This window comes from Pholis gunnellus (assembly GCF_910591455.1).
Source record: "Pholis gunnellus genome assembly, chromosome: 2".
In the NCBI taxonomy this organism is placed as follows: domain Eukaryota; kingdom Metazoa; phylum Chordata; class Actinopteri; order Perciformes; family Pholidae; genus Pholis; species Pholis gunnellus.
The window spans coordinates 10,541,621-10,685,799 of record NC_136536.1 but is presented as its reverse complement, the minus strand read 5'-3'; the positions used below and the strand labels follow the sequence as shown (position 1 = coordinate 10,685,799).

The following is a 144,179-nucleotide window of genomic DNA, read 5'->3' as shown; positions in this document are numbered from 1 at the left end:
TATTCCAGCCTCTGTGTTGGATTAAAACTGTCGACCCAAATTTTCCCAATTGGGAGGAAACTGAATTGTCTTTTTATCGACTGTAACCTGGCAACAGCTGGTCTATTTCCACAACTCTAAGGAAAGAGAGCATGACCCCTGACCCTGCCTTTACTTTAAATAGATCACAGGGCCACTATCTGAACTTCCCTCCTCCCATCGCCCTGTATCTTCCTCTCCACCTCGCCCTCATCTCCTCTCCTTCTCTGATTATCTTGTCTTCTCTCTCTGTGTCACTTATTCTTTCAGTCTGTCCTTTCTGTCCTTGTCCTTTCTCCGGTCACTTCCTCAATTGCGCGCATCACCAAATAGAGTTACAGTTCTATCTTGACCCGCGGGACCAATTTCTGATAAATTAATGAGAATGAATAATAATCTTTATCGATGGGTCAAACAAGCAGGACCATTGGAGGTCCTCCTCTTACCCTCCTCTTCTTTCTTCCTCCTTCCTCCCCCATCTCTCCCTTTCTCCCTCCCTCCCCCTCTCGTCAATTGGAGCCAAGGTGTGGGTGTTAAACCTCTGAGGTCTGCTGGTTTGGTGGCCTTGGCTTTGAAGGGCTTGTGGGTTGTGGGTTCAGATCCCGGGCAGGCCTGACTGCTAACCTTGACGAGTGGAACCCATCTATCATCATGGAAAAAAGTCAAAGCAGCCAATCAGTGAACCAGAATCTGAGTCAGCAGAAATCCAGAGAAACAGTTTTATTTTATTGCAGTTAGTCTTTCATCTGTGTCGTGAAAAATGTCAAAAGTGAAATTCTTTTTTAAAAGACAGGGAAGTGATAATAAAGATTGAAAAGGGAAATCCTAAAAATAGTTTATAACAATATTAAACGTAGAAATTAGAAAAAGGTGAGAAAATGAAAAACGGACAAAACAGTGGGAGATTCAAAGAGATTCTTTGATTGACTACAAGGTTTAAAGTTTACGGTTAGATTGACATTTTAGTAAATGTGATTTTTTTTTGCAGTGTTTGGAAGTAGCGGAGCTACAAGTAGCACTGTTACAAACGCAACCACATTTCTCAGCAGAGTTGTGGTAGCGTCGCTGTTTCTGAATCAAATAGCTTCTCAGTAGTTTAGCTCTTTTATTGATCAAATAGTGCGGTAGCATCCACAGCTACATTTTCCTAACCATTTCTGAAGCTCAAGCTCAGCAGAGCTTTCTGCTGTGGTCTGAAATAAAACTGCTAAGGATCAGTAAGTGGCACCACTGCCACACATGGCCGTGTATTGATGTAGTTAAACTGCTTTTGCTATGTTCCTGTAGCTTAACGTGCCCCATTTTCTTGGGGGATAGCTTCCGTGTAGTGAATCTTCATTTAATGCGGAGTAACTGCTTAGTTCTCTATACTTTACAAATAGATTTTACAACACTTTATGTTACTAAAATGTCACTAAAACTGGTTCACACTGTCCAAAGCTTTTCCTGCACAGTGACCAAATAAAGCCACTTGATCATCATTCATCACCTATTGCCATTTTTTTACATTATGTAATTTCACACTCATATCCCTCTTGCTCTATTTTCTTTCTCGTATTTCCGTACGTTTTTTTTTCTCACTTTTTGGAATGTTTTGCCTTTTTCAGGTTCTATCTCCCTCCCTCTGTCCCTGTAATCCTCTTGTGTCCTATCCCTACATTTCCAAGCATATCACAGTTAAACATATTTAAAAAAGCATGGGAAAAGCAGCACAAACAGAGACAAACATGACCCAAATGAAAGACAACAGCCCATGTGAGTACAGATGAGGACAGCTTTAGTGATATCAGGCTCTCTGTGGTCCCAAACATCCATTTTTAAACCAGAAAAGTACCCATGCTATTTGGGAATGAGTGGCTCCAAAACTTTCTGTTATAATTCAGTCTATTTATCTTTCTGGCTCCCCTGGTTTCCCTAAACCTACATGCATGTCTAAACACCGGGTTTATGAGAGCAGTGCTGATGTGGACATTTTCTAAAATTAAACGGAATTTCAGCCCTCTTTTATATATTTGTCTGTTGTTGGTTTTGTCCGCTGCGTTGTCACTATAACAGGCACTGACGCCGCGTGGGAGTGTGTGTGTTTGTGTGTGTGTGTGTGTGTGTGTGTGTGTGTGTGTGTGTGTGTGTGTGGCGTGGTGACCCAGCGTGACGCCATAGTAAGCATCACACATGGCTGCCAGCAGACAGAGAGAAAAGCAGTGTGGGAAATTGAAAGAAAAAAGACAAAAAGAGGGAGGGTGAGAGTGAAAGAGGAGATGAAGAGAGGAGGAGAATGGAATTAATGGAGACAAAAAAAACTAAGAAGAGGAAACAGAAAAAGACAGAAACAGAAGAACAAGAATTAGTGACAAAACTAAAAAGATAAAAAGTGAAAGTACACATAATAATAATGTATAATTTAACAGCAACATGATGAGCTCTGATTGGATGTTTCTGAGTTTTTTAAGGGGAGACAGATTAATCATCCATTATGTGTAACTGCTTATCCCATTCAGGGAGTGCTGGAGCAGATTTCAGGTGATAGGGCATGGTTTCTTAAATTTGAAATTGTAAATTTGAAAATAAAATTGATTTTAGGAGAAATCTACAGCCCAAACTCTCAAAAGTCACCAATGCATGAAAGAAAATAACGTTTTTGACTGTAGTGTCTCTTTTATAGTTTTCCGTTTGATTGTGTTCCTTGTGTTTCCTGTTAGAGCAAATCTAAACATAACAATCAACACTAGTACATATACGTGATAATGTTACAGAATACAGTGTGTACTGTAAATAAGACAGGGTCACACAGAAAGAAGTATAAAAAATCCATCCGTCAATCTTTTTATTGTTTTTCTTCTTCTGTCATTTTTCCCCTTCTCAGGTTTCCCCCTCACTATGTTTCCCAACATATCATTGGCCTCAGTGTGTTTAAATGTTTGTGTTTGTGTTTGTGTGTGTGTGTGTGTGTGTGTGTGTGTGTGTGTCTGGAGCCATGGGATGAAGTGTGTGGTTTCCCACTGGTGTGACCAGGGACACAAGGGCACCTCGCTCTGTCTGTCTTGAGCTCGCGCTCTCTCTCTCTTACTCTGTCATTTTCTGCTGCCTCGACCTTCTCCGTATGTGATCTGTAATATCTACGGAGGTCATTTGTATTCTGAAATCGTGCAAAAACTGCTGCGTCCGAAATCTGGAAAGGAAAGATTCCACCAAAAATAACCTTACTCACCTTTTGGGTATGAAAATACAACTTTTAAAATTTCTACATTTGACACAGATTCCCACTACATCATATCATTTCAACATCTCCGAGTCATCAGCAGCTCCTGCACACACTATCTCACATGCTCCCAGTTGGTGTCCGGATTCAAACCAGCAACCTTCCAAGTACAAGCATCCCTTCCTGAGCTTCCAAACCCTCAGACCCCATCTGAATGTCTTAATCGCCGTGTCTTACTGCCAGGAGAACCACCAGCCCAAACTGCTGGAATCCAATCTACTCCCAAGAGATCTCGAGCTCCATAAGTGGCTCCGAGGAGCTTCCAGGTTTCTGGAAAGTGACCATTTTATCACAGGACTGAAGCCGAGACCAGTACAGTAAGAACCAGACCTCCAGGTCAAGCTGGAAAAGACAATAAATGGGAGAGAGGAGATTGTGTCACCCAGATCCTCCCTTGGTTGCATTTTTGTGTTTGCAACTATAATAGTCATTCTGTTTCCCTTTTATTATTTCAGTCTGCTCTGCAAGTATGACATGTGCTTTATGTTTTGTGCTACATAAATGACATTAACTTGACTCATCGCTAAGTTCAAAAAAATATTCAGGCATCAGTGTTAGATAGAACATGCTCTACAAATTGGCAAATGAAGTGAGGAAAAATAAACCCAATATTGTTATTTTAGGAGCCTTGTATTAATATTTAAAACAAAACACAAGACCAACAACATGAACATCAATTACACTTATCCTCTAAAAGCCGACAGAGCCAAGTATCAAAATTGATTTTTTTTAAATCACTTCCATGTCTCTCTGGCTCTCTCCTCAGTAGTCCTAAACTCATATTTTATATTAATTTGTGTGTTCTGTAGATGATGTAATTTCCTGTTTTCCTCTGAACTGTCATGTCCCCATTAGTTTACAAGCACGCACACATACAGGAGGAGGATGCAGTAGTAAACAGCAGTGACGTCAGGCTGATGTGTGATCAACAGCCGGATGAGAAGATAGGTCATGGATACGGTCAAGGTGTCCCTCACACACACTCACACACACACACATCATGGATGCTGCTATAGTGCTGAGAACGGCGCTGCAGATCCAGCTTTCCCTCCAGAGGAGAGAAAGGGAAGAGGAAGAATGAGGGAACGAAGAAATATATTTTTCACCTTTGTTGAACAATCATATTCTAAATGTCTTGCTGAAGTTCTGGCAAAAAAAAATTTGCTCTGGTTTTTTTGCCAGCTGAATGGCTGTTCATTAAATTTAGACGAGTAGAGATTGTTTGGCGCCATTTGCTTTGATTTTCTGTATGTGCCAACCTCAGTTTATAAATGTGCCACTGTGTACTTATGTTCCATGTTGTTGCTTTGTTTCTGTGGTCCTTTGACAATGAATGGCAGTCTACACAATCTAGACCAGTTTATGTTCTGCACTTATCCCTAGACTTTATAGGGACGTAGCAATATGTAAACCTGCTACCCGTTGTTGTAGAATGGCAATAAAATGAACCTTGAACCTTGAAATCATGTTTTTTATACGTTGCTTTTTCATTCTTAAATTGTGGGGAGGACCTGTGTATAAAACACATGTGACCTCTTCTGTAACATCTGTTTTACTTCTGTTATCTGCTTTTTAGGCTAAACTACAAATAAATATCACCGAGCTGTTTGTCTTTTTACCATGTTTGTTTGTTTGCCTTTTCTTTGCATATGAAACAATGTGTGTACAGTTTTGGGTCTGACTTGAGTTTAAAAATAAAAATAAAAATGTAGTTGTCTTTGTGCCTAAACAAAACCATTCATAGTGATGACAATCATAAATTTAATTTATTTTCCAACAGTGATTTGTAACAATGTGTCATTCTGGAGGGCAGTTACAAACAGTTTTTTGCAGTAAGTAATTATTCACCGTTCACAACTTTGAATGCCATTCTAACTTTTTAAACAAACAGTAAATTAGATTTACAGATACAAATTAATTTAGAATTTTCTTTCAAATAAACTTAACATTTTAAATCAAATGGTGTTTCTTTGTGTGTTATTCCTGTGACACAACAACAATGTATTTGTATCTTCTCAGCCCAATGTTTTGCATTTAGCTTTTTTGTCCACCGACATGTGAAACTAATAATCCGAGGTATCATCTGTTGCCGGTCTGCTGGCCTGCTCAGCAACATACAGTGCAGACCAGCAAGCTGTTGAATTGATTCCATGCAACCCTTTAGCAGGAAAATAAATTCTGGATTCACAGCACGCTGCTTTTCATCTCATCAGATTCACAAGTCTTTATTCCACACAGATCTTGTTGCACAACTCGTCTGCATGGCCCCACCAGCCCACAGTCATTGTAACAGAGAAGGGGGGGGGGGGGGGGGGGGGGGGGGGGGGGGGGGGGGGGGTACTGTACTTGTCCTTGAGTCAGACCTTGAGTTCTTGAGAGAATCAAACACTATGGTTTTGAGTGTTTAACAGGTCAGTGTACAACATCATCATCAGCTGCTTCCTCCATGAGGAAGCAAAAGTAAAATAGAAAAAAACACATCCTTATCTGTAAAGTCTGTTCAGTTACAAAGAGTAAAAGTAAAGGAAACAGCGATTGTGCATACTGTTTGAAGCCACAAGAGAGAAAAAAGGAAGAGGCTTTCTTTAGTTTGTAGATCATCCCTCTAAACCAGATGACTTAAACACTATTTGGTTTGGACAGCAGACAGTAAGAAATAAAGTATAAGTATTTAAAGTTATTTCAACTAGTATTTGGCTCAGGTTTGGTCCCATTTGAAAGCCTGGGTTTGAAACCATAAGAGCTTCTAGAAAGATCCAGTTTTTATGGCTACTTTGCTGAAGCCAAGACGTCCACCAGACCACAGAGTGTGACCTGGAGACTTGGCAGCAGTTTGCTTTAAAACTGTACAATATGTGAGACTGTAGATGGACTCATTAAGGTCTCTTATGTAATCATACAATCATAAAATACAACATATCAGACTTTGTCAGAGATTCAATGATAATATTATATCAACTGTTATCCCTGGTGTTTTTTTTTCTTACAGAGATTCAGCTCCAATTGGCATAAAATATCCATTAAAGGGATAGTTCAGATGTTTTGAGGTGCAGTTGTATGAGATACTTGGTCAATGTTTTACTCTCAGTAGATGGCGGTTGACAAGCCCCCAGTTTGGAGAAAGGGCAAGGAGAACCAGCACGGGAGCAAAGCAATGTACAACTGTGAAAGAAGGCAGCAGCAAAACACATTTGAGCCACCGAAATAAAAGGCCAACCTGAATAATTCAATATGTTTGCTATATTAAACAATATTTTCACAGATTTACCTTGTAATCAGACGGCCCTTTCTGACGGGAAACTGACTTGGTAAGGTGACGCAGTGAAAATATTCTGAATATAGCATCCACTTCCACTCATATTGATTCTTTTTAGATGGATTAAATACATTTTGCTGCTGCCCCGTCCACAGCAATACATTGCTGCTTGTTTAAGCATATAGTGCTGAGTACGGCAGATGAGTAATATTGTAAGGATGTACTATAGGCATAGGGGTGCTTTTAGCTAAATACTAGCCTGCTACCATACTATGCTAACACACTGACATTCAGCAGGTTTAATGTTTACAACATGTACCTTACATAAGCATGTCGGAATGCTAAGATGAATTAGCATTAATGACAAAGTCCAGCTGAGACTGTTGGGAATGTCTCTATATTAAAATCTTTAGGTGATGATGCAAGGTAGTTGGAAAATAAAGCGATCATCCAGAGTTATTATTTTTCATCCTGTGCGGTACCTAAATGCATACCAAATTCAAACTCTAAAGAAGTCTCGCCGATAGGTTTTAAGATTTCTTAAGGAATTTTGTCCTCTCATTTTCACAAACAGACCGGATCGTCCAGTGTGACAATCAAATAATGACAGTAAGCTGTTCTTAAGTTCTCATCCAAACCAAACAGAGCATAACATGTGTTTGACTCATCTGCAGCTGGATTGACAGAATGAGCTCTGACAACACTGAAGGTGAGGTTTATTTATATATCAAAGGGACAGTTAAAAAAGGAAAAAGGCTACACAAAGGAAAAACCCCATCAAGGGACAAAAAAAACAGAAGTTCAGGTAAATACACACTAACATTCTGCTTGTCTATGCTGAAATGTGAAAACAATGCTGGGATTGTTCTGTCACAGTGTCAGAGGTCAGATATTGTTGACATGGTATGTCATGGGGTGAGCACAATAGAGAGAGGAGAAGGAAATGGAGAAAATGGTTGAGAGAGATTTCAACCTCCTGTTCTCAGCTCTAAACATCCTGTTGGAGGGAAAACCCCCCCCGTGCTTTATGACAGGTGTTTCACTTTGCTTCACTCATAAAGAGAAATAATAAGTGAGCACATGTTAATGTCTACCACAATTTCCCTTTTTGCTGCATGATAAACCTTTATTTAGTGGAGGGTCACTCCAAACCCATGAAATGAATCATTATTTGTTAATGCCTTTGCAAATAGGGCTAATAAATGGCAGTATACATTTTATGTTCAAATGAGCAGATGGGAGGCTTAAAAGAGAAAGACGTGATACACTCGCCCCGTCAGCAGAGAAACTCTTAACTAAAAACAGTCCTTCAGTTCCCCTGATCAAACCATGTAAAACACACCAACACAATGTGTTAGTGTGTGTCATGTATTATATTATTCATAATACACAACATACTTTTTACAAGGCTATGGGCCTCCATTACTCATAAATCAATTTCATCTGGAGTATCTAAACAAAGCTGATGAAACCAGATTACATAAACCGCAGTGAATACTGGACTTGATATTTGTGTAAACAGTGGTGCCCCCTAATTTGATTTTATCTTTGTGCAACAGCTCAGGATCCATGTTAAGCACAGATACAGTGAACTCACCAAGAGCCACAAAACGTACAGCAAATGTCTGATAATGACAGTTGAAGCATGTGATTTTGTTACTGCAAAGTATGAATGACAAAACAATGTATGTGTGTGTATATGTATATCATTTCAATTAAATAATCATTATATAAATATATATATATTTACTTTCAGCGCATCTCATCAGGGTGTAAGTACAAGGTATAGCCAGCAGATAGCAGCAGAGCATTTGTCTCATCCAGCCAGCACTGACGGTCTGAACACAGAAGTAAAATGGATAGACAAGACACATGACACTGTGTCTTTTCTGTCTTTATATTTCAAAATTCACTTGTATGAGACACCAACGTTTTCCTGTTAGAGGACTGAGACGCACTTTTTACATGTGTTAATGTCAATGCCTGTGTTCAAATGACATCATTCTCCCTCAGACGAATGCAATGCAGACATGAAGTGTGAAAAAAGCATCCGTATCACTGGGTTTCAGAGCTCTTTCAAGAGACTTTTTAACCTCGACAGGGTGTAAAATTCAGTGGTAAATCATGTTTTTTTTCTTCTCTGGATTGAAAAAATAAAAGGCAGTTTGCATGCGTGGGTAATGGGCCTCTTAAGCATCTTATGTGGTCGTTTAGCATCTCTGTAGTCATTTTGTGTCTCTTTGTAGACGTTTTGTTCAACGACATTTGCTGGGTCACCTGACCCCTTGAGCCCCTGGGCCCGTGCCCGGTAGGCCCGGTTCAGAAATCCATCCATGACTGTAGTGAATGAATTGTGACAATCATCAATGCCTTTCTTCATAAATCTAATAGCAACAGAGGACAATTATCAGCAGTTTAAATGTCATTCAAATTGTAAAAAAATAATTTAGTGCTCACCGTTTATATTATGAACAGATTCTTTTTACAGATCCAGATCTTTTAAATATAATTGTATTTTGAGCGGGTGTGAGCTGCAGTAACAGCAGCTCTGATCTGAAACATGGCTGTTTGCTCCACCTGTTCAGGTTCTGTGTCAGACGTTACCCCCCCCCCCCCCCCGATCTGCTGTGATGTCATCCCTTCTCTCTCCCTCCCTGACGAGGCTCGCTCAATCTGTCGTCATCTGCTTCTCCTGCCTCTGTCTTGCTCTCTTTCTGTCTTCATTCTGTCTGAATCTCTCACCCGATGGTTGCAGTGCGCTGCTCGACAAGTGCATTTTAAGATACGTGCCAGCAAGCCAGCATTTTCACATAAATACAGTGTGCATGCAAATTGAAACACACATGTACAAACATGCAAGTGGGAAATATGTACATGCACTCAAAGAATGTTACTTAAATTCATCTCTGCATTCAGAGGGATATGGCAAAGTCAGGAAGACATAAAGGGACGCAAACAGCAAGGCCATCGTTGTCTTTGATCTTTGAGAGACGGCTCCTGGGAACTGCTGAAGATGCAACATCTAACAGTCTTCTTCAGTGACTGTGAAGTGTTTTTAATGGGATACAATTCCTTTGGGGAGAACCCTGCATATGCTTTATGTAAACCCTTTGGCATTTAACATGACATGCTCAGATGAACAGTGTGCTGAGAAACAAGCCGGATACAGTAGCTGTGATTCTGATTGGCAGAAGTGTTGGTCCTCTTTAAGAAGAACAGAGAAGGACAGCTTCCTGTTTGTATGAGTTGTACTCTAATGCAGACTAATATCTTTATTGTACGAGTAAATCCACAGACAGATTGCACAGATTCCCAGCCAGGATATTCATCAGCCTTTTGTTTTAAAAAGAAACAATGTATTTGCGAGACAAATGTATGACAAAAAGAAAATATATATAATAACAAAATATCAGTGTTGTTGTTTACATGTCTTTATCAAATGCGTTTTAGCATATTACTTCTTGCACTTTTATGTCTCGTGTTTCAGATTATAATGTATTATTTTGCTCCAGATCCTATGAAGATGTAAGATCTTGGTCTAAGTCCTTTGAAACACTGTAGCAAAGTGCTGTAACAAAAATAAACGTGAAACGACTCAACGGGAAACTGCATCAACGGAAAATGAGAAGTAGCCGCAATGTTTGGCTGACAACATCTCCGGGAAGTTCATTGCAGAAACAGCAGTGACCCCCTATCCCAGCAAAGATGGAGCCAAAAAAAAAAAAAAACTAACAAAACTGACATTACCACTTTAAATGCAAATAAAAGAAGGTGCAGAGTTGTAAAAGAAGGTGCACTTCTTGCCAATCATTTTTCCCTGGGCAGGCTCTTCCAAAGTTAAGAGTCTCCAACTACAGATACTTAAGTCAGGGGGAAAAAAAGCATCTCTCTTCTTTATTGATTGTGGACTCGGGCTTATGCTCTCCCTGAATCGCCCATTTCATTATGCTTTGCTCCCGGTTTATTGGTTTTTAAGGCATGAGACTCCAAGGGGAGACGTGTTTAGCTTATTGCCTTGGCGGCATGAAGCAGCGCTGGCTTATTGCTGGAGTCTGAAGGTCCGAGCTGTTTCAGCAGCAGAGGTATACACAGATATCTGTGTTGTTGTAGACACCACGGGAAACCAGTATGAGTTACAACAGGCAGTACTGGCCGCAAAGGAAACTCAAAACACTATCTGTCTGTGTTTCTCTGAAAGGTTGCAGTCAGTAGTATGCACGGACTCCGTTAGGATCCGAGGGGAAATAAAAAGAAGGGCTACCTCCACTGGATGTGGGCGAGCGAGAGCAAAATGCACATCACAATTTCCCAAAGCTGAAGGTGAGATTTTAAAATGTGTTGTGCGACCAACAGCCCAAAATCAAAATATATTAAATGCGTAGTGATATAAAACAGAGTAAAAAAAAAAAGACTTATTGGTAATGTCACAAAGTTTGCCATTGTGTCTTTCCTTTAGGCCACATCTCAATTCCCTCTGTGACCTGTCAGACGCTCGCTTTCTTCTCATGCCAGTAAGCTTCTGTTTGCTCTTCTTCAGTTAATACATTCCTTAACTCTTCCTGTCTGCCTGGACTACCTTCATTTGAGTTCCACCCGTACTTGCCTGCAACCAAGCCCCCAGGTCCCCCCAAAAATTGGCTTTAAAGCCATGCAGTGCCGGGCTTTAAAGTCAATTTGGCCAAACTGTGGAATTACAACTTCTGGGTCTGTCAAGTGATGCAGGGTTAAGAGAAACGCTGATGAGCTTGCTCTATGGGCCCATAGATGCAGAAGATTGCCAGAAGGTCTAATTGTATCACTCAGTAGTTGAGCCATTGCATGAGCAACTTTCATTGGAATGAAGGAGAGCCAGCCTCCAACGCTCTATCCAGCTTTCTTTATCCTGTCCTGCAACACTTATGGAAAGCCATTGGGCTAGAATGTATGCCTGTATCTTAAAGATAATCTCTGATTCGATATTGTTTTAATGCTTGAGAAAAGCATTATCGATGCAGGGTTGTGCAGTGGTTAGCACTGTCGTCTCACACCTGCAAAGATTTTGTGTGGAGTTTGTATGTTCTCCCTGTGTTTATGTGGGTTTTGTCCCACCACCAAAGCATGAACATGATTAGGTGGGTGGTGGCAGAGCCTGAGAGGGCTTTTCCTTTTATCTTACTGACAGAAGTTTTACAGTCTCTGTTGGAGACTTTGTGTATGATACCTCTCCGCTGTCTTGTGGTGTCCTGCGGGGCTCGATCCTGGGCTCTCTGTTAATCTCTTTATATGTTACCCTTGGGACGGATCAGAAGTAGATCGAATATTGCATATCAAGTAAATGCAGATGGTATCATTCATTTAAACCTAGTGAGGCTTTTAGTGAATCATTTAGGTTATCTAGGCTCTTAACGCTATTACGGACTTGATGGCACAACCTTTTTTACTGCTCAATGTATAGGTTAAGGTTGTGGTTGTTGCTCCTGAAAAGGCTGTGCTCAAATATCTAAGGCCTTGATCTATGAATCAAGTGTTATAATCATAATTACTTCAAGTAAGTGTGAGAAAACATTCAATATTCAAATTGCCAATTGAGATTTTTTTTTACAATGTATTCTGTTCGGTCATATAGTTAAGGGTGCTAAGTATCAAATGTTGTGATTTGGTTGACAAACTTGGTCAAAAGGGGGTTTCATTTCTTTATCTGAGGAGCAGCTTCAAGCCACAGTGGGACACCTCTGACCTTTGACATTGTACCAGGCCACATAAGCAGGAGGGGATTACACACACAGAGTCACATCGAGCTTAAAGTAGGTATGGAGCAAAATTGATATGATACGGGCGCTTGCAGATATTGCTCTCAACCGATTCAATGTCAAATGTGCCGTGCAGATCCGACCTGCGATGCACCAACATGCTGAAGATTTATTCCAGCAACTATTGAGAGCAAGAGACTCCAAAATAAAAGACTCTTGAGATGAAAGCAAACCTGAGATTAAGATTTGTTTTCCCTATTTTTCCAAAATTGTGTGGCGTCCAAAATGTAATCTTGTGTGAAATTCTGTTAGTTAAACTAATGGTGGCTTATGGCGTTAGCTGAGTACCATCATTCTTTAATACTATTTTATGGGTTTATGAATCAAAATTGAATTATTAATAACTGTTACATATCTTGATATTAATTCATTATGATTTATTAATTCATGCTACACAGTCTCACATTACCCCCATACTCAGATCTCTTCACTAGCATTTAAAGTTCTCACTCTTACTGACAGAGTTTTGCACGGTCAGACTGCATATGTGGCTGAACTAACCTACCCTTATTTATCAGCTCACTCTCTTAGGTCAAATATGTTACATGTTCTGTCTGTTCCACGCACCCGCCATAAGAATTATGCTTATTGATGTTTGGATTCTTTGGAATCCTTTAAAAAGGATAGCTGAAGACATACCTGTTTAGACAGGTATGCACCAGGTATGCACTTCATATATTTATTGTGTATTTGATGTGTTTTTAGTTTTGTTGTCTGTGAGGGGGGTGAGTTGAAGGCATGGATGTAGAACCACCTCTGTGCACTCAAGCATTTTAGCATCATTTCAGAAATAATATCCATACGAATGCGCCTGAAAACGCATATCACGTGACTATTCACATACACTGGGTTTCTTAAAGAAGCCTCATTTTCCAGAGTTAGTCACAGCACTAAATCTCATTTTAGGTTCAGCACATTGTTTGAGTTGTATAACACATTTACTGTGTCGTTTACTCTCAGTGCTCTCATTAACCTCGTTTTCAGCAGAGGAAGGCTGCGGTTTTCAGCAAAAAAACAAAAAAAACACAGTTTCCTTCCTGCCAAAGACCAGACTGCAGACGGACAAATTCAGCGCCTAGCTTGTGAAGAAACTGGAACATCTAGAGCCAGGTGTTTTTCTCAGGAGTTCCCAAATGAGCAAAAACAAGCAGTGCTATTTTAATTGTCAGGTGTTTTGTCATTTTGTGCTCCACGTGTAACGATTTAATTTCATAGATTAAATACATTTTAAAGCCATTTTATGAATGGTGTAAAGTCAGCATTAGTGGGCATGCTGCAGACACACCACTTAGAATGGTGAGCTCAAATCTCCCATTTTAAATGAATGAAGTGTATTATGATGCATCATTTAATGCAAATAAGTCCATCTGAAGGAGATACAACATTTTACACAATATCATTATCAAAATAAATATAATCAAACATGAGGGCATTACATCTCATTTAGTATCATGTATCTGGCTGTCGTCTCAGACCAACCAGCATCTTTGAATTGATTGAGATTCTGTGATTATAATGATCATCATCCACTCACCATGTGATTACGCTACACTTTAGAAGCCTCACAATGCCTCTTCATTTTTCTTTCTTTTCTTCTTCTTGTGGTCAAAATACATGTGTCTTTTCACACCCAGATTTCCCCTCTTACTTTCATCCCCTCATCATTTTTTTGGCCTTCATTCTCCCTCACTTTATTTCTCTCCTCTATCTCCAGCCCCTCCATCAGTGATTATACATAACCCTGGAGTAATTAAGCTAAGAACACAAACGGGGATGCAGGTCATAAATAAACAACTGTAAGTGATATTAAACCATTGGGGGAGAGCGTTGGCAAGGGGAAACACATCGTCAGGAGTTTTTCAATGAAATCGGCTGAGTAGCACTTCTGACTTTCCACAAATTGTCTCTGTGGCACACGTCAGCGTTAGAAAGCCTTTTTCGTATCGAGCTGAGGATTATCAATCCTTAGATGATATAAACTACTTTGCATCATAATGATCTTGCTGGTTTTATGCTTTATATTTTCAAGAAGAAAATAAACACAACCACATGCATGACTTGCATATGCCAACTTCTAAAAGAGAACATAAAGAGCTTGTAATATTATTACCTTTTGTAAGATCTAGAATAACAGCATTGTCATTTATTCAGACACTTATAAAGAAGCAAGAATATCTATCACCAAAAATAGCAAAGTAAATGTGACGGTAAATATAGCCTTCCACCAATCCAGTTCTCCATCATCTTCCTCTTCTCTCTCATCCTTCTGTTAGCGAGTCCATTAAAACCATAATGAGACTGTTGCCGCTTTTGGAGTCTGAGATTGGGGAGAGTAATTCATCCTATTCGCTGAAAGCTAAATAATTGAAAGGATGAGGGAGTTCTTGAGAAGGAGGCTGTGGTTGGTGTTGGGCCTTCAGATGTTATGTACAGTTTCATAGGTTGAGAGAGGACAGTTAATGTCATTCAAAACTGACACTTCACGTCAAAATCACAATCTTTTAATAGCTCAGGTTTTCGGAAAGTGTGCCAATACTTTCTCAGAAAGTTTTGCAGATGGTTTCGGAAAAGGAATTATAGAAAGATGATGTTCCCAAGGGTGTGAATCTAATTTATGAGGTATCCTGGAAATAGCTCAGATCATGACAGATAGACTTCCCTGAGGTTATTGTAATTTTACTGTGGTTGAAATAGTACAATGTGTTCAAATTGTACTGTCCTGTACTATACAAGCCAATTATCTTGGACTAAAAAAAACCAGAAACAGTCAGAGCTTTTCAGAGGAGCCAAAGAAAACAGAAAGAAACCTACTTTGAGTAAAAACTGAAGAAGGTGCAACTAGCAGAGGAGGTGGTCCATCTGCTTCCGATATGGTAGTCCATACCTTTGTTTTTTGTTTACCATGTAGCAGTCTTTGACACACGTCAGGTGTGACGTGGATGGGAGTTGCTTGAATTCACTAGAGAACTCTACAGTGGGATTCACCAGTGGCAGGTTTCCAGACAGATTGACACTGACTGATGATGCATATTATAGCATCGTTGCTTCAATGGCTATCTAAACAAGCTCGATCAGTCTGAAACAATCTTCCCCAAGGAAGACAAAATAATGAAGTGTTATAGACCAGATAATGGGAGATCAGTCTGAAACAAAGTATCTTCTCTTCTTTAATGAGCAGTTCATCAACCTGTCTAAGTATTCAGGCATCAATCCGGCGGAGCAGCACAAGTTTAAAGGCTAATGGCTCTCAGACTTCCCCTGCTCTGTTTAAGTTACTGAAACTAAACAGGTGTTACTCTTGATAACCAGGCAAATATACAGTAAACAGTGACAAGCTTTATAGGAGGATTGTATTGGTTCTCTTGTTTTGCATCATTGCTTAATGATCATTTTCTGAGAAAAAAGCATGAGAGCAAGTGGAATTCTGATACAAGCTTCAGTCAGAATTGTGTTTTTGTCCATACTTCGGCTTCTCTTGCACAGGGTCATACAATTCCCTCTTTTTCATTAGATAGCCACACCTAACCACCCGACGTATTCTCACTCTCAACTCGTCATATGCATACGCTTGGTCAGTAGACCCACACTTCAAACCTGAATTGTCAGGGATGGCTCGTCAGTTTCTGTTGCTTACAAGCATTGCCCCTTTTCTGAATTAAATTCTGCTTTCACAGGAAATGTACAGTTTCCTGTGAAAGCAAAATGCATGCAGTGTATTTTCATAATAAACTTCCAACTAGGTTATTTTAATACTTAGATATAGTTGGTTAGGTTTAGGCAACAAAACCATTTGGTTAGTCTTAGGATAAGATCGTAGTTTGTTTTAAGATAAGTTTTGTTTTGCTTTGCACTTGTTACATTACTTGCATACACAGCATTACTTAAGTACGAAACTTACATAACAAAAGTAGGTTAAATTTGTCCACGTCAACTTTTTGGTTCACATGTGACACTAACATCCATCTCCTGGGCGAAAGGTCCGTTTCTTTGAACCAACCACACTCCCCAACATCCTGTAGTTGACTTTCTCGCTCTTTATACTACGTCAGTTTCTCTGACCTTCTAATAATGATGCGGATGGGTTTACATTGGAGTTAGTTGACACCCATACAGAAGCTTAAAGGGTGCAACGGTATAAGTGCAGAGGGGCACTGACCAAGCGTCTGTATACGATGAGTTGGTAGTGAGAACGGGTTTCACCTGAACCCAAACCGTAACCATCTACAACTAAACCCCATATCATCTTTGGCATGGTGGGATCTCTGGAGTAGCACACCCTGGTGGCTTAGGGGTCGAGGGGCCGACCTGAGACTGTGGTGTCTGCGTTCAACCTCTGGCCGGGGACTTTTGTTGGGTGTTGTTCCCCATCTTTCTGTAATCTTGTTTCAAAGTTTGATCTTATGTCACAGCATTTAGAGGCAGCAGCCAATTAGAAGATTGTAAAAACTTAAATTAGCCCACAAGCTAGTTAACTGCCAAACGTTGTTTTGGAAAACAGAACAAGACGTCCATGCTGGCCTCAGTCTTGCACGATTGATTTGATGCAACTGTGGAGCCTCTGTTGTGTTCAGATCTGACACTGTTGCATTCTGTCTTGTCTCATCACTCCCTCTCTTTTCTTACATCTCATTTCATTTTAAGGAGTACATGAAGTGCTGTTGATAAAGGAGCGGGACTTAAATTATTTATAGTGCAGCACAACAGAGTAATATGGGATCGGTGCTGTGAGCCAGCGGTGGCTCTCAATCACTGAGTACCCGGTGGAAATATCAATCAGCCCTCAGACAGTGAGTGATGGATTTACTGAGAGTTTAGACTGTTTAGACAGACAAGCCATGGCCCAGATGTATTGAGCAATATGACAAAAAGTTGCAGAGAAGGAATATAGTACAATTTGGCCCTCTTCCACTTCAGTTGAATTTGTGAAGCATCAACAGCAGAAGACTGGTGTTAGTGGACAGCTAAATTAGATTTGTAACAAAATGGGTTAGAGCACACCATTTGTCCCCATTTCCATCTCTTACAAATCATTAGCGATGGGCAAATGATACTGAAGCGCATTGTTTTAATACAATGTGTTGGAGCTTGTGTCAAATGAGGATAACCACGTGACTGATGACGTCAGTAGCTTCAAACATCACTGGTGCTTCACAAAGCGCTTCATTTAGTTTTACAGTTTTACGGCTAAACTTTGTGATCGGCACATTTGTTGGGTAAGAAGAGAGGAGAAATATTGAGAGGTATGGCGATGTATGCTAGACAGACATAATCATAAGTAGGCTAGAAGAACATTTCCATCAGCTATCAAGTATAGGCAAATACAATGAATACGTTTTATGAATATCATTCTCACATCACTGTGAAATATTACACAAATATCAACCGTGAAGTCAAAACGCATGAGCCCTCAATGGACACTGAGCCTAAACTGCAGCAATAAGGTACATTAACCTATTGTGTCAGTGAAAATATTCTACGTAGGATTTTTGGGCAATGCGTTATTTTATATCTAACATATTGCACAATACCATTTACATTCAATGCAGCGCTTCTGATCATACCTGTATGTTCTAAACCATTATCTCGTTCCAGATACCGATATCTGAACTTGCGTATCAGCTGATGCAGAGTCTCAATCCCGTACCAGTGCGCTACAAACATGTTGCTGTATTACTGGTGGGATTTTACAGTATAAAACATTGCCAGATTTATTTTGCTTACACTGATGACGTTAAGTGGCACAAGTAACTCACTGTCACCTGCCTGTTTAAAGTGACAAAGTTGTACAACCCTGAGTGAAGCATGGTCCTGCCTCAACAAACGTTTCTGTAGTTGGAAAATCCTTAAGCAGTTAGTCTTAATACCATCGGCAGTGTAACTTTGCAAATAGTGTGTTGATTTGATGCTGATGAGTTCAGGTTTTCTTTTACAAATATAACTTAAACCGACATTGAGCTTTATCATCCCCTTGAGGAGCTTCTGATGAATGTAAGTCTAATATTCACTTCCTTTTACCACTGGTTGGTCTCCAACAATTACTGAGTAACACCTCTGGCTGCTTGATGTTTCACTCTCTTCATCAGTTGCCAACTTTGCATCTCTGTTGCTCGGTGCTGTGCATGGAGAGTACATTGGGTTTATCAGAGCTTGGTTGCTGAAAACAGCTGTGTTGTTGCTTGAAACAGTTTGGGTTTTTAGTGCTCATTTAAGTTTCAGAGTCAGTGCTTTAATCAACCCTAAGAGCTAATGGAGACTAAAAAGGTCTATAAAACTGAGGGATACTACAGCAGGGGTAAAAGTAGGCCGGTAGGTAGATTCAGTGCCAGGAAGAGGGGACAGCGGCTACCCCAAGAAGACACATCAACATACAGTCAATTACCTCTGTTTAAAGGAGGTCATGCTTTCAGCTGTCTGATTGTTTCTAGGCGTATTATGACTTTCATTGACAATGCAAGATTCATTTGGTGTTGAGAAATGAGTTCCCTACTGGCAAAATCCATGTGATCACGCCCTTAAGGAGGGACAAAAACTCAAAAACATTGCTAACTAGCAATGAAATACAACACATCTTCTTTGTAGTGTCCATGTTGTTTTCATAGTACCACTCAAAGCTCATAAACTGGGGAAATGGGACCATCCAGCATGTGAATGCAACATTGTCTGCACTCTCCGAGTGCCGTTCTAGTTTTCTCATTTTCCATTTTCAGTGTGTTTGTGCCCAGCACAGACCTGCGGGTTATAATCTGTGCTTTCTGCATTTCCAAAACTGTTTAACATCAACTTCTGCTGCATCTGACAAGTGGGTTTTTAGCAAAAGTAAAATGACAAAATAAGCTGTGATGTTTAATGTTTCAGTTCTTTTCCAACAACTCAGACAGCAGGTCAGACTAGCAATGCGACTTCTGTAACTCTGTTGTATATCTTTACTTCCTAAACATATGCAGTGCTTGTAAGATGTTCAACTGCTGTTGATGCTTTTAGTTGTAATTAGTGTGATTTTGAAAGATTTGTCAAAATTCACAAATTATTCTTTGGCACTACATGATGTCAAGTCTGTCTAGTTTCTTTTTACACCATACAGGCTTTAGAAAACTCAATGCGTGTGTTCAAGGATGCGTGAAGCTGGGGGTGGGAAGAGAACAATATGAAGCAATGAAAGTTGGAGTAGTAGTACCACCAAGAACTTCAATACTTTCACCCCTACTGCAGACTTGGGTGATAATTCTTCACAAAAAATGTAAAAATCAAAACAGCTCAGTCATTATTGCTTTAAATGTTCCAAATACTTAGGAGTAACTACGAGAGATATTCCCTCCATCATTGACGTAAATAATACTTTTGCCATATAATTCCCTTTTTCTAAGGCTTTTTATGAACTCAAAAATCAATGCATTCCTCCCTCTTTTATCTGATATTGTTGTATTCTACAGCTACACACACACACAAAGGTACCAACAGATATTTTGGCAAAGGAGGGTGTGCGATATCAAACACTCGAGCACTCTTCTGGGAGGCTTCCAGGTATGAATGTGTTAGTGGAAGAATATAAAGCAATGTGCTGCTGGAACTAAACCTAATCAGCTTTTAGCTTTTAGCTTAAAACATTATGAGCAGTGTATGTGGCTCAAGTCTTTCAGAGGTACCTCATGTTACCCTCTCCCTGCTGAATTAAACCTTTCTCTTCTACATCTCTACATCTCTACATCTTCGCTGCTTCTAATTCAGGGAAGAAACTCTACTTTTTTTAAGCTCCATACCTTTGTACTTTGACATGAATATTTACCCAAATCGCTTGTGTGACATCCAGCCATCCAGCAGAACTATTGACCTTAAAGCCCATCATTTTTGCTACTGTCGTTGTCTGGCAAGGTTCAACAGGCATATATGATCAGCTCAGTCGTTATTTGAAGCAGCCATCAACCAGTCAGTGAATTATCAAATTATTCAAAATTGTCCTTCAGTCGGACCTGAATGGACAAATAAATAAATAATAAATAAATAAAAACATGGCGAACGTTTTAGAAACCTTAAGACAACTTAACAACTTAAAAACAAAAACATTTTCTGGATAAATCTAGGACATACAATTTCATATTTGTATATACTGTATATACTCCTATGAATGTTTTGTAACAAACTAAGTTTTTTTACGTACCAGAAATACTTATTTTAATCCAAGCCGTGAATTTTTAACCTAGTGGTTTTGTTGTTACGTCATCAGAAGCCACGTGGGCCAATCAGATATGTGCCATCACACATTCCCAGCAGATTCCTTTGTAACAGGAACAGCACATTTCTGTTTACCTGCAGATGGTCACGATAGACGACAACATAATTGTTGTTGCGGTAACTTGAGTTGTATCATCATTGCTAGAAGTAAACCTCTCTGCTTTGGTGTCTGATAAGCCCTCAAATATATAGAGCTATGTGTCAATCTGGCCTCTGTGGATCGTAATTCATCATCTCACCGGCACCTTTAGAAACATGTCAGCTGTAGTAATGCAGCCTCTTGCATCTTTTAAACAGTCTAACTTTTGGTGTGATTGCCCCTAAAGTCCACATATTTAGAACCTAGTCAAATACGGGCCACGTCTGGCTTACGTTTGGTCGTAAGCAAACTGTCACTGTCTGCAACAATGTGCCCAAGTCAACTGAGATCATTATTCGCTCCTTTTGGTTTTTATACTGTTCTTCTTTGGGAGAATAAAAATGTCAGCACAAAAGACCTGCAATCTGGCATGCAGTCTGTCACTGTGCAGGAATGAGTAGATGGTGTGTCTGTGTATTTTTAACGTTGCATGTACATGTTTAGTTACAGATCAATTTAGATAGATCGATTCCTTGCTCTTATTTTCCACTGTTTCACTGTAAAAAAGACTTTTCTTTGACAAGTCTACCCATTATCCTTTCCCTTATGTCATTTTTCATGCACAATGTAAAAATAAATCCATAATTCCCTGAGTGTGTTGTAAACACAGCAGCTGTTTTGTTTCTGTGGATGGCTGCAGCTCTGCTCTTCAGTCCTCTCAGCCCTGCAGCGAGTCTCAGCAAGAACAAAGTCCTAACGAAGGGTTGAGTAATTACTACTTTTAATATACGTTATAATGGGATTAAAACGATCCCACATCCTCCCCCTGCCCTCCCCCACCAACCCGTCCTCTCTCTCTCTCTCTCTCTCTCTCTCTCTCTCTCTCTCTCCTCTGTGTTCATTATTTATTTCAGGTTGTCTTTATGAATCAATTGTTGAGACAGTGAGCTCTCGAGGGCCAGTCAGCTGGATAATATACTTTGTGTGTGTTTGTTTTAATGTGTGTGTGTGTACACTTGTAGCAGACAGTATGTGTAGAGTTTGTACAGTAGGTGATTCTACTTGAATGTTTCTTCTTCTTTTTTCTGTGTGTGTGCGCGCACTCTGAACAGCATGCGACTAAACAACAGAAAGTGAACATGACAGCTGCCATGCTGCACAATCTCTCCTCGGATGAACCCCACGCACACACACACACACACACACACACACACACACACTTGGACCATTATTATGAGGACCTTTCTAGGGATAATACAGTGCTAGCCCCCTTACACTCAACATTAACCTAAACCTAATTCCAGTAAGCGCAATTATTAATCAATAAATCCATTAAAAAAAAAAGATTATTGAACTGAATTTTTTATAATTGATTTACTGGTTTCAGATATTTTCTCATTCAAATCCCAAAGAGAAACAATAATTAACTGGACCTGTACATTCAGTAATATCAGTTACCTTTGGCTTCGGGACATTGATATTTTATTGATTTTTCACAATCACGCTGCAGAGATCACATATCTCGTCTGGCTTGTAAAACATTGCTGTGGAGAGGGACGTCTGCAGTACCCCTCGATACTAAGCCTGCTGCCTCCTCAACCTGTCCCTGGATCAATAGAAGACAATTTGCATCGCTGCCGATATGAATAGTTTACATGCTAAATATGTTCGTATTGTTTATTCGTCACCTGTGTAAAGGCCTTTAAGCTTCAAAGAGCTTTAAATAAGTGAGGACTGGACAAAATGCCCGGACTTTCTGATATTGAACACTTCTTAAGGACTAAAACTAAAACCTGTCCTCACATCCACGCACACATACCCAAGCATTCAGAGGCTTGTATGTAACACTATCTTGCGAGGACATCGCTGTTCTGTACAGTCAGCTTGCCAAACCCAGCATGTCTAACCTTAACATTAACACTGTGTTACTGGCCTTTCTGTTCTCCTCTCATCTCCAACCGAGCACAACGAGCAGTGAAAGACTGCAGTTGTCACTTTACACGAAAAAACTACAACAAACAAACATATAAACTAGAGAGAGCCGTCTCTTCTGCAGACATCTCCCCTGTTATGGTGGCGAATCTAGTTTGGAGAGAGATAATGTAAAATTACGCATAAGACATCTAAAAGTATGTCCGTTAGACAATGTAGGTCTTTCTGTCTCTGTCCATCCAGACAAACATATCTGCGCTAACTACTCTCTAGAAGAGCATTCAAGCAGGGAGTGTGAGTGGACGGCTTTTGGATGGAGTGCAGAGCGTCGCCTTAACTCCTGCTTCAATTTCCCTCCGGTACCACTCACGTCATGAGTTGGGAGCATATCCGAGCAAACTCAACCCATAAGGTATCTGTGCATTGCGCACGGCGGCTGTGCAGGATAGTTACAGATTTGTGCATTCCAAACATTTTCAATAACTAGAGTCATTTATTGAAAAAAATATAGATGGTTTCCAAAAAATTCACAAATATGTCTTCTTCCAAAGAAATATTCTGCTACAATTCATATTTGTTGGCGTTTTGTCTTTCGAAACCAATTTTCTCACTGCAGTCAAAAAACAGTTCTAAGGACATAAAGGGGCGGTCTAACAGCAATCAAACTAAATTCAGGTTGTATCAGAAAGTTGATTTAATACAAAAAAAGACTAGATCATTTAATTCGATGAATCACTTTATTCAAATTGAGAATGATGTCATCTAAAAATACGATGACAGGCAATCCAAGCTTCTTCTCACCTCAATAGAAGCTTCAAATGTTGTGGTAGCCTACGGCCCTCATTTAAATACAACTCAGCTTGTGATCTGAGTCGAGCGGGGTGAAATCTGAAATGGGCGAGGAGCGAGTGTAGAAAACATCTCTGGGAGCAAGTTGTGAAAATTCTCATACCTCCACTCTGCTTAAAGACCTGCTCTCCAGATTTCCATGACTTCTTTTGTGAGAATTCATGATCCCCAGAAGATGAATTCTACTGTTTTGGTGACCTCAAATAAATAGAACTTATTATTGAACCTCTTGGTTCTTCATAAGGAATCTCAAAAAAAGCAATGATTTGAATTCCAACATGAATTGAATTAAAACCAAACCATCAAAGTACCACCAGGGAACTCGTAAAGGCTTCTTTTGCATTATGATTGTGGAAGTCTTAAACAAAAGGCTTAAGGAATACTTCAGGTTTTATTTTGCTCAAATGAATTATTCACTGTTTGCTTCATTAACACCAATGAATTAACACCAATTCCTGGGGATTGAGCAGATTCCTGAAATCCATCTGTGTTCCCAGTACTGTTCTAGAGACAACAATCACAGAATTGTCCGTCTCTCTGTCATACGTGCGTGTGCTCTATCTATCTACGCTCTCTATCTTATCTATCCTAGTTAACTATCTATCTTATGTGTCTTTTCTAATCTATCCTATCGTATTTACCTTATCTTATCTTATCTATCCTATCTATCTTATCTATCTCATCCATCTTATCTTATCTCATCTTCCCTATCTCATACATCTCATATATCTTATTTATCTTATCTATCTTATCTAATCTATCCTATCTACCTTATTTATCCTCTATCTATTTTATTCATCTATCTTCTCTATCAAATTATCACAGATAATCTTCACACTGCTGTTTGCTGTTTTGGTTTATCCACCTACAGCCCTCTGCTGTGAGAAATCATATTTATAACTGTGTTAAAAATGCAACGTTATTGCCTCTAGGATACTGTGCGTATGTGTGCATGAGTGTGCATATCTAATTGCAATCCTGCAGCATCCATGTTCATATTTAAAATGTTACTCCTCTTTTAATTGCAATATATACACTACATGCGTACATATTGCTGTATTTACACCAAGCGGCAACCACTGTAGCAGAGAAATGAAGCAAACTCAGAAGTGCCAAAAACTGCAGTTCTTTGAATGGTCACTAGAGGCTCTAAAAGGGATTCAATGCCCAAAGTCAGCAGATGTTTTCAAGCCTCATACAAAAAATACTTTTGGTCTCTACATCTAATTTATCCGTTCAAGACAACAGTATACATTTTATAACTTACTCGTTTGAAGTATGTTAAGGCTTTCACATATGCATATTTAAGGGCGTGGACAGTTTGAGTGACATGGTGCCATCTCAGGTTGTTCACCGCTAGATGTCTCCTCTGCTGTGTTAACTTGGCCGCCAAAGATCCGCCTCTTTGGCCATTTCTAGATTAGCCAGGATTTAGGTTGGTTCGCCATTGCCAGGATAGTGACGTCCAGAGACACACACTTTGAGCTTCAAAACGGCTGCTCAGAAACTTATGGGTGACATAACGGAGAGTATACATCCACATTATGTACCTTTGATTTACACATATAGTTGTCTAAAGGAATGTGTGCACTCTTTCAATACACGTTCAAAAAGTCTTTTATGTTTCTATTTACCAAATTGAAATGTTCCAGAACTTTTTATCTTCCACTTCGCACGACATTATAACACATTAATTAAATTTTTTTGAGAGTTTTAGTTTGATTAAAAAATATATTATTTGACTGTCCCTACAAACAAACTTGGTAAAATGAAACAGAACATTTGTAGACATGAGAAAAGTTAACATTCAAATACTATTGCCCAAAATCAACATGTGACAATTCTTCAGAAAATCTTAAGACATTTGTCACATTATCTCCTGTACACCCACTTCGTTTGCTACGGGTATTAATCTGAGTGAGGTGTAGCCAGTGTTGGTATATTGAGAAGGTAACTTCTGTCCAGTCAACACTGAGGAGACTAAAACCTGGGTAACCGAACATGACTTGAAAAGACAGGAGACCAAAAAACACAAAACAAAACAAAAAAGAGCTTACTGCTTGTGTTTGTTAGAAGCAATTTAATAAGATAAAAGCTGAGAAGGAGCCTCCAGCCTGCTCAGCCTGGATGTTCTCTGATGAGGAGGCAGAAAAGTCTGCTGGATGGATTTACGAGGGTGGAGGGGCAGTAATGAGCTAAGCTAGCTGATGGGGCCGAGCTAATGGACAGCTCTCCACTCAGCAGTTTATATTCCATTCACATACAGCTGTCAGCTGGAGCCCACAGAACTGCACAATTGTTTGGCTGCTGCTGAAACAAAGACTGTTTCGTTATCACTTCACATATAAGACTTGTATGATACTTAACGAGTTGAAATGAAGCTTTTTTCCCCTTGTTCTCGTTCAACTGAAGTTGACAGTCAAAAAAAGGAAAATGTGGACATAAATTCAATGTTCATTCACATTCAGTTAAAATGTGATTGCCGATCTAAATCAATTCAAGAAATATCCTTGAAAGTGGCATCATTGTGTGTAACATATTTTTTCAGTTTAATCGCCACATGGTGAAAAAGAAAACAAAAAACTAGTCACTTTCTGTACTTTAAAAGGCCAGTTAATGCTGATCATGATTTATTTAGTAGAACCATGGAGGCAAAATGGACCCAAGAGTAACCTTAGTGTCTTTATTAAACAGGAACATCTCAGGAAATCTGCATTTGCCCTGACTATTAGAGTTATTTATCTTTGTCTAGATGTTATTTGCTCTGATTTGATCAAACTGAAATGGTTCCCACAGACCCTTCATACATTTAAACACATCAAGCTGATGATGGGATTCAGCCATTCCTGCTTAGAAATACAAAGCGAAGCCGTTTTTTGAGAAAGCTGACATTTTGGGATACTGAGGGCTCTCTCAGATCAGTGTAGGCTCAGTGTAATTCTCCACGCTATGAATTACTTTAAAGAACTGAGTTTCATGGACTCGTTTAATGACTACATGTGAGTTTCTGTTTCCTTATAATCCTCTTACTGATGCTGAAAGTGAAAGCTCCGGGATCTTCAGTTTGTTTATCTGACCACAGAAAGTCACGTTGGCTAATCAGCATTTGAGCTAAATTAGTATGAGCAGAGTCCAGCTGTTCATTTTTGTCCTCCATCTGCTTTTGGTTCAAACATTAGTTTAGTGTTTTTGTCAATCCAACTTTCAGGTTTCTGTCTAAATTTTCCAATTTCCTTTAAGCTTTCTTTTAAGCTGTTTTTGTTGCAAGATTTACATTTCTCATGCTTTCTTTTCTTTCAAAATATGAAGATTTCTTTGAAGATTTCTTCTGAGCTTCTTCTCAACTTTCTGGGATTTTAGGTATCATATGTATTTACAAATCTTTCAGTTTTGAGGTAAATGTATTTTCTACCAGATTTACCAACATTTCTGATCATAATCCGTGGAAGTCTAATTAGGGAGTAGGTTGTGTTGGTGGATGGTTAAAAAAAAAACACAGGACTTTCACCAAGAAAACCAAAAGTCAACGTTGACTTTTCTTAATTCACGGCCTTAAACTTCAATATCATAACAAGCATACTTATTTTAAGCCAAACTGTGATTCACTAAACGTTACCAAGTATTTTTGTTGCCTAAACTTAACGAAGTATTCATTTTGTTTTTTTTGTTACAACGTTAACCATGTGCAAAAGTAATCCGGGAGAAAATATTTCAGTTTAGTTGTATGGGAAAGTAATTTTAGTGTTGACCAAATAAATGTAAATTAGGGAAAAAAAGGTTTTAAAAATAAATGTAATTGAGACTTTACATTCCTGCTTTATTTGCATAAATAAGCCAGAAATAATATTGTTGGCAACTCCACGTGAGGGACATTTGTCTGCAGCAACCTGGGAGCTTAAACTCCAACCGTATGGATGCACAAAGTTGCGCATTCATTATGCAACTCCCAGCTTTTCTGTCACTCTCCACTGAAAGTTACCAAGCATTTAAAAACAAAATGAAAATCATTATTTTAGAAATGGTGGTGGACTGGTGCAGATGTTTTAAGAGTCGCTCTGAAGCTCGGAGTCTGTGTGCATTCACCAAAGTGTATCACAGCAGCAGCAGCACTGATCTGAGACCTCTAATTAGCTCCCTGTGCTCTCAAACTCGTAATGACCCTCATTTGTCAGGGAATGTGCAGCTTGTGAGCGATACAGAGTGTGTGTGTGTTGAGGTGAAGCAGAAGGAAGAGAACTGCGACTCCCAAGGGACCACAGTGGATGTGCACTCCCTGGTCTGATGGGGGCGCTCTAATTAAAGGCCAAAATGTTATCAAAAAAGGATATCTCAAACACGACAGGTGTAAGTGGAAAGTTATGATGCAATTCATGAGGTTTGATGGTTGAACACATTACACCAATTAAACAGATCACTGTCAAAAAAAACATTATTTTCCTGTGAACACGGAAGTTTATTTTGAAGGGACACTGTGTAATGCGCCTTAGCTGACATTCTGTTCCTGACCAGTCCAAAACACTAGAGCGTTTGAAGAGCTGGGCCACGGAACGAGCATCTGTGTTTGACGAGTTTAGCACTGTCACCAATGCAGACAATATTTATATGTGAATTTCCAAAAGTAGATTTCTGTTATAACAATGTTGTTTGTGTTGGTGTAATAACTGATTAAAGGTGAATTTGGTGTGATCATGGCAAGGTCGCATTACCCAAACACACTATAGCCAGAGGCCCCAAAAGCCTCTGATTCACTGTGTGTCTGTTGTTTTTTGGTAAATTCATTAACTGCACATTTGTAAAAAGAATTTGAACATCATACAGTATCAACAAACGATGGCCTTGCAGTATTGGCTACTTTTGAAGCCCTGTCTTCCAGAGAAGTCCGCTGCTCTCATGTTCCTAAACAAAGTGGTGATAACGCAAACTACTGTTGGGGCTCAATCCAACAATGACATGCGTGGGGTGGACCCCAGGGCCCACTGCACTGAGGTGGGATTTCTTATAGGAGCTTGAAGTGTTTCCCTGGTAACAGCAATATCCGTATGTCTTGGACATATTTTGGTCATGATATGCTATTCCTTCGGGTTATATAGAGCAATTTGTTGTTTTTGTATTTTCCTACCTTCATGTTGAGAAGGTAGACTATTGATGGCTCCAGTGGTAATCATCCCCTAACCCTGGCAGGAGTCATTAAGAACTTTTATAAACAACTACAAACTACACTGAATTCAGGGTTGTTGTGGAAAACTTTGCATATAACTTTTTATTCTACAATTGCGGTAAGAATGCGACAGCGTTTTCTACTCAATGCAGAAACTCTCTGTTTTTCTAAAGTGTGTCAGAGTCAGAGCTGTGATGATCGGGTCTCTAATTAGCTCCCCTTAGTCTCAAGCTCATAATGGGTAAGGTTTATCAAAAAGATTATTCAGACAAATCTGTGTATTTTTGATATATGATGTGAAACAAAAAACTAACACTTCCAGCTTTGAATTAAACAGCACTGAGCCGTTATAAATCATCTAGGGGAGTAATTTTAGTCTCTGTTGTACAGACCGTTTAAATGTCTGGAATATGTGGGTGTACAGATGTTATAAATTGAATGCTATTGAAGGAGATTGTATGAAATTGAGGCTGAACTCTTTTTGAGACTCAAAGGACACAAACCTCATCTCAGATGATTTCAAATTTCAAATTCGGTCCATTAATTAAAATTGTCAGGATAAGTTAACAGGATTTGCAGAGTTAGAAGGTTCCTGTAACATGGCCTTTTGTTGTTATTTCAGAGCATATCAGGGCTCTTCATGCAGCCTCACCCATTTGCCAAATCTTGTTAATCTCCACACCAGAGCCAAACAGGGCCAGGACCCAAAACACACTGCGATGTGATTGCTGCTGAGGTGGTTCATGAGTGCAGCGATAGCTTCAGATTAAAAACTGGGCTTCGTATCTTTTGTTCCACAGATATTTTGGATTGAGCACTGTTCAGATAAGGCCTGTTTTGCACCGATGTGGAAACACAGTGACTGATTGGTTTATTGAGGGCAGTGAAGCGCAGAGCCGTAATTCACCAAAGACTTTTGTTGCCTATTCAGCTCAGAGTGTATGGAATCTTTTCAATTAGTACGGTCACTGCTGTAAACAGACTTGGTTCTTCAGTCTCTTGTCAGCTTCATGCATCACTGCATCGTTAGAATCGGAGAAATGTACTTTAAAAGGCCCCGATGTTAAACAGCTGCTGGTCTGGGACCAGCTGAGGAAGAGGAGACAATACTGAGGAATAAACTTCCCTCTTTAAGAGTTCAAGGATACGTGTGGTATTCTATTGTCGTCTTAATTCTTAACAAATCCCATGAAAAGACCAAACAACAATGAAGAAATCCAACCAATAAGTATTGTGTTTAGAAGCCTTATATCTTTTTCCTCTGTGCCGAAGCGCTATTGCTGTCTAGAAACAATTAAAAACACATTAATGAGCCACAGTGTTGCACTGGGTGACACAAACTGTAGTTTATTTATACACAATCCAATAAACACAGTCCTGCTACTAGAAATATTCACCATTAAAGACACTATTTCCTGAATTTCACAAATTTTTGGGAAAACTACATTATCCAGTTTTAGAAAATTACTACTCTTAACAATAAACAATATGTATTAACTATATGTTTGTGACCCATTTTAAATTAATAAAAATGTTTCCATCATCTCTCCGCTGTCTGTAATGAATACACAAAAATACTTTTTCTTCAGTAGGAACCATTACGTGGGGAAGTTAAAAAGTTGAAAGATACAGACTACAATGCTGTTGGTTTTGGTCCCATAATGATTTATCATATTTGAAACTATTCTCAATTCTGAAAGATACATTTTGTAAATAGTAGTCATTTTGCGTCTTTGTAGTAACTTTGGGACACTTTGTGGTCGTATGTAGTCATTAAATGTGTGTAGTTTTGCATCTCTGTATTCATTTTGTCATTTTGTCAGATCAGAATCAAAAACGGTTTATTGCCAAGGACATTTACACATACAAGAAATTTGGCTTGGTGATTGATGCACGGTGCATAAACAGTGCAATATGAGACATTGTTTAAAAATGTAAATGTGAAAATTTACAATAGAATATAATAAACAAGCAAACAATATAAGTGTTAATTAAAATGAGTCTGAAATTAAAGTCTTATGTGTATTTTTAAAGTGAAGAGTTGTGCAGGGATGTGTGACTGTGTGTTATTGTCCTGGGGTTGTGCATCTCAGGCTTTGTGATCATTTTGGCGGGGACTTTTTAACCACATTTTGTTAGTAAGATCACCTGACCCCCTTGGGGCTGTGCCTGTTAGGCCCGTTCACCAAACCTTTTTGTGTTTGCCGGGTGACGTGTAGTTTCAAGGTTATATTTAAGATTTTTCATCAGGAGGTAATGCAGCATTAATGAAAGTTTCCAATATGTATTGGAATAGATTATCTCTGAAAAAGCATCAACATGCAGACAACAGCTTCTTCTTCTGAAAGAAGAAAATGAGCAGAGGGGAAAAACTGTGGCTTCCCCCTTTAACCTTTCTGTTCCACTGAGGCAGCGTATTGTGGTTTTACTGGAGAGCTCAAAAGAATACTGTCAGAATGTGAAGCAGGACAAAACCCTAGCAAACCCTGTCTCTCGATAAATTAAACCAAAAAATGTTGCTGTGAGTTACTTTCATGAAGACTGCTGAGTGCTTAATTGTCTCGTAGTCTCTCATCGAATACAGGAGGGTCATGATTTTGAGTCAATGCACAGCACATGTATTGTCTGGAGGGAGACGCATCACGCAGGAGCAGCACAGGAAACATTGGACAGGATGCCGGTTTATAACATGACGAGTGCCCTCGGTGACAGTGCCAAGTCAGAAACTGATACTCCCGCCTTATTAACCGCTTTAATGTGAGTTTAGTCTTTTCACGTGCGGCAGCGTGCTGCAGAGGCAGCGCAATGTAACTGGGGGAGATTTTTTTTTATGGACAGCAACGCAAACTAAAAACCCTGCAGGTCATACATGTTTGCAGAACGCTGAATGTCCTGAAAACATCGCGCGGTGTCATGGTGTTAAACGCGCTGTTAGTAATGATGCCTCGCAATTAATTGGCTGATGATGAGGCTAGTTATGATGTAATCTCTCTCACTCTCTCTCTCTCCTGCACACAGCCAGCCCCCTCCCTTCTCTCTCTCCCGCTCTCACTCTCTTTCTCTCTCTCTCTCTCTCTCTCTCTCTCTCTCTCTCTCTCTCTCTCTCTCTCGCTCTGTCTCTGTCTCTCTCTCTCTCTCTCACGTATCCCCACCTCTTTCTCTGTCTTTCTCTCCTATCCTAACCAACATGGCCGCTAAGTCGGATGGAGCAGCGGTGTCTGTGGAAGATGACAACACGCCCAGGAGCCTCTCGGAGCCGGGGATCCCCGTCACCCGGCCCCGCTGCAGCGCCGCCGGCGGGAAACCCTACACCCTGCTGGACTGCTGCTGGGTGCTCTGCGCCCTGCTCGTCTTTTTCTCCGACGGCGCGACCGACCTGTGGCTGGCCGCCGACTACTACCTGAGAGGTGACTACTGGTGGTTCGGCTTGACGCTCGTCTTCGTCGTGGTGCCCTCCGCTGTCGTCCAGGTATTGAGTTTCAGGTGGTTCGTGTATGACTACTCGGATCTGAGCTGCGCGGACGGAGCAGCGAGCGGCAGCGGCACCGGCGCGGCGGCGGCGGCGGCGGCAGGCGCGGCATGCGAAGCAGCCACGGCGGGCGACCACACTTTAAGCACCAAGGACAGCAACCAGCGCGGTGGGAACGCGGTGGTGGGCAACGCCGCGAATGCCACCCCGGTTTGCACATCCTCTGCCCTGTCTGCGACGGCAGGGACAGTCGGAGCCCCCCGGAGGTGCTGCATCGTCTGCATGTGGGTCTTTCAAACCGTGCTTCACGTCCTGCAGCTGGGGCAAGTCTGGAGGTAGGACCGCTGGGGGTGGTGTGGGGAACAGGAGGGGTGTGCATGCATACATGCTGGTGTGTGTTTAATATGTGCGCGGTGCACATGTGAGCATTGTATTACCAACAGGATAGTGTTGGAGATATGTGTGTGTGTGTGTGTGTGTGTGTGTGTGTGTGTGTGTGTGTGTGTGTGTGTGTGTGTGTGTGTGTGTGTGTGTGTGTGTGTGTGTGTGTGTGTGTGTGTGTGTGTGTGCTTGCTACGTGTGCGCTCGTGCATGCCCATTCACGTGCGTGTATGCGTATCAGAAATGTGCAGAAATTGATCAGGAAAGAGTGACATTCAGTTGCCACAATGTTGGATTTGTAGCATTCACTTTCACACAACAGTGATAGTAAATATGTGAATTACTGGCTTTTTGCCCATCTTCCTTTCTTGTCCTGGTTGTGACCGAATCTGGAGGGTTGCTTCCAGGCGCCTGAGCTCTATAATATACAGTTTCATTCTCTGGTACCTCTGTTTCTCATGGTCCAGACAAGCTGACAGGAATACCATCAAAGCTCTGCGCTCCGCTCTTTTTCTTCTCCTCTGGCTGCTTGTCGTGTTAGTGATCTTGAAACTGAATCTTTTCTTCCTCCACACTCAGTGAGATTGATAAAATGTAAAATGAGAGGAGGCATGGGCAAAATCTTTAAGGCAGCATTCCACCCACAACACATCCACACTAATGGTCCTATCCTGTACTTAGAACTGTGTGTGTATTCCCCAACGGATATGTGGTTGGCTTTGAGTAAAGTCCTCCTGAGCCACGTTCATTTGATTTGACATAACGTGTTGACTATTTCAAAGACTGTAAAACATAATTAACATCACAATACCTCAGGTTCACACACATTGTGAATTTGTCAGTACATCACACATGTGGTACTGTACAGTATGAAACCACAGTACATTAAGTCTATAACAATCAAAATCACAAGAAAATGTCCTAAAATAAATGTAGTAGTTAACAAATGTTAATTACAATTTTTCATAATGACAAAAATGTTATTATGTGCATCAAGTCTGAGCAGTTTTAAGACTCATTCAAGAGAGAGTCCAAGACCGAGACCAAATGTTCATAGTGAGAGTCAACAATATGGGTTGGGTCCTTTGGTGTTTGACATAGTGATTGTGAGAGGAACAGGAACAAAAAAAGTGCTTCAATATCTTCATAACAACTTAGAAAAATCTATAATACATATAATATACGATTTTATTGGAAATACAACATACGTATACAATATTACAAGCTACTAGTGTTGGTCAAGTACTGTATTTAAGTTGCTTGTATTTGATTTGAGTATTTCCATTTTCTGCTACTGTTTAGTTCAACTCCACTCATTGTCAGAGAGAGATATTGTACCTTTTACTCCACTACATTTATTTGACAGCTGTAGTTACTTTTCATGCTAACAGTTAACATAAAAACCACACGATCAGCTTCTAAAATACAATGTATTGTGAAAGGTGAAACCACAAGTTCCCAACATGTTTGGCTTGTGACGCCATACATAGGGACAAAGAGAGCATATAATAATATTTGTCAGTCACGGGTTCATTTTCTTCTCTACTTTAGTAAAAGTACAGGAGTATATTTACATCATGGTATTAGTACTTAATCAAATGTTCTGAATATTCTTTCCACCATTGCAATGAAAGTATATATTTATGTACATTTGTGCATAAAACTACACTTCTACACCTGCACTGTAATATTGAAGAATTGTTGGTGAACCGATACCTGACTGACAGCAGAGCAGCCTGTCTAGGCTTCTACAACAGCAGCTACTGATGTTAGGCAGGAAAACTGATGAACAAAGACAAAGGAAAGAAAAAAATCCAACTGGACTGAGTTAGAAAAAGTCTGAGTTAGAAAGAAAAAACAGACCAAACTTCAGCAATACAGGACTAATATACACGCGTTGCAAACAACAATGTGACCTACTCCAGAAGCTTTTGAAAAACATACAGTCACCACTTTAAAATCCATGTTCTATCCAGCAGCGTCATTATTTTTTTATTGAATTTGATATTTTCGAGCACCAGTTTAACGGGAGTCTTTTATTTTCTGCTTGTTCGTGTTCTGTCAATGTGGAAAGCTGGTGGAGTAAGTTGTGTGTTACAAGTTGTGTCAACTTTTTGGAAAACAGAACATGGTGTAACATCTGTACCTTTTGAACTTGACGTTTTGCTGGTCAAACTCAGACAGCAGAGCAAAAATGGTCTAGTGCCTTGCTCAAAAGAGTAGGATAAAGGATAAAACCACTGTGGTTGCGACTTTAATGATTTCTACCCCTCGGAGAATTTAAATCACAGACCATCCTGCTGAAATGTCCTTCAGCCTACTGCTCCAGGGCTGCAGCTGACCCCTGACATCTCTGTGATGGTGGAAGAAGATAGGAAACCACAACATTTTAAGAGATGTTACCTAAACTAATTCAGAAATGGAGCATGTGGGAATTCACACAAGCCTAATTACATGCAGATTCGGTAATGAGCTGCATTAATGAACAACAATAAGATGCTGAGAGGTGGAGAATGACCATGAGTTGGTTTTAATGTGATAGTTGCAGCCAGGAGAGTTGCTCAGTATGACTGGGATGTGAGTGTGACTCCAGTTACAAATTTAATGAGCTGAGATTTATTCAGCACCTGTGGAAATGGCTCACGAATTTCACCTTCAGCCAAACGTGCCAATTTCAGATTTGTTTTCCCTCCTTCAAATCTGATCTTCTAATCAATGTGAACTGCAAAATATTCCCAATTCACATCTGGACCACATTATTGGCTCAAAAAAATCAAATCTTGCAGTGAGACACCTACATATAAAATGCATTGTAATACTCAAAATGGGAATTTGTTGACTCATGTCAATCATCTGAGAAAATGTGCCATCATTTTGCAATGTAGCAGCTGGGCAGAGCAGAGAGAAAGAAGAATGGCTGAACGAAAGATAACTTGAATGGCATTTGGCCTAAATTTCACTAAAATGCCCACTGACTGCTTAAACCAGTCAGCAGACAAAATGTTGGCATTGTACAATCCTGCAAACCATAGGATACATTGAACATGTCTGGACAAAAACATGCAGGGAAATGCATAATGAATCGTCAAAATTGTGAAACAATTCATTAGGTTCACGCAACAAAACTACTAAATAACGTAATGTAAAACAGCGTAAGGTGAAACAGTGTAATGTAAAACAGCGTAATGTAAAACAATGTTGGGTAAAAGCACGTTAGGTAAAAGCACGTTAGGTAAAACAACGTAACGTAAAACAACGTAACGTAAAACAACGTAACGTAAAACAACATAATGTAAAACAGTGTAATGTAAAACAGCGTAATGTAAAACAACGTAATGTAAAACAACGTAATGTAAAACAACGTAACGTAAAACAACGTAACGTAAAACAACATAATGTAAAACAGTGTAATGTAAAACAGTGTAATGTAAAACAGCATAATGTAAAACAGCATAATGTAAAACAACGTAATGTATAACAGCGTAATGTAAAACAACGTAATGTAAAACAATGTTGGGTAAAAGCACGTTAGGTAAAACAACCTAATGTAAAACAGCGTAATGTAAAACAACCTAATGTAAAACAACGTAACGTAAAACAACATAATGTAAAACAGTGTAATGTAAAACAACGTAATGTAAAACAACGTAACGTAAAACAACGTAACGTAAAACAACGTAACGTAAAACAACGTAATGTAAAACAGCGTAATGTAAAACAACGTAATGTAAAACAGCGTAATGTAAAACAACGTAATGTAAAACAGCGTAATGTAAAACAACGTAATGTAAAACAATGTTGGGTAAAAGCACGTTAGGTAAAACAACCTAATGTAAAACAACCTAATGTAAAACAACGTCCCTGCCTGCCTACAATCTCATTATATTTTGCGGATACCTTCCTCGCCACAAACAACACAGTTTCAGTCGACTCGTGTTTATGTTTTCCCGACGAGCACTGTCAATGCTGAAGTTTTTTTTATTCTTGTCTCTGCAGTGTAAATTTAGTGAGAAGCATCAGATGCATCTTTAATCAATATATAACCTTTATTCATTCATAGTAGATTAGCAACATCTTGTGTTTCTGTCTCCCTGTTGCATATCCTGCTCGCTAAACATGTTTTAATATTCAGCCTGTTTATAGTGAACACTGATCTCATGGGTTTAAAAACCTTTTCCATTTTTGTTTTGCATCTCTCTGTCATTCATTAAAGGATAATTAAAGTAAATACTGATAAAGAAACAGAGCAGCTAGAGAGCACACTCAGTTTCTATCTTTTCCACACAAATACTATACTAATTAAAATTCCTTTCCAGATATTTCCTGCAGCAGTGCAAGGGCAGAGGGGTTTTTTTCAGTAGTATATAACATTGCCAACAAAACTAAATGTTTTAAATCATCCAATCTTGGGGAAAAGTCCTTCTCAAAGGAGAAAAACAGACCAGTGTCAGTAGCCACGGCAGCAGGCCAGAGCCAATAATGCATTGTAGTATGAAGACAGGTTGAGGTTTGAATCAAGGTCGACTCACCTTTTCTCGGCAGGAGACTCGCTGTGCTGTTGATATCGCTTCCTCCATCTACATTTGAAATCCACAGCTGAAAAGCAGCAAGGTCACATCTCTTTATCCGGTAGGTTGTTGAAAGGCGTTCTGGGAAATGTAGCAAATTTTTAACTGAAGCTGATGACTTTGGGAGAATGTGGATCACTCAAGAAGAGATGTTTGCACCTAATCACTAGTTATCTTGATATGTCTTGTACTGTAAAAAGAGATGAATTGATGTTGTATTTTAAAGACTTTAAACTGATAACAAATACAATGTCGGTGTATTGATTCAACGCATTCTCATTCCAAACTAGTCGAATACCAAAGCATTGGTCAGTGGCCCGAAGCTTCAAACTGTGACGCTTTAGGTACCTCTTTAGCGTCACTTTTTGGACGTGGCAGGGACGGCGTGTGAACATTCTTGACATGCATTGTGTCTTGTTAAAATAGACTTCAGTCTTCACAGAAAGTAAGGTTTAGGCAGCAACACCACTTAGTTAGGTTTTGGTTGCTCTGGCCATCTGTTTGGAGTTAGTTGAAAGCCCAGTGCGTTGCATACAGAAGCTAAAGGGCGTGTCGACACCTGACTACGAGGGGTACTGACCAAGCTGCAGTATTTTACAAGCTAGAAGTGAATACTACTACTATGGTACGCCTTGTTAAAACAAATGCAGTCTGATACATAATATCTGCAATAAATCCCTCCTGCATGAAGATTATGATTCGTTTTTGTAGAAACTGTTCCAAAGAGAACTGTATGATCATTTTTGGAGGAAGCAGTTTGTTGCATCATACAGAGAGGTGACATTCCCATCATCCTCATCTGTCAAAAAAAAAATTCAATTCAGACATTCAGCCCCTTTTCCTGTTTTAAAATGTGTGTGAAGAAAAATCTTCAAACAGACAGACACACACACAGAAAGACTGGTTGTGAGACAGAGCATAGGCAGACGATCTGACAGGTGGACAGACCAGCAAAAAGAATCATCCACTCCTGGAGTTCAATTGTCGGACAACGTTGCAGTTTTTGGGCCAATCCAATTGGTTCCTGCTTGTGCCAGACCAGATCAATCAATCCCAGAAAATAATTGAATCAGTTCCAAATGGTCACTCAGCTCAGGTGGTCTGCCCGTTAGCTGTGTCTGTCCTAATAATCAGTCCGAGTGGATAACTGGCAGCATCAATGTAGCTGAATCATTTAAATCTTGGTGTGTGTGTGTGTGTGTGTGTGTGTGTGTGTGTGTGTGTGTGTGTGTGTAGGTGTGTGTGTGTGTGTGTGTGTGTGTGTGTGTGTGTATGGGTGTGAGAGAGTTCAAAGAAGGGTCGCTTCACTGTTCATTCACAAATGAAGTGACTCTAAGTGGTTATTGCGCTTAATTCATTTTATTTCATGGCCTGTCACTCAGAGCCTCTTTAGACGATGGTTGCGTTGGGTAATCACCTATTGGCAGCCATGATGGATACATGACGGTAAAAGGAAGAACGTTAGCAGGTCTTCCTGTAAGACATTTATATGTATATGTATAGAATAACAAATCATCCTTTCTATCACATAAACGAGAGCAGATCAAGTGTCCGGTCAAACACAGGCAGAGGTTCCTTCTTGTCTTTGTCTTAACATCAGTCGTCTTCACAGAGCCTTGCACTGCTGAATCATTGACATACTGCCAAAGAGTCCCATGATGAACTGAATCTCTAATTTCATCCGCGACAGAAGATTCGGTTTTATTATGTTCTATTGATGCTCAAGTTCATGTCACTTCTCATTTATTTGTCTTGAGATATCTTTGATTGACATTTATGTTTACAGTTATGGTCATTCTTGAACTGTGTCCCAATTGACCCTTCCTAAGTCCATCCCACCAATAGTTAATGTTGCTAGGAAACGTGGGGATGCCGGCTGTGTAGTTCTATTTAGCCGGGTGCTGCATTGTGTACTAGATAGATTCTGGGCCTCATGCAATAAAGCATCAAAAGCCAACCGCAAGAGCTTGAAGTTTTCCTGCTGGGATGTTAGACGTGTATATCCAAATAAATAGAACCAAAGGTTATATCAGGGCAACATGTAGCCTTGTAACCAAGTACTTTTGTTGCATTTTTGTTCGGATTTGTTTACATTTTCTTTGTAATTTTAAGCCAAACCGTTGTGTTTCGTTAACTAAACCTGACCAATAAGTGTTATTGCCTTAACCTAACCAAGTCTATTTTGTTAGACCAGGGTGTGTTCAAGCTCAGAGATGACATCATAATCAGGTGACTAGAGACAGATGTGACACACCTGGGGAGAGCAGATGCGATGTTGAAACAACAATCTCAAGGTAATGATTTTCATTTAGGTATTTGTTTTGGACGATCACCAACAGAGAAAATCACTTGCAGCTGCTCCACAATAAATGCCTTAAACTACACTTGATAAATTTAATAAAAATACTTTTTATATTTGCTCAAGCTGTCACTATATCCTGACAGTAGTACATGAAACAGATAATCTGCGGGAAAAGTAAACTAAGCTTGTGAACTCTAATGAAACTGTCAAACTAGGCAGCACTGATCAAATATGAATACAGATTATTTTACCGCATCACCCCTTTTCCCCTCAAATGTTTTCAGCAACATATTGAAGTGTTCTTTTCAGGAAGAAAGTTTGTGACCTTGCTGCCATGTCGAAAACAGTCGAGCCAAAACCAAGCACCGCCCACCGGTCGAGCGAACTTTATTATTTTGCAGCTAAACGGCAACCTGTCTTTTGATTATCTTTCTCATGTACAACTTTCAGGATATAGTCACTGTTTCAGCAAACATGACACTTCTTTTTTTATTAATGTTACCAACTCTTCAAGCCATAATCAATTCACCTCAAACACCTACTGTGAAGTAGCAGAATGTGATGTATACTTTATCAGTATATTATATCTTTCTCAGGCTAAACTGGCACTGTTAGCTGAAAGCTAATTTTCTGACATTTGTTATTGGCTGTGATGCTTTTTCAACTACAAGCTGTTTTTCTGATGTTTGAGTTGTAACTTTCCTCCCTTGTGGTGGACAGCAGCAGGTGAAGGAACACGCTGAATTTCAAAAGGCATCTCTTTAAGAATTTATAGTCCTGGGACTGTAAATGCACATCGGTTTATGTAAAATTCAATAGAGTTATCGATTATGAATAAAAATATGCCTGGAGGGAAGTTTTGATGATCCACAGCTTCCTGGCTGCCTGTCTTGTCTGTTTGTATGTCTCTCTCTCTCTCGGTCTGTCTGTCTCTGTCTCTCTCTCTGTCTGCCTGTCTCACCATCTGTCTGTCTTTCTCTCAGCCTGTGTCTCCGGCTGATGTCTCTCTGTATGCTCTCCTGTCTGTCTGTCTGTCTGTCAGATTGTGCTGAATAATTCACTACAGCCCTTGAGGGAGCTGTCAATCATTTCCAATGTGCCTGTATGAGTGTGAAGGGATGTAGCGTTTCCTGCTAGCTTCCCCTGTCATCCAATCTGTCTCTGTCACTTGCTCTCTCTCTCTCTCTCTGTCTCTGTTTACAGTCTATGTCTCTCTGCTTTTACTGTTATTTGTTAACCTAAACTCAACACAGGTGGGGGTGGGTGGCATCGCAGTGTACAGCGATGTCGCATTTAATAGTTTGAAAAGTCTGACATATGCTTCTCATCCCCCCCCTTCAACATCCTCATGTTTGTGCGTCTGTGTGCTGTGCTGTATGTAGGACAGCTCACGTAGTTTTGCACGTGCTCAGTAATGTGTGTTATTAGCGTGTGCCCTGCAGGTGGACACACACACACTGAAGTATGCGACTAATGAATTCACAGACACAAAATGAGACATATACCAACACTCTACTGTGATTAAAAGCTTACATGTACTGTTGGTCTTGCAGCCAGCGAACATCCAAACCACACCTGCACCCGTTAAACTGACCGGTTCTGATGTTCCAGCACCAGCTCTAAATTATATATGAATTTCCAACAACATCCTACACACTAAGTAATTCATCAAGAAATATTTGTTAATTCTTTTGTGATTGTTGCATGCAACTCCCTGTAACCGCAGTCATCAATGGTGAGACCAAACTGCCTATTACTGTGGAATTAAACACAAACTCATTAAGGCTGAGGAGGAGCAGGGTGAGAAGGTAGAACTAATCTCGGGAAACAATGTCTTTTCGAACATGTTCCAATGTTTCGACTGTTTTTACCAGTTAAGTCTATATAGCAATCAAAAGGAAGAATTGTGTGCAAAGCCAAGCCAGACCATTGGCTGATTGTGCACTTCTGTGTCAAAAAAGGTATTTAATTTCTCAACTAGCGATATTTGTTTTGGAAGAATCAGAGTGTACATGTCACAAACTTTATACTGGTTATTATACTAATTAATTTTCAATAACAGTCGCTCCTCATACTACGTTACTTGCTCTGACTGACTGCAATATTGTAGCATTCAATGTATCCGCGGTTTGCAGAAACATACAATATCTACATTTCTTCCTGGCAAGTGGGTTGCACAAAGCCTTTTATAGATAGACAGACGTGACACAAACGGTACATAGGTAGAACACATGATGACTGGAACACCACAGTGTTCTGTGTATAAACATCCTCAGCAGAGTTTGAGCCTCCTGAACAGTGAACCACCCGCTGCTTGCTCCGAGCCTCAGCGCTGCAGTAATGACCCAGTTTCTCCTCTGGGATCAAGTAAGTTCATCTTGTTTCACAGCCTTTTGCTCCAAATTAACTACAGTCAGAATATCTCTTTTTCGCCATATGAATTTGATCATTATTAGCAGATGGATGGGGAAAAGCAGACTGTATTTCAATTAGTTTTTTATGGTTGGAGTCAGATAAAGCCTGACAGAGGGTAAGTGCATCCCTCCTGAAGGCTCCTAAATTCAAAAAATCATTCAAATTGCCGGCCTTTTGCAGCCACTAAGCCTGCAAAAATAAGACAATTGAGAGGAACTGTAATTTTAAAAGCACCTGCAAAGGGTGAAATGCACCCTTTGCAGCTGCTGCCGAGCAAACAGCGTCTCGGTGCTCCTGTGCTATTAGTACATATTCAAATGAAGTAATATGCAGACATTTGGTGCAAAATTGGCCTTGTTCTATGCAAATGATAATCATTGGAAAAACAGTCAAATTCTCAAAGATCCGTACTAATAGCCACACGAAGGTTCAGTTTCAGCATTGTGGTTAGGTACTTACGATGGGCCGCAGTGCACGCTTTTATGACGGGCCCGTTACTTACTGACACTTTTATGTTTGAAAGGCATAACTGCGTGCTTGGTTGGCAAATGTGCTTAGCTTGGCAATCTTCAAAGACTTTGCAACTTAACTACTGTATTTCATCATATTGTCTCGTCACATGATGAAATAAAGACTTGACATTGGACATCATCAACATACATATTATCATCATTCCATATCCGTATGACAAAAATACCAAAGATTTCTTATTTATTTTTAGTGATTTATGTAGAATAAGCATGCAATTTGTCTATAGATTGCTACTGACTATTTTACACTCACATTCAATCACAAGAATGACACATTGTTGGAGGACCCGCTCCCTAAATGGGGTGTCACACCCAGACTTTATGGGGCGAAATATCTTTTGTGAATCTGACGGGGCAGATAACGGTTGCAAGTAATTTTCAAATCATATCGACCGTCGCAATCCATTATTTGCCAGCCTCAGTGCAATAACTCTATGGATGAGAGTCCAGCCGTATGTGGCACACGACGACCATCCTGTGAATAAATCAATAAAGTCAGTTAATCAGTAATATCTTATTGGTCAATTCGAACCACTAATTGTACCGGCTAAATAGCAGAAAATTACACATAATCAGTAAATCAGTAGATCAGTAGGCCTCGGAATATTTTCCTTTTTTTCCGTGTCTGACTTCGGTTTTGGGATTAACCAATTTTATGTTGACCTCGATATATTCTCCTCATGGTTTCAGTATAAAACAACAGAAAACTGATGATGGGACAGATATAGACATATAGATATCTATAGATGGTGTAATCTGGGACAGAACATGGACTCGGGCCTGCACAGGGTTTGTTAGTTTAACTCTGTGTGCGCTTCAGTGACGCATGCTATTAGCATGTACCCTGCAGGTGCACACACACACACACACACACACACACAGATTTCTCTTCCTCTTTTGGTCTCTCTCTTGCTTTGGTTCATACAAACACATTCAGACACGTTCTCCTCGAGTGTGTGAACTTTATGTTCCAAGCCCAGAGGAGCAGTTGTATCGCTGTGGATTCTAGTTTTCTCTCTCTGAGCTCTCTGAACTCGCACTCTCTGATCTGTCTCTCTGGATTTTCCTCTGTGCGTCTCTCCCTCTCTCTCTCTCTCTCTCTCTCTCTCTGTATGTGTGTGTGTGTGTGTGTCAGAGGAAAATTCTCCAAAGGAGAGGACCTTTTTGTCTTTCCAAACTAAAACACATGGGCCATTTTAGGCCTTAAATTCAGGGTTCCAGTCAGATGATTGATCAGTAGTCGCAGATCCAGTTCATGAAAGATTTTCCATTTGGTGCTCCAACACTCATGGTTACCTTTTCTGTCAAGGAAGCTTTGCTTTTTATATGTTCACTCTTTTTGGAGCATATGCCGCCTTCAAATGGTTTTGAGGTTGTTTTTGACATTGGAAGTCGAGAACAAGAAACACTTGACAGTTGATTAAACATGTGAATCACTGTTGCTGTGCACGGACGTCATACGACTTCTCTGTATTCTATTAAAGACAATGTGAATGTTTTCGCAACAAAAAAAAACAAACTGAAGGAATTAATGAATTCTTTTTTAAATGTGTGTTTTTAAAAGACATTCAAATGAGGACAAAGATGATCTTCTATGGCAAATCATTCCAGAGCAACGGGGCCCTTACAGGAAAAAACCTATTCTGATGGAAGCCCTGTTTTTTATCTAGATTTTTGAATTTCTAAAAGGAAACCACCCAGACTACACTTAGGCTCATATGGGATTTAACATTCATTTATATACTCGGGGGGCCAGTCCCATGCGGCCCTAAAATATTATAATTAATATCTTAAAATTATTTCTAAACTGCACAGGTAGCCAGTGTGTGAAGCTCAAATTGGGGCTAAATGTATTCTTTTGTTAGAATTAGTGAGGAGTCAAGGATAATCAGGGATCCTGTATTAACAATAGGTAGGATTTAAATTTTTTTCCCACATTGATTCATATTATCTAATGCCACGTGGTATTGTTTGATATATGACATTTAAACCTGTCTGAAGTCGCCAAGATTATTTTACACACGTGTGTGCAGTTGCTGATCACTACCCAACATGTGGGTGTGTATTTAAACCTCTGACTGCTGCACATTACATGATCCTGAAATGCACTGCTCCTGTCAGTGTTTATAAGAGATCCTTGATTATATTTTAAGTGTGCGATCTCACAAACACCTGAGATTGACACTTGAGTTTTCTTCAGATTATGTGTTTTTCTTAGTGTATAGCCAGCGCCTCCAACTGTGAAATGCATGTTGTTTTTCTCTTTATCAGACCTATTTGAATCGATGGACAAACCAGAAATGTTGGCAGCGACTTTTTAACATAAAACGTACTACTGTATATCAATAAATGGATAAACTGCTTCAGGCAGCATACAGTACAACCTAAGTACAGCTATTTCAGCCTGCAGTCATTTTGAACTGTACGTCGCTGTGTTTTACACTTGCATCTGATCAGTCCTCTCCTGTTTGTAGTGAGAAACAAGTCTCTGAAGGAACAGGCCTTATAGATCCATCAACCTGCCCACAGTTCAAAGCGTTGGTCCACTCCTCTCTGGACCCGACTCGTCGGGCCCCGTCATGCTCTCCATTCACCTCGAGCACGGCTATAAAGAAAAGTATAGTTCTTGGAGGCTTTTTCTTCAGGAGATAAAATGCGTAAATAAGCTCATGGAAAACAGCCACATTTGATACATTACACCTTCATTGTGTTTGAGTTAGTCTTGATTTTATTTTCACAGAACTCCAGTATTTGGATTGATGCTGTCCTTTTCTACTTCTCACTTGCTTTCATATCAAATACTACTGAAGTCTATTTACATACGTTTGAAACATTTCTTTCCATTCTGAAAGACAACATTCATCCACAAGTAGTTCATCATCCAGAGTCTCTGAAGCAAACGCCATCAGGTGTGTAAATTCTGTCAGCTCGGTCTAACAAGGACACAAGTTTTCTTCCTTTAACTTAAAAGTATTGTCAATTGGTGTCGCCTATTAGAATTGTTGGAGCTTTTATTTTGGAACAAAGCTTTTGAAACCGTCTTCAGAGGAAATTCAAGCATCAGGTTTCCCTTCTGAGCTCTTAGAATTTTTTTTGGATATTTACTTTTAAAGACTTTTGGCTTCATGGTTTGTTTCTTATTTATTGAATAATACCATTGAGCAGTTTAACTGTGCATTCATAATTTTGTCACCAAGAAGAGATTGAGTACATACTGCGACCATCGCAATCGTCATCGCATGAACATCTTGAGTTCATGATGCTGCAAATCCTTTATCGTCACTTTTGGATGGGACACTAACAGCTGCCTCCTGGGTGAAACTCTGCGTTCACTCTTTAAACTGCCTCAGTTGCAATGGCTGTCCAATACTAATACAGTATTCTACGGACACTAAAGGCAGCCCTGGTGTGTCTTCTGGTGAAACCAGAAGAGTGGTTGTCAATAATTACTTATAAATACTTTTAAATACTGCTTTTCTTTGTACATTTAATTGGCTATAAGTCCTAAATAGATTTTTGTTTTGCTGTGATATTCCAAGACGGGATTTAAGTGTTGCAGATCAACAACATTTCTATCATTAACAAGTGTAGAGGATTGTGCAGCCTCAGTGGAGGTTTCGCTCTCTGCAATCTAGTTTCTATTGTTTTGTCTCTTAAAAAACAAGTTCCACCGCCCCTTCTGTCAGTCAAATCAGCTAAAGATTGCAAATCCTGACATGCAGACAATCACATCAAATCTGACATTTTCAGTCTTGTTCTCTCGCTTGCTCTACATGTCCATCTGTCTCTCTCTCTCTCTTTCACCTCGTCCTCCCTCCCTCCTCCCTCCCAACTTCTCTTTCTTTGTTGCTTTGTGTTTTGTACTTTGCTGGGTGAAAGAAAGAGAGGAGACTTGTCTGCCATTGACAGACAAAATACTTCTGTCGTGGCGTCCTCTTGAGAGAACGCCCGTGTTTGTGATTTCCGACATCCTTTCATTTCAAAAAGAGAGAGAGAGAGAGAGAGAGAGAGAGAGAGAGAGAGAGAGAGAGAGAGAGAGAGAGAGAGAGAGAGAGAGAGAGAGAGAGAGAGAAGTAAAAGAATGAGTGTGTGAATGTGTTGCTTGTAGATGATGTGGAATAAAAAGACAAAATGCTCATAATCAATAGTGGAAATTACTGTGGATGAATGAAAAGAGCACAATATATAGTATGAAAATAAAAAAGGCAGAGCGAAGAGAGAGAGAGCTGAGACTTAGACGTTTGATTTTTTTTTTCTTTTTACAAAAATCCAACGAAAACAATGTTTCATTACTAGAGCAGAAAGAGAGAGAGACTCAAAGGAGTTAAAGATAGAAAAAGAGGGATTGAGAGAAAAGGCAAAGGAGTAATGAGACAAGAGGAGAATATTCCTTAACTGAGCGCTTAACCTCTTTTTGACTTGTCCCGATGCATATTCATCTCTCTCTTTCTCTCTCTGGGATTTAGGAGAGGATGGATATGACGATAAAGAGAAGACATTAAGTAGGAGAGAATATCAGGTAGGGAATAAAAAGAAGACGTACAGACGGATGGGTTGATGGCTGGGTTGAACCGAAGTCACTTCACTGAGAGTCCATGGTGTTCAGTCTCAAAACCCCATTAGTCAGTCCGGTTCCCTTCCAGCTGCATGCGAGTGAGTGTACAGTATATGCACAACCTATCTTCTAACGGTTCACATGATCTTCTGAAAAGTTATTTTGTTATTTTTCTATGAATTTCCAGTAACACATTTTCACACCAATGCGTAAAATTACGCAGCTTGGTCAGTGGCACTAAGCCTCAAACGCTCTTTGTATCCCTCCAGCGTCATTCAACTTTGATTTTAGTTTCAAACAATACAGGAAGACGCTTTGACCGTAGTGCGCATAGACGTGCTAAATGAGCTTGGGAATCAGACGCCGAGGAGCACTGGCCAAGCTGCGTTATTTGACACGTTGGGTGTGAGAACGGGTTTCACAAAGAGCACAAACTGCGGTCTTCTGGGTGAAAGTCAGTGAAACCCACCCATCCACCTCTCCTGCCTTTACAATTACGTGAGTTATATGCAAACTGTAGTGCATAACTCTTCCTATAGCTACAGACAGTTTATGAGAACAGCCCGATATACACCAGTGTTTTGTTGTGCTTTAACCTTCCACGTTCACATTCACTCACAAGTTCTGCTCGCATTTTTAAATGTTATCTCAGTATTTACATGGACATTAGTTCCCCAGTTATGTCATATTCATTCAAAACTGCGTAGAACTAGTGACAGGAAGTTAAACAGGTCAGAATTCCTTCTCTAACATCCATTCTGTTTCTGTAAAAAACGTACAGATCGCAGATCAATTACGCTCCTTTACGCCGCTAACGTCATGTCTCAAGCTTCAAGTGCAAGGGGTGCCGAAACATAATCATCAAAAAGTGGAGCGGCTATAATATTACAAGAGAGGATATTAAAATCAAATGAAATGTCAACAAAAATCAACATTAAATGAGTTGCCAGATAAGTTCATTAACAGCATTTTCACATTATATGAATTGAAAATGGAATCGAGGCGGAATTATGTTTCTCCCAAAACATATTTGCTGTTGCAAATTAGTAGCAGTAGTGCAGTGCCCAATGGGTCGATTGCTTGGCCTCCAGCGTTGCTCCTTGCGACTTTATGGGGAGCCGTTGGCCCAAAAAAACGTATCAACACATGACACTGAGCACCCTTGGGTCCTGAGCCACACGGCTTCCATGAGATAATTGCGTCCGCGAGCAATATTGTACATGTCATTTGGGTGTAAAAGCTCACACAAACATCTATGTACTCAGCTTGCCTTGGAGTGGAATAAGGCATAGAATAAAAATAATTTTAAAAAGTCAAAATAACGATATAGATTATCATATTACTATATAGAATTAAAACACACATTTCTGGAGCTTTTTGTCAACAAGGATATTCTGCCAAAAAAGGGCGTTTCTATGTATCCAGGCACACAGGCTGCTCTCATTTGTTGTTTTGTTATGTTTATGAGTAATTGTTGTGTGTCTGTTTGGCGATTCTAAACGACGTACAGTATGCTAAACTGATGGATTTGATGCATGCTTCTGATTGGCTGCTATATATGCACAGGTGCGTGCTCCACTCGAGTAAAGTAGTTAGTCAATAAAACAAAAACATATGATGATTTATAACTTAATAATGATCAACACACACTAAATTAAAAGGGCAAGTCTCACACATATGATGTAAGAGTTTGTTTTGTCACTCTTGTATTCGTTACTCTCTCCTTGTATCCTTCTTATCAGATGTTTTTTGTCCTTTTCCCTTCATTTCTCTTTTCTTTTGTGATGTTTCTCCTTCCCCTTCTCTCTCTCTTCAGGGACAAAAAACAATGAAATATAAGTTTGAGCGTCCTTGCTCTTTTCACCTCTCCTTCTCCCTCCTGTTACATCAATATTTCATATCTGCTCTTTTGTTGTTGTTGGTTTGATTTGTTTTGGTCTTGTTGTCATGTCTCCTCTTGTTTTTTTTTAACTTCTGTCTGCAGAGAGGTTTGCACAGAAACAAGGTTTGCGTGTGTTTATACATTTATATGCAGTGGTCAGTCCATTATTTACATAAAAAGCCAATTATTTAAAGTACACCTGAATGCATACATGCCCACTGATCCATGCAGTAATATGGAATTCAGTATGAAACAAGCACACACATTCTCAGGATAATGTAAACCTGCTGACCTGTAACATTGAGAGTCTCATAAATACAGACCACAAACACACAATCCCATAATCCCTCAAATCCAATTAGAACACAAACAGAGACAGGTGCTTGATGAATTAAAGGCTCACTTCTTCATTGAAACTGCAAACAAACAAACAAACAAACAAACAGAACAGTGTCCATCCTGAAAACTGGGAAAGACGTCAATGTGCAAAAGCAAGAAATAAATAAAGTGGATACAGTGAAAATCAATAAAATATATAAAATTCTAAGAAAATATGAAAGAATAAGAAAGAATACAACAGAGAACAGAGTATTATATCAACATCACATCATCCAAAACCTCTCCAACTGGGGTTTTATCTCAATCTTGAGAATAATCAATAAAACCTACAATAAAATGTGAAGCAAGAGTTGATTAACAGCAGAGCTTCAATCCCTCAGTACTGAGCTAAGAGTGAAAATAAGCAGATAATCGAGTTGAAGACACAAAACACTTTCACTGAGTCTGTTAATGATTTTAAATCAGGGCTGCCAACTGTCACGCACTGACTGTGAAACATGATTTCATCCCTACTTTGATTTTGCCGCTGGGGGAGGAGCTGCCCCCGCCTTTGGCCGAGTATCTTGACACAGAAGTTTAGCACATGCTAACATTGTGAAACGGTGGCGGTTAGGTTTAGGCAACCGAACTATTTGGTATGGTTAGAAGAATCATGGTTTGGCTTAACATTTGTATTACTTGTAACATAACCTAAGCTATGGACATAATGATGGTTACAATATTATAACCTAGTTCTCTTAGCACAAGCGGATCCCTCTACTGGGCTCTATGGGTGATATGCTCCTCCAATAATGAGTATGCATTCTTCCACTGGAAAATTGCATCAGGGTAGCTGGTCAATTAGAAAGTGCATCCCAGAATCGTGCGGACCACATAGTATATATGGCAGCTCACATCGCTGCTCACCATCCTCTTCAGGGATCGGCAAAGAATCAACAGGGCCCTCTTGGTAGAGGGCTCCGCTGGTGCTTATAGAACTAGGGTTACAATATCGTAACCTTGGTTCTAACTCATAGAGGCTCATTAGTTGCATTTAGCCCGACTAATGCACGGGTGTCTATTCGTGCTTTTACGGTACCGGTACTTGGATCGGCCAAAAAGGATAAAGAAAGAATGTCATGGTAGCATTATATTATATAATTTCTCACATTTTATAAACGTATAACGCCGTCAACCAACAAGACCTAATTGTTAAAACAATCTCCGTAATATATTTTCTTAAACAAGTCAACAGATTTCTTCCAAGTCAATAGATTTCAGAAACTGTCAAAATGACCTTGACCGTTTCCAATTTGAAGTAGTTTCACTGCACATTACTGTACAGGGAAGGTCAAATGTTATTGTAGCACATTGGAAAATCTCGAAACTGAAATGAATGAAGGTTAGCTGAAAATATCAATCAAATTATTTTCAGAATTACTAAGACTATGCCCATGTGTTTAAAAGGTAGAATAACACATTCATCTCCGAATAGCTTTCCCTTCAGAGCTTTGCAGAAATGTTCAATGCAATCCTATTCAGGATGTCCTCGTCAAATCTGTGAGTAATTTGAGTATCTCACTCCAAAGTCTGCAGCCTTGTGTACAGTACTAACACTTTGTTCTGCCACTGCTTATTACTTAAGCTGCAAATAATGATTTGATTTAATCATTATTATATATTTTTATAAACTTTTTTTTTCATTATTAGTTAAAAGGCCCAACTGTGAGTCAAACACCGGTGAAATACCAATGCTACTTTTTTACTTTGCTGGCATTGTCTTTTCAAACGTAATGTCCATTGTTGAGGGAAAATGGACTTTAACATGACATGGAACGTATAACTTGTAGCAGTAGCTCAGAGTGGGTGTGATTAGTTAAAGACTCTTAAATATGGTGTGTTACACTGATAAGAGTACTTTAACGTTAACCATTAGGTGTAAGTTCAGTCTAGTTCCGTCAGTAGACAAAATATTAGGCTACTATTTGTGTTATGTGTTGTGTTCAGTTATTGGTGTTCAGGCATCAATGGTTATTATAATTCATAATAAAAAAAGGCTCTAAATAGTGTATGGCACAATCCCTGTCTGTCATACCAGCTTGATCATTACCTGGTAAATGATCTGTAGAAAAGAGTTGTACTACATAACTCCAGTTTATCACACACAAGCTACAACACTGCACACATAATGCATTATTTGACACACAGAGTACTGGTCAAGGTAAAGGAGTCTGGCTTACCAACACACTATAGCTGCTTATATTGCTGCTTTTCTGGAGTGTCAACATGCATCAGGTCACTGAAATAGTACAGTAAAAATGTTTGACTCGGCTTCATGAATCAATCTGTGATGTGTCTTGACAAAGAGTACTTACATACATCGTACATCTATGTCCTTGTTTTTTGGAAGAAATCTAATTGTGCTGAATGCTGTAATTATGTACTGCTCACCAATTTAGGAAAGAAATGTGTCTTACTTTGGCTGCACTTTGACTTTAACTTGACAGAGCGGATTTGCATTTTCTTTAAGAAAAAATCTTGAAAACATTTTCTGACATCCTTTGTCATAGAATGTCATTACATGTTCTGCCTCATAATCAAAGTCCCCGGCCGTGTAACACCTGCCGCTTTCATGAGTTGAAAGTGTTGAATTCTTTGAACGTGAGCATCCAAAATGGGAGGCATTAGGCAAAATGTCTTTTATTTCATTGCTGCAGTAGCTGTTGGTATAATTGAAGCCTGCTGGGAAGGCACAATGAAAGGGAAACAAAGGTCTCTACAATTTTCTGTTTTTCTCCCTCTGTTCTCTTTTTATATTAGCTCCTTACAGTAAAACTGGTGCCGACAATACAGCCAGCAGGGAGTCCAGCCTGACTGTGTCCCCCTGTGGGCAGAACAATTAAGATAGGAAGTGAGGGATGACGGCGAGGATGAGGAGGTGAGGGACAGACAGATGAAGGGAAGAAGGAAGAAGGAGACGAAGAGAAGTGGAAATGGGAAATAGTTAAGATAGGGAGTGAAGGATGGATGTGAGATGAGGACAACAGAAGGGAGGAAGGGGAAAAAAGGAAGAAAACGAGAGTGAGGACAAGAGGGCAAGAAAGGCGGGCAGATACAGAGATGATTGGAGCATAGACAATAAAATGTCCCAATTTCCCATAATCCCTTGCAGTTGTGAGTAAGTGCCCATAGAGCGATACGAGCCAGTAAGGCTTTGGTCTCTCCGCTGCGGGTCACAATGTTCCCATTTCTTCTTTTTCTCTGTTCACTCGGAGCAGAGATAACAGAGCAGCAGGCAGCCTGAGCCTGCAGCCTAGACTGAGGGCGACAGCAGCACAAAGGTCAAGGTCAGAGGTTCGAATCCTCAGAGCGGCGCTGGGAAGAAGAATGAGTAACACTGGGCTCCTGCACAGGAGAAAAGACAATTAAAGTGGTGTTGAACTTTGGGTTGTTGTGAACGTGAGATCAGTTCTTACATGAACAGGAGGAAAAAAGTGAGTCCTTTCTTTATTTCTGGTAAAAGTGCTTGAATTGACAAGTTACAGGTGCATAAGAAAATAGGCAGAAAGAACAGGACATTTTATTTTACAAATCTCATTTATATATTGGCTAAAAGTGTGAGCCTGCATGTAGGAGCTGCACGGTGTAGTTTTTTAAACAATATTTAAATTGTTTGGGATTCAATCCCTTAATAAAGTGATGCCAACAGAATCAGCTGCATGTTATGAAGACAAAGCCTTACATTGCTGTTCTCCTCTGGAAGTAACTGACAGCGTTAAGAAAAAGTAATTTTCAGAACATTTCACAAAGGACATGCGTACACCTTAGCCAGCCCGGTTTCCTAAAAAGTACCTTCGCATACAACAAAATGTCATTCTCAATTACATTTTGAGGGTAAAACGACGTCTTCCATATTAGGTTTTTCACGAATCACAGGACTTTCACTGTGAAACCAAAAGTCGATGTTGACTTATTTTAATTTATGTCTGTGACTTAAATAATATAACAAACCTTCTTATTTTAAGCCAACCCATGATGTTCAAGTGAATATAACCAACTAGCCTTGTTTCTTTTGTTTCGATTTAGTGCATTAATCACATGTTTAAATGCGTTTCTCTAAAAACATATTGGGAATACAGTTTAGTTGTAACCGGACGTAATTTTGTAGGAGACTGGGTTGACTGTAACACAACCTCAGAGCTAACAAGGTAACATGTTAAATTGTAAAAAACATTCGGTCGATTTAGTATATGTTTTGGAGGTTGCCCTTTTGTCCTAGTAATGTAGTTTTAAAATGTTTCTTTGAGAGCATTTTGGTTGTCTCTCAACCTTTTCTTTGTCTTTTATTTGAAAGACATTAATAGCCAAAAGCCATGGCTGAGACTATGTGCATGTTGAAGCGAATAGCTGCATGCAGGAGAAGTTTGCGTGACCCTGATTCATGCGTATGCATGACGAAGAGCAGGGCCTCGCACCCCACCTGCGTTGTCCCTGCCTAGAAGTTCCCTCATGTCTAAAGAGTGGTGCCCGCTCACGCCGGGTTTGTTCCGAACAAGTGCCTCTTTGGAGCGTGCCGATTGCTTGGCTCCCCGACCTAAACGTGATGCAGGGAAGTGATAAAAAGTTTAGTTGTAACGTTAGTACATCCACAATCCAGTAGCAGGAGTGAACTGCAGTCAATGAGCCGTTGCCTATAAAGCCTTGCAGCGGAAAACATGCGCAGGTCCACAGAGCCCTGCATGTAGAATTCCTGATTGAGTTCTTGCTACTCTTAAGTTCCTGGGACTGTTTGGTCTAAAAAGTTCATTGGATGATGTTACGTGAGCAGAGTGACTTTCTCTTTGAGTTGAAGCCCTGAGAGGAGCCCAGGGAAACCCCTTTGATTCTGACCTGAGGCATTATTAAAGCCAGTATTGTCATGTTTGCTCTGAAGCCTATATTCCCCTGCAGAAACACGGCCTGACATTTACATCTCCCTCATCAAGCCCAGCCGTCTGCTCGCTGATAGAGGAAGAGAGAAAGAGGGAGAGGGCAACATGACGAAGATGAAGACAGTGAATAACAGTGAAAAATAGAGAAAGCAACTGAGAGAATATAGAGAAAGAGAGAGAGACGGCGGGGTGGAAAAAAAGAGAGCGATTGAGAAAGAGATGCATCCAGAATACAAAGCAGGAGATCAAACGGGAAGATGAATAAAAAGACAGCAAAGGACGAGAAGGAAAACGAGTGTACGTGATTCAAAGAATGGAAAAGAAAACGGAGGAAGTGATGAAAAAGACGACTGAAAAGAGAGTTTGAGAGATAAAGTGAGAACGAATGAGCAGGAAGATGGACGATGAAAAGACGGAAGTCTATGGAAGTGTGTGTGACGGGGTTGACAAAAAAAGTAGAGTGGAAGGTGGAAAATAACAGATATGGTTGATAGTCATTGAGGGAGTGTGTGTCTATATATTGTATATGAGCATATGCCTACGAACTGTAATATTGACTCTGACCCAAGAACCCCCCCCCCCACACACACACACACACACACACACACACACACACACAGTGACATTTTCAGTGAAGATGTGACTCCTGGCTACAGATTCTCTACTGTCAGCAGTATCACACTCTGTGTGACACACAAACACACACACACACACACACACACACACACACAATTCTCCCTTAAGCAATAACAGCGGTGGAACATCCACATCTGCTGTGTTGAATGCAGGCGGCAACCTCCTGTTCTGCCGAGTGAAGCTGTTGCGGAAGTGTCTTAAAACTTGTATTATCTCTACTGACCAGCAGGGGGCGACTCCGCCGGTTGCAGTAGAAGTCAGAATGTATAGAAGTCTATGAGAAAATGACCCTACTTCTGACTTGATTTATTACCTCAGTAAACTCAATCGCTAGTTTTCATGTCTTCAATACAGCATGATGTTTATTTAGTTAATTATGGTCCCATTTAGAGTGAAATAAACTATAAAGCGGGATATGCTTTAGGGCGGGATTACTGTGATTGAACAGCGTCTCTACGTCATTCTCAGCATTCCAAATATGATAACTCGAGTCTGTGCAAGATGATTTTCACAGAATTTAAGTGACATCAATCTATAATCTGATTTGTAAAATGCCTGCTGATTTAAAAATTGAGCTAAAAGAGGCACAAAAGTTCCACAGAGATGCAGAGAGGGTGATAATACTCTTCTTTGCGACGAGAGACCTTGACATTAATGTAGTCCTTTGATTCATTGCTACAATAAAAAAATATAGATTTTTGGAGCTATTAACCACTACACTACCACTCTGTAAGATCAACATTATTCCATGTCACCACATCATATAAACACATTAATTCAGATTCATCTGTAGCTTTAGCGAAGAGACGCTGCTCCACACACACACACACACACACACACACACACACACACACACACACACACACACACACACACACACATCAACCCGCCCATCAAACTGTCAGCCTTCACAAAGAAATTCAACCCACTTCACTGTGTTAGAAATGTCTGCAGAGAACTCTGAACAAACAGGACGCCTCAGATATACAAATGTACACACTCAAAAACACATCAGGGAGTTGAGTCATAGGAGGGGAGGAGTGACTGTCAGAAAGATGGATGGATGAAACAATGAAAATCAATGAACTGTGTGTGTGCGTGCACAAGAGAGACATGTTACATCCAGTGTGTATGACAGATGAAGAATTGCAAAGTGAGGGAGAGAGAGAGAGAGAGAGAGAGAGAGAGAGAGAGAGACAGAAATGCAGTGGGTGTGTCTCGCTCTTAACGAGTTTTTCTTTTTAATTACCTTCGCTTGACCACAGTTTGTTTCCCGGGAACAGAGCCAGAAAATCCTACACACACACACACACACATACACACACACACACACACACACTGACAGAGGAACCACATGATTGATGTTTTGATGTTGTTGGATTGTGAATTCCCTCTGATTGAAGCTGATATTAGCCATTTTCCCCTGATTTATTCAACACAAAGTTCTTCATACTCTATCCATCGTCTCTAATATCGTCCACCAGTTTATCGTCTGTAAAACTTGTGGTTTATTGTATCAGCTCATCTTCTTCTTTCTCTCTGTTTGCATCATCCTGTTTGTAGCTCACAGGCATCAGTCTTTCTCCCCTGGGTTCTGTAGGATGTTGTCAGCCAGGTGTAAGTCGAACCCTATATACGGAAACGCCTGATAGCCAAGGCAGCGCGTGTCTGTCTCTCTCCTAAAAACACGAGCAATGAGGGGAACTGTTCCCAACGTGATGACGAAGGCTCGGAAAAGTCGCCCAGAGCCACCAGAAGCTAATTTAAAATTGCTGCACGCCGATGAAGAAGCGAAGAACGAATCCGTTTGAAGGTTTGCTTCAGGTGGCTAAATATTTTTGATGGTGGGCCAGATTACACGAGGTTTAACATCAACAGCTTGATGACTGAAGCCAGCCGGGTTATCAAAATGAATTCAATGCATGCCCCTTGTTACCTACATTCGTTCTAGTGTAGAATGTGTTTGCTGTAAAGTCAATTTCAGAATCTCTTACTCTCTGTCCCCCTTTTGAGTCGTCCTCTCTCTCTCTTTCTGTGATGACTTGTGTTTATTCAGCAGAACACACAAAAACACATCATGGCACATTTGCATGCTGCACATACAACCACATATTTACAGCATTCCATCCTGGCCTATTTATTATTTGTAATACTTACCATACAAACTCAAACAACACACACACACACACACACACAGAGAGAGTCTCATCCTGGTCTATTCATGGTGTGTATTCCTCATTAGTGTCATTCAGAGTTATTATAATGATATGAATGGACTGGCAGCTGCTGCAGCGATAAGGACTCTTTTCGGCTCATTCACTCACCCATGTGTGTGTGTGTGTGTGTGTGTGTGTTAGTGTGTATGTGCATTTTTTGTGTTTGTGTGTGATCAAGGGAGTACGGATGAGTTTGGGGGTATTTTTTGTGCATAAGTGGGTGGATGGAGAGAAAAAGTAGACGGGGGGGGGGGGGTGAGGAAAATGTGTGTGAAGGAGCAAAGACAAATTCAGGGTGTGTGAGTTTTTGTGTAAAAAGAGAGACAGAGAACAATGCAGGCAGTATTCATGCTTATGGTTTGTTATCTTTTTCTCGTATATCCTCTGCCTCGACACAATCTTTTCCGTTCATTTTGCCTCTCGAATTAGACCCCCCCCCCCCCTCCCCCCCCCCCCCCACACACACACACACACCCTTACCTCCTCCTGCTCCACTCCTTACCTAAGACACGTGCCCCATTTGCAATCTCCCCTCCCTTCTTCTCTCTCTCTCTCTCTTCTGTCCCGCCTTCATCAATCCTTTTATGTCTCCTTATAAATATCTGATTCTGTATTTCTTTGGGGGAGAGATGGCGTTCACCTCCAGCTGTGATCTGGCCAGTTTTCAGCGTCTGCAGCACAGACACCCTTGTGGTTTTTGAAGAAGCTGCAGCTTGGAAACTTTAATCAGAAAGTGAAATGCTGAACGCAAGAAGATGGAAAGAAAATGCTCATGGTTCATGCCAACTGATGTCTTTGTCGGAGCGCTTCCTCTTTGGCCCCAAAATAAAAGCTTAGATCTGGGAACATGGCAACACCACAACAAAGTTCGAGTGGGCAAGAAATAACAAATGCAGGTTGCAAACAAGCCAGCCGTTTATTCAGATCATCTAAACCACTTTATTTGGAAGTATAACTCTCCCACCACCTCCTCTTCCTCCTCCTCTCTCAAAGCTCTGCTCCTTTTTTTTTCAAACACATGGTTCAAAAAAGTTACATTGATAAAATGTGATCTCATGGGAAGATGTATGAATCGCACGTCCCTTCTAGCACATATCACATGCCATGACTTAGCATTCTGATCTTTTTGTGTGTCATTCAACGTCCCGTCTCATTCCTAACCACGTGGTTTACGTTGGTAATTTAAACAACACTTCTTGGTCATGGTCAGGCAACAACAATACGTGGTTAGTCTTTGGAAACCGTCGTGGTTCGGGTTGAAATCAGTAAATGTGTTGCAGGAATTAAGTAACGTGCATATAAATTGAGTATTTAATATGTCAGCAGTTGACTATTGGTTTCACACCGGTCACGTCACCTGACTCTCAGAGCACTGAACATCTAATATTGCAGTGGCCTGAAATGACACGCTAAAAGCAAACCATGAATGTTGATAACATGCAAAATGACTTTACAAATTGGCGCGTTATTCATTCGCTATTTGGTGATACCTGGCTGGTCGTACAGCGTTGCCATTCCATTTCTCTTTTCGGACTGACAAGATGAAAAATGAGTGTATACTAGAAATAGTTGCTACGTGTGAACTGTCCACTCTCTGTCAATCATTTTAAAATGTTTTCCCAAAACCTCCTAGTTTTGAATTGTGCAACAGAGCTCTGCTTCATTTTAAATCTGGATGAACTCATTTTAAACATACCTGATTAGTAGACTGAACTGTACGCGTCGCTGCTGAGGCAGATTATGCAGAACCTTAAGTCAGTCCGCTGGAAAACACACAACTGACACGTTATTTTCACGCGGCGACACAAACATGAACAAATGTTCAGACTGAAGCGGAACAACAGAGAGGAGATGAGCAGAGATAATCAGCAGGCTGTTAATGGTTTAATGGCTTCTCATATCACTGGACTGTGTTTAGTACTGGAGCTGACAGAGCTGATTAGAGAGAGAGCGTGTGTGTGTGTGTGTGTGTGTGTGTGTGTGTGTGTGTGTGTGTGCATGTGTGAGAGAGAGAGGAGGATTTAGCTTTTGAGATGTGTGTTTGTAAAGAAGTGGTTGACGTGAAGATAAATAACTGTTGGATTCAATGATGTTTCACGAATCTGCAGTTTGTCATCTCAGCGTGTCTCTAGTTTGTAACATGAGAATCAATCTCTCTTTGTCAGCCGGTGTAGCTGCTGCTTCTTTTTTTAACAACCAAATCACTCTGAAGCCACCAGAACGCCTCCACTAATCCTGGCCGAACATTTCACGAGTTTGTTTCCAAAATGAAAAATGCAACACCTGCTAAAAAACAAAAACTAAAGAAACAGCTTCTTGTAACACCTCATTCAGTCACATGTAAAGGGTGTGAGAAACGTCAGGTTCATTTTTTTTTTTTTTTTTGTATATTCGCTTTATTTATGGAACTTCAAAACACACTGAGTCCAAACTGAATTCCATTTTAACATGAGAGAACTTCTCACATGGTCCCATGATATAATAAAGCAATATTACAACAGTACTTACTCATTTAAAATTCAAACCATGACATCAAACCACCTAAATACAAAAATAACAAACACATAAAATAGTACTTGTCAAGCTCGAGACCTTAAAAAAGTATTATAGACTTTGTTTCCTGCATTTTGGTGCATTTTAAAGAATGAAAATAATAAAATAAAAACTTCAACTGTAACTCTTTATTATTGGTCCACTTATCGATTGTTTTAGTTCTAGTCAAGTAAGATGTATTTAGTCGATTAGTCATTTTTTCATGCTGAATGACATATTTCCAAGGAATGTGATTGTTTGTGGAGAAACTCAGTTTTTCAGATCTTTTGATTAAATCAAACAATCGATTAGTGTCGATTAGGCAAGAGTGCAGCATAATAGGTCCCTCTGGTGAACTTGTGGGAATCTCTTGAATAAACAACAGCTATTTTCAGTCATTCATACATTTTCTGTGCCTGCTTGAGTTTTTCCTTCTCTTAGTACTCTCCATGTCTCACTCCGTCTCTATAACTCACTGAAGGGCCTTTCACTGTGACAATGGCACCACTGCACTGTGACCCAACGTTTCCTCATACAATGCTTTATGACATCCTACGAAAAGGTACTCCTCATTTTCCGTGCGTTTTCCGATGAAAGCCAGAAACACTTGTCAATTTTCATCTCGTTACATGCATACAATCTTTACTGGTCTTTATACTTCCTCATTCCTCATAACATAGAAAATCATTTCCGTGGGATATCTATGTGTTACAGCGCAATGGTTTTTCGTAGCATTTTCTGCAAATGCTGGAGACTTTGGTCGACCATTAACTTTTAATTTGTCCAGTCTGTGTTTTGGTTTAATAAGATTCCCATCAGCCTCAGCTGTCCTAACTAACTAAGATAGTGAACATAGACATTAAACCTATTAAACATCAGCATGTTGTCATTGTGAGCATGTTAGCATTCATTTGGGAAAATACGCTTATTGCCCCCACGTTGACAATGGCAGGGCATAACCCTTTGGTTTTTGCCTTTCACAATAAAAGCCCTAATCACAAAAACGCATATAATGACGAACAAGCCTAAAAACAACAAAGAAGTTACAAAAAAGAGACTGTAGGGAGGAATATACATATAAATATAGATGGAAATATTTTCCAATCTTGAACAATTGAGGGAGAAAGCTATATTTTTTATGAACTTTGCTGACATTTCCAAGCTTTTTCATTTCTTCTTCCCTGGAAGAAAAAGGTTCAGGTTTTGGGCGATGAGGATTTATTTGAGGTGAATGTAAATGAGAAGCAGATCTCCATGTTGGCTGAAATGTGGGTCAGTATCCATGGCGACTGTTTGATGGGGGGAGGGGGGGGATGACATTTTGTGATGCTTAAAGAATCATACGCTCAACTGTGGGTGTGAGTTTGGCTTTCTGTGTGTACGTGCGTCTCTATGTATTTGCTGTATGCCGTTGTGGCGATTTTCAAGCATCTGCAATATTTCACCAGTGACGTATCTCCACAAAGGAGATAATCGAGTTCTATTGGTGAACAAAATGAAAATATGCCAAGAAGAGTGTTTGAGGCAGGAAATATGACTACCGCCTGAATACAGTCTTCCTGAGTGTATACTTAGATATTTAACACATCACCCATCTGCTTTCAAACAGCCTCCCTCCGGTGCTGCTGAGCTCTTGGCTTCAGAACGATGAATTCCTCTTCTTCACTCTTTTATGACCTCGTTGAAGACTCATACCAGCGTTTCTAAGTTTAATCTCTTCTACTACGCATCATTTAAAAAGTCTGCTTCAGGCTGGCTGTGTGATTGCAACTGACACCGGTTGTTGTGGTGCAGTGTGTTCATGGGCTGTGGGGACAAAGAATATCCTAGAAAATAATACCAAAATTGATATGTTTCCCAAAAAGGCCGGGGTTTTTTTGTTTTCTGCTGAAAAAAGTCCCGAACAAAAACCATTCACATTGAGCCTTTTTTGATGATGAAACTACTGTATATATTGGCAGCTTTTTATTACAGATGAATGTCTTCAGGAGGAGCTATGTGCTTGTACAGTATGTGTGCTGAGAGCCAAAGGCAGAAGAGACGCACTAACACGTTGGTTTCTGACTTTTTGTGGGGTTTGTTGACATTAAGACAAATGTATTGTAGAGCACAGATCACAACAAGCTTGGGGAAAAGAACAGCTGATGCAAATTCTCTAGACCAAAGAAAGGAAAATGTAATGAGAGTGAACATTCATTTTAGCTCAGCTTTATTCCAGCATTTTCAAAGCTTGCACTGATTGGCCTACGGGGGGCGACACAATCATCACTTTAATTGCCGTTATGTCGGGCACTTTATCTAAAACTTCAGAGCCACCTCGTTCCAACTTCCTTCTGGCTTTTCTAAAGCTGCTCCGATTGGCCTGAGGGGGGGCGCAGCGTTTATTTACTCATTACTGATTGGCCGAGGGGGTGCCTGCATCCCTTGCAGGGGGATGAAATGTGTATTCTGACACGCATAATAAAAAAATATGCATACACACACTTCCTCTGACGCACACAGACACTCCGTCTTTGTTCTTCTGCTTGGATTTCTCCCTCTTGCTCCGTCGTTCAAACAGACAACTTAAAATAACACTTTCTCTCTCTCACACACACACACACACACAGCTCAGTTGAGTGGCTATGTGGGACAGCAGCTTGGGGATAGACAACTGAACACTTTGAGTGGCACATGGATATTTATAGTGTGTGTCAGACAGCAGGTGATGGGTGCTGCCTTAATAGCAGCTGCAGATTTAGTGTGTGTCTGTCTATACATTTGTGCATGTGTATCACTTACAATGATACAGTGTGTGTGCGTGTGTGTGCGTGTGCGTGTGTGTGCGGTGGGAAAGAAAGCGATAACCAGGTGATCAGCAGCGCGCATGCTCTAACGTCTTTCTGTTTGTTTCCGTGGGACCTTATATGCCTGCGTAACCATGGTAGCGGTGTGTTGGGAAAAGCTATATTGGACAGCAAGTCCTAGACACCACACACACACACACACACACACACACACACACACACACACACACACAGATGACGGATTGTGATCGGTGAAGACCGTTTTTATTTCTTTTTCCGTCTTTCTGCTGAAAGTGACACACAGAAGCAGTTCAAAGTGGTTTAACCTGCATTCATATCATTTTAAACAAATCTTATTATTTGTTTCAAGTATAATTAATATTATTATTATTGACAACAACAAACTGCTGTTACCACCATGGATGGATGTAGAACCAGTGCTTAGGTGTCTTAAGCTGCAGTTCCCATAACGGCCACTAGATGTTACTCCAAATAAACATGAAGAATATTGAAGTGAATTATAAAAATACACAAATCTTTAAAAAGATTTAGAAATTCGGTACAATATTATTACAAAGGATCCAATCACTAACACCTGAGCCATAGCTTTTTAAGGCTGCAGTGTTCATTATTAATTATAAAAATCTTATTTTAACGTAAAGATAAAAATCCGGCATAAATTAATGAATGAATCAATCTAGATGAATTTCACTTGTGATCTAAATTCACATAATATCCATTGCTGCAATGGTTATTTGTTATTTATTTCATACCATGACGCATAGAAGCACACTGCATCAAAAAACACGTCCCTGACTTTCAACACCTGCAGCTTCATGAAATTCCGGACGTTTTTCAGCTTCGCAGGTGTAAAAAGTTTCACTCATTAGTGTCCGTACGTCAGACTCAATGCAGGAGTGACAGTAAAATTAGCCAATTCGTCACTGGTGGTGAGTCACAAAATTAAACTCAACCTGAAAGGCCTTTTAATCCTTTTAACTCCCACAATGTCTTTATACAAGGTCTTGACAAGATGCATGAACTTGGCGGTTTTAGCTCCCTGCTCCTGTAATAAAAATCCGCTTTCGCCGGAGACATGACAACACCACCGTGTACTGCTGATGCGACGATTGTTTTAGATCGCTGAAACATTTTATGTCATCACAAACATCTCAAAACCACCAGCACTCAACAAGCAAGAGGCATCACAAATAACTGAGTTTTGGAGCTTTCAGCTGAAATAAACTCTTCATGGTTTGAATTATAATAGATAGAGTGTGTATAGGATTATAACATCACAACAGCTTCAGTATAAGGTTTTGGTTATGAGCATTGTGGTTTAAGATATTTTCTTAAGACGTCCTATGAAAACAAGCTTTTTATGTGAAGTCATTTTTTTTTATGCTTTCTTTTTGATTTCTTAATTTAATGTTTTTTAGGTTCTAATCTTTTTAATTCTTTTTGGTCCCCGTGAGATTATTTTAATTTATTTTGTTCCATTTCTGTTCTTTTCATGTAAGGCAGTTTGTACAAGCAGCTTTTAGATGAACGTGATTAAAAAGCAAAACGTTTTTAATAAACCTCGTCTCGCTGCAGAGGAAGGTAGGACGAGTGGAAGGGGAACAGCATTTATTTAATCTGTTTAAAACTGGGAATGACTGTAGAAATGTTTTTGGGCTGACCCTTCGCTGCAGGAGGCCACGCAGAAACTCAGCCTCCTACTGTGATTAAATGTTGTGAAAGTAATGACCTTCAAAATCTGTGGAGACCCAGTGAGGAGAGGAGAGGAGAGGAGAGGAGAGGAGAGGAGAGGAGGAGTGGTGCCCTATTCCACCTGAAGCAAAGTGGTGAAAGATGAAAGGAAGGAAGGAAATATGGAAACTGAACAAAGGAAGTAAGGAAGGGGGGAAGGTGAGGAAGGAATGGCTTGAAGAAGGAACAAAGGAAAGAGGAGAAAGAAAAGGAGGCAGAAAAACAATAGGGAGATGGTAAGAAAGGTGAAGAGGATAATGGAGGAAGAAAGAACGGTGAAGAAGGAAAGCTGGGGGAGAAGGAAGGAGAAGAAGGAAGAAAAAAACACACACGACGGGAAATATGAAAGAAGGGAGGGAAGATTGAAAGAATCAAAGAGAAAGAAACAAAAGAAAAGTGCCCGAGTATCCAACTGAAATGTCACATCATGTCCATGTTACCGGCTTTGCGCCCGGGGTTCCGGAAGTATAGGGGGGCCCCCCACTTTACCGCCATGTCCCACTTTCTTTTGACGCTGCAAATCACTGTATCCCAGCAAATGCCTCTGTATTGCAACATGGTAAAATGATTAATTATTCCCTCCCACCCCGAGCATGTCTACAGCGGGTATGTTAAGAGGTATTTACTTCTTGCACATCTAAAGACACTCTCTCATTTGAATCTGTTCGACTGTCTGCACGGCTCTGTCTCAGCTCTGTCTCGCAGTAACTGTGACCTGCAGTGTTTATTAACCTCCATGTTTATTTCCTCTATTTTTCCGACAGTGTGTGCGTAAACAGGAGGTTGATGGCTAATAAAAAACACCGAAAAATATCTCCACAGTTTGCAACCCGCGGAGCAGAATTTGCAGGTCAGGGTTTTACTAAACCACCGTAACCCAAACCTGCCAACAGCCAAGCATTATAGGAGCACAGTAGTCAGGGCTGAGCGCTCCTGCACTCTTAAGGGGATGATCCTGCAGCTGGGATCGGCTAGAGGCTGTCAGAGCCCTCTCCTCCTCCTCCCCCACACAGTAGTGGGCAAAATAAACAGACATAAGTGTTCCAAACGGTGGTCTATTGTTGAAAAACAGAACAAGAAACCCTTCATTAAAGACTTTAACTCTCTCTCTCTCTCTCTCTCTCTCTCTCTCTCTCTCTCTCTCTCTCTCGCTCTCTCTCTCTCTCTCTCTCGTTGCTGGATGCAGAGCACCGCTGTAGCCAGCATGTGTGAAGCGACCGCCCATATTTCCCATCATGCAGTGCTTGACAGAGTATCGTGTTAACTTTGCTGTTTTTATGTTCCAACAAGCTGGTGTTAGTTTGTAATGTGTCTGTTGAGAACAAGGTGGGTAATTGTTGCTATCCAAAACAGATGGAGTGCCACGTTAATGTAACATTTGTTTGTTTGATTGGAGATATATTGATTGAAGTGTTAATATTTCACACAACACTCTGTAGAGCTTATTCAACACTTGTCACCTTTTTAAAAAAGAAATCTGGAACAGAAAGAAAATCTCCCATCTACAGAGCTGTGATTGGCTCACTAGTGATTGTTTATATTTTTTTCCATTTGGAGGAAACAGCCGTCATTAAACACAACACCAGATCTATTTGAATAGCCAGAGAGAAAAGAGAGAGGAATATATACAACGATAAATGAGAGGAGAGCAAAACGGAAAGAGAAAAAAAGGAAAGAAAGATACAGAGACAAACAATAAGCAAAGAGGGAAAGACAAAAATAAATAGGAATTTGACTCTGAGCATCCATCTCTCTTTCACTGCCCCATTATCGTTTATTTCTCTCTGTGTAATAAATATCTTTCCCTCTCCATCCATCCTCCTCTCTGCGTCTCTGATCGTTCCATAAACAGTGATTGATCAGCGCGGGCAGCAGCTCACCGATCATCTCCTCCTCCATTCCTCTTTTCGCTTTTCCTCCATTACCTTTTCTTCTCTCCCTTCATTACCCTTTCTTCACGCCATAAATCTCCTCACCTTTCCTCTCCTTCTCTCTGTTTGGTTCCTCTTCACCTCCCTTCATCTCTCTTTATCACGTCTTCACGTCTTTCTTCACCCGGCTTATTTTTGTCCTTAGTTTCTTTTCTTGCCTCTTCATCCTTTTCCCCCTTCACTTCTTCCTCCTCCCTCCTGTCCTCTCTTCAGGCTCTTCTTCAACTTGTCATCTCCTCGGTTTTGCCTCTAAGTTCCTGGTTTCCTTCTTCCTTTTGATATGCTTTCAATTCCCTTTGAATTTTCCTTTCTTCCTTTTTTCAACATTCTTTTCTTTATTTTCCTTTTCCTCTCTTTCTGTTCCTTAACGTTTTTGTTTCTTTCACTTTTCCTCTTTTTGTTTTTGTTTTTCTGTTTTGATTTCCCATTTCTTTCTTTGATTCACTTTTTATTTTATTTTCTTTTTTTTTCTTTATCTTTCCTTTGGCTTAACTTCGACTGCCTTCCAATTTTATTTCATTCAATTTTATTTTCTTAACTCTATTCTCCTTCCTTGATCTGTCCTCTCTTTTGTTCTTTCTCTACCTCTTTCCGTCCTCCTTTTTTCTTTATTTCCTTGCATTTCTCCTTTTTAATTCCCATCTTTCTTACCTTCCCTTTCCTCACTCTGTTCTTTCCTGTCACCCATTGTTTTTATTCTTCTGTCTCTTTCTTTTCCATTTTGTCTCTCTTATCCCTCCTCTTTCTTTTTTGTGTCCCATCCTCTCCTTTTTTTATCCTCCTTTCCAATCTTTTTATTTTCTCCTCATTTATACTCACTGAGACCCACATTAAAAAAGTGAATTTTCAAGTTTCCTCCAGCGTCTGTTTTGGACGTGTCAGGAACGGCGTGTCAGTTTCTGCTCGACATGCATACTGTCTTTTCAGAATTGACTTCTGTGTTCACATGAAAGCGTTCACTTTTGGCAACAAAGCTACTTGGTTAGGCTTTGGAAAAGATTGTGGTTTGGTTTAAAATAATTATGTAAAATTAGGACGCAACAGCCCCAACTGGGCGTTAGTTAAGCATTCAAGTGACGTAACCAAACTACGGTAAAATAAGTACGCGTTGACTCACACACGGGACATGAACCGCGATCTCGTCAATTCAAATAAAATCATGACAGAAGTTATCTCATTTTCCCCGACTCCATAGCCTACATATTTCATCGCAATTTGGATTACTTACTGGTATTTGTAAGGATCTCACTACAAAAAATCCCCTCATCTTCAGAATAGCACGACTCGGGCGCAGATTTGTCGCCATTTTCCTCGACATCTTTGCCTTGAAAAATCATCTCCCAAGCCTCATATATGGCCTTTTTTATAACTCCTTACAGGAGTTTTATTGACTGAAGTAAAGAGCTCGCATGGACAAAAAGGGAATTGGCCTTAAGCACTGTTTCTAGTTTAACAGGATGAAATTGCCTGTCTCTAGCTCCAACCATTGAGGAGTAATGACGCTGCAAAGACACTGAAACACAAACATTGGGATCTGGAGTACGATAATAGATCACTAGATCATATTAGAATCAAGTTTACGTTTCCCTTTAACCTGCACATCTCCCTCTGCTTCTTCCTCGTCCTTTTACCCCTCCTCTTCCTCCTCCCGTTCATTTTCTCCTTGAAGCCGTCACACAGCAGAACGACGGCTCTGAATTTTGTACAACTCCTGAATGACGGATATGAGAGAGGGAGAGACAGAGAGCAGCGGAGAGATAAAAGATCAAACTTGAGCCCTTGAGTCAAGTGATAACATCACCCGCTTCACACACGCACGCACACACACACACACACACACTTTCCAATTAAACACTTCAGCGCTCGACGTGATCTTATCTGATCAGCAGCTCGGCAGCTTTGGCAGCAGCGATCAATGCTCGTTTGCCTCCGTTGTACACACACACACACACACACACCGACAAGCACACACATACGCACACACATCATGTCCTCCCTTCCTGTCTCTCCTCGCTCTCTCTACATCATTCGTTCACTTTTTCCTCCTTCTCATCTTCTCTGTCTCCTTTTGCATTTTTCCATCGTTCATACTCACACATAATCTCGTAACCTCGGTTTTCCTTGTTTTCTTGTCCTCTTTGCTTTTTCTTCTTGTTGTCTTTCTCTCTTTCCTCCCCTCACACTCTCCCATAATCTCACATCCTCCTCTCTCTGTGCTGGGTTTCTCAGTGTGGCAGTCTAAGTAGGTCGGTGTTGACAGCTGAGCTCTACACAGACAGAGAGGCGACATTATTTCTGCTCTGTGTGGGCTTCCATACAAACACTCACTCACTGTTAGCGGCTCAACCTCTCTGCACTCAGTATACAGATCTATGGGCAGATCTAAATCACCGAAACCCAGAGGACCCTATGAGCTGGATCTCAGGTCCACGCTTTGTAGTTCTCCTTGGCTCCACATCAGTCTGAACTCTACAGGTCCTGACATCTATGCAACATTTAGCTGGGACCCAACAGGACCCGTCAAGGCCTCTGAGAAGTTGACTTTATGAGCGGTTGAGAGACTGTGGATGAGAGACTGCAGACAGAGAGAGTGGAGGAGATGCACTCTGCAGCGTAATAATAAATACATGACACATAAACATTTAGAATAAAAGATAAAAAAGCAACAGTAACGATGCGGCTTATCAATACTTAATACTGAGTTTCGGAACTCAGGATACATCAGGTAATGTAAAAATGCGAAAGGCTCTTGCTAGGAAGAGGATCCGCTCCCTATGTAGATATATAAGGCTCTTTCTAAGCTAACAAGTGTGTGTGCGTGTGCACATGTGCGCTGTAGAGTGGAATAGAGCCTGGGGCAGTCCTGTGTGTATTCAGTGTGTTTAATTTTGAGATTCTTTGACAGCTGCATTATTCACAGACTAGCAGGAGGTTGACTGTTCTAACCTCCATCCACCCACTGCAGGGGGCTTGTCATCCCTGCTGGGGTGGGGGGGAACTGCTTGTGCTCTGCCATGATGCTGTCACTGTAACGTATGCCTGTGTGGCTCCATTACACCAGTGCATTCTTAAATATTCAACATCTTCTAAGTTGCATTTTGTACCAGTTTAGAGGTAGAAAAACAAACAAACATGATCCTCAAAGTTTGTCTAATTTGTCTGAATTACATTTTTTGTTGTTGTTGTTGTTGTTGTTGTTGTTATGCTGATGTCCACAAGAGACACATTGTGTTGGAAAGATGAGGTGAGACTTAAAGCTGGGGTAGGCCGTACATATTTGGTATCATTCAACAATATAATTTCGGCACTCAAGTTGTACTAAACAATTCATATGCTTGTCATGACAATTTCTAACAAATGTCGATAAGGATACCATGATAAAGTGATGAGACAGACAGGCAAACAACTGTGGGGTGGTATTTTTAGTTTATTATCATTATTTGAAAGTCTATTCTTCACAGTGTCTGCCTAGAAACATTCTGTCCCTTGGACAAATGTAGTTGATGACCCCTTCTTTATTGTGTAACTTCAGCTCAGCAGCAGCATCGGTGCAGCAGACTCAACATGGCACCATATAACCCAGAGCGAGCTCTGGAGGAAGGAATTCAAACGGAAAACGCCACATCCTCCAGTCGCCAAATGCACCGTAACATATATTTATATATATATATATATATATATATTCTTGAGTTATTGCACAACATCTTCCAATGTGACTCAACCAATCAGAAGTGAGAACCAGCACAGTGTGTTTCATAAGACACATTAGATCGTGCTGTGTATATGTAGACACACAGAGAGACACACATAGAGCGGCAATAAATGCCACTGATTGCTGGCGCGATAATGGGCAGGTTGAGAGTCTCTTCAGACAAGTGATGAAGGTTAAAGAGCTCTCTCTCTCTCTCTCTCTCTCTCTCTCTCTCCTCCATCCCTCTCCTGTTAACAGCTGAAAGATTCGCCGGATATGTAGAAATTTGCTGCGGATGTGCCCGAGTCAACTAATAGATCAGTGGCTCGTTAAAAGCCTGGTGCTGGTACCAATTTATCACCGTGGAGACTGAAGAGGGGGAGGGTCAGAACTCCAGTTGAGTCTTTGATCAAATTAGGGACGAGTTATTAATAAACACCCTTTCTCTCTCTCTCTCTCTCTCTCTCTCTCTCTCTCTCTCTCTCTCTCTCTCTCTCTCTCTCGTCAATGGAGGATTTACAGTAATGGCCTGGCTGTCAGTGATGTCACTGCGGTTAAGATGTAGTTATAACATCAGAAACCATACAGAGATGTCATTAGTCTTGTGAGCAGTAGATATAAAGAGAATCATGATAAAATAATTGAGTGATTTAACATCATAACAGCCTCCTGGTGCCAACTATCCACTTCAGTTATCATCATAGTTTTTATTGTTGTCGTTTGGGAAACAAATCATTAATTATTCCTTACTCTAATATCTGTTTCCTGGCCTTTGTTTACTCTATCCCACTGTGTCCTGGGTATGCTGATCCATTTCAAGTCAATGAGCTGTAGTGATGGAATCTGCGGACAGTCAATTGATGCCTCAACAGTGTCAATAATTATTATAACCGTGATCGTAAATTATAAAAACGGAAATGCTCATCATTCAAATGCTCAGAATGTCTGCTAACAACAACAACATAATAACCGTTAATACATTTACAGCTATATGATGACTTCTCTTGTTTGTTTGACATCACGTAGTATTAAAAAAATATAATAATTTAGACACCAAATGTATTATTTACATTGGAAATAGATTTTAGAATGAGAATACTGTCCTGAAAAGCGAAAGTTACCCTCGGTCATTATTGAAACAAAACAGTGCAATAGACCAATTTCACGGCCAATTTCACGGCAGACATTTTGACTTGTCACAGTAGGAAAAGCACAGGTGAAATTGAAGCACTAACTAAGGCTCAGTTGAAGTGTCCTAGTAAGTTATTCCAGTGAGCCAGCATGCACAATACCAGGACCTCCCCGAAGCAGAATGCAGCTGTCATTAATGCTATTAAATAACCGTTGTTCTTTTTTATACTATGACATGAAAAAGGTCGATTGGGCTCTACATTTTTTTGGGAAGCTGTTTTTCCGTACTATATTCAGCTGATATTACAACAGTGCTAACCATAGACAATTTATTTTCTATTGCGAAGTGTAAAGAAGAGCTTTGCTAAAGCAACATGTTAATTCCAGCTTAGACTGCAATATGTTTCCTTTTTTTAAAACCTTTATTTATTCACGGAGAGGAACACTATCTTTGCAGGATCAAACTCAGAATAAGTGTAAAGTTAATGGCCTTGCTCAAGGTCCGGGTATCGAACGGGAATTGAACAGACAGCATCCCGGTCACAAGTTTGCTTCTCTAACTTTTAGGCCACTACTGCCCCATTACTGTGCAAGTGACACTGAAACAGGAACCTGTTTCTATTTAAATCTGCACACATGTTGATGCAAAGCTAACTGTTATATTTACCATTGACTGCTGACCAACTGAACCATTGTACATGTAGCCATGTAGTCTATCAATAGAGCCTTGCTTTTGTTATTTGTATTACATTACACTGCATTACAAGCATTTTTAAAGCTTTCAAATGATTGATTTCTTTTGTAAGTAGCTGTATAATAAGCGTGATAATGTACAGAAAATGTGAGCAGGTCTTGAATCCCCGTGAAGGGTGTTTTGTATGCATTTTCTGGCAGAAATGTAGAGATTCAGAAGTAGACAGTGTCATAAAAGAAAAGACAAGTACAAGAATCTCAATTTTACACTTAGTACTTTACGCTCCACCACTGCTTTTCTGAAATTACACTGCAAATTCTGAGGATTCACGACACTCCCACAGCTTCCTGATCGGACCGCGCTGATGTTAAAAGAGCTGCTGGTGATTTCAGTTAACTTACAAATCTTTGCCTCCATTTCTTTTTTACATTTCACTGTATTTCTGTTGACCTGTAAAATATATTTAAAGGAGATTTAAATGAAGTGTGTATAACAGATCAATTTCTTCTCTCGCTCCTTGGGTTCATTCTTGGCTCACCATCACACTTGGCAGACATTCTCCAAAGACTCTACTCTAGCTCTTTTCTCAAATGTTCAGGGTCTCAGAGGTCCAACTGTGGCCTTGTAGATAGTCTCCTTGAGTTTTTGCCCAGAGGAAAGGAAAGGGGAGGAGGAGAAAGGAAGGAGAGGAGGAGAAAGTAGGAATAGGGAAGGAGAAAGAGGAGTGACGGAGGGTAAGAGTAGAGAGACGATTCATATAGATGTTATAGATTGGAAGCTGGAGGAAGAGAGCACGCTCAAGGGAAGAACAAAATAAATTGGTTTGAGAGCGAGAGAGAGAGACAATAGCTGCATGACATTGGATTGAGAGAGAAACTAAATAAGAGATAACAAGCAAAGGAAAGGAGGCAGAAAAATAGAAGGATTATGAACAATTCCTAGAGAAAACACACAAAAAAGGTATAGAGGATGAAAGAGAAAGGCCGACTCAACAAGTAAGAAATACAACAAGTGATTGTTTGAAAAAGTCTAAACGGATAAATAGCAATAGAACAAAGAGAAATCTGTCAATACAGATACAGAAAAAAGGGTAGAGCAATAAAACACCAACATTTTGAGAGACATCAAAAAATAAATGATGAGGGAATTAAATGGTAACCAGACTTACACTGTCTTAGTTCAAAGACTTTTTTTAGTAAGCCTACACTTATGTAGTACACTTTGTACACGATGTACTTACTTTCATGACTGTTGTGCACTTACTGGAAATGATGATCACAACTTTTGAACGCTCCTTCTTTTTCTTCTTCTTCTTCCTTGAAACGGCGAAATTGCAACCAGATTGATCGCAACGTGTGCCCGCCAAAATATTTGCCGACTTGCATTCGAATAGTGCAATGTTCACTGGAGCAAACACAACCGCCAGAGCTTCAGACTGTTATGAGTACACCGTCTGGGTACTCATTGTGTACTGCCTTTTTGCCATACTCGTCAGTGTGAACGCACTTATGCATTCAAAATAGTAAGTGTAAGTACAGAGGTACACAAGTTGAGGCACACTATTATAGTCTAAGGCCATGCTAAGCGCTGCGAGACTTTACTAAATGTGAGCTAAAACAATCAGCAGGCTGACGGAAATGTCAATATAGTTTTGCAGGTATTTAGTCATAAACATTTACATGTAAAATCAGGGGATTATATTCAACCCTGATGGGCACATTAATGTCACATGCACAAAAATTCCATGGCAATCCATCAAATTGTTGTTGAGTCAGTCTGGACCAAAGTAATTGACCCACTGAGCCATCGACACAGCCGTCCAGAACCAAAGAGAAAGAAAGCAGATGGACAGGAAAGGAGAGATAAATAAAGAGACAGAGATAAAAGGGTGAAAGTCAAAAATAGCAGATACTGAGGTGGAGATTAAGATAGAGGCAGAGACACATAGGGACTGAATGGAGGAGTGCCAGTAGTGCTTGGACAGCAAATTATTTGCAGAGATACAGATTTCCAGGCTGCCTCGTTGGCCTTCCTGCCTGCCTATGAATGTGTGTGTGTGTGTGTGTGTGTGTGTGTGTGTGTGTGTGTGTGTGTGTGTGTGTGTGTGTGTGTGTGTGTGTGTGTGTGTGTGTGTGTGTGTGTGTGTGTGTGTTAGAATATGCATGAGGCATATCATGTGTGTGCACGTGTATTTAGGTGTGTAAGACAGTTTGCATATCAAACACACACACACATGTGTATCCGTGCTTGCCTGTGTTTTGCAGACTTGAACAGCGTCATATATGCTGACGTGTGTGTGTGTGTGTGTGTGTGTGCGCGTGTGTGTGCGTCTGCTTACACTTCTAGGTTATTTTTACCCCTCTATTTAAAATCTGCTTGAAATGCAGAAGCGCAGGAAGTGAGTGTCGTCTCACTTTTCCTCCAGCATAGCTTCATCTCTCCTCATCCGTCCTGCTGCACTACTGCTACTGTCTGACACCCTTTCACTCCCATGATGCCTCATTCCTTCCTCAAATACACACCAACACCAGATGCAAAAAAAAAGCATTCTTACTGCACTGGCAGATTATCTCCTTTTTTTTAAATAACTGTAATGAATCAAGTTCCACACAAAAATGAAGCCGATTTTTTGCAGCGATCCAGTGACCTCTCAGGTTTGTCTTAGGGACCTCTTAGACCTGAACCCACAGCGCAGTTTGTGTTTAATTGTTGTTCACCATCTGCTTAAAACCACTTCTGCCTTATAAGGCAGAACAACCTGTTTTCCAAAAAGTATCTTGTGTTTTTCTGTCACACTTTCTTACTCCTGTTCCCGACTGTCAGCTCTTTAATGCAGACCTTTGTGCTGCACCAGCAGGTTCAAATAAAACCTCCAACAAAACAGACCCATCTCGGTTCTTTGAACCGGCGCTGCCTCGTCCTCTCCTCGCATCAAATTTCTCTCCAAAAAACGAGGATACTCTACGCTAGTTGACCCGCTGCAACCCGGCGACCGATATTGTCGCTGACACAAAAGAAACAGCAAAACAAAAGCGCAACAGAGTTAAACAGTGACAGGTGAGGGTAAAGGTCTTTCCCTGGAGATTCACACATCACTCTCAGGTGTCTTTATCTCCCAGGAGAACAGCGTGGCGAGGGTTCATATTTCTCCTGGAATTTGTCATTTAGATTGTTTTACTGTTATAGCCTTGCACCCGTTTGTTTTTGAATTTAGATTTCTGCTCTATGCAAGAAAACCTTTTTTAGCATTAGTGATGCACTGCCACTACCTTCATCATACTCAAACACCTCAGTGTGAACAAAAAGCCTCCTTGACTTTAATAAGTGATTATTCTGTGTATTAATACAGTCCAGGGCTCAGCAGTGAGCGCCTGGAAGTTCTCTATGATGTGTTTGAGGCGTGAAAGCAGGCAGTTACTGAATCTTTCTTCATTTTAGACGGTTTTATCTGGAGTTTCCAGGTGCGACCATTCACAACGGTTTACGGGATATAGTTCCTTCACTCTTAAAATAATTATTGACACAGTCTTGTACCTTTGCCTTTTTTGCATTATATGTCATGCTGGAAAATCATTTGTTTCCATTTCTTTTACCAGTTTTGGTTTTAGTTTTATCTTTTCACTAAAGCATTAAATATTTTATTACTTTCAAGCAATTTTGAGTTTGAAAACCTTGAATAAATTACACCTCACAATTGTGTTAACATTATGCTGATGATTTTAAATGTGTACGCATAACTAATGATATCAACATCAATTTAAAGTGTCTATTGACACTTTTGTATAACACTAAAATACCAATTTGACCATCTCAATATGCAAAATGACTTAAATGCTTTGACCCCCTCCCGTTGCAGTCATTGATCGCTGTGGCGAGACGATTTTCATATCAAACAATGTCTTCTTTATTTCAGTGACAGTACGGCACTCAGGTGACACGGCATTAAAAGCACTCATTGTTTTCTCCATTCCTCGTCTTTAGCAGGACCTTAATTCTGCTGCTGACGCTGTTAAAAATTGTAGACTTTCCTTTATGAATCTCTAAAAGCAGGACTTCAATAGAGGAGATATGGGGCTGGACGCGTAGCCTTATATGGTTATATTGGGGCGTTAATATGATCATTTACAATTCTCATTCAGGTGCTTTCATTTACAAGCAGGCGGCATTCATTGTGTGTATGATGGTCGTTTACATAGTTATCTCAAGTTAAAATATATCTGACGTGGCACACTCGTACCGGCCCACCAAAGAAAAGTCAGAGAAAGTTAAGAACATGAAAAAATGTCTCGCATCAGGTCAAATGTACAGATTCTAAATCCCTAAAACGTCCTAAGAAGTGGAGCTGCAGGGCTGATAAAGAAGCATCAAGCATCACTATTCTGAACCTCTCTCGCCCTCAGGTACATCCACGCTCTCTACCTTGGTGCCCAGAGCCGTTGGCACAGCAACGGGCCCCGTCGCCACTTCCACTGGCGGCTGATGTTTGAGAGCGCCGACATCACCATGCTGCGCCTCCTGGAGGCCTTCCTGAAGTCGGCTCCGCAGCTCGTCCTCCAGCTGAGCATCATGATCCACGGAAACATCGTCCTCCCACTGCAAGGTGAGCGAGATGCACTTCCTGCCTCGCTGTGGAAAGTGTGACACATCAGTGAAAGCAGGTTTCACTGACAGAGTACCTTTAATTGATATGATGAAATTGCACTCACCGAGTTGCTGAAGGTTTGTGACACAGCTGTAGCGCCAAGTCAGATTCAGCAGGAAGCCAGATTATTTAAACAACTTTACCACAGTTTTAGTACAATGTTTTTATTACTGATTAAGACATTTAAATATACGAGAGAAAACTATGAACACATATAGACCCCAGCAGTAATAGGTCGGAATTATCCTGATGGTTATATACTTTCTATTGGACCTATTTTATTGGATTTTATTGGATCAATTGCAATTTATGGTTGTTACAAAGGCTTCTCCTAAGAGAAAGAAAGAGAGAGAGAGCGTGTGTGTGTGTGTGCGTGTGTGTGTGCGTGTGTGTGTGTGATTGTGTGATTGTGTGTGTGTGTGTGTGTGTGTGTGTGTGTGTGTGTGTGCGTGCGTGTTTGGACAGTAGAGGCTATGCTTTATTTATGCACCTCTTACAAGAAGCAGATTGGCCTTTGATGAATAAAGCAAAATTCTCTCTCTCTCTCTCTCTCTCTCTCTCTCTCTCTCTCTCTCTCTCTCTCTCTCTCTCTCTCTCTCTCTCTCTCTCTCTCTCTCACACACACACACTGTACACACTGAGCATTCACACACACACTCCTGGCGGCACCGTAGTGAAGAATCAGACACATATTTGAATTGTACGAATCACGGGACACATATGAAAGCTTAAATACACAACACACAAACACATGACCAACAGCAAAGCTGACAAACTGAGTGATATGCATGATGTGTTATTAAGTCCACACTTATATTCTATGAGGGGACACGGGGACAGTGATAGTCCGTAACATCTCAGTGTAGCCAAGGTACAAAATACAGGGGAGCCAGGGAGAGCTTGGCTCCTCTTAGTAAGACATGAGGTCCTTTTGAAAACATGATCTGTGAAATCTTGGCGGTCTCTAAACTACTGACAATATGCTATTTTTGCCCTGCATTTCTTTTTTTCTGTGTCTTCGTCATCATGGATCATGCGTAAAATCAGGCTATTATCGATGTATGATTCATCAAGGAGGGTAATGAATCAGTATTTTACTTTAATAAAGATACCGGCTTGTCATGAGCAGCATACAGATATGTCAAAAAGAAGGGACACGGGCAATACAAAAAGAAAGTGAGCTTCTCCAAAACCCCATGGCATTCTGTAGTTCACACACTGAGTGTAACACAACGGCATGCATGACATGAGCTGCTATACTGCCGGGATCTTAGGCCGTGGTTACGCTTGTCGTTTCAGTGCAACTTTTGTCATCCGATCATGCCGGGACGCATCAACTGTCAAGTCTTTGCGCTCCGTGATCCGATCGTGCTCGCTTTGGGATCGGATCAGCCAGACCACATGCAGAGGGGGCCTGTCTCTTTCTAAGTTCAGACCTCAGTGAGGTGTGGACAGCATGTGGGCACAATCGGGACAATTTATCAAACGTAATATTTCCCATACATGGGAAACCGGGGCTGGAGCACAGCTGAGATCCGCTGTCTGAGTCGCGTTAAGTTACCGCTTATTTAAAATAAAAGCTTTTAAATTACAAACCAATGGGGGACTTTTAATTGTGAAGAATTTATAGAAAAATTTCTTTATCATCGAATTAGGGGAGCAGTGTTAGCGGCTATCCTTCAATAAAACAACTCTACACTGCAGGGAGGAAGAGTGAGTAGTAAAAATAACAAGGGACTTTTATTGTGATGAATTTATAGGAAATTAAATGTGTTTATCCACCGTTTTAAAGCCACTCCTTTGACCACTATCTGATCTGGCAGGTTGCATTGCAGTGTCAACTGTGGACACACAGAATAGGACACAGCTGTTTTCAGATCTGGGGCATACAATCACAAAAGACAGATTGAAAAGACGTGAAACCACGAACTTAGTTAGACAGCTGAAAAGTGTGGTTGAGCTTTGACCGTCACTAGAAGAGCATGTTTGGTTCCCTTTGAGAGTGTGTCTGTATAGATAGCTCACCTGTGTGGTAGCTGGGCTGGCTGTTCTCATATACAAGAGGCGTGTGCAGGGAGAAAGTATAATCGTTTAGCGTGGTAATGTTAACACCACTGTTCGTCATCTTTTGTTGTGTTTAATGCCACAGAAGAGAAATAAATCTCTGTCTGCATCAGCCACAGTGCCAGGCTAAATTACCTTCTCCTGCTGAAAATCTAATCACTCTCCATGTGACATTTGAAAATCAGTTTTGCTCATGATCTTGCTTCATTTCCTTATTAAATACCTTAACCTTAGCCGTAACGAAATTCTCACTTAAACCCTAAAACCTTGTCTTAAACCTCAAACAGACTTTTGAAGAAGTGAGGACCAAACAAAAGTCCTGAAGCAGTTACAGTATACAATACAGACTCTCCCACGTAGCTTATATCACCTTGGTGCTGATATGGCTCATTGGTCAGCAAACCAATCAAATTAACCATCTTTCAGTTCTGCCAATTAATCATTCAAGTCATCTGTTATTATAAATCCCTGCTGGTTATAGTTTCTCCAAATATTTGGGATGTGCTGGGTATTCCAAGCATAACAAACTGCATCTGTCTCTTTGCACCCATAATCCCCTCTGCTTCATTTCTTGCTTTGGTTTATTTCCTTCAGCTGCATTCCAGGAAACGAGTCATCTCATTGGTCTGGCTTGAAAACCCAGGTGGGGTTTATCAACTCAGCAAGAGGAGGTTGTTCCCTGAGATCATTGGCTGTGGTCAGCTTGGGTTGATGTCAAATTCCATTTAGTATAAAAGGAAAGAATATATCAAGCTAAGGATGACGGTGAAAACATCCAGAGAAATCTCTCCTGTTGCAGAACACACTTAGGAACGAACCACTAATAACATGAAACCAAGAAAAACTCTAAAAACATAAAGTAAGAAATGAATATACAATTAAAACAAACTGAGATCAAAATGGAATAATTCAGCACTCTGCCTGCTGTGAAATAGACGCGCTCTCAAAGGTGCCGTCCTGACATAAACATGGAGGAGTGAATTCCACAACTAAAGAACACAAGTTATCTTTGTGTTTTCTTAAAGCAACAATTAGTTTTGCTTGTACAATTATTATTGTTGTTGTTTTTTCCCATCTCCCATCAACGACTTTGTAATTGATGTCTATGCTAAAGAGCGTGAGCGGGCATTCAAGGTGTTTCAAGTACAACAAACAGAAAAACTAGTTTAGAAGAAAAACACGACAATCTGCATATCATTTGAGTACAACGTAATAAAGCAAAATGTCCTGCATTGCTTTTAGGCCATTTGATACAAGTGGCTAATCGTGAATAACGGAAAAGATTCTTGGAGTGCCGGGCTGGTTGTTGGGCCACAGGGGCCGATGATAGGTTTGGTAAACACTATTATTTAGTAAATTGATCATGTAGGCTGTCGCTTTACACCAAAAACACACCGAGCAGCAGCAAAGTGCGGCCTGCGGCGAGCTGCCATGCAATATCTGTTGAAAGCTGCAGCGGCAAAATATGGCCCAACTACAGGCCATATTTTTTGCAGCAAATTGCCGCCAGAGATCACCCGCAGCCAATCAATAAACAGTCCTGTGACTCCTGTGACATGTTGACCTATGTTACAAATAATTTCTTCCCGGGTGATACACATGAGGAAGCACTTATACTGGATATGCTGATGTGTAATATGTTGTGAACTTAAGTGAGCTGGTCTGAGGCATGAAACTCCTGAAAGTGAGTCCCACTCCCGCCCTGCCTTTAAGAGGGACCTTATGGACCTAAAATCTGAAACTCTGAGTCTTCAAGGCAAAAAGTTGTTTTCAACAGCGGTAATCTGAGTTTTTAAAATATCAGTAAGTTTCTACATAAGAGGAATATTCAAGTTCTCCCCAATCCTCTTCATAAAACAAAAATAGGATGATCAAAATTACATTTAAATGCAAAGTCGGTGCAGCTCTTTCTCTGCTCAAATTTTAATGCCTTCTCAGTGTGATTCATGGCTAATTTGAGACAAGACTGCATGATTAACACACATGAATGTTTAATGTGTTTAAACTGCACTCTGGGCGGCTCGCAGTGCGCCTCAGTTACGTATGCGGGCTAATGATCCTTTTACTTCAATTGAAACTAGTCCAGGTCTACTTGAATGAGCAAGGAAGCAAAACATTTAAAGGTGCCATATTAGAATTTTAGCATCAATTGAGACATTACGCCATCTTTTGGTGGAAAGAAATTCTTTACCATTGTGTTGTTTTCACGAGCAGTTGTTCAGTTTGTTTTTATCTTAACAGATACCGGACAAATATTGCACAGGCCACTAAATTTGATTCAGGATCCCCGGAAATGTAATTCCTTATGGGTTTATTTTAAACAACAACATAAAAAGCTGACAAGCAGTCAGTAGAACACATAGACATGGTCATATTACACATTAAAACTATTTATGTCAACGTTTGTGGCTTAAATCCTCTCAGTCCCTTTGTTAAGTTGAGAATATTGATTGCGCATGGGATGAAGGACTTCTTAATTATATTATTCGTTTCAAGATGGCAGGCAGAAGGTGCGAGTTTAAACAGCCATCAATAGTTCTAAAATCACCTGACTAACACTAAGCTGATAAAGTCGCTCTGAGCATCTCTTTAAAATAAACTGTATTTGTAATGTATTTTCAGAGAAGCTCACTGGGTGTTCAGAACTGTATAGACGAGGTATTTAACATTTTCCACAGTTTCAGTAATTGGCTTTCAGTGACTTGTTTTGGCAGATAATGAATTGAGTTTGTCTATTAGTTTGTCTTGGCCACATTGATTTCTAGTTGGCTGAAGCAATACCATGTTTGAAGGGCGTTAGTGTGGGCGAGCTGGGCAGCTTCAGCTAAAGGATCTGTTTTCTGTAGAGGACCAGCTAAGGCCAGGTCATCGGTATGCTGAACTATTCTAAAATGCTTTTGATTGATCATGAAGTTGTTGGTAAAGAGAGAGAATAGCACAGGAGACAGAACACAGCCTTATAGCCCAAGGTAATGATACATTAGTCAATACTGTCCAGATATTCGTATAAAAACACAACAAAAAACAACATTTGTCATCAATATGTCCTCAGTAGGCCGTACAGTTAGAAAATAGACTCATCAGTGCTCTTTGTAATCAAAATGTGTTCCGGTGTCACTGTTTTTAAACTGTCTCAAACATTGGACAGTGAAAAATCAACTCAATTCAAGGTCATCTTCGTGTTTTTAAAAGCTTCCAATCACATTTTGCAGTCTTCATCAGCTGACTTCAGTCTGTTGTCATGGTTGTCATGCTGTGAGGTACAGTATATGGTTAAAATTGTCACATTGGAGACACTTGTTCACGTTCAATATCAAAGTTTCACAGTTAACTGAAATATTGGTATTTCATGTCAGTGTGTATTTGTTATAATTAGCCAGCTACTACCTTTCTTTATTTAACTTCCCCCTTCATCACCCAAATGTTTTTTAATTTGTGCCTCTTTCTTCCCTTCACAGTAAAATCGACAGTGTCAATGCAACACTTAAAGAGTAAATTTTAACACTGATTCAGTGAACATATGGTCCCTATCTACAGAGTGTTAAAGTAACACTGGACATAGTGTTACATTTTTAGAGTCAATTTAACACTGGTTAGAGTTAATATTTTACACTACACTACACTGAGAAGTGTTACTCAAATTTGACACTATGATGTAAATAACACTCTTAGTGTTATTGCAATTTGACACTAGGTCTTTTTGAGTGTTAATCAAAATTAACTCTAAATAAGTTACTCTTCATGAGTGTTAAACCTACTTGACACTAAGTGTTGATTAAGAAATTACTCCAAATACAGTGTTGATTTTGAACTGACTCCTGCCAGTGTTAAAACATATTTCCTCTTGTATTTACTCCCTTAGCGTAATTCTTACCCAACACCTTATTTTCAATTTACTCTGTTTTAACTCTTCAACAGAACACTTTTAAGAGTTTTACATTTTCTACTTGACCATATCCAGCTAACACTTCAAACAATAAAACAAAAAATGTTTGCAGGAGAAAAAACAACAAACACCATTATATCATATCTTAATAACAATTTATTAAAAATAAAAACATTTAGTTTGCATACAATTTTTCATTAACAGTTTAGAGATGCAAGTGTAACTCCCATTTGTGCTACATTGTGCAACAATTAATTAAACCTCACTTTCAGTTTCAAAGATGGAAAAAAACATTGTTCTTAAAAGACACGGTATATTTAGAATAGTACAATCTTAACAATGTCTGTAAATATTGAAATATGTGTGTTTACAGTGCATTTAGAGGATATACACAGAACAATTCAAGCTATTTTCACCCTATAGAACAAACTTCGCTATCATCTGCAATCTACCAGCAGGTGTTCGAATTACATTTCTAAAGGAGAGATTCACAGATTTCTACCTTTTATTTCAATTTCTCTGCTCATGGTGTGAAAAACAGTGTGTAAATCTAACTGCACTCAAATTTGGTATTAAAACATATAGTTACAGATACAATATTTTAAAGTGACAGCCCTCATGGCTCTATTGTAAAGGTCTTTGTTGGAATCTATTGGTATCTTGGCAGATGATAGAAAGATGTGTATAAGTTGAATAACAATAACTATTTTAACCACAGTAAATGCAGACAAATCATCCTTCGGAAAAATGACTCAAGTCTTGCTGGCAAAAATTGTACAAACAAACAATTCTTCGTATTGAACAGCCAAATCCAATTTGACAGACAAAGTTCTGAGTTGAGTACAGCCCTAAAATAAATATATATATATATTTTTCCCACAAGCGTAGAAGAACAGATGTGCATGAAGAAGAGACATCTAAATTACCTCAGAGTTTCAGTCACCTTTTGTCCGGTTGTGTTCCTTGACAATATCGTCTCCACCAGGTTTCTTGGCCAACGCAGATTTTTCCAACTGTGAAACGATGATTTTTGTTTTAATCACATGGCATCTGTAAAAACAGAAAAAGTGAAATGGCATTATGACCCACATCACAATTCATTCTGAGACAACACTGAAGTTAAATGTAACACTAACTAGCTTTTGTCAAACACATTAAAAACGACTGAATGTAATTAGACAGCAATAGACAGAAAATAAACTATTAATTTAATCTAATTGGCTTCAAAGTGAATCCTTGTAGGAGTGCCCATGCACTCAAAAGGGAAGGTTTGTCACGGATAATATCACAACTCCCCACACACGCAGTATTTGCTATTTACTGTCATCTATGGACATTGAAAACAATACAATACTGTCAATACCTCTCTTGCCCACATTGTGGAGTTTGATGTTAGCTAGTTAGCCTAGCTAACTTAATGTGCGAGCACATTTGAGCTAACATTAGCTTTCAACTCGGTCAGGTTAGCCCTCTGCTAGTCGGTATTTCAAGACACAAAAACAACTGGAGTCTATGTTGAACAACAATATTAAGTTATTCTAATTATTCTTTTTTGCTGAAATGCCAAAATTTGGTTTCTTAAGTGATTTAGAGAAACTTACCAGTCTGTCGAGAAGTGCAAAATGGCGGGGCGAAGCTCATGATCCGTTTGAAAGGAGAAGGAGGTGGGAGGAGCTTTCCAGAGTTCAGAGTTCTTTCCAGAGTACACTACAGCAGTGAACAATGACATCAACACTGGGGAGCGATTTACTCTTGCTGTTGTTGTAATAACTCTGAAATAGTCAATGTACATTGACACTGTATATTTGACACTGAAAAGTTTAACTCTGATTATTTTCACCAACACTGGCCGATAAATTGGTAGTAATTACTCTTGCCATTGTTGTAATAACTCTGAAAGAGTCAATGTACTATGACACTGCATATTTGACACTGGGGAATTTGCTGTGTTCCTCTTATTTCTCTCTCTCTCTCTCTGTCTCTGTCTCTCTCTCTCTGTCTCTCTCTATTCTTCTGTCTTTCCAGGGCTCTCTGCCTCGGCCTCCCTGGTCTCTCTGGCCTGGATGATCGCCTCTTACCAGAAGGTTCTCCGGGACTCCCGCGACGACAAGCTGCCCATGTCTTACAAGGCCGTGATCACCCAGATGCTGTGGCACTTCTTCACCATCGGGGCGAGGACCGTGGCCTTTGCCCTCTTCGCCTCCGTCTTCCAGCTCTACTTCGGCATTTTCATCGTCAGCCACTGGTGCGCCATGTGACCTGATGCAAAAGAGTCTGGACCCACAATGAGAAGCTTAGTATTTGACAAGATGATGAATAATAGTTATCAGGAGAAAACTTTAGGTCCTTTCTCTCAATTATAGTAACCAGAAAAAATAGTTATTGTTCGAGTGTTTAGTACAAGTTTACAGTTATTACCCAGCCATTGACTGGCTGCATTGACATCAAATGAATATTGTGTCAGTGATCTTGTATCTCAACGGCAGGTACACAAAAGAAATAGAAGATCAATTATTCAATAACTCTGTGTCCAAAATTAGAGCCTTTAGATAGTCATGCTATGTATTTACTGAAATACATTGTCGTTTACAGTATTGTACAGGAAAACAGCTTGATTAAGTAAATCGTAAGTAAAAACTGTAAATACATCCTCTTTTAACATACGCCCGTTCTCACTCAATAGCCTTATTAAATCAGTGTGTTCAGAACAATCTGCTTTCTCCGCACTCTGCTGCTTCTTTCCCCCAAGGAAGGACACATAATAGTTCATGTTGGCTGATTTATAATGTTCCTCCCCGTTCATTGTGATTAATTATAAATTTATGAAATTGGTGCAAAAAGGTTGTGGTAAGCAGAGATTCAATATCAATGTCTTTAACTTTAGGTAATTGTGCGTCTGTTGTGTTTTCAAATGTTTTCGATGAAATATCCCATAATTCCCAGGTATATAATTAAAATCCGTAAAAATGCATTACATTACCCAGGTAATAGATTTAAATCACTGAAAATGCATCACATATTTCTTATGATTACCATCTCAATCATATGTCTCATTGTTATTGGGAAGTAGGTTTAAAAGGAGTCACCGTACAAATCTTTAGAATATGCTCCCTAAATTGCATTGAGATCAGTTCATTAGACTACAAGTCTAATGAACTTGTAGAATAATGAACTGCCACGTATGCCTGTTCATAACAATGTTATGCTATGACATTGGGGTGCATATATAGGTGTCCAAAATAAAAAGAATATGAATGTGCTCAGTGAATTTCATGTCCATCTGCTCATTAGAGTTTTATGTTTGTTGGTTGTCCATCCAAATTACCTTATTATTCTTAGTAGCAGCCACAAAATGAACAGGACCCATAGTGCCGTTATTAAGGCTATTGTTTATTGTCTTTCAGGTGTGTCATGACCTTCTGGATCATCCAAGGTGAAACTGACTTCTGCATGTCCAAATGGGAGGAGATCATCTACAACATGGTGGTGGGCATCATCTACATCTTCTGCTGGTTCAATGTCAAGGAAGGCCCCAGTCGCCTACGTATGACCGTCTACTATTCTGTGACGCTGGTTGAGAATGTGGCCCTGACCGCCGCCTGGTACACTTACCGTGGCCCACACACCTCCGACTCCTACGCCCTGGTGGTGGTGTGCCTGGTGGCCTGCAGCTTTGCCCTGGGAACCTTCTTCATGTTGGTGTACTACTGCTGGCTGCACCCGGATGGGCCCGTTCTGGGCTCACAGTGGGGAGGGTGTGTGGACGAGGGTGTGGTGAGTGCGGTAGGGGTAGCGGGAGTGATTGATGCTTGCCTCACCCCATCCCAAGGGTCCCAAACAGACATGGTCATTACCAGCCCTCCGAGGACTCTCCCCAGGACTAAAGACACGGGGGAGCCGGTTCCCGGAGAGCGAGACAAGGACAGAGACAGGGACAGTTGCCTGCCTGTCTTCCAGGTACGTCCCTCCCCTTCGTCTTCTCCTGCACTCCTTCACAGGACCTCCTCCTCATCCCGGGCACAGGAGGGACCTGTGATCAGGATCGACCTCCCAAGGAAGCGATACCCGGCCTGGGATGCGCACTTTATCGATCGGCGCCTTCGCAAAACCATTCTGCTTCTGGAGACCTCATCATCCGTCAGCCCGAGGATACAGTACAGGAGTAGCATGATGGGCAGCAAAGAGGTTTTAGAATATGAGACAACCGTCTAAGCCAACGGAGGCTTTTAAACTTAAAAGTGCAGTCTGAGACCAAGGCTCAGCCTGAGATCAGTTCTCATCCCAGGACTACCTATGCCAGGAGAAGCATGGAAAGGAGACAAGAGTTTCAGGCAACTCTTTTTTTTCCTTTTTTTTTTAAAGAGGTTGTCAAACTTGATTGTAAAATGTGAAGCGCAATCTGGGACCAAAGCTCTCCCCTTAGGGCGCAGTCCGGGAGTACGTAGCATGAATGAGCCGTGGGAAGTAAAGGGAGTAACACTGAACTGAGATAATCTTCGTCTTTTCTAAAAGCTTGGAGGTGAGACATTTGATCGCTCATCCTGGGACCAAGGAGTGTTAGATTTGGTTTCATCCTGCATGGTTAGAGCAAGAAGTAAAAGGATTTGAGGGGCAATGAAGTTGCGGAGTTTGAGATAATTGAGAAACAGTCCGCTGCATGAACTTGAGCCTTGGACTCGGAGATTCAACAGAGACTTACCTGGGAACTTTTAGAGACTGGAGTTTGCACGGGACATGCAATCATTTGGTTTGGTAGCAAATTAGACAAGAATGGGGACTCACTATCTCATAAATATTGCCTACGTGATTTGCAGGGCAAAAGACGCCTAGACATCTTGGTTAAAACTAATTAAAATTTGCTTGAAAATTGATAGTTATTTTTAGAAATCTGGGTCATGTATAAAAGGCTAAATATGATGTTTCAACAGCCCTTAAAATGTGTTAATGTAGTTATGTCCAGTGACGCAGGACATAACTACAGGATGAAATATACTAAAAACTTGAATTAAACAATGACTAATGATATCTCAGTTTTTAACAACACTTAGCCGGGTTTTAATCAAGACGTCTAGATTTCTTTGTACCTCCAAATCACCAATTAATTGCCAATTGAGTACTCTTTAATATTTAAAGAAATGCAATCACTTTGCAGAGTATACACACAGTGAATAGGAGTATTTGTCTTTGCAAGTATAGGCAGAAAATTAAAACATTTTACATTTGCTGTACCATCATGCTTCCAAAAGGTTGCATGTCCCTCACATGGTGTCGAAAGAGAAATGTAGTCGTATACATTGGGCTCAAGTCTCATGACAAAACAAGGACCCATCATGTGAATGGCTCACAAGTGATTCTGAAATGTAAGCCTGAGAAACAAGTGATAACAGCCAGCCATCCATATGTGGTACAAAAACAGCCAGAGCAAAAGTTCCATTGATTACATCCCAACTTGATAAAGGACTTAATTGGAAAAAAATCAATCAGGTCTGGATGTAAGGATGTAAGGTGGATGACTTCCGCAATGGCTACCCCCCATATGGTATGCTCTAACTCGCCACAAACAGGCCTGTGATGTACAGTTGAATAAATACAGATGTCAGATATAAGCTACTATAATAAGCTCTAGTTGATGAATGACTTTTGGATGAAGAAGCTTCATTTACTCGTAAGAGTCTAAATGTTGTCCACTTTTCTTAGAATACATAAGATGTAGAGGTATAAAGGGTGTCATTAACAACCTCATTATGCTATGAACAGTAGCTGATAAAAAAAATGTCTCTTGGTCACATCAACAGACCTTAAGGTATCCTACAACAGTTTGTTGGAATGTGAAAACACTGGAACAAATCCGGTGAGCGGTTAATACAAGTAACAATATACACGCAAAAGAAATTGATAACGAAAACTCAGAGTTGCAAAGTACAAGGATTGTTTTTGCAGGCTAGCTAGTTAGCAACAGCTGCTTATTGTTACAGATACGATGTTAACAAGGGTTTGGAATTTTTGAAAGAAGATGTTTACAAAATGAAACCATGTACAGGCCTTCAAAGTAGATAGAGTCAGGTTTGTACTGGTAAGTGACATCCTCAGTCGACTGACAGGAAAAAATGAAATCGTCAGATGAGAAATCCTCTTTGCTGCTTTTAATAAGCTGCTGTTGTGATGCCCGGAAAAAAAAGGTGCCACAACTTGAACAAATTCAGCGGAGTTGATCGGCACACAACTTCAAGGGTTGAAGTTTAAAGGCAGCAGCTCCCAGGTGTGAATGTGTTACTATCAATTAGAAGCAGATAGATGCTAAGGAAGTCCAGCATGGTCAGCAACAGTACCTGGAGGCAGAACAGTAAAAAAAAAAAAAAAAAAAAACATTCTCATCAAAGCTAATTTTTGTCCTCTCTCATATTACACAACAGATCTCTCTTTGGCAGTCTCTTTGAAGTTCTTTGAAACGTTTCTTTAAAAGCCTTAGGTTAGTCTGTGCATATAAGGTGACTTGTGATTTGTTATGAAGAGGACGTTCTTCAAGTCCATCCAAGAAACATTTATACCAATGTTGTGATTGTTTTAGATAAAGGCAACACAAGATGTTAGCATTTTTAGCAATGCACTCAAAAGCATTTCTCTTAATACCATTGCATTCCCTATGTGACTCTGATGCATCTCAAACAGCATGTTCATCAAAACACCATTGAAGACGCATTTGATACAGATAAACTTTCATTTATTTTTCCTTAGCTGCAATACCAAGATTTTTAAATTACAACCCAACAAGCATTTAGAGGATGTGATTGTTCAGGGGGTCACCAATGTAAGGTTGACTGACACAAGCACAAAAAAAAAAATATTATGGCACAGTAAAAACTCATATTTATCTACGATAAACTTGTGTCAAAGATGTTTAGATTCTAGTTTTTACAAAAGAGGACAAACCTCTGCTTCGGATGAATATAAATGACATCTCAACTTTAATTGTGAAAGTTTTACGTCAAAATGTTTATAGTGTAAAAACTTAAAACATCTACTGAACAAATGTTTCATCCAGAGAAAGCTGTTCAACGTGTATGAACCTCTTCACCATATCCACCCTGACCTACAGACAGTTTACTGTTGATTGGAGTAATGTACGGTTTACTTTTTTGGGTAGTGAAGGAATTCAAACAGTTCCCTCCTGCGGCCACCTGGGGCCAACACAAATGTCTTTATTATGCAGTATCCAGGGTGGGTTTAATTATCACCTTTATGCTGATGATGCATGTGTATATTCTATTAAGTGGCGAAGGGGCTCCCAGTAGAAGTATTTCCAACCTTGTGTACTCTAGGTCGATGGGTGGAGCAAGTCATTAAGAGTAGTTTATATACTTGCCTTTTAACAATGCGTTCACGTAGATAAGGGGTTGTGATGCAGTATCTTTCATATACTTGAGTCTACTTGTAGGATTAAAAAAAAGTGTATCCTGGTAGGGGGCAGATCGGGCCGAGTCATCCCTGGCTGACACCAGAATATCCAATCTGTTCTCATTACCAACTCATCAAATATCGACGATTGGTCAATGCCACTCGGCATCTGATACCGAGGCACCCATAAGCTTCTGTATGAGACGCACCGGGCTCTCGACTAACTCCAACGTAAAACTATTCACATCATTATACGGTCAGAGCAACTGATGTGGAATAGAGAGCGAAAAAGTCTCAATCGAATGCATGTAATGAGAGGTAACTCTACGTTTTTTTGTGAACACAGGAGTGTATTTTGAAAAGACACTAGTCTATGCATGTAAAAAGCAGAAACTGACTCGTCCAAAACTGACGTGGGAGTGCAACCTAGAATGTCATAGTTTGAAGCGTAAAGCCATTGACCTAGCGTCGGTATTCAACGAGTTGGTAGTGAGAATGTCTTAGTTACTTAGTTTGCCTTTAAAACCTTCCATCATTGTTGTTGTTTAGTTGTCAGAGTCTGCCAGAGAGGCCACGTTTCTAATTGCATCCTGCAGATGAGTTGCATTATTATCTGATGTTGGGAACAATCAACGCTCCGGAGCATTGGGTACACGCGTGGCCATCATGCACACACTAATGCATTGTTAAAAGCAAGTATGTAAATGCTCAGATCCTCACAAGGTTTTTGATTGTATTCCCAATTAGACAGCAAGGGCAACATTTCCATATCAGCTCTCCTACCTGCTCTGCGGGAAAACTGTGTCTGTGGTGGGTTGAAATGGATAAATAACAAATCAGGAATACAAATTAAAAGTCAATATCAGTAATAACTTGGTATCAGCATTATCCTGACAGTGTTGTGTCCTATGAACTAGTGGATGTTGGTACAGTGGTGGCAGTCACTGCGATGTTAATGGTGCTGAAAACAACAATTCTATGTCATGTCAAGCATGATAATGTACAGATAATGCATATGGTAACCACCCAATCTGGGCCGAGAGCGAGGCTTCGCTTTCTCTGATTGGATAATGAAGCCCTTTGTAGTTTAAGTAAAATAAAAGTAAAAAGTGGTGCGCTGGTTATATACCGACTTGAACAAAAACATGTTAAAAAAGTAAGCGAGTTCAAAAACTCAAATCATCTTTTATTAATTGATGCAAGTATTTATGTTTATTTATTTTTGTATTTGTTTTATATATATTTATCTATTGTTTACTCACTCAGTGGCCATGTCTTTGGTATGACTCTTATATTAAGATGTAAAAACTGAAAATAGATTTTCTTTTTTTTTTTACTCATTCTATATATCTGTATATATCAGAGTGGCGCTATACTAGGACGTGTATGAGTGTGTGTGCTTTGGTTCGTATGTATGTATTGTATGTACAGTATGTATGTCAGGATGTGCTCTAAGTTCTTTTGATAATGCTGCTTCAACATCCTCTGAGTGAATGAGCAGAAAAATAAACCAGTGGTGAAAATATCTATGACGCTGTTAAAAAAAGAGCTCAACAAGATGTGCTGATAACTGTAGATGGGAATAATACTGTAGTAAACATGGCTGAACAGCCGGCGAAATACATTGCTGTCTGTGTCCTCTGTTACAGCGTATGGAAAATAAATATGAAGTCATACATTGTACTTGATTGCAATGTTTAAGGTACTTGGACTTAACTTAAATTTGTGAAGCTTTGTGAGGGAACTATTGAGCGTTTTACTTCACTTCATATGTAATGGCTTAACTGGTTGCATTTTTACATCCTGATGCATGTAGTTAGATTGAGACAACCAAAAGATTGTGTTATTGGTTAAATGTGAATTAAGTCAAAAAAAGTCACTATTCACATTTTCAGAATTGAATCAGGACCACAATATTTCTCTAATTCTAACCACTTGCTAGGTGTTAGGGAAAGAAAGTGCCTAAACATAACCATCAAATAGTTCAATTATGTTTTCGGTTCTACGACCGGATATCATGTTGTAAGGGAAACAAACAAAATATAAGATTGATTTGTAGTATGATCATTTTGTGACAGTTTTACATTTTCTGATTATGTTGATTTAAAAAAAATGTCAGCGTTACTTCATGTTCTTTTTTTCATTATATATTATTTGCACACAAATGAGACTTCATAAAAACCAGATAATGACAAAATAAGAAATGTGACAAAAGGAGAAAAAATATATATATATTCAAAAGGAATAAAAAAAACTGCACCAACATAATGAAGATAAGAAGCACACAAAAGAAAAACTAACCAATCAGTCGGTAACTATGTTTCATTTCAAATGTATCTGCTGTTATACATTGGTATTGTACAATATACCCATATTTGAAGGTGTTTAGAACAGCAGATTTCAGAATTTTTTTCAAACTAAGCCAATGCACTTTCTGGAACAAATGGTGCTCCGGTCAGCTTCAGTGATTTCAATCACAATTTCTAGTTTTTGCGAACAGTTCATCAAGAACATTAGTTTTTTATCAAATGGCTCTGAAAACTACAGTACCCATGAGCCTCAAACGCTCTGTATTTCATTAAACACTGCACCACTGCATTTGGTTTTTATTTGATGTACTGAATACAGCCAACAAGTTCTACAAAACCTGTAACTTGTGTCCGCCACTGAGACAGAATCTAGCTCATTCTATATGGCTGTTTCTCACTGGCCGTGGTCTTTCTGTGCGTTTGGACTGTACTGAGGAGTTCCCAGGTGCGATACCGGAGTGAGGAGGAGCTGAAACCGAAGCTGGAGCTTCACCAACGCTTTCCGCTGAATCTTCCCGCCCTGTTTCTCTTGTTTCTTCTTGATCTCCTCTTTCTTTCCTCTCGAGGCGACAAACACAAAATCTCTCCCTCAAACCAACATTCTTTGATCTCTTTCTCACATCACCATCCCTCCATCCTGAGGAGTTGTTGTTTATTTGGCAGGCATCTCTGGGGATCCAGCAACCAAACAACAATCCCTCCTCCTCCCTTTTCTCTTCAAGTCTTTTTCCCTTTGCTTTCCTTTTCATTTTTGTGTTTTCAGTCTGTTTCTTCTTCTCTGTTTTCTTTTACTTTGCAGCAGGAGGAACTCATGGGTATGAGGTATAAGGGGAGTATTCCTCCCCTTATTTGATCTTTTGTTTTTCATCTTCACTCCTTGCTTCCAAGCACTCCTTCCTTTTTTCCCTTTTTTCTCAAGGTCAATCAACCCCGTTCTCACTCACTTGGTCAGAGCCCCTCGGTGTCTGATACCGACGCACCAAGGCACTCTTTGAGTCCTATGAGACACACCAGGCTTTCAGCTGACTCCAATGTAAACCCATACGCTTCATTAAGCGACGGTCAGAGTAACTGAAGTAGTATAAAGAGCGAGAAAGTCCACTTAACGGAGGAGGTCTGTGTGGATGACCTTCGACACAGACTTTCACCCAGGAGACCGCTGTTAGTGTCCATGTAACACCAAGTCAACATTGACTTACTTTACCTTACTTTTGTTACAAAACTTAGGTGGCATTAAGTACGTAACACACATACTTCTTTTAACTGAGGGTGCGATTTTAAAGCTAACCAAGTAGGTTTGTTTTGTGAATAAACCTACAAATTAAGTAAACTACTATATATTGGAAGAGACTCTATGCATGTAACAAGCAGAAACTGTAACCCTTGCCTTCTCTTCAGTCTCAATCCCTCTTTTACCTGTCTTCATCTTCATCCTCGTCTTCCTTCCTCACTGGTCAGCTTCTTTGTTCTTTATCTGCCCTTCCAATCAACCCTCCTCTATTTTCAATGTTTCTTCCTCGTCTTTAAGCTTCATCTTCCTTGTTTTCTTCCATCCCTCTCTCCATCTTTGCTCCTTCCCTCCTCCCTTCTCTTCCTCTTCCACCTTCGTCTTCTCCTTGATTCTTATTGTCCTCCTTGTATTTTTTCTCCTCTTCCATCAGACCTCATGTGTGATTTTGAGGTGTTTTAAGGATTCTGCTTCTTTGATACCACCGATGCACACACACACACACACACACGCAAACACAGATGTACATGCATAAATTCACACATAATACACCCAATACACAGTCTCACACACACTTGCAAAGACACACACATTTTTGGAGAGATGGAGTTGATGCAGCACCAAAACACATCAAGATCTGACGTACTTTGAAGTTCATACAAGCTTGAATTATTGTGTGTTTTTGTGTGTGTGTGTCAAAGAGAGAGACAACATCAAGAGCAGGTGAGTTCATGTATATGTGCATTTATTTTATTTATAATAAACTTGAAAAGCCAGATATAACCCTTTGGATTAAGGCAGCACTATATCTGATGCTCAGCATGTGTTGAAATACCACTAAAAAGCAACGTCCAATTGAAATCAGTATTTACGTTAGCAAGCTAGGCTAACTAGAAGCTAGGCTAAAAAGGCTAAAAAGCCAGAGTTGTGATTTTACTGTAATGTTAAATAGTGCCACAAGGTGGTGCCTCTTTTTGTTGTTATGTATTGAGAGTTGAGCACACAGGGACGCTGCTACTACTCCGATGAGTTGTTGCAGGTTATGCTGTCCTGCTGCTCATGTGTCACTGGTGAATATAGTGTTGTAGAGACCTGGCATTGTGTGGTCATTCTTAAGTAGATTAAAATTGATGTAAAACTGTGAGGAAATCTTGGTTCCGCTGTCTCTCGACTCTCCTAGCTAATCGACTATCCCGTAGTTCCTGCCACGCTGCTAGCTCTCTCTACCTACTCAACCCACGTTACAAACTGCTTTTCTCTTTGTACTGATCTGATTTCATTCTAGGGATCCAGTCACTAAGTATTTAAATATTAAATATTTTACTCCAGAATACAATTTTCAAATGGCATGTTTTGATTTTGTTTGATCTGACACTTAGAGTTGATCATTGTTCAGAGCAGAACTTTTGATTCATCCTCCATTTATTTTGACACAGTTAAGCTCCTGGTCAAGTTTCTTCTCAGGCTGAGAGAGAGAGAGACAGAGAGACAGAGAGAGAAAGACAGAGAGAGAGTGAGAGACAGAGAGAGAGAGACAGAGAGAGAGAGACAGAGACAGAGGGGGAGAGAGGGGGGGGGAGAGAGAGAGAGAGAGAGAGAGAGAGAGAGAGAGGGGGAGAGAGACCGAGAGAGACAGAGAGAGAGAAAGAGAGAGAGAAATGCCCCATCTTTGCCTCCCGTTGCCTAGGTAACTGGGCGATCGTTAAGCTGTTAGCCCTCCGGTCACCATGGAGTGGTTACCCTGACAATAGGTGTGTGTGTGTGCGTGTGTGTGTGTGTGTGTGTGTGTGTGTGTGTGTGTGTGTGTGTGTGAGTGTGTGTGTGTGTGTGAGTGTGTGTGTGTGTCCACAACTGCATTTCGTTATATTGTCATTGGTTGCATAATGACAATAAATCTTTATTGTTTCCTTGAATGTGAGCATGGTTACATGGTTTGTGTGCGTGTGCGTGTGCGTGTGCGTGTGCGTGTGCGTGTGCGTGTGTGTGTGTGAAAGGTCACAGGTTTGATGTCATTACTGCCTCCATCAGTATCCTGCTGAGAAGAAATATGTCTTTCCTTCCTTCCTCTCCTCCCCCTCCTCCTTCCTTCAGATGTCACAGCTCTGCCACTCTGTGGCCAAACCTGCTCATTACACCTGAAGACCAAAGTCCTAGAAACACTCCTAAATGTTTTGTTTCTTGGGAGTAAATCACCTTTGAGTCCCTCTGGATGACAATATCACTGATTGTGGTGTGCCTAGACATGAAACATAGCATGACTTTTTGTTCAACTGTCTTTTTGATTTGATTTGCATTCATATTTTGATTCCAATGTTGCTAAACTCTGGTTGGTGCAGTGACATGTGTGAAACTCTTGGGATTCTGAAAATGTGTGTTCATGTAGGATCCAATTACTGATAGGAAGTGTATAGAGTCAATAGGTTTGCTGTCCCTTTAAATGATCATTTCTAAATGATAAACTGGAAATTACATCATCACTTCAAATGCGATCAACACTAAAGACCGGAGCAAACTTGCAGCAAAACTCAAAAGTGCTGTTCTACAACATAAAGTACTTCAGTAAATATCTCACTCGTGAATTTTAAAGCAAAAATCATAAAAGGGGTCGTTTGTGAAGATGATCTTGCTGAACAAAATGTGTACGTATCTTATAAAGCTCATTTTCTGTAATATTCCAAAATTCAATTGAAAAGTCCCAATAAACTTTTTTCGAGCGAACCAGGGCGATGCTTGGTCTACGAAAATGTGTCATCCCTGCAGCACTCACTATTTAAAGTTACATGGTATAATAACAACAATAACAAGCAAGAAAATCATTATGCGGTTGGTATGGTGCATGAGTCAAACAAACATAAGACTTTGACCAAGGAGACCACTGTTATGTTAACTTTATGCTTGTTACGTAATGTTAGTTCAGAAAGTCAATGTTATCAATCTACCACAAACATTACCTTTTTTCTTAATTTAATTTTTTACTGGAAATGGCCGAGGGAGGTAAAAGAACACCAACTACCAATGAAATGCGGTGTACATCAAGAATAATTGAGAGAAGTTAAAACTTGATCTACATGTAGTTTTTGTTAATAAAATAAATTGTTGCAGCTTTCTGCTGAGGCGGTTGAACAAGACGTCAGTCGAGAAGTGTCATAATAAGAGCATGGGTTACTCTCCCCAAGTCTTTGGGCAGCTGAAGGGAACATTTTTTCTAATGTTCCTTGGTTGGCGTGAGGGAGCTCTTAGGTTCAGATTAAAATAAATCCCACAGTCTCAGTCTCTGTAAATAGGTTTGCAGTAAACATCATCACATGATGTTGCATTGTGATTAGTGTCAATGTAGTTGAAAATGTAAAGAGGTAAAGAAAAGAAAATGTAAGTATTTTACAATCCTGGTTATGTTTTCATAGTTTATCATAAGCAAAATGAACGATAGGTGCTGATTATTGACGAGCTCCACAACTCTCTGTTAGTAAGTACAGTAGCTCAGTTGTTTGCACCTCCAAACCAAATTTTCCAAGGTTTTCAATAAAAGGAAACTTAAATAAGAGAAAATCCTTTAATGTGTGTGTGTGTGTGTGTGTGTGTGTGTGTGTGTGTGTGTGTGTGTGTGTGTGTGTGTGTGTTTGATCAGTGCAGAGAGAATGGGCCTTATCAGTCTCTGGTGGAGTTTCCTCTCGGACAGGAAGTGGGCTTCCTCTGCTTCCTGTTCTTGTGTGTGTGTGTGTGTGTGTGTGTGTGTGTGTGTGTGTGTGTGTGTGTGTGTGTGTGTGTGTGTGTGTGTGTGTGTGTGTGTGTGTGTGTGTGTGTGTGTGTGTATGGCCCCAAAAGAACAATCAGTGTAGAAACAAGAAAGAACAAGAGTGAAGCAGCCGAGATAGAAACAAAAATAACTTCGACAGAGAGAGACGTTGACACAGTAGGATGGATGTACGATGGAAAAAATAACTGGGAGTCAGATACAAAGACAACAAATAATACATTCAGTTGGAGTGTGACCAGAACCAGGACTCATCTGACCCAGAACAGGACCAGTACTGGGGAGGGCTGAATCGCAATGGACTATGAACCCAAGAAATCCAAGAAGGTAGGCCTGCAGTCACTTTTGCTCTGCTCTGAGTGCCATACAGCAAATCCTTATAGTGTCATTGTTGAGCCTTTGAAAAATGCTGCTCTATCCAGCAATCCTTAGTTTCAAACAAACACAAGTGTATGCCTGGTCACACCAGCATTTAAAAAAACGACATAAATTGTGAGGCAAAATCAATTTATTTCAATGGAGCGCAGCGACCAGTCAGTGAATTCTCTTGCAGGGGTGAAGTAAATCAGTGTGAATCTTTTGCAGTTCAGTAAACTCTGAAAGCCAGATTTACACTGTTGACCGAGAGCAAACTGTTTCACAGTGCTAACCTTTGAAGGAACAAGAGCTGGAGAGTTCAGACTGGTGGCAGCTGTTGTAACTTATTAGCTGTGTTACTAGAGCTGCTGCACAAAAGAGGAATGGTTTGAGGCAGGAGTCGATGATGTAAAATACTTAAATAAACAGTTTGAATGTATAGTCCTATTAGCGGTCGAGCTCAGGAGTTAACTAACTGGCAAGCTGTTTTTCCATGCTTCATTAATACTTTATTGAATGAAATGAGGATAGTATAGTAAAGGATAGTAAACAACAGCACACTGCAGAGTGTGACTGAATATGTTCCTAACCTGCAAGCCTGTTAGCCGTTAGCTCAGCAGCTGCATTTCCTGAGAACAACAGGATAAACTTCTCCATGATTGAATTGAATTGATTGATTCAACTCTTTAAAAACAGTAAATGAGAAGAATCTTCTCGATGCCCGGCCTCCTATTTTCTAAAACTCTAAATAAAACAGCATACGAAAAGAAAAATGTTTTTAGAAGAAAAATGCCGAGACATAAGAAGAAGGAAAAAAAGCGCAAACCTCAGAATTCATTTGCTCTACAGCACTTTAGTTTTATTAAGCACATTCATTACAAAAATCCAATTATTTTCCTCTTTATGTCTCCTCAAAAAAAAAACCTGGAACAAGCGGAAGAACAAAACTCATTATAACACTCCTCTGTCTTACAATGAAATCCAGCTGAGTGCAGAGATGTTCATCAGACCTCAGTCTGATATGCAGAAACCTGTCCTTGTAATTCATAAAGACAAGACAGGTTTTTCATTCTAAAAAGCTAATTTCCTCTCTCTATTCAGTGCGTGCGTGTGCGTGTATGTGTGTGTTATGTCCATTCGCCTCACGCCTTCCGGCACCAGTATATCAATGTGTGTGTGTGTGTGTGTGTGTGTGTGTGCGACAGTGGGTGTCTAACAGTGGAAGCTTTGTTGATAGTGAGTCTCAGCAGGGAGCCGTCAAAGATTGCTGCTTACTTGTCAATCACTGCTGGAACAGCCAAGAGGATGTACTGCATTAACACACACACACGTACACACAAAGACACAGAGTCATGTATGTTCACACAAATTAACTGTCTTATATGATATTCTAGTTCAGATTCAAAACCAAAACACCCACCTAGTGACTAGAGACTGCTGGGATAATTATAGCCATAATAGTGTTAAATACTTACTCCCGATTTAGTCACTTTTAGAGACTCACCAGTTGTCGAGCTTAAGGTTTTCCCTGTGGGTAGGACTAGAGAGAAGGTCATGGTCTTTAAAATCAATAGGTTACATCCACCGGCAACCAGTTCTCACTCCCAGCTCGTGAAATGCCGGTGCTTGGTCAGTGCCCCTCGGCGTCTGATACTGACGCACCGTGGCACCCTTTAGCGTCAGCATGAGGCACACTTTGCTTTCAACTGACTCCAACGTAAACCCGTCCTCGACAATATTAGACGGTCTGAGTAACGGACTTAGAATAAAGAGTGAGAGGGCAGGTGGGCGGGGTCGTTGGATGGTCAAACAAACACAAGACTGTCACACAGGACACTGCTGTTTGTGTTTCCCGTGTGAAACCAAGTCAACGTTGACCTATTTTAGCTCAGTTTTGTTGACTTATTTTATGTGACAAATGTACTTATTTGAATCCAAACACTTATCTTTACCTAAGCCGAACCAAGTACATTTTTTGCCTAAACCTAACCTAAAGCAGCTTTTTGCCAAAGTAAAAACAAAAAACAAATTAAACGTACGTTGGAAGTATATTTTGAAAAGACACTATGCATGAAATTAACGGATCTGACACACTCTTCCTGACACGTCCGAAACTGATACTAGAGGAGTACCCAGAGCATCATATGTTTGAATAGACCTTACACGGCAGGTGGATCCCAAAATAATGCTTTTGTGTTCAATAAGCTAGAGCGCCGACCAATGGCGGCTCCTGAAGACGTTAGCGTATGCTGCAATAGCATCGGTTATATCAGACATGGAGAGAATTTCTCCATTGAAAGAAGAACACAGATTGGCACTGAAGGCTTTCCTTAAAGAAAAATGTGTTTTTATTGACAGATTGACGGATGATTAATCCAATCACCTGCCAATCATTCTTTTAAACTGCCTGCCCTTTTACAAGCAGTTTTCATTGACGGCTGCTCTGAAAGCTGGTTAACTGATCAAGTGGCGTTTTTTAACGAGTTGGGAGCGAGAATGTGTTGTCCCTGGGGACCAGGAATGTACTCCAAATGTTTATGACGTCAATATCGAGATATGGGTTCACTTGTCTGCAAAAATTGGCCTGATTTTGGAGCTGAAGGAAAGGTCAGCAAAAAAGCTTGTCTTCATTATCACAGGGCCATGAACATGCAGAGATAACGTTGCTGAAATGATGACACCTTAAAATGCTCAATGTCTTCTTATCTGTCCCAATGCCTATGCATCTCTCTCTTTTCAGAGTTTTGTCTCACCTATTAAGCGGCTTGTCTGGTCAAAATCTGGTCGCAGGCCGGTGGATCGAGGCAGCGTTTACCGACGCACGCTGCACACCGTCCCTCTCTATCCCCCGGACTACCTCATCCACCCTGAGAGACTCATCTTCGACTATGTAGAGAAGGAGGTCAAGGTAGAACCTGAAATACACTACAGTACAACAAAATGCATATATATATATATATATATATATATATATATATATATATATATATATATCACAACTGTTGTCATATTCTATATATAGTATATACACAGTATATGGCAACAGTTGCTTGACCTTTCACCTCTCCGCTTAGTTCCTTGGTCACCTGACCTGGGTGTCGGTTTCACTGAACCCTTCCAGCCGAGACGAGCTGCTTCAACTATTGGACACAGCCAGGGTAAGTAATCAATAACTTATCTTTAAGTAATCAGTGTTTAGTTATAACATAGCTTTAATGAAGCATTTCTGTTGGTAATGATGGACAACATCTATACCTAAAAAAAGCCAGGCTTAGTAATCGATATATTATCGAGAACGAATCACTAATAATCCAAGCCAGGGTTATAATAATAATATTAATAATAATGATAATAATAATACATTATAGATAAAAAGAAATTGCAATGAAATAAAATTCACACAGAGATCAAAGCTTTTAAAAGAAGAATGTTGTAAGAAGTGATTTAAAAGTGGTGATAGATTTAGATGGTAAATCGTTCCAGAGTTTGGGTGCCCCAACTGCAAAAGTCCAATAACCCTCAGTCACCAGTCACCAAAAATATTATATTTTTGAATCAACACGGAAGGGTAACTGGGAGCCAATGCAGCGAGGCAAACATTTTTTTCCTCAAGCGCTGTTTGGTAATTAATAACTAATTTTTAACTAATAATAAATCTACTCCTAATCACTGAGAATACTTATCACAGGTCAATCTACAATCAATTATTATTAATTAGTACTCATATCTATACCTTCATTGTTGTTTGTTGTTCCATCTGTAAACTATATACTATCTAACAGTAATCAATAACCAGTTTATAACTAATCGTTATTTTTATTATGATAAATAATCTTTACTTAACTGACCGCAGCCAAGGTTAGGAATCAATAATATAATATTAACGTAACTAACTCAGGTTTAGTAATCAATAAGCAGTGATTGATCCGGCCAAGGCTAACAAATAATTGCATGTATTAATCATTTCAGCACTGATCAAAAATCATTAAATCTCTAATGAGACAATGCCAATTTTCACAGTATTTCATCTATCGGGGCTGCAGCAAAGGCTGACTCATTGATCCGTAATCTATAATCACATCTCCCTGTGTGTTGGTCAGTAGCAGCTGAAGGTGCTGCCGTTGAAGCCCAGCGTGGATCAGGACTGTATTCTGAGTCTGTCCGCTCGCTGTCTGCTGCTGACGTGGAGAGACAACGAGAAGCTGCTGGTGAGGATTCCCACACACGAGATCGCTGCTGCCTCCTACCTGAGAGACGACGCACTGCACCTGCTGGTCCTCAAGACAGGTGAGGACACACCTGATGACAAGACATTGACAAAAAGCAATGAGTGTGTTTTTAATGATGCCTCCACTTCTCAGTTGACAAAAGAGTATTTAGAATGGAAGATAAGCTCCTCACATCACAATTTTGATGATGTTTGTCACTAAAGTTGTAGAGGATAGGGCTGTAATGGTTTGTGTATTTGTACCGTACTTAAAGGGGATATGGTTATAGACTGTAGACTGTACAAAAGAAGTGGACACAGTCAACGTATCGTCACCCATTGGTTTGCCATTTTTAAGCCTCGAGTTCGGCATTTTGGTCGATACCATCTTGGTTTTTAGCCGTTGGATTCTGCTTGTAACAAGAAGTGAGACGAAAGGGTTGAGCTAAGTACAATCAAATGCTGAATAAGACATTTTCAGTCGACCAAAAATGTTATAATTGACTTTCACGAAGCTGAAAGCACACTGTGAAAGGGTTAATGTTCTAACTACCGAAACGGACCGTGGCAGCAACCTGTCAATTACAACGTTGTCACACCCTAAAGGATTCCCTGACTCGTTACATTTTTCTATACACGACCCCCAATCCAAAAAGTTTGAGATATTTTTTCTAAACCTAACAGGGGACTCTGGAGGGATGGTCACAACATGCAAGATGAAGATAACATGGCCTTCCATGCAAATCTTTTTGTGACTTTAAGTCCACAGCTGTTGTGATACAGCTGGTAACTTCTGTAGGTTCTGATGGTTTGATGGTGACGTGGCTTGGTGGTGGCCCTGTGAATCTCTCACAACTAGTGAGCAACACTAAACTTCCCCAAGCCTAATACTGAACAGGACTCTAAACTGATATGCATCTCTGCTCAAGCACAGTGGATGTGTCGACTCTAAGCAGGTATTTTTCAAACAAAACCTGTAACCCCGCAAAATGATTTAGTTAGCTAGTAACATGCCACTTTGCCTTTAGAAGTAAAGCTGGTTTACTGCTGTTGTAGTAAGCTCATTGGCCGGACAGGCTAACGTTGGCAGACAGACAGTTTAATCCATTCCTTAATATTTTCTCTTGGACTTCTGAAAAGGCACCAATCGCTCTTCAGGGGTGGTTGTGCGAACAGATTTTTGTGTATTCATTTTTGGTTTAGTGTGAGTGAAATTTGGTAGTATGGATCATATCTTCTTCAGAGCGTACACATTTTTAAACCTCATCCCACAGGTCTGAACGTGGATACAGTGGTTGCTGGGGACGACAGCTTGGACAGGAAAAAGCCAACAGGCGTGGATGGCCGACGTCAAACCATGAGCAGCAACACCGACCCTCGTCCGGCTGGGGGCACGATGGAGCGACGGCACACCATCTGTGGAGTCGACTGGAGGCCGTCGCTGTCCAGGAGTAACCACGACAAAAACCAGAACGTGGAGAGAGGGGGAGGAGGTGGAGGTGGAGGTGGGGGTGGGGGAGAGAGAGGAGGAGGAGGAAGCTTAGAGAGGAAGAGAGTGGGAGGGAGCTGGGAGAGGAGGCAGCAAACACGCAAAACAGGAGGGAGCTGGGAGAACCGCAGAGCGAGGCCAATGAGCGGGAGCTGGGGTTTGGGGGTAGGTAGCGGTGGTGGAGGGAGCTGGGAGAGGAGGGGAGGAGGTGGTGGAGGAGCTGGGAGCTGGGAGAGGAGGGGAGGAGGTGGTGGTAGTGGTGGCGGGGGGAGCTGGGAGCGGCGGCAAGCCTGCACTGGAAGCTGGGAACGGGGGAAGAGCTACGGCAGCTGGGAGAGGAGGAACCACAATCCACTGGAGCCGACGCCCTGCCCTGACGCCTACTGCAACCTGGTCATCCTGGCTGTGGAGAACAGGGTGGGTCACCTGATCTGCTGAAAGTTAAACAAAAGCAAAACTTTTCCTGAAATTAAGGTCCACAACCAATCACATTTCTGTTGTGCAATGATAACCAATTCAGTGTGATGATAGCCTCGTTGTTTGTTCATGTGTGTGTCTGTGCAGGATGCTGCAGAGGAGTACTGTTCTCTGATCTGTCAGATGTTCCAGATCATTTACGGCCATCAGACCATTGAGTGTGTCGACAGAGCAGGGTTTCACCACTCCATGCCGGACCGCTATTGGCTGGAGAGAAGTGAGTGACACATGAGCTTTCTCTATGTCAAAAGTAGAGCAGAGGGAAAATAGTTTCATCTCATACTACCTATTTCCGGTTAGTATCCTGACCTGCAACTACACACGGCAGCAGGTCAGGATACACCACTTGTCAATACTTCAGAAAAACTGCAATTTAACTTTTTTCACAACAAAGGAAAAAGTAAACATGTTGAGCTTCATTAGCCTACTGGTAAGGCTCTAAGAAAAGCTGCAGAACATCATCAGTATGTCTTTGCATTTAGTTTTAGTGAATACTACAGCCTCTACATGGATGCTAGCAAGGCGTCCGTGTTCAAAATTGCGTACTAATGTATCGTACAAACTCAATTTGTAGGTATTGCATATACTGCCTTTATTTTGGATAAACTGACAACATATTGTAAATCTAAACAGTTATTTTCTCATCAGAAAACATTTAAAAATGTAATAAAGTGACATTATAACAGCTTTAAGCCTGGCTTAAAATCTCACACAACTGACGGACGGTCTCCAGGAACCCAGACGCAGTGCATTGTGGGGCAGTCGAGTATGTTCAGTAAGCTTACATCTCATACTCTAAGCTGATGTAGCATACATCCGGGCATTTTTTGCGAACACATAATACACATACTGTGCAGTGTGAAAGCACTACTTTCTAAACTTGACGTCATACTTAGTATGAACAGTATGCTATGCAATTTCAAACACAGCCAGCTGTGGGTCTCATATTCCTTAGAGGGTGTTAATAGTAAAGTTTACTCTTAACGCTCTGTCTCTGTGCAGGTGACAGCTGTCTGACTGACATGTCCTACGGTTATGATCCAGAGTACAGCTGCTGCAGCTCATAGTGAGTAATATTCTGTCCTAACTGATTCTGTAACTTAAATATATTGTGTTATCAATTCACAAAATATCTTAAATATTAAGACATTTATTTTCTTACAGCCTTGAAAATCTTTACCACATAAAATAAACGTATTACCAACCGCTCTACTGTAGTTATGGGTTTGGTCCAGACACAGAATGCATTTTAAGTAGAGCAGAGGGTCTATTTGAAATTATTTTTGTTGTGAATTAAAATAATGTATGCGCAACTTAACAATAGAAGCCCAGCGAACTGTATGATTGATCATTCAGAGACTGTGACTTCTATAAGAAGCAAATATGAAGAAAAGTGACTATAGTTGTCTTAAAGAATACCATAGTGAATGGTTTCCTTGAAGAATAACATCGTTTTTAGTCTACTTTAGTTAGCACAGTAAATGATAACTACTCAAGTTGACATTTGATCACCATTTATCAATTATTCCGTCAATGTTTGTTGATAATGACAACCTGGTCATGGTGCGATAATATAGTTTGTCACTCTCTCTCGCTCTCTTTCTCAGTGAAGGTTCCCAGGATGCTTTTGAGCTGTACTACAGTGAAACGTACAGTGAGAGTTCATCTCTCTCGCTGCAGGACTCTCATCGCAGTCTCGCTTCAGCCAGTGAGGGAGGAGACAGTAACCCAGCCCTGCTGCTGATGCAGGAGTACATGATCACTGTGAGTATGTGTGTGCGTGTGTTGCCGAGAGAAGAAGAGTTTGCTGCCAACAGGAGCCGCAAGATATATTGAATGCTCAATATGAGCTAGGCTACTGTAATAGCAAGAGCAATACAACTTTACTCCAAATACACAGGGACAGTAACAAAAGGAAGAGCGGTTCTTGCTGTCTGTCTGCAGTCTAAAACAGGAATATATTCCATTGATATTTCTAATAGAATATCCATTATTCAATGATACATTTATTAATTGTTATATATAAATTGTATTCTCATAGAAACCGTTTTGATTCATAATCGTCATAGTGTGTTGGCAAGTGAGTGAGTTATTAGCTGCCAAGCAATTACTTTATGCAACTCATTAGTCTTCGCTCACAAGCTAACAAATGTTACCTATAATGAAAGAGGGTCTGTGTAACAGTTTTAACTGAACTTCTCAGCCATGACCTATAGCCAGAATAGTAGGCTAGGTCACGGCTGAGCTGCAATTGGAAAAATAGAAACAAAGAAAAAATATCGTTTGTGTGTTTGTATGCTCTTCAGAGTCTCTCTTTGTGTGCATGTGTAGCTGCGTAACAAGCTGAGTCCGGTGGAGTTGCAGCACTTTGCGGTGTTGCTGAGAGAATATAGACTGGCATCAAACATCGACCACTTCTGCTCCGAGCTGTTGCAACTGTACGGAGACAACCGCAAGTTCCTGCTGATGGGTAAGGCACATAGCGACTGACAGGGAAAGAGAGAGAGAGAGAGAGAGAGAGAGACAACCCAAACACAATGCTGAAAAACAAAAGTCATTTTTATCCATAAAAACCAGACTCGTTCTCTTTGTTTCCCAGGTATGCGTCCTTTCATCCCAGACAAGGACGTCGGGGTGTTTGAGAGTTTCCTGGAGAGTATCGGGATCCGTGAGGGAGGTATTTTAACCGACAGCTTTGGACGCATCAAACGCAGCATGAGCAACACATCAGCTACGGCCATGAGAGGGTATGTAGGTCAGGAGGTGTAGGTTATGACTTGTGATCGTCTCAAGGCTTGGTTTGAAACCAGGTTCTGACTGGTCTGTGAGGTTGCTTCTAAATACCACACTGCTGTCTCACATTCCATCGTCTCTTATTGGTATTTTGTTGAGCACCAATCTCCTGTGAGTCAAATTAAGTATGAAACCCTGTGAGAGATGATGGCCCCATTCTTCGTGACATAATTGTGTTTGGGAAAAGCTTATGTTAAATAAGAATATTGTAAAGTTAGGGTAGCGTTTGGTCACTTTGATGCAAGAACACTCCAGTTTGAGTCTACATGCCAAAAAATGCCTTTTATTTATCTTTGCAAAAGCAAGTTCATTCTAAACTGACGATGATTTGAATAAGCAGGAAGTCAGAGAGATGCGTTATCATTTACATCATCTGTTTTTTACCCCCCAGCAGGTATGATAACTGCTCTCTGGCCTCAGGATCTCAAGAATTCAACCGACGCATCACTGACATCACCCACGACATCCAGGCGCTTGGCTTCCAGGACACACACGGAGACATTGAGGAGGAAGACTACTACCTCTGATGAAGGAAAACAGAGAGCGATTGATTCCTTGTTGAATTCAGTTTGAACTTTGAATCTGCCACGGTGCACCTGAGCAAGAGCAGCGCGTCCACAGTTCATTATCTCTCCACAATAAAAAATATACACTACCGTTCAAAAGTTTGAGGTCACCCAGACAATTTTGTGTCAATTTTCAGTTTCTTCGCAATTTCTCGCATGGAATAGCCTTCATTTCTAAGAACAAGAATAGACTGGCGAGTTTCACATGAAAGTTCTCTTTTTCTGGCCATGTTGAGAGTATAATCGAACCCACAAATGTGATGCTCCAGATACTCAACTAGCTCAAAGGAAGGCCAGTTGTATAGCTTCTCTCATCAGCATAACTGTTTTCAGGGTTTTCTAATCATCAATTAGTCTTCTAAGGCGATTAGCAAACACAATGTACCATTAGAACACTGGAGTGATAGTTGCTGGAAATGGGCCTCTATACACCTATGTAGATAGTTCATTAAAAACCAGACGTTTCCACCTAGAATAGTCATTAACCACATTAACAATGTATAGAGTGTATTTCTGATTAATTTAATGTTATCTTCATTGAAAGAAACAGTGCTTTTCTTTGAGAAATAAGGACATTTCTAAGTGACCCCAAACTTTTGAACGGTAGTGTATATATAAAAAATATAAATCATCTGACAGAGGCAGCCTTTTTAATGTTGACAAATGCAGTTTTGAATTCATCACACATGGACAGCAAAATGTATACTATGATTAAACTTATAATAAATAACTGCTGCTAAAACTCTACAGATTGTGTATTCTCGTGAATCTGTATTTCCTTCTTATTAAAATGTACTTGAATGACACTGAATTTTCTTCCTTTGGCTATTATTTAAGAGAGAGAGAGATCAATGATATCTAAATGTGATCATCTCAAAAACATAAAAACATAAAAGGAAAAATGACATTTTCAGAAGGGGCAGTACAGTTTTGTTGTCGAGGCTTCACAATCCAAATCTTCAATCTAAATATCTCATAACAGATTTAAAAATGAAAAACAACATTATACAGTTATTACCAGGTAATTACTGTATGTCAGTTTCGACAGTTTAATTGATAGTGGAGGTTCAACAGTGTTTTATAAAGAGTCTGAGAATGTAACTCACTGTATTTAATTTCTTACCTTTAACAAATTTGTAAAAGGAATCAAAAGATAGAGTCTAAACATCATTTTTTTAAAATACATATATCACCATGAAGAGCTCCTGAATCCATTTTGAATCGAGTCTATGTTATTCAATTTGCATAAGATCAAGGCAGCTAAATAATTCACGAAGCTGCTCTCCATTATAACGGTATTTTCTGTAGGGGCTGTAATACCCAACAGTGACCACATGGTGGCAACTGAGGATGTAAGAGCTGATTTCCATCCCTGCTGCTGAGCTAAAGGCTCACTTATTAGTCAGAAATTATAGGTTCAGTTAAAAAAACAACAGGTGTATGGTAGATGGATAAATATATGGATAGATGTACCATATTGTTAGTAAATGCTACTGTTTTAATATAAAAATATCAAAGAAAGTACAAACTGAGATTATTTTTATGAATGTGTTGGTATTAATATAATGAGAACCCCCTTCTCTCTCTCTCTCACTCTCTCTCTCTCTCTCTCTCTCTCCCAACCATACAGTCTATGCTCCCAACTCTGCATTGACCCGTTATCCTGGCAGCAGCATCATGACCTTCCCATGGTGCACTGCTTCTCTGTGCCCCCCGGTCCTCTCCTCTGCCAGACTCACTGAACATCAGAGCGGCAGAGTCAGTACAACCATGGGCTTCACCCGAGTCACGTTAGTCTACTCACTCTCATGCTGTGTGCATTTACTTTTCAATTAATTTATCATGAACAGAGTAACTTTATTAAACAGCAGCAGTGAAAACAATACTGTCAATGTAACAGGATAGATGGAACAAATAAATAATAACGATAAAAACACAGTTATTTAAATAAGATACATGCACGGAGAGTACTGGGTGTGATGAGAAAAGAGATAGAGGGAGGTAGAGAGAGAGGCGCACGGAGGCTCTGTTGGAGGAAAATTTGGCTAATTGAAGGCTATATTGTAGATACATCTTGAACTGCTTCTAAAGGTTAAAGGTCATCAGAGTTCATATCAGTCAAAATGATACCAAGAAATACTTTTAGAAAACGTTGGGTTCTGTTATCAGCACAGGAGATAAACTCTGAGGTCATTTACTGTAGTTTTAGAGCTGTGTGTGTGTGTGTGTGTGTGTGTGTGTGTGTGTGTGTGTGTGTGTGTGTGTGTGTGTGTGTGTGTGTGTGTGTGTGTGTGTGTGTGTGTGTGTGTGTGCGTGCGTGTGTGTGTGTGTGTTTGCATGCGGGCACATTGTATGAACCTTATCCTCATCATCGGATTACAGCTTTGTAATCATCATGTGGCGGCATTTACTATCATATCATCATCCCCCACATACACAGAATCTCCTCCGCATTGCGTCATCATGGATACACTGTTTACTATCAGTCCAAGGAAAAATACTAGTTTGTGTTCTGCTACAACACAGAACTCTATTAAACCCATACATATGTGTCATGGTTTGCATATGTGGCAGGAATGAATATTCTTTGAATCCATATTTTAATTTGGATAATATTTATATATATATAAAGTAATATTTATTTCAATAATGATGTTTTATTTTAGCTGACCTACCAATGTATTATTGTGAAAAGTAATAATAATAATAATCTTAAAAATATATTGCAATGCTACATCGCAGCCATGAAAACAGACCACATCCAAGATCAACATTTAATAAAGGTACCTTTCAGTGCACAGAGTGCAGTGCAGACATATTTTGCTTTGTTACAATCTCTGTTGTGGAGCTCGTAGTTAAGCCCCCAGCCAGCTTCTTCACGTGTACAAAAACATGTGTCATGATAAAACATGACATCATGCAAATGAAAAATACGTTTCCCAGTGACATCAAACTGAAATAAATGATGTCACTTTTTGGATTTCCATCCTGCTGTTGTTCCAGCTGGAAGGTCAGTTGTGTTGCATGTGATGCTCTGCAGATGTAGGGGATCAGGGTGTTAGTGTAAGATAACAAACTCCCAGCCTGCAGGGATTGCAATGTGGCGTGTCCCACGGATTATATTTAGCCAGCTAACAGTCATAAGTGTGGTCATCCTGCTGAGCTGACCAGGTGCCCCTCCGCCCATGTGTTGGTGTCACTGCAGGGATCAGTGCAGAGAAAATCTACTGAGGTTTCATAACAAAGTGCCAACAGCCAATCAATGCTGCTGTCAGGTAGAGCTGCAGTGACAGCTCACTTAATGCCTCAGCAGCCCTGATACTGCAGAGATGAACATGTCAGAGGAATTACACAGACACTGCTGAAAACAGTAACAGGAAGTTAACACCACTTGAATGCAAAAAGAATCAAAACGAATAAAGCGTATACAATTAAACCATAATATCCAGCTTGGAACCATAGTACCTATTGTTGCAAGAGCTTTTTATTAGATTTGTGTTTATCTGATTGTTTATATAACAGGGACATAACCTAAGACATTAACTACAATAAAAGCCACAAATCTAAACCATGATTAAAATCAACATTTCATCATAATGACATTTTAGAAACAGACACCTAGTATCATCATCATTGCAATTGTTAAACACAATCCAAACAAGCAACTTAGCTTAGCTTAGATTCCTAGTTGGCTGAGGGATTCATATTTTTAATAGTGGATTTAAAATGTTAAAAAGCACTACACTCTCTGATACTAATTGGTAAAAGGATAATCTGCTTCCACTTCAAATATTATTGTATATTTGTTACATTGTTTTTAATAAGTGTATTATTGCTTTAAGAAGGAGATACGCAAAAAAGTATGAAAAATGGTGATCAGGCCCAACATAATTTAAAAAACATATATTGATCTCAATTTAAATCAAACTTTTATTATAAAAGATATATAAAAAATAAAAATAAAAATACAATAATTTGTTATAGTGCATTCTTCACCACTTATGTTCAGTATATTTACATGTTTGTAACAGCATGAAGAGTTCAGAGCGTGGCGAAACGCACGTTATAACGTTTTCCTGTCTTGGCCAATGAGAGTGGAGGAGGGCGTAAAGCCGTCTCGCGCCGGGTAAAGGGGATTTGACAGCAGCGGGTCTCGAGCTGATCCTCCACTAGACTTCCTCGGTGGGACGGCGGCATGGCGGCGGCTGCTGCGTACGGCCAGCACAGCGCTGCGATAACCGTCAGCGGCAAAAAGACGCACGGTAATAACAGGGAACACATGCGGAGGAACCGGGAGAACTCGCGCCGGAGACAAGCCGCTCTTTTATTTCTCAGTAACATCTCTTTGGACGGACGGCCAGTCCAGAGTAATTCAGCCGACCACGTAGGAAGCCGTCACCACAAAGAGACCGACTTGGAGGGACTCGTCCCCGGCTATGCAGCAGCGGGCGAGCTGTGTCCGGAGCTTGGTGCCACTGGAAGCTACGGGACATTCTCCAGTTTGGCAGCGGCCGTGAGCTGCGGGGACGTCAATCCCTCCTCGGCACCGAGGATGGGTCTCCTCAACATACCGCCTATCCTCGTCCTGCCGTCGGACACCGGGTTTGACGGCGTGGGAAGCGCAGAGGTGCTGCTGGAGTGCTGCAGAGACTCGTTCCCATCGGGGAACAGTAACCTGCTGTCTCCGTCTCTGTCCAACGCCAGCATGCTGCCGTCGCCTCTGGGACCGCGGAAGTCCTCCACACTGCTGTCTGTGCAGAGCTGCAACTCGGTGTCCTCAGAGCCGCGACAAAGGTGAGATACACACTGCTATGTTTTTGGTCGTGTCTTTATTCACTCTCTGGTTCCCTTCTCTGTTTGAAGCTGTAAATCCTCGGTGCCCTTTAGCGTTTGTGGTGCGTGTCAGTGGTCGTGATGCAACTTTTCTCTTTAAGTTCACTTTCTGCTCACTGCCTGGAGGTAAAAGGCAGAAAGGCAACATTTTACCCTCCTCACATGCTCAGCCGAAGTGCTCTTTAAGAGGAGATCATGACTCATGTTGACCTAAGGAGGTGGCCCGGTGTCTGTGTGGTCTTATTTATTGGGTTTAATTCATGCAACGTCCTTCTCCGTCTTTAATAAGACATGATTTAAAAGTTAAATGCACCTGGGAACTTATGCATCATTTTTAGGTTTTGTGTAATCATGTGTTTATACTCCTAAACATAAGGTATTTAATGTATTGTTTTGTATATGTACCAATTATCTATACCATGTTCATTTCTGGCAACTGATTGTATGTAATGTTTTTTTCATTGTGAACAGATACTTTTTGTTTACTTTGACAGGCTGTGTAGTGGTGTAGTGGCACTGTTGACTCACAGCATGGGTTCGATTCCCGGGCTGGACGGGCCTTTCGTGTCATCAACCTTCTATCTCCCCCTTTCTAAAACACTGACTCGAACTTGTCTTTTTGAACATGAAGATTTTTGATATCTCTTATAAATATATCATATTTAATGCAAGAATATCAATCACATGTTTACTCTCAGCCTTGATAACGTTGAGCTTGGTTGTAGTCTCATAGGACGCATCATTTTAATGTGTCGCCTGCTGGAGGAGATGGTGGCTTCGTTGAGGGGAAGTGAACCTGGTGACGGTTAAAAACCACTAACAGACAACATGAAGTCGAGCTGTTTTCTGTGGCACAGTAACCCAGAATCGCTTTCATTTGGTGTGTTTACTACAATAACTCAGGATTTGTTTGGATTGTCTTTGCTGAGAGGGAGACAACGAGACGGAGAGAGAGAAATATGGGCTGGCTGAAATCCGAATGATGAAGTGGAAGAAGACGAGTAAAAGAGATTCATTTAAATGAATGTGGTTTTACGAGGATGTGAGGTAGTGTGTTTGTATGCAGCATCTGGCTGTGGGTCAGACTGGCAGCGCTTGTGTGAGTGCTGATGGATGGATCAGCTTTGTCACCATGTTGGCGGCGTATCAAACCCCGAGAATCAGCCCCGCTGAGATAATGACTGCTTAACCTATTTACACCTAACGACAGGCTGGGAAATTAGTGACGGATAAGAGCTCATCAGACACCAACCGTCACCTGCAGCTACTGCTGCGTGACTTCATTTTGTTTATGTACTGCGATGCTGCATAATACAGTATTTCATTGTATTTCATTGTATTTCATGCCAAGATGGTTGTTGTCAGTGTTGCTAATGAGTGTAATTCACACACTAAATGTTCGTTCGGGACCAGACGACTTTACAACGTGAGGTTTAAAAAAGGTTCTTTTGCAAAAGGCTTCATCAGGTTATTGTTGATTATTCAAGCATTTTTTAAAGAGATTGATTGATTAGTGAATTCCTGAAATGTCCCAAAAAAACTGAAAAATGCTCCATCACCATATTTGTTTGTTTTCCAACAGTCCAGAACCCCCAAAATGTTCAAGATATTCAATTTACAATGATATAAAAGAGAGAAAAGTAGGATGTTCTCACATCAGCTAACCAATGATTTGACTCATTATTTGTTCTTCATAAAGTTTAAGCTCATATCAACTATTTTAAAAAATAAAATAAGAACATTAACACACGTTTTTGATTGTGATCTGTTTAATTTAGTACATATTTCTACCAATATATCTACTGGGTGGGACACCAACTCTTTTTTTGTTGACGAAATGTTGAAATGGAAATATTGTTCCTTAGTTTCTGTGAAGTGCAAACATATTTCTGAACTGCAATTTCTTGTCTCTTATCTATATATATATATATTTGTGATGAGCAAGTTCATGCCGATAATATTGTCTTACGGATTTATTGGTTGGACGCTACAAAATAACTTCTTCCTGGATTTTGATGCAAACTGTATTTCAAATACAAATCCATGAATATATTACCTTCCTTATGTCATTAACATGGTATTAGTGCGAATGTTTCTCGTAATTAAAGCTGCTGGTTTCTGCAATGATGTTACTTAATTATTGCAGTACTTACTTATTGATTTTAAAATACTTTTTTACATTTGGACAGCACTGCTGTGGTGTTGCGCTTCCTTTGCTATACGCTTCGGTGAATTAACAAACGCCCTTCACCTCACCTACACACTTCCTGGTGTGATGAATTTGGCTGTCGTCAGATTCGATCATCAGTCACGCTCTGTTTAGCCTCGCCGTCTGTGACAAAGCTCAGTGTGTGAAGTCCTGCCAGCCAGCTAACCGACCAGCCAACTGCTTCATCACACACTGACGTGTATGATCAGTGTAGCTGTTTAACTGATGCTCTTTATATACAGGAAGTGAGGACACTCGGCTGGTGAAGTACACACTTCTACTACTTGACCTAAAACTGCTGTTGCATTAGCCCTAAGGCTAAACGTGGTCTTTTTACTGTAGCATTAACATTGTTAGCATAGATTGTAGTGTTTGTTTTACACACAGACTGACTTTACTAATGTTAATGTCCTTCAGGGTTTCTCACAGTATTTCAAAGCAGAAGTGGACCATCTCATCTGAAACAAAAGAAGCACCTTGTAAACATCATAAAAAGTATTACACTTTTATGAAATAAGACTTTCACCGTCAAGGAAAACGAACACAGGCTAACTTAAACCGATCATGGGCTGAGGTGCGTCAATATCTGCTGCTTTTATTGGGGAAAATGTGCAAGTATGCATTGTGCGGTTTTATTATTCGGCTGTGGAAACATAAAGTAAAAATCAGATAGGGGCTATTTATTGAGTGACTAAGGATCCATTGCGAAAAACATAATTGGGATAGTCCTAGTGGACCCATGAGCAGTATTCTCATCGGTCAGTGTAAGGTTAACCTGTGGCTGACGCAGCAGGAGAACACGGTGAAACTCTGCTGGCCGACAGCCCTGAGAGGACCTTCAGTCAGGTCTGGAGAGGTCACGTGATCCCCGAATGACATCATGGATTCAGTGACGTGTCCAGTCAAAGCCTCGACACTGAGGTAATGAGGGCTGTTCCCGGTTCAAATTAGGTTTTGGCATTTCCCCCTGATGACATCGGGCCAAGAAGGGCAAATATTCTTGTTTCAAATGTTTACGTTTCAGGTTCTCTGCATCAAGGTCCATCTAGGACTCAAGGTTCCTCATTATGCCGTAGTTAATGAAACGTAAGAGCAGCTAATGTTTGGTAAACTTAAAAAAAATAAAGAGGAAGAATCGGTGTGGGTCAGCATGACTGAGCATCTAAGTAGCCACGGGAGATTGTTGTTTGCATGATTCTTTGTAAATCGATTTAAAGTAAAAAGCATAATGGAGCTTGTTGAAGCAGAAACGTAAGGCTTCTGTGTTCACGTCATCACATTGAACGCGCATGATGATGTCATAACAGTACAAAACGGAGTGAAAGTAGTAGTAGTGACATGGCAGATGGAGATTGTTGGTTGTATGATCCTGATTAAATCGATTTTGAAATAAAAACCAGAACATTTATTCTTTTTGAAGCTGAAATGATAGAAATACATACTAACCGATAAACAACCTCAAGACTACAGCCTCAAAAATGACCAATCACCAATTTGAAAGAACTCTTTGGTGTCTTTGAGTCACAAGTCACAAAACGAGACAAACAGCATGACAGTCGGTTTGGATTTCATTTCACTGTGGAAATACTGATGATGCTATATGTCTCGCATGTTCATGTTAAGCTATATCTCTGGTCAGTAGGTTCTTGTAAAAAGGGACAAATTGAAATATACAGTAAATTGTTGCAGTAAAGTGATGTCATTCTTTGAACTAACCAGACTGTTCTAGCTGTTCTATTATTTGCCTTTACCCACTTAGTCATTATATCTACATCACTGATGAATACTTACAAATCGTGTTGTGCATCTTGTAAAAGCACCAATGGCCAATCACACAATATCGATATCGAGGTTTTTGGTCATAAATATTTGGAAATTAGATTTCCTCCAAATCTCCCAGCCCTGATTTACATCTGGTTTATCTGTAACGTCTTTAGCCCTCTCTGTCTCTTCTCCAATGTTTTCTCACGGTGTCTCCTCCCTTTATTTTCTCTCAGCAGAATAAACATCATTTTAGGGTTTGGTTGGTCAAACGTTTCTTTCATTCTCTCCCTGTGTGTCTCTCTCAGGTTTCTTTCACACTCCCTTTCTTGTTTCGGTCTTTGGAGTCTTTCCCTTTTCTTTATCTCTTCACTTCACACATTGAACTGATACTGGGGCAGTATGGAGAAAATCAAATGTCACAATATTTCTGACCAAAACCTCAACATCGGTATTATGACGATATTGCATGATTGACCGTCGGTGTTCATCAGTAATTACGAGATATCTAAGATAATATCTAGTCTTGTATCACAATTCTGTATATTGCCCAGCGCTAACTGATATATGTTAAAGGTTGATACTGATGGCTGTAAAGCTGTGCACATTTTGTATTAACATTTATCATCAGAATTTGAGAATTTTCTAAATATAATATGAATAATAAATGCTAAAACTACCTTGAAATGTCTGCAATCAAGTACTGTGCCTGGTACCACTGCTCCAGTACTGTTTTGTCGACACAAATTGCAATTTGGTTGATCAGTCTGACACTCACGTACAAGCAGATACATTTAGTTTTTGCTTTACATTTTTTTGTCAAACTCCTTCCCCTGTCTCACACGCACACGCACACACACACACACACCCACACACAGACACACACACACACACACACACACACACACACATCAAACTTGACTGCATGTAAGTTTAAGCTGCTCTGTTCCCAAAACGTTGTGCTGAACTTTGTTGCCTTGAGCTGAAAACGTATCAGATTCAGCACAAAGCACTGATTAGACACACCCTCTGGACCAACACACACAACCCAAAGAAGAGATGGAATCTGACTGACATCATCTTGCGTGCGTTTGTGTGTGTGTGTGTTTATAAACATGCACGACTCTCCAGTGAAAACAGAGCTGAACCCCACTCCCCTCCACACCCCTAACACACACATGATTTATCTTAATCATCAACTTTCCTGCGGACCGTGTCCTCATGAATGTGGATAAATCATGAGACACACTTCTTATTTTATTGGATTACAACCTGAAACTAAAATGTGTGAAAACCCTACATGTCTCAGTCCACACTAGAACATGAGAATGGTATTCATTGTGGATTACCTTAGAACTGCAGAGTGGAACTTCTGACGGGTTAATGTGTTTTAAACGTATCACCATCAGTGTGAACAGGCCGCAGTCTTCCTATGTGTGTATGTGTGCGTGTGAGGTCTGGTTTGATAATAGATGCTAATCACTCCCACACACACACACACACACACAGTCTTATCAGTCACATCCAGTTTGCGGTATTCTGTTCTCAGTGAACATTTGAATGTCCCCAACATGCAGCATGCCGTTCTCCAAAGACGCCCTGCTTCAAATGCATACAGTGTGTTTGTATTAACTCTTCTAATTCCATTAATTCATTCCATCTAATTAATCCCGTTCGTCACATTACCACAGGTTATGTGACATTTGGATTACAATCATAGTGAGAAGAACAACCCCATTAGCAGAGCTGGATTATACAAATGAATCTACTAAAGATACTCTGCAGGTACACAGTCGGGAAAATCCCTGCATTCACGTGCTGCTAGTTATATATATATATACTCTGTTTAGATCTATTCTAAGAAAGCTTCCTGAACAGTTCACGAGCAGTAAAAAGATGTATTACTATAGCTTCTGAAATTGTGCTAAAATCATACGTAGTAAAAAAAAATCCTGCAGAAGAAGAAGCTTGAGGATTCTGTTAATCTGGTGATGTAAGACACACAACTGTGTGTGTGCGCGTGTGTGTGTGCGCCTCTCAGCCAGAGCTCCATGGAGTGTAATCTGTGGAACGTCCAGCAGTCAGTCTGTGTCGGAGGTGTGGACAGACACACTGCTGCCTGGTGTGTGTGTGTGTGTGTGTGTGTGAGGGATGAGGATTTAGACAACAGGACATTTAATATGGTTTGTGGTTGGTCAATGACGCATGCATGCATGTTAAAGAGTTAGTGTGGTGGTGTTAAAAAAAAGCTGTGTGCGTGCGTGAAAGCCTCTGTGGTCTCACACACAGAACCAGGGAGAGGTGAAGAGACAGTGAGTGTGAGAGAGTCACACTTAAACCCTCTCTGTTTTTAGCTGAGCAGACACTGCAGGTTTTAATCAATCCTACATGTTTCCTTAACTCACACTACAAGTCTTAATTTACTTTCTGTACAGCTCGAGCTTGCAGCCCACACTGTACAGATGAGCTGAGTTTATAACGGCTCTTTTTGACAGCAGCCATTTGGCAATTTGAACTGTAAAAGTGCTAAAACGGCATAATCATGAATCCCACTGCATATCTGCTTTACCAGTGTCTCGGCTAGCATGGAGCCTGACCAATCCTAGCGCACCTTGTCGACGAGTAAGTGAAGTTGAGGCTGTAACTAAGCAATAAGTCGTGACTCTAAGATAAGAATTTATATACCAACATCCCTTTTTCACCAAAATAAACTGTGTGGATTGTTCACATCTGGCTGATAATATCTGATCATCTTATTAAGCGACTCTTCTCCCTTTGAGTTAAGAAAGGTCCAGATGTGAAAATCAGTTTGTTGTGCTATGCAGGACATACATGTACACAGAAACAGCTGCAGGAATAGGTGAAAATGTATTTACTGACGAATCGATGCCAGACGAATCAGTCAACTCCAACTCGGAGGAGTGGATGGATATAAAACTCTAGACCCAGGCAAAGAACTATCTGACCATGGGTCAAACTGACTACACGCTTTATAACATGGAGGACAAAACACAGTGGTGTTATTTTGTACAGCATATGAGGGGCTTACAAGTGTGCATTGCTACTATGTTCAAAGTGGTTAGAACAACACATTCACTGCTGTAGACGACCTTATGAGTTCATATTGATCCGTGTCCCTACAGACAGAAAACAGATAGAGATTAAACCAGTGTGTGTTGATATAAGCCAGTGGTGTGTGTGTGTGTGTGTGTGTGTGCAGAGTCTATTCTGAGCTTCACTGCCTCTGATCAGTGGAAGCTGTGTGTGAGGAGGAAGCAGCTGTCAGCTCGCTCATCAAGATACAACAAGAGCAAATATCATTGATCCTGGAGGACGAGTCAGGACAGAGACAGCAGCGATGTATTCGCTACAGTATTTAGCACGGCACCTACCTGCAGTTGGTGTGGTGACGGGGTTTATTTGTATTTTGGATTACATTGAATGAAACTTTGTCCCTTCTGAAAATATCTGGTCAGATTTGTTCAAGCTTAGAATTTCAGCTCAATGCCATCCTTTAAAACGTGTGTGTGGTAAAAGTGAATAATAAATATGAAGTTATAGCTGTTGAAAAATGTGATGCCTATAATAAGTTCATCCTCTGAGAATGAAAGCAGATATTTTTGGAGGAGGGATCGATGGAGATACAAGGGAAAAGATGGGATGGAGAGAGAGAGAGAGATTATTTTAAGAAAAAACATCAGCTATGATTCCTGTGACTCTGGTGTTCATGAGTTCAAACTGAATGAAATGACTCAGCGTCCTAGAAAAATCCACCACCACCGTCCCCAACAACAGCCTGCAGCTGGCCCTAGGCCCTGAGCTGCAAACTCACTGTTTCCTATTAGATTTAATGAAGCTCTTGTTAGTGTTTAAAGGTCCTTCATTTCACATCATACAGTCATTCTCAAACATACAGTTGGTACAGTATATATTTTACTTGAATACTAGGTACGCTAATTTTGTTAACCAACCCCTGTTAACCAATCGCTAACCCACAAGATTAGTGCCTTGCATGCGGGGGGGTGGGGGGGTGGGGGGGTGCTGTGGTTGAAGTGCCTAACAAGCCGCCCAGCTGCAGTGATAACCGCTGCACAAACAAGTCATATCTATCACTTATTGCCAGCTGCAGGGTGTGCACATAACAGGCAGCTGAGTCTCCGGTTCACCCGTACAGGAGAGTTAGCAGCACGATGTTTCATGCAATAGTCTAGTCTTAAAATGACCTGAAAGAAAAACTAAAGGAAGTAAAGAGGAGTGATGTAAAACGAGGGCAGCAGAGCAGAGCAGAGGTAACAGCATCCCGATAACAGCTCTTATACAATTCCCTCTGCTTAAAGTCTCGGCTGTTGTAGTTTAGACATTGTCCTCTGTGAGTTCACGAAATACAATTTCACACAAATGTCTAACAAGATAAAATGATGAAGTGACGACATTTTGGAGAGTCATGAATGTAAACTGCAACATAACTTGCAGTTATTCTAGTTAATTGAAGGCCAGCCACATGTTTTAATGAGAATGCGTCCATAGTTAATAACTGGGGAATCTGTGTGATGACAAAAAGCAGAAACCACTCAACTAAACAACATAAAGATGCTATTTCCTGTCTAGTGAAGCAGTATGTTTGACATGATCCTCTCAGCTTGTTTTGTATAACAACAAATTAAAGAGGTATTAAAATGTTTTGCAATGCTAATGCATAGATCTTTATTTTTAAAGTCTTTAATGCTTAATTTTATTTTGAACTGAACAATAAATGTATCCACAGAATATGATTTTTTTTTTAATGTATAACCTGCTGTTTCCTTTCATGGATTCATATATTCATGCCTTAATTCACTCTATTATTTGTTGTCAGCAACAGGAATATTTTCAGGAAGTCTGAAGCTCTGTCCTGCTCCAACATTTGTAATCGGCCAAACCTAATGTGACAGCAACGAGGGAAAGCTTTGCTGTTTCTGTTTCGGCTCGTTGGTCTTCGCTTGATGGCACAAGGATAAAAACATTTAAAGAAAAATGTCATATTCAGAAAGGCTTCTTCTAAAAGTAGGTTATCTGTACTCATCATCATCCTCAGCAGCAGGGGAAACAACAGACTGGATGTTTCCATTCCCACAGAAGGGAAAGTTTCCACAACATCCCAGAGAGACGTAGCAGGTTTTCATGGAAATGGGCCACTGGTCTGCAGATCCAAAGCTCAGATACTGGGACACATTTAGAAAGACTGTGAGAGCAATGGCGTCAGCTATTGCTCTCTTATCTAGATATTGTTGATGTTTATGATTTCAGTGTTTTTGCTGAAGAACCTCATGATTGTAATTAAGGGGTTTGTTTGTGGTCCATCCAAACATGTTAACTTAAGTCCTAATTGTTATTTGTAGCAATCAATCATGAGATGAATTAGCTACAGTCACTGCTGCGCTGAATATGACGCAGCTCATTATTCATCCATGTAACCTCCTGGGTTTGGTACACATTGGCATTAAATGTCTTGTTGGACGTATAGTGTTTTCTTATTTTATCAGATAGCTATTCAACACATGCGATGGTTGACTTCTTTTACTAAATGAAAAACAGATGTTTGTAGAGGAACATGGAGATTTTTCGTAAAGCAATAAAAAACGTTTTGCCATTTGTAACAAAACTTTTCAAACAACAATCAGCCCTACAACCTTACTACTTGCTAATGTTAGCATAGATGCACAAAACGAGAAGAAACACATTAAGGCTTTCATATAGAGGGTGAGGTTGCAGCTGTGCCCTGCTCAAAGGCACTTCGGCAGAGACCGGTGTGTTGGCTGTAGTGAGGCTCAAACACGTGACCCTAAATGTGTCGCTGTGTGTCAATGTTTGTCTTCATCTTAACATCAGCCGCCATCATGCTCATGATCACCACCATCGTCATCATCTGCCAGAGATCTGTGGCCATTGAGCTCTGTTCATTCCCACACAATGGAAACATTCCACAACATTCCGGAATGATGGCAGGGAACCCTGAGAATATTCCACCATGTGACCGTGGGTACAGTAGACATACTAAAGATAGAATCATTATAAATAGACTCTTTGGTTTAATAATACTGAAGAAGTGACAGCTCAGACTGTTCTGTGTTCATACTTTTGATCTTTATTTTCACCCAGAAAAGACGGATCTACATCTTTACAGAAACAGTTCAATGCTGTGACACTGTTGATCATCTTTGTGCTGTTCATTCCCAGATATGAAGGATGTAGTGCTTATATTGATGCTGTGCTCATCAGCACATGTACTTCTCATTCAATCATATAATTCTCACATGTTTCCCACAATGCTGACAATGACCCACAGGGAGGTTTTTGGGGGGAGTTCTTCATGTTCCGATGGGAGGGTCCTGGGGTTGGTTTGAGTTTTTTCAATTGAGTGACAAAAATATCAAAGCATTGGTGACTTGCTTTGTTCAAATTAAAATAAAACCCTTGAAACAGTGCAGTGCTTCACACAACATCCAAGTGAAACGGTGGTTCTAGAAAGAAGCCCTCACTCTGTGATTCAGACCAAAATCAAATGTTCACATGTTGCTGCTTAGGACTACAAAACACTCTCAGAGGACAGAGCGACGCTTCTCTTACCTCATAAACAAAACAAATGTGTGGATTGTTGTTTTGGGGTAGAATGTTAAAGGTCCATCAAACTACCCAGATGTCACTGCACACACACACACACACACAGCTCACTCAAACATCTGCTTCACAAATGAAGCAGGTGTGTGTGTGTGTGCGTGTTCAAACTCCATGTGGTGTGGACTCACCAGGTCAGCCATACAAAAACTGTAACAGATGCTCTCTGTCTGTCTGTCTCTCTGTCTGTCTGTCTCTCTGTCTGTCTGTCTGTCTGTCTGTGTCTGTCTGTGAACGTTTGTGATTACAAGTGTTCATGTTTCTACATTAAGTTACGCATGTTCACAGTTGTGTAACAGCTCTGTCTCTTCGCAGCTCTGTGTTCTTGTTCTCTCCGGGGCTTGGGTTCATGTGTGTGTGTGTGTGTGTGTGTGTGTGTGTGTGTGTGTGTGTGTGTGTGTGTGTGTGTGTGTGTGTGTAAATGTTGAAACTGTTTGCTGTATTGTCATATTGTCCTTCAAACATACCTGGACAATATGAGTGTCAATATTATGCTATGATACTGGATATTATATTGGATTTAAATATTATATCATATATCAGCTTAAGGTTTTGTAACACGTTTGAGTTCATATTCACGTCATGTATATTTTAGTTTCTCAAAAAAACATATCACGTGATGTATAAAATTGAATTTCATCCATTCTGCTCATAACATGAAAATGTAGGCTGTGTGTGTGTGTGTGTGTGTGTGTGTGTGTGTGTGTGTGTGTGTGTGTGTGTGTGTGTGTGTGTGTGTGTGTGTGCGCGCGCTTGTGTCCATGTGTCCATGCTGCTGTCTTATAGTTATGTAACTGCTGTGATGTCAGTGAGCTGAACTTCTCTCACGTTGAGGTCTGTTGTTTTAATCCCCGAGGTCGACACAGCCACACAACCTGGCTCCTCCCCTGACCTTTAGCAGACAGACAGGCACACTGTGCTGACACAGCAGGTTCTTGGTCTTGGTTAAGCTCGGAAACGAATAAATGCAAAACATAACGTTTATTTTTAATAACAAGGACTAAATGTTTTGAAATTCCCTAAAGATACAGCTCTGTAATTATTGTGTGTCTGTGTGTGTGTCTGTGTGTGTTGATGTTAAAGGAGCAACATACAGGATGTAGAGAGCATTAATGCAGCAGCAAACAGCTATTTGCTATGTTAAGATATAGTCGAGTAATGTCTACCTGAGCAGAGAATGAAGTCGCTCTCCCCCTTGTGTATGTGCGCTCTCCAAGTTTTTCCCTGCTTTGTTGACAAACCCGGGTCGGCCATGCATGCTTTTGGTGCATGTAAGTGCATCTGAGCGTGTCCCACTGGCTAGCTCCCAGCCGCACTGAGCTCACACAGTGGGTTCAGCTGATAACACCGAGGGTTCCCCCTCAGGTAAACGCTGTTAGCTCTGTCAGCGCTTTTTTGCTAGTAGTTTGCACCGTTAGCACCGTTAGCTGCGTGCCACCTGCTCAGCCGTCGCCTTGTTGAGAGCGGCTGAAGAGAAAGAGAAATGCTCCCAATCTCGTATTCAGCACCTTTACAAAAGCTTTTGGGAACGCGTGTAATGAGCAAGTACTGAGGTTTCTGAAAGAGAAATGGTTCTATGCTATGCCTGCATGATATGAGGAAAATGTGCAATGAAATTGTCCAATATTGCTACGACGACATGACTTGCGATAAATAAACATATTGAAGTGTGCATATTAGATATTTTCCTGTGTCAGCCAGGCTGTATTTGTGTGTATGTATGTGAAGGAGTTCAGCCCCGACACAGAGCAGGGGAGAGGCTCTAGCGTGATGATGAACACTACAGTCTTTAGCCCCGGGGCCCGTTTAATACCGGGTTTCAGTACCCACCCATAAACAAAATGATTGTTCTTATTCACTAATTTTGTGTGTATGCTTTAAATCCTTATTCATGAATTGCTACAATGTGAGCGAAAGCCTTTATTTACCTCCATGTCTGTCTGTCTGTCTCTCTGCAGGACTCGTAACCTCTCTGGTGGCTCTCCAAAACCTCGACACACCAAGAAGATGCACTTCATCAAAAACATGAAACAATACGACACAAGAGGCAGCAGGTTAGACACTCACTTTATTCTGTAGTTGCTGTTGTCTGCAACACCTCAAATCCTGTGGCCATGTATATATACATATAATGCAGTGGTGGGTTTTTATCCCTTTTTAAAGGTAAGAGTTGAAAGTAGCATTGTTCCACTGCTGCAGCCGAGTCTTTGTCCCGGTTTAGACGGGGTTGAGCAGCATGTCGATCCCTGCTGTTCACAGCATGTAGCGCTACAGAGCAAAACCTGAGCACAGCAAGGTCATTACAGTGGGCTTAGGGTCTAAATTCAAAGAAAGACACAGCTATTCTTTGTGCAATTTACCTTGTTATTCTTTTCAATTTTGCTCAATTTTGTGTTGTTTTTTTGACTTGAGAGACCTGTGTCGTCAGGGGCAATATCCTTTTTTCTATGTACTCAGAGCTATAATCTCTGCAATAAGTCAATCCACTTACTCTAGACCCCCTGTGGAGTTATTCTGAACACATCCAACTGGAAGAAAAACCCTAAAATGTTTTAATTTAAAGCCACGGTATTTCCTAACCTGAAATATTATCTCTTAAATCTTCTACACTATATCTTCTACTGTATTTATAGTCATTTAAGGTAGTTCTTTTTTCTTAAGGTCAGAGTAACTTTGAGTATTCCTTCACGGCTTAGTCTCTTCAGCCTTGAACCTTTACAAACTGCAGAAGTGTGCAGAGCCTTCACTCTACAGGTGGAGAGGAAAGGAGCCGTAGCCAGGACAATGTCATTCTGTCCATTTCTTCCTCTATTCTTGTCCTTCCTTGTGTATAAATCAGAGCTCTGTGTCAAAGGAACACAGACATGCTCATCAGATAATAATAGACTGAGGGCTGATTGTTTTAGAATAGATCCAGCTAAGAGCAGCAGAGCTGTTGTTTGTTGTTCAGCCAAGTCACCATGGCATTACGGGGAAGAAACAGCGGCTTAAAGAGAAAAGCAAACGTTGGAGTCTGAAGCAGGAGGGCTTAACCCTCCTTTGGGTCATGGGAGATTTTAAATGGGTGACCAAGTATGCATCTGTATGTCAATAAAAGTGCTTCCAGCTTGCTGCTTCCAGCAGTGCTACAGTGTAGGACAATCGTTAAATGTGAAATGAGTTGATTATTGTCTGTATATCCATAATTATAGCTGTCATGGTGCACCTATATTGAAATAACTTAATATAATAAAGTCAAACAGAAAACTAGCTTCTTATGGATTTACAATATCAGTACATAACTTGATGTGTATTGTCTCACTCTCCTCTCCATTCAAAAACCGTGTCCATCAAAATCTAAATTGTGCATAACTTTGTCCATTTAAACTGTCCCAGAAGATATAAAGTACCACTTATCTGTCAATTGATGGTATTTCCGAGTAAATTAACTTACTAACTGAACAAAAGCAGCACAAGTAAAAAAAACTAAGCTAAAATAAAACCTGCTAGAGTATACATCCTGTGTGATAATTAACTTTTCCCGGACAAAATTAAAGTTAATAGCATGAGGTCATTGGTCAAACTCTTATCTCACCCTTTAGTGTTTTCTGCATCAACGTAGAGTTTATCTTAAAAACGATGCAAATGTTCCTCTGATGTGTTAGGATGTTGACTTTGATTTCCTGTGGGCAAGTCTTGGTGTAGCTCAGAAGTTACAAACCCTGGGCCATGGGTCCAGCTCCCAGTGGCATTCGTCTGGTGTTTTCCTTTAAAGTGATCATGGAATAATGTGCCCCCAGTGTTATGAAATGTGTGGTAATAAATGGATTTGTGGAGGGAGCAGAATTCCCAGCGGAGTCTCATTTCCAGCAGACCTGTTTTGATGCTTCTACTGTTTCCTCTGAGCTCCCTGGCGACTTCCTGCTCTCCACTTTTCCCATGCATCATAGGGAACAAGCTGAGTACGTGTCTCAGTGGACACACAACCAACAACCGCATTAAATCCAAACTCATCTGTCTCATGGGACGGACTGAGGAGGAGGAGCAGGGACAGAAGAGGACGCTCACTTTTTCCACAGTTCACAGGTTATAAAGATGCGGTCAAGTTAAAGTCGTAAAATCCAACATTGATACTTAATGTAATTTTCCAGAAGACAACTACAAATTTAGCTTGTAAGACATATCTTTTTAAACAGTTCTACCTCCTCCTGGGATGATGAATTACAGCCACAACATGAGATTGCCTCTATTTATTCTAGGATTAAAGTAGACTGAATTATCTTCTCAGCTGGAGACTCAATAAAAAAGTTTGCGCAGGATCATGTCATGTCTGCATTTTTGCTACAAAGTACGGAGACATCCCAATCTACCAACACTTAAAGTTGAGATGCAATGAAAAATGCTGTTTTAACCTCTTAAGATCACATGCCCGGTCATATTGTATTTAACGATATATGCAATTTTTTGGTATTTTTACATCAAAATCCAGTCATCTCTTCTTCCTGTAAAACAAAATATGAAGTGTGCTTACGTGAGGTACCAACACGTTTCAACCAATAATATCGTGACATCCATCCATTCCTCAATCTGCAACTTTTAGCGACAACTGAGGTGTGTGTGTGGAGCCACGCTCCCGTCCTCTGGAGCTCTGTATCACGCTACAGTCTGAGCTCGCCCACTTTTTAATTGCCCAATCAAATGCAAAGGATTTGATTCAAAACCCTCTTGTAACTCTAGACCGCTCAAATATTCTGGTTCAGTGGGGAATGCTTCACAGCACAGAAGCTAAAGACGCTCTAACTGTAAAGGTATACTGTCACAGGTACTGAGGTACACAGAGATGAAACTGGAATTATGTGACGTGTATTCGTCACGCGCCCGGTGTGTAAAGGCCTTAAGAGTGCCGGCTCCGTAGACGGTTATAAGATTTGGATTTGCTCCTCTTTGAAGCTTGTATTTTATTCGCTCATATTGTTTAATCCAGGTTATGTAACTCCTTCGGTAGATTTACTGCTCTCTCTGCCAGTATTCTGCTTAACTTGCAGAGCCGGTCGGTGTCTTAGTTTGATTTAGCTGTATTAGCTTCTGGTCCCTCGGACGGTCTCAGGATGGACTCGATGTTATTTCTGTGGGGCTGCAGCTCAAACACTGTGTGGTCTGTTTGTAATGTTTACGGCTGTCAGAAAATGTCAAGGTTGATGATTTGAGGTCTACTAGTGGCTGTATAAAGGACTCGTAGTGTGTGTGTGTGTATGTGTGTATATGTGTAGAAGAGAAAATGATTCATCACAAGCATGACTCAAAGATAAGTGTGTTTATGTTTTCACACACTGAATCATCTTCCAGTCTCTTTGGTGCCTGAGCCAAAGATAATGACTGTACACATTTTCCTCTGAGAAACAAACCAGGCGAGGGTTGTGCAGTTTCTGCTCCACTGGGATTTATACTCCAGAGGATCTGCAATAAGAAACACACACACACACACTCTGTTCCATTGAAACCCCGTTATAACAAGTTGATAATAAGCTCTGGTGAGATGCAGGTGGAACCCTTGGGTCAGTTAGAAAAGTGTCATTTGAGGGTTCGGCAAAACGTTCAAGTCCCTGCTGAAGAGAGGTGCTGCATGATCCTTTTGAATAACTTTCCTTCAGATTTATTTTTTTTTAATTTGGTAGTTTTATATTATGGCCTGACTGTTTTTGTGGTCTTTTAGCTTCGTGTTGGAGCTCAGCACATCCACTGGGTTTGTGCTCCTGTAATAGCACTCGGAGGTACTGCAAGGTGTCTCATGTGTTCGCTGTCCAGTTTTAATGAGTGTGAACCTGAGAAAACCCAGAGGGAGTTTCACAATACAGAAAAATATCATCAAACACACATCTGTTTCACTTGTTTACAGGTTGAGTCATGTGTCTAAAACAACAGTTGAAAAATGGAAAATCTCAAAATTAAAACAAAATTAAATCAGTTTAGTTTAGTTCTGATATTTATTGTGAATGCTGTTCATACAGTACAAAATATAATAAAGAGCCAACGTGATAATGAGAGCTTCAAAGTAGAACACGGATAAGATAAACTACCCGGCTGTGTCAGCAACTGAGAGATGGTTTATGGTTTATTTGAACTGAGGGTTCTGCACCAATAATGTAATCATTTCCTGCAAATGTAATCAAATGTGTGCTTAACCTGATCCAAAATGTAGTTAAACTCAATCATAAAAGAACTTGAGCAATAACGTCTGTAGATTTCCTTGATTACAATGTACTGCTTGCCATCTGTTCCAAATTTCAAAGTCTTTTTTTTACATCATTTTTCTTCAAAATGATTACATCATCAGTAAGAAAAAGAAATACCCACCTGAAGAGCATTACATTATCGGTACAATGTCGATATTATATCAATCTGTTACACGTTATATTCAGACGTGGGTTTTTTTTCTCTGACCAGAGGGGCAATATAACCGAAAAACAACATCACGATTACTTGTCACATTTACCTCTGTAACAATTGATCAACAGGGGAGCTCTTATTAATTATTTACAGTAAAAATAAACATAATCTCTATTTAATATATAGAGTAGAACACTTTCAGGTATTTGATTAGTTGCAACTATCTAAATAATGAATAGTATAGTTTTGAACAGATTTATGGCTTCTGATATGTCATTATTCCATCAGCAGGATGTTTCAGGGTTAAAGGACATTTTTCCAACATTCGAGTTATATTGTCAATTCGAATTAGACATCAGTTACTGCCTTGACTTGTGAAATGGATTGTAGAGTCAGGTTTTTAAGACAGCAGCGTGTTTAAAAGAAGGAATTCATCAAATGAATCAATATGACTTAAATTAGGGTCTTTATAGAGTTTTAATGTCCCTTTTGATTATTTGTGCAGCCCAGCTTTTTGATTTTGTTTTCTTTGTGTTTAGTCCGCTAAAAATGTGTCATAAGGAAGGTTGCTGTTCACCTTGACAATGCTGCTTCCTGATGTTTCCTTTACAAACAGACAACCAGACAGATGTTGTAACAACCATATACCAATAACCACCAATGTGTGTGTTTGTTTGTCTTTCAGGATCGTACTGATCTGTGCGAAGAGGTCTCTGTGTGCTGCCTTCTCTGTTCTGCCCTACGGAGAAAGCTTCTACCTCAGGTAATGAACACACCTGCACATGCACACACATTTAGGTCAGTGTCTGGCTGGATGAAAGAGTAGGAGGGGAGCTTAGCAGAAGATCTAGAGCTGGCCACAGAAAGAAGAAGGAGGAGAGGAAGTGATTTCCTCACTGAGAGACGAAGAAAAAGGATTTGCCTCGGGAAGACAACAATTTTTCCCATGTGCCTAAGAGCCTCCTAACTTGACCTGAGGACTTTTTAGTGGGTGACACACACACACACACACACACACACTTTCCCATAGATAAACACTTTACAGACACATTTATAGATAAACATGGAGCAGAAAATACGCTTATCATGGTCTCTTATTCTCTCCGACTCCAACACATACACACACTCAGATACTGTATAAACACAGCTGCAAATACAGATGTTATTACAGTTATGTAAACTTCTCCTAATCCCTCTCTCTCTATCACGTTCACACACAAACACACACACACACAGAGTTTCACATGGTAATCTACAACTGCTGTGTGCGTGCTTACGTCACGTCATACTCAGGCCACACATGCACATTGTAGGAAGTATCAGTAGGGAAATGACATGACTTTGCTGGAGTGATGTGCTGGTTACAGAAGCATAGCGGTGGCCCTTACACCGTTACGTAGCTGAAACGCCTCGACACCTCTTCCGCAAGATCAGTTTTTCATGTTGCCAACAGACCAACAGCCATTGACTTTTGAGGAATTTAAACTGCTGCAGTGTTCTGGCTCACATTTCTCATGTTGTGAATCTTTTATCTGAGCTGTCCTTAATTTACATTCCTGATGGTAAACCTGCTGCCAGGAACGACTCTGTTCTCACGTCACCTTAACAACCTCTCTCTCTCTGTCGTTCTCCAGTGACCCTACGTTAAACCACCCGAGGAGGAGACACTCGTCTGGTAACATCTCCACCACCCTGGAGATGCTACCGGGGCTGGAGGGTTTCCAACTGGACACCTACGGCAGGGTAGATAAACACACATTCAGACACACACAGGTAGATGGTGGTTTGATTTGGGAGGTTTTTGATTCAGATCCTATGAATTCATCTCTTTTTCTGTCTCAGTCTGTGTCGTACGCCCAGTTCCTGTACTCTACTAACGCACTGGTGAGGACGAAGCCGTCGTCGACCAGCGACCTGACGCTACAGATTCCAGTTTCCAGGAGTACACACAGCATGCCGGGCAGGAGCTGCCCACCTAGCAGACTAAACAGCGCTGTGGGGCTGGACCTGGGTAATACATGCATACACACACGTTGTGACCTCCGCCAAGGAGGTTCGGTTTTGGGTTCTGTTTGTCCGCAGGATTGAGGAAAAACAGCTGGCCTGATTTCCATGAGACTTGGTGGAAGGGTGGAGCACAGGCTTAAGGAAGAGCCCATTAAGCTTGAGAGCGGATCCAAATGATGGGGCGGATACACACATCATATTTCACTTTAGTTAACATTGCTTGACAGAGGTCTAAACTCTCCGAGTGCGCTTCTAGACATAGTTATTTAATAGTATTGATGTGCTTTGCCATACCCCTAAATATTGAATTATACCATTACACCAAATAACATGTAATATTGCTAGTTGATGTGTCCCTGCATTCAGAGTAAGCATGAGAACATTGTGGCAGGAAATAGAAGCAGAAGGAGTGTGATTGTGGCTGCAGAGAGGAAGTAAATATAAATACAGAAGGACTAGCAAGCACAGGATGGAGGGATGAGATTAGAGTCTGGTTGGGTGAAGAGATCATAGAGAGAGAGAGAGAGTTGTTGCAGTCGTACTGGAGTTCTTGTTATATTTTAAACATGTGTGTGTACGTACACACTGTGTGTCTCATGCTTCTGCTATATATGAACTCACACCCACAGTGACAGAGCCCTGTATTATCCTCTAAACCTCTCTTTCTAATCTGGAACCTTTCATTAACACAACACAGCTGTGCGTGCGTGTGTGTGTGCGTGTGTGTGTGTGTGTGTGTGTGTGTGTGTGTGTGTGTGTGTGTGTGTGTGTGTGTGTGTGCGTGCGTGCGTGCGTGCGTGCGTGCGTGCGTGCGTGCGTGCGTGCGTGCGTGCGTGCGTGCGTGCGTGTGTGTGTTAGTGTGCATATTGATAGCAGTAGCAGGTTTATATTTTTAGTCGTCCTGTGACGCGTCTATTCAGTCTCTCAGCTCCCAAAGCTGCCGTATTCACACATATTTTCTTTGTAGGCTAACTAGTCACAAAAACCTCCAGCAATCATGTGGTTTATTGACAAATTCATTTGTGATTATCATATTTCTTATAATTGTGTGTGTTAAGGTCTTGAAGATGTGACGGACTACGACCCTAACCTCCTCAGTGATCCCCAGTGGCCTTGTGGGAAACACAAACGGGTGCTGATCTTCGCCTCCTACATGGTAAATAAAACACTGGACACATTTTTACTATTTCAAGAATGTGCTGCATTACATATCATTCTACCATTTGATTACAATTCTCCTCACCTAACTCCTAACATGTGTCAGCAGTGTTTGGTAGTTTTGTTTCTGTCTCTCTCTTGGTTTCACGTCTGGATCTGGTTCAGTTTTGTAGGGATGAAAATGATCTTTAGAAGCTTTATCCAGAAAGTGACAACTACACTACTGTGAGATTAGGGATGAAAGTGCTCCAACATTTTTAATGTTCAATGAGCAGAATGAAAAAGTGAAGGAGAGACAGGCAGAGAGAAAATAAAGATGCAACGACAGAAGTGCAGAGGAGAAAGAAGGATTGAGGATTATAGACCTCTGAGAAGAGAATAATCGCCCCTGAGAAAAGACATACACATTCATGTGTGCACACACACACACACTCACACAACTCTTTTACATCAACATACAGTAATTATCCTACAGCAGCTTAGTTTTATCCTTCCACTGAGATAAATTAAATACGACGGACACACAGACATGCTTTATCATTACTATTTAATCCGTGGAGAAGATCACCGCTGAGGTGGGCTGCTTTGTCACTGATGGTGCGTGTGTGTGTGTGTGTGTGTGCGTGTGTGTGTGTGTGTGTGTGTGTGTGTGTGTGTGTGTGTGTGTGTGTGTGTGTGTGTGTGTGTGTGTGTGTGTGTGTGTGTGCGCGTGCGCGTGTGTGTCACTGTGAGTGTAAATATACGTGTGCGGCAACTTAAGCCTGGTTCTGGTGATCCATTTTCTAAATCTGATACAACATGTTTTCTCTCCTGTGTATATATTTTGGCAGGATAATCTTTCTAAGTTCCTTAATTATGTTGTTTCATCTGTGAAACAGGTGGAAAGAAAACGTTTAGGCAGGGGTGAAAACATTTATTTGTCAGGATCATTTGTAGTGTTTGTTGTTGTAATACTCATTTCTGTCCACAAGAGGCTGAAGTGCACCACTACCACATGTTCTAAATACAACTTAAAGCATGTACTCTAAACACGAGGTACATGTATTACCAATTAGCAACTTGTGTAATGTCACATATTTCAATGCTAATCTGCCGTTAGGGAAATCATGAATGCTTTTAGTCCCACCAGTTACTCCCACCATTATTCTCACACTCTAATTGTAAAGCGTCTTTTATAACAGTAATAAAGACATTCATTCATTTTTGTGAAGCAGGATTCAACCTACATTATTCCAGGTTGTGAACTGCACATACACAACAATTATTGTATTAACTGATGTTTAATAGTTAATAAAATACCAATAAAAGCACAAGGATACTTAACAGGCATCGGCATGTCTGTACTGTTTCAGTTTGTGCTCAGAGTGAAGCAGTCTGTGTTTACTTCACCGTGAGGTCCATTTACATTCAGTGACCGTTGTTTGACGTTTAAATGTCTGTGCTTACACTTTCACATGACGACACATCTCTCCTTTCCTGTCTATGCATTCTTCTCTTCCTCCGCTCCTTTGCCTTTGTTCTGTTTTCTCTGTTTTACTTTACATCTTCTCCTCTCGTCTTTCATCCTCCAGACAACAGTCATAGAATACGTCAAACCGTCTGATCTGAAGAAAGACATGAACGAGACATTTAAGGAGAAGTTTCCTCACGTTAAACTCACTCTCAGCAAGATACGCAGGTAGTATTTCAAGTGAATTGACAAACTGTGTTTAAATGTATTATTATGATAGTAAAATACTCAATTTGTTTTTATATACAGCACGGCATTCTACATGTTGCTGAGCCTACTGTGAGAATATCAAAACTGTCTTTGACTCTTATACGGTCTTTGTCTCACAGCCTGAAGAGAGAGATGAGAGTAGTTGGGGAAGATTGCGGCATGCAGCCCGTCACCATCGCGATGGCGTTCGTCTACTTTGAGAAGTTGGTGCTGCAGGGTCGCCTCAATAAACAAAACAGGTACTTTAACATATCAGCCTCTTAAGAGTATTAAAACCGTGGATGTCCAAGCATGCTGCTGTGTTGAGTCCGCAGTGTGTGGTGTCGGAGGCTCTCTTTTGTGTTTAGTTTTAGTTAATGTCATTAAAGTGGAAAAAACAAACAGTTTCCTTTTGTCATTTTCATGATTTATTCAAGATTAGATTATTGTCCCATCTCTGTTTAAAACACAGCTGCTAGCCTCTCACAAAACTGAATTATCTCCTTCATATTGACCGTGTTTGGTATAACTTTCATTTATACAGTTTTAACGCCACTTTGGGTGTTGTTTCAGCAGAACTAGCTAGTTTTGGCTTCCATCAGTTTGTTGCACATACACCACGGGGTAAAGCAGTGCAGAACAGTGAATGTTGTTAGACTGGACAGTTCAACCTAAATGAGGGGCTTTTTCTCTAATGTGGTTTTGTTGGTATTCTGGATGTAAATGTGGTATCACCATATTCTTGTCCAAAATCTCAACACTGTGGATGTTGCCTGTTATTGTTTGTTATGTGACTGTTGTATTCTAAATAGTTGTTGAGGTACAAACATGAATCTGACCTGTTCCAGGTCCATCTGTCATTACCTTCTCTCATGAGCTCCTCTTTACTGCTGTGGTTTTACAGGAAGTTGGTGTCAGCTGCCTGCATCCTACTGGCTGCTAAGATCAGCAGTGATCTCAAGAAACAGGAGGTCAAACACCTCATTGATGTGAGTCTCACACACACACACACACACACACACACACACACAGAATAGGATCATGGTGGTTACCTCTGCCTGTCAGTGAGCTCATGTTGCACAGGTGCTTCTGTCCTTCACAGTTAGCTCACGACTCTCCTCACACACAGTAGAGAACAATCGGATGTAGTAGTGTGGTCATTAGATCCCAACTGGTAAAGTGGAAATGTGAGCTTATCAAAGACAAATCAGCATGTGTGTGTGTGTGTGTCAGCTGATAAGTGAAAAGAAGCGTCAGCACAGAAATGACAATATGTTTTGGGTAGAAACAGTGTCTCCATTACTCCAGGAAGTACTGACACGTTTGTTTTTCAACAATACAATGTTCCAGTCAGTTCTTATCTTGGTTACTATTCTTTACCATATTTAATAGCCTTATCAAAAGATGTTGATTTAATTGGTCAATTAATAGTCAATCAATTACATCAAATATGAAGCAAAATGTCAAACATATGTGACACCATGTTTTACTGTTTTATTTCATTGTAAACTTTATTTTGGAGTTTTAGACTGTTGGTAAAACAAAACAAGTCTCTAAAGAATGTTGACAGATTGATCAGTAATGTAAATAGTTCTCCATTGATTACTGGGATGTATAATAATGATGAATCCCATCTCAGATTACCAGATCTTATACTCATTATTAGTAATTATTTAATTTGAAACTTTAATAACTAATAACTTAAACCATTAATCGATGTTTTTGATGCAGTCATATCAGAATTGCGTTGATTTTGGCATTATTTAAATAAGTAGGGTGGCCCTGTGGTGAAAAGAGAAGATACCTGATGACACGTTTTTACACTTTAAGAAGGTATTGTATCTCAACACTGAATTTTAGCTTCAAAAGCTACAAAATTCATCCTCTAATAGGCCAAGAAAAAAGAAAATAGAAAGATAAAAAGACTTGTTGAAAGAAAGCATCGTGTCACTCGTGCTTTTGTTTGTGCTGCATCTCTGTAGAAGCTGGAGGAGCGTTTCAGGATCAGCAGGAGGGAGCTGATATCGTTTGAGTTCACCATCCTGGTGGCCCTGGAGATGGCGCTGTACCTACCGGAGAGCAAAGTCATGCCACATTACAGGAAGCTGGTGCAGCTGCAGCAGTCAAAGCAGTGACACGCTGATCCCTCCCTCCAGGGACCCTCAGAGGTACGAAGTAATCCTCCTCTGTGCTCACCATGCAGACACCAAAGCTCATCCACACTGTGATGGTAGAACAGCAGCACAGACAACATCGCCTGCTCTCCTCACTCAAACACCAAAGTGACGACACACTGTGATCCATGGTTCAGCAGCAGGACTGATGCCTGGCTCAACAGCACCACGAGAACCACTGATCACTCAACATAAAGCTCAAAATCATATCTTTCTTTGTTGTTGTAAGGTTTCCCTCACTATCTTAGTAATGGAAACTGCTGAACACAGCTCTCTAAGGGTTGAGGGTTCAATGTTGTATCATTTTGGTTAAATCTGACTTTATGTGGAACGTTTGTTAAGTTGTGTTTAACAGTAATCCTTTCTGGAATGTCTGCAGTTGAGAATGTGAGTAACTATTGGCCCAAAAAATCCAAAGGTTTACTGTTGTACCCTCTTCAGAATGTACATCGTAGCTTCACAATTTTTCAAATCAGTGGAGAAAATGAGTTCCAAACTAAATCTAATCAGAAAAGCCATTTTAACAAACACTTTCATGTTCACGTCCAATCAAATTACTGCCATGGGGTTACCAAAATTTGAATTTCCAAAATTTCTTCACAACTTTAGAGTTGACTGTTTGTGTAACACTGTGGGCCAAAGACACTGAGACTGTGACAACAAAGAAATTGGAGATAAAGGCTAAAAATAACCTTTGAATAACCGTTTAAATGTGCCGACAGTCACTAAACAGAACGTTTTGTGCATTTGACAATCGTTGCTTTTCAAAGCATCTTAAATCAAAAGTGCTGAGTGTTTTCAGCAAATATAGCAAAGATTTGAACAACATTCACTTATTATTGTATAATGTTTTGTTGTGAGATTCAATTGAAGCAATACATTCATGGGAGGGAATTGATGGAGCACTGTGGTGACTGCAGTTCCCAGTACTTCCTTACATGCTGTCCTCTCTTCAGACTGCTTTCACTGGAGTTTAGTTTGGTCTCTCGCTTGCATTAATGACACCGCGTCAGCACCTTTCTGTGTGCAGTCCTGATGTTACATCCTTCGTTCTCTCTGAACGTCCAGTCGGCTTTCTTCTGAATTATCGGCATGATTTTTCGAGGATTCTGCTCGAAAATCGCTTCTTCACTGCTCTGATCGTAATTTAATTTATCGAGGGGTTGGTCATGAGCCCGCTTTATTGTAACAAATATGAAGATGTTTAAGTGCCTTGCCTAAGGGCACCTGAATTTTGGTTGTTTTTCTATTTCGTCTGTCCGGATCCAGGGATTCAAACGGGACACTTTATCTCTGTATTTTGACCTCTGTCTTGCTCTGATGTTGTCGTCCCTCCACCAGCAGACAGCTGCTCACTCTGGTGGTCACAGAGAAGCAGTGCATCCTCAGAAACATGCTGTGAAGAAGCATTCCCATCACACAGAAACAGATCAAACTGTCAGTGTCATATAAACACCGTGTCCCTTTGCGAGAGTCCGTGTCCGACATGCTCTGCATTGCAAGGCTTCTGCAGATGCAACCTGAAGGATTCCTTCTTTTGCTCATTATGATACCATGTTGAATCAAATATGAACGTTTGCTGATTTTCTTGTTCTGTCAAAACAAACCATTAGAATATGTTAACCTACATTTTATAGACCGTTTAATGAATATATTGAGAGAATAAATTACGGATGGAGGCTGTGAAACAAAGCCCTGAAACAAACACACCAGCTCACTTAAGGTACAACAGGCCTTATTATTATGTCTTAGAAAGAACTCAAATATTATTTATTCTGTTATTTATTATTTTACTGTATCATAAAGGGACAGATATTTAACCAGAGGCCTCTATCAGGTGGTTTGTGCCTGTTTTTCCTCCATGTCGCAGCAGTAAAATCTGCTTTATCTAAAACCAAAGTGAGTACTTTCTTTTAGAAGTGGTCACCATTTTCTACAGATGTTGGAGGAGAGACTACAGCACAAACACTTCCTGTTGAGCCTCTGTTGTTTTTGCACTTTGCCTTTTTGCTTCACAATCCTGACTCTTAATTTCATCACTAAGTAACGAGGATAATAATATTTTTCTACATTAAATGTGTAAAGTATGTTCGTGTATTATTGTATATTGAAATCTGACCGATTCCCTGAGATGTATTTATTGCTAATAATCCTCCGGATGAAGAATCATGTTTACGATGAACCTCTGAGCCGACGATGCAAAGCAGATAATTCAGTTGGAAACGAGGTTCTGGTTTTAAAATATTATTCTTCATCTGGAGGTTTCCCTTCAATGGTCTTCCTCTGATGTTGTTTTCCTGTGTGTGTTAAAGGCACTTTGATGTATTTTGGAGTCTGAGTGTTGGAGCAGAGGAGCTGATGGGTAATCACATGGTGTTTCAGGTAGTTTTGTAGCATAAAGCTGAGGGTTCAAGTAGGATTCGTTTTGGTTATTTCAAACAGAACGTGTTCTTTCCCTCTCTGAGCGGCCAATCATCTTCAAAAAATGCCAAGTGGGAAAAAGGGAATGACCGTTTCATTAGCTTGAATTAGCCAATAAAGGCTGTACCGAATAGATCGAGGCTTCATTCATTACGTTGACATTCAATTTGAATGCTGCAAAACCATGTTGTAGTATTTATAATACATTTGTCTTTCCTTCCATGCAGCCACTGTTTGCCATTCATGCAGCAAACTCATGAACATTTATCCAGTGAATTAATTGTTGTGAGGAAATGCGAGGAAATATTTTCGCATGAGTCTGAACTAAAACTGCATTATAATTAATATAAATTATATAAATTAATGTTTGTACTCTGCTGGTAAATTAAACCAGTGGCTGCCTGAAAGATGAGAAAATAATTTGATCCAAAATGTTTTTATTTGTCATTGGGCAGCAGAAATATAAATTGTACATAAGTTGAAGTTAAGGAGTTAAAACTTGGAGGAACATGAAGACATATTTTGTGTCCTGCTGTTTTAAGCAGTGAAGACGACTCCATGCTTCATAGTTAGCACTGTAACAGAGTAGCGTCATGTATTTAAACTGTTATCTTTGTAAAATTCCATGAAAGAAAAAAAAGCACATTTTGGCGACAAACAGCTGGGATTCTTGTTAAAGTTGATGAAAGCACTATTACTAAATAACTGTTAAAAATAAGCTTGAACGACAGCACACAATCGTCCAAAGTTGTCTTCTGAGATTTGTGATATTGAGTCTATGCAGCCATCAGTCTGTCAGCTGACCTTCATCCTCCTCCTCCTCCTCCTCCTCAGTGTTTACCTTTAATGTGCCACAGCATTTATTGTAACCTTTTATTTTAACCTCACATGTTTATTTTATCGTTTTGTATCAAATTATTATTTGTATTCTTCTTTGAGCACTATAAGGCTGTAAAGGGAAATATTTACCAAGTGTTTGTCTTCCATTTATGATTATTGTTCTTACATTTTAAGTGCAATGAATTAGTTTTTTGTATGTTTTGGACATACAATATGGACAAAGCCACGCAGCAGTTTGGCAGCACATGAAGTTATTATGTGGAAATATTATTTATGTTGTTTTTGGTTCAGCTGTTGTTGCCACATGTGTTGATGCAGATGAAAGCAACAGAGGTTCGGGACATTAACTTGTGGTGATTTTGTAACGCGTTTGCAACACAAAACTGAAAGATATTAGCGGATGATAATATTTATAAAAAAATGTAATAAAAGATGAAGACCATATACTGTTTAAACTGCCAATGTTATGTCAAGTCTATTTTCATTAATAAATGTAAATAGCTACTTCTGTTCTAATTCATTATTTTTACCAAAGTTATTTTCGTTCACTTCAAACAGAAACTATGTGTTTACAGTTAGACATCCGCTGGTAGTCGTACTCGATGAAGACTGTTGACGGTAAAGTCGTAGATGAGACCATGTTAACCCCAAATGATGATCAAAACACCATTTGGTTCCTAATAACTTTTATCTTCAAAATGCACGGTGGTGAAGCTACAGATGTAAAGTAAAAGTACAGATGAGCTGAAGCGTCTTCGGCGTGGTTGCAGTCAACGCACGCTTCTACCCGAAGAACAGAGTAAACAACGTAATCAACATATTATACTATGACTTTTATTGACATACTATATCATGACTTTTATTGACATTTTATACTATGACTTTAAAAAAAAATTCTCTTTTTTCTGTTTTTTCGACATGCTATACCATAACAGTTTATGACTTTTTTCGACATGTTACACTATGACTTATGTAATGATTATTTTCAACATGAAGGTTAAGCACAAGTTCAGTTAGGAAGAATCTCTTTACAAACCTTTTCATTCATAATCTCCCTCTCTCCTCCATCAGCTGATTGGGGGCGTTCACTTTAAAGTAACTAACCAGATTCACAGTTTCCTGAAGCCAATCACATCGTTGCTCTCAGACTTTAAAAAGTGTTCTCTCTGCAGCTGTCAGTTGTCAATTCAGCTCAAAGCTGATGCAACCCTCCTCCACCACAGTCACCTCCAGTCAGCATCACAGACATGCTCCAGTGGAGCAACTCGCTTCACCACCACCACCAGTGTGTGGACTCCAAGGGGATTAGGCCGTATCTGACCTCAGCATCCCCTCGGTTATCCTATTTCAGGATGGAGTCCAATCACCAAAGACAGCACAATACAAATGTTATGCATGTTTAATAAATTATTGTTAAATTCTAATGAAGTCTCTGATTGAAATACTATAATATGACTTTTTGATGACATTTGTCGGCCTTGACTTTGTTTATGACCTTTTTAGACGTATTACACTTTGACTTATTTAATGATTTTTTTCAACATGCTATAATATGACATTTCTCGATATACTATACTACACTATGACTTTATTACATTTTTCAACAAACTATACTATGACTTTTTTAATGACTTTTTTCAACATGTTACACTATGACTTATTTAATGATTTTTTTTTGTCTCCATATTCACATAATCTACAGAGCCTCAAAGTCCTGAAAGATGCTATTTTTCTATCATGTGCACACTAGTTATTATAAAATAATAACCAACAACAATGTAATTTTTTTCTTTGTTTTAGACACCAGCAGGGTGTTGTGTTCTGTATACTAATAGATCAAAACCAAGCTCTAAGCAAAAATATGTATTGAGCATTTTACATTAGAAATAAACAAACTTTTTGATTCTTTTATTATGTTAAATGCAATCCAAGAATGTCCAAAAATGTTTGTAATAACATAGAAACAAATGTATTTTGTCCACAAAAGAGCACTGACAAGTTTATTACATTTTTTAACTGTAAAATGTCTCACTCAGTAATATATTGATCACAACTTTTTAGAAATATACATAGAATTGATAGTATTGTACTAAAAACAGTTTATATTATGTGCTAATGTTTACAGATATACAGTAATTTATAGAATATAAAATATTGCCTTCAGTATCAACCATTGACTGTGACTGCATGCTAGAGTGCTGCATGGATGATGTTTATCAAACAAACATGTTTGATGAAGCACTATTTTGAGTTTAGTCGTCTCTTTGTCACATGAGCATAATTTCAGTGTGTATGCTGCTTCATGTAAACTGTGAACGATCTGTTTCTTAGTATTGAACTACATATCTGTACTTCTCTCTTGTGGCTTAAAATATATTCATCAAACTGGCCTGGTTCCTGTTTCTTAAGAAGGCACCACCTTACTCTAAAACATTAGATGATTTGTGGTTTGTTTAAGACCACTTTTTTGAGGACATGACCACCATTTTCTTTTGTATTCTGCAACTGCAAAAATATTTCCTCTATTGTAAAATGAAGTTGTTTCACGTTAATTTGGCAGATTAAGTATAAAGATACTGTGACCTGAACCCAAAGCTAAATTCCTTCCACATGTATTCTTACTGGCTTGAGAACTGGCTTCAGTAGAAAGTTTAAACTGCAGACATTTCTAAAGGAGGAGTTCTGCTCTGTCCGTCTTCCTCACTCTCCTCAGACACCCGGTTGGCCTGCAGGAGAACAGGTCTGTGTTAATATCAGGTGGTTTCAATATTAATAATGCTTGATATCCCAAATTTACTCAAACTCACCTCTGTGACATTAACATACTCAGCTTCTACAGAAGGTTCTGAAAAATATGTGGTTCAGAAGATTAGGTCCACTGCTTAAACATCTGGCATGACAGGCAAAGTGTGTTGTTTTGTTTTGTTGATTTTTCTGTGAAGAGTTTTAGACGTTCAGTTCCCTTTGTGTGTGTTTCCTGTAGCCTCACCTTCGCGTTTACTGGCCCTCTTCCTGCAGATTATCAGCACAGCCGCTGACAGCACGATGATCATGATGACCAGAGTCAGACGCACATACAGCAGCACACCTGTGGTTGTTTGTGCGGATGAATGAGTTTTTTTTACACTTTTTTATGCAATATGGGAGCCTGCATAACTGTCAAGCTAATAATAACATCAACTAAATGTGGAATCATTACAATCATAATAAAATGTTCTAACCTGCAGCTGGTGTCTGTTCCTTTTGAGACTGCTGGGTACCTTCGGGGGAGGCTGATGAAGGTGTGTAGCTTCCTGTACTGGAGCTCAGACACTGTGTTGTAGTCAGTGTGGAGGCTGATGGGACTGATGCTGAAAGAGGTTGAAGAGTCACGTTTGGTTTTGAAGAGACTGGAGCTGAGAAACACAAAAATAAAACAATGAACACACAACTACACAATCAGATACTAATTGTACAAATACAAAGATATCTGTGGTAACATTTCACTTAAATAACACTAATTATCTGTGAATGTATCAATGTATTTATAATCATACAGCGAAATGCAGAAGGTAATCAATGTGTTTGGTGCAACACTGTTCAAATCAAGTGTTGAATTTCTGGATTTAAAGGAGCATTCATCAGTTTTTACAATGATGAAAATATGCAGCTCTAAATATAATCGTTACTAAACACATCGAGGTATTTCAAACATCAGCAGCTGTCAGTGAACAGTTCATTCTCTCAGTAGAAACTCACCTTCTTCAACTCTGATCTCAATGTCCTGGTATGATGAGGGTAAAACAGATCTGTGCAAACCACATCTGTACTTTCCTGCATCAGACTTAATCAGCTTTCTGATGCTCACATACAGAATTGCAGACTCTAGAAACGTTCCTTTGTCATATTCAATGCTGTATCTGCCCCTCTTCGCTGTGACATCATCTGTTTCAATGAGAATGTCTCCTTTTTTACATGGTTCCTTACAGAAGATCTTCTTTGTTCCAGAGAAAGTGAAGATGCATTCAACTGTGATGTCTCCTCCTTCTTTTCCTGTACTGACGAGGATCTCTGCATTGATGATTCCAGTGTTTCTGCCCCGCAGTGCTGTTGAAAGGATGATCAATCAATAGTTATTATCTGGACTTCACTTCTTCTACTGGGATAAACTACCCAGTTCAACTAGTCTGTGACTGAGGGGTAATAATTTAATACAACTACAATTTAATTTGGATTCTTTTCACCAAGATTTTAAGCATCAAAATTCTTACGACAGCGTTTTAAGGTCACTGTAGGAAAGGTAAATATATCATTATTACAGTCTGGGGTAATATTCAGAGAAAAAACAAAGAAAACAAAAACTCCGATCGTCCTGTTTAACCACAGAAAGCAACAATATGTGTTGAATCGATATGAGATGTGATGAAACACACTTCACTCATGAGAAACTGTTTCCCATTGACTGCAAAGCTTAACTGACCAAATGAAAAAACTATCATCGTAAAGTAAGAGAATGATAGAAATATAAAGTGAGCGTACTCACTGAAAAAGAAGAAGCAGATCAAAGTCTGACGAATGTTCATGTTTGTGGTTCTGATTGTTAACGCAGCCTCTCTTCAGTCTTCACTTCTCTAAATGATAGAGCCCTTCCTCCAAACACATCACATTCTCTACTTTACTCTTCTCCATTCCTTGTGCATTTTTTCCACTGTATTATATTTTGTACTTTAATTGTACATTTTTTTGTCTCTATATTCACATGATCTACAGAGCCTTAAAGTTCTGAAAGATGCTATTTTTCGATCATGTGCATACTAGTTATTATAAAATAATAACATCCTGTGTAATCTTGTTCTTTGTTTTAGATATCAGCAGGGTTTTGTGTTCTGTATACTAGCAAAGCAAAACCAAACACCAAACTAAAATATGTATTACTATCGAGCGTTTCTGAGCATTAGAAATAAACAAACATTTGAATTCTTGTATTTTGTTAAATGCAATCCAGGAACATCCAAACATGTTTGTAGTAACATAGAAACAAAAGTCTTTGTCCACAAGACAGCACTGACAAGTTTATTACATTTTTTAACTTGGTCACAATTTTTTTGAAATACACATAGAATTGATACTGTTTGTTTATATTATGTGTTAATGTATAAAAAAAATATCAGCAGATATACAGTGATCAGGATTTTATTTTTATAAACTAAAATATTGCCTTCAGTATCAACCACTGACTGTGAGTGGCTGCTAGAGTGCTGCAGGGATGACGTAATTTATCAAACATGTTTGATGAAGCACTCTTTTTGAGTTTAGTCACATGAGCATAATTTCAGTGTGTATGCTGCTTCATGTGAACTGTTAACGATCTATTTCTCATTGAACTACATATCTGTACTTCTGTCTTGTGGCTTTAAATATATTTCCCAAACTGTCTTTTGTCCACAAAAGAGCACTGACAAGTTTATTTCATTTTTTAACTGTAAAATGTCTCACTCAGTTATACATTGGTCACAATTATTTAGAAATACACACAGAATTGATAGGAATGAATTAAAAACTGTTTGTTTGTATTGTGTTAATGTTAAAAAAAAGAATATCAGCAGATATACGGTAATCAGA

The 144,179-nt window shown here is 40.1% G+C and overlaps 5 protein-coding genes and 1 long non-coding RNA gene across 7 annotated transcripts in view; 3 read left to right on the top strand and 3 right to left on the bottom strand.

Annotated features, from left to right (window-relative positions):
- Positions 1–31,756: 31,756 nt before the first annotated feature.
- On the top strand, positions 31,757–86,093 carry xkr7b (XK, Kell blood group complex subunit-related family, member 7b; the record flags this gene model as incomplete). 2 transcript variants are annotated; one of them, XM_079177493.1, is made up of 5 exons in its annotated part: positions 31,757–32,117; positions 32,289–32,373; positions 75,690–75,889; positions 83,907–84,126; positions 85,286–86,093. In XM_079177493.1, 5 exons carry the CDS (start codon positions 31,757–31,759, stop codon positions 86,091–86,093), a joined length of 1,674 nt encoding a protein of 557 aa, XP_079033619.1. The 2 variants fall into 2 exon arrangements, with proteins under 2 accessions (XP_079033619.1, XP_079033618.1); XM_079177492.1 differs by having other exon boundaries at positions 31,757–32,373.
- Positions 86,094–96,822: 10,729 nt separating this feature from the next.
- On the top strand, positions 96,823–107,038 carry ccm2l (CCM2 like scaffold protein). Its single transcript, XM_079172493.1, has 11 exons — positions 96,823–96,894; positions 99,665–99,832; positions 99,999–100,082; positions 101,028–101,211; positions 102,406–103,037; positions 103,185–103,314; positions 104,100–104,163; positions 104,705–104,861; positions 105,429–105,567; positions 105,697–105,844; positions 106,285–107,038. Exons 1-11 carry the CDS (start codon positions 96,865–96,867, stop codon positions 106,415–106,417), a joined length of 1,869 nt encoding a protein of 622 aa, XP_079028619.1. The 5' UTR covers positions 96,823–96,864; the 3' UTR covers positions 106,418–107,038.
- Positions 107,039–110,625: 3,587 nt separating this feature from the next.
- Positions 110,626–135,509, top strand: cables2b (Cdk5 and Abl enzyme substrate 2b). Its single transcript, XM_079177400.1, has 10 exons — positions 110,626–111,250; positions 123,872–123,967; positions 128,965–129,042; positions 129,914–130,022; positions 130,122–130,290; positions 131,345–131,442; positions 133,016–133,122; positions 133,284–133,403; positions 134,048–134,132; positions 135,126–135,509. Exons 1-10 carry the CDS (start codon positions 110,652–110,654, stop codon positions 135,276–135,278), a joined length of 1,614 nt encoding a protein of 537 aa, XP_079033526.1. The 5' UTR covers positions 110,626–110,651; the 3' UTR covers positions 135,279–135,509.
- A 5,236-nt stretch (positions 135,510–140,745) lies between these two features.
- On the bottom strand, positions 140,746–141,669 carry LOC306710953. The gene is made up of 3 exons (XR_013767506.1): positions 141,568–141,669; positions 141,386–141,423; positions 140,746–141,304 (listed from the first exon to the last, which is right to left on the bottom strand). It is a non-coding gene; the product is annotated as an uncharacterized lncRNA (long non-coding RNA).
- A 125-nt stretch (positions 141,670–141,794) lies between these two features.
- On the bottom strand, positions 141,795–143,140 carry LOC306708203 (uncharacterized protein; the record flags this gene model as incomplete). Its single annotated transcript, XM_079175976.1, has 3 exons — positions 141,795–141,973; positions 142,317–142,664; positions 143,101–143,140. The coding sequence occupies 3 exons, from the start codon at positions 143,138–143,140 to the stop codon at positions 141,795–141,797; spliced, it is 567 nt and encodes a 188-aa protein (XP_079032102.1).
- A 483-nt stretch (positions 143,141–143,623) lies between these two features.
- LOC306702131 (uncharacterized protein) overlaps positions 143,624–144,179 on the bottom strand; it is a 7,010-nt gene continuing 6,454 nt past the window's right edge. Inside the window, exon 7 of the mRNA XM_079167647.1 lies at positions 143,624–144,179. This exon is cut by the window's right edge and continues 588 nt beyond it. The gene's annotated coding sequence lies outside the window, so the exon portion shown is untranslated.

Coding starts and splice junctions, on each gene's coding strand:
- ccm2l (XM_079172493.1), top strand. CDS start 96,865: ATGGACTATGAACCCAAGAAATCCAAGAAG. Junction 96,895..99,664: donor AACCCAAGAAATCCAAGAAG/GTAGGCCTGCAG, acceptor CTCTCTTTTCAG/AGTTTTGTCTCACCTATTAA. Junction 103,038..103,184: donor TCCTGGCTGTGGAGAACAGG/GTGGGTCACCTG, acceptor GTGTCTGTGCAG/GATGCTGCAGAGGAGTACTG.
- cables2b (XM_079177400.1), top strand. CDS start 110,652: ATGGCGGCGGCTGCTGCGTACGGCCAGCACAGCGCTGCGATAACCGTC. Junction 129,043..129,913: donor GGAGAAAGCTTCTACCTCAG/GTAATGAACACA, acceptor GTCGTTCTCCAG/TGACCCTACGTTAAACCACC. Junction 133,404..134,047: donor CGCCTCAATAAACAAAACAG/GTACTTTAACAT, acceptor GTGGTTTTACAG/GAAGTTGGTGTCAGCTGCCT.